This window comes from Microtus pennsylvanicus, chromosome 5, assembly GCF_037038515.1.
Source record: "Microtus pennsylvanicus isolate mMicPen1 chromosome 5, mMicPen1.hap1, whole genome shotgun sequence".
NCBI lineage: Eukaryota > Metazoa > Chordata > Mammalia > Rodentia > Cricetidae > Microtus > Microtus pennsylvanicus.
Genome location: NC_134583.1, coordinates 91,862,110 through 92,006,288, shown reverse-complemented (window position 1 = coordinate 92,006,288; position 144,179 = coordinate 91,862,110). Strand labels below are relative to the sequence as shown.

The following is a 144,179-nucleotide window of genomic DNA, read 5'->3' as shown; positions in this document are numbered from 1 at the left end:
TGTTTTTATGCCAATACCAAGCTATTTTCATTACTGTAGCTCTTCATAGAGTTTGATGTCAGGGATGGTAATGCTGCCAGAAGTTCCTTTATTGTATAGGATTGTTTTGGCCATCCTGGGTTTTTGGTTATTTCATATAAAGTTGATTATTATTCTCTCAAGGTCTGTGAAAAAATTGTGTTGGGATTTTGATGGGGATTGCAGTGAATCTATAGATTGCCTTTGGTAGAACTGCCGTATTTACTTTGTTGATCCTCCCAATCCAAGAGCAAGGGAGATTCTTCCATTTTCTGGTATCCTCTTCAATTTTTTTCTTTAAAGCCTTAAAGTTCTTGTCAAATAGATCTTTCACTTCCTTGGCTAGTGTTACCCCAAGATATTTTATGCTCTTTGTGGCTATTGTGAAAGGTGATGTTTCTCTGATTTCCCTCTCCGCTTCTTTATCCTTTGTGTATAGGAGGGCTACTGATTTTTTAAAGTTGTATCCTTTATTTGTAAACTTGTATCCTGCCACATCATTGAAGGTATTTATCAGCTGTAGGAGTTCTCTGGTAGAGTTTTTGGGGTCACTTATGTACACTATCATATCATCTACAAATAACAAAAGTTTGACTTCTTTCTTTCCAATTCGAATCCCCTTGATCTCCTTATGTTGTCTTATTGCTATTGCTAGAACTTCAAGCACTATGTTGAAGAGATATGGAGAGAGTGGACAGCCTTGTCTTGTTCCTGATTCTAGTGGAATGGCTTTGAGTTTCTCTCCATTTAATTTGATGTTAGCTGTTGGCTTGCTATATATTGCTTTTATTATATTTACGTATGATCCTTGTATCCCTAATCTCTCCAAGACCTTTATCATAAAGGGGTGTTGAATTTTGCTGAATGCTTTTTCAGCATCTAATGAAATGATCATATGGCTTTTCTTTCAGTTTATTTATATTATGGATTACATTGATAGATTTTCGTATGTTGAACTAGCCCTGCATCCCTGGGATGAAGCCTACTTGATCATAATGGTTGAATTTTTTGATGTGTTCTTGGATTCGGTTTGCCACTATTTTATTGAGAATTTTTGCATCGATGTTCATGAGTGAGACTGGTCTGCAATTCTCTTTTTTGCTTGAGTCTTTGTTTGGTTTTGGTATCAGGGTAACTGTAGCTTCATAAAAAGAGTTTGACAATGACTCTTCTGTTTCTATTATGTGGAACACATTAAGGAGTAAAGATATTAGCTCTTCTTGGAAGATCTGGTAGAATTCTGCACTAAAACCGTCTGGCCCTGGGCTTTTTTTGGTTGGGAGGTTTTTGCTGACAGCTTCTAACTCCTTGGAAGTTATAGGACTATTTAAATTGTTCACCTGGTCTTGGTTTAATTTTGGTATATGGTATTTATCTAAAAAATGTCCATTTCTTTTACATTTTCCAATTTTGTGGCATGCAGGCTTTTGTAGAAAGACCTAATGATTCTCTTAATTTCCTCTGCCTGTTGTTATGTTCCCCTTTTCAAATTTCTGATCTTATTAATTTGAGTGTTCTCCCTCTGCCTTTTGATTAGTTTGCATAGGGTTTGTTAGTCTTGTTGATTTTATCGAAGAACCAGCTCTTTGTTTCACTGATTCTTTGGGTTGTTTTCTGTGTTTCTATTTTCTTGCTTTCAGCCCTGATTTTGATTATTTCCAGTCTTCTACTCCTCCTGGGTGAGTCTGCTTTTTTTTTTTTCTAGAGCTTTCTGGTGTGCTGTTAATTCTCTAATGTGACCTTTCTCCATTTTCTTTATGTGGGCACTTAGTGCTATGAACTTTCCTCTTAGCACTGCTTTCATAGTTTCCCATAGGTTTGGGTATGTTGTGTCTTCATTTTTGTTGAATTCAAGGAAGACTTTAATTTCTTTATTTCTTCCTTGACCCAAGGGTGGTTCAGTAGTTGACTGTTCAGTTTCCATGAATTTGTAGGCTTTCTGGGGGTGGTATTGTTGTTAAATTCTAACTTTACTCTGTGGTGGTACGATAAGACATTGGGAGTTACTCCAATTTTTTTTTGTATCTGTGGATGTTTGCTTTGTTACCGAGTATTTGATCAATTTTCAAGAAGGTCCACGAAGTGCTGAGAAGGAGGTATATTCTTTCCTGTTTGGGTGGAATGTTCTATAGTTGTCTGTTAAGTCCATTTGATTCATTACATCGGTCAGTTCTCTTATTTCTCTCTTAAGTTTCTTTCTGATTGACCAGTCCATTGGTGAGAGTGGAGTGTTGAAATCTCCTACTCTTAGTGTGTGGGGTTTGGTGTGTGATTTGAGTTCTATTAATGTTTTTTTTTTTACATATGTGGGTGCTTTTTGTTATGGACATAGATATTCAGGATTGAAATTTCGTCTTGATGAATTGATGAATTGTTCCTGTTATAAGTATAATGTGTCCTTCTCCATCTCTTCTAATTGATATTAGTTTGAAATCTATTTTAGTAGATATTAGGATAGCCACACCTGCTTGTTTCTTAGGTCTGTTTGATTGGAAAACCTTTTTTCAACCCTTTACTTTGAGGTAGTGTCTGTCTTTGAGGTTGAGGTGTGTTTTTTGTAAACAGCAGAATGTTGAATCCTGTTTTTATATCCATTCTCTTAACCTGTGCCTTTTTATGGGTGAATTGAGTCCATTAATATTAAGCGATATTAATGATATTAATGACCAGTGGTTATTAACTCTTCTTATTTTTTTGGTGGTAGTGTTTGTGTGTTTCCCTTCTTTGAGTTTTGTTTGTGGAGGGTTGTGGGATGTCTGTGCTATTGTGGGTTTTGTTGGCTTTTTTGGGTTTAGGGTTTCCTTCTAGTACTTTCAGTAACCCTTGGTTTGTGGATACATATTGTTTAACTGGAATATCAGTGAATATCTCCACTGATGGTGAAAGAAAGCTTTACTGGGTCTGGGCTTGCATCCATGGTCTCTTAGTGTCTGCAGCACATCTATCCAAGACCTTCTGGTTTCATGGTTTCCACAGAGAAGTCAGGTGTAATTCTGTTAGGTTTACCTTTCTATGTTACTTGACTTTTTCCTTTGCAGCTCTTAATATTCTTTCTTAATTCTATATGTTTTGTGTTTTATTATATGGCGAGGTTTTTTTTTTTTTTGTTGATCTAGTCTATTCGGTGTTCTGTAAGCTTCTCCCCCTCCCCTATACGCCACAAGAGGGCGCAGGAGCTCAGGACAAATGGCTGCGAGGCACCATGAGTTCAGCGGGAATCGAACTCCAGTCCTCTGGATCTCAGCACAATCGGGCCATGAACAGTGGTCTTAACCGCTGAGCCATCTCTCCGGATGGTTTTCTGTAAGCTTCTTGTACTTTCATAGGGATATCCTTCTTTAGGTTGGGAAAGTTTGCTTCTATAATTTTGTTGAATATATTTTCTGGGCCTTTGAGCTGTAATTCTTCTTCTACCCCTATTATTCTTAGGTTTGGTCTTTTCATGATATCCCAGATTTCCTGGATGTCTTGAGTTAAGAATTTGTTGGATTTGATGCTTTTTTTGATCAATGAGTCTATTTCCTCTACTGTATCTTCAGCCACTCAGATTTTCCATATCCAGCCATCCCTCGGTTTGTGTTTTCTTTATTACCTCCATTTCGGTTTTCAAGTCTTGAACTGTTTCCTTTACTTGTTTGATTGCTTTTTCTTGGTTTTCTTGGGTATCTTTGAGGGATTTATCAATTTCTTTTAACTTTTTGTTTGTCTTCTATTTCTTTTTGTTTGTTTGTTTGTTTTTCAAAACAGGGTTTCTCTATAGTTTTGGTGCCTGTCCTGGAACTAGCTCTTATAGACCAGGCTGGCCTCAAACTCACAGAGATCCGCCTGCCTCTGCCTCCTGAGTGCTTGGATTATAGGCGCACACCACCACACCCTGGCTCTCTTACTTTTCTTTAAGGGAGTTGATTTCTTCTACTTCTTCTGGGTTAGGATGTTTAAGTCTTCTTGTTGCCTGTTCGCTGAATTCTGGTGTTACTATGTTGCTTTTCAGGATGTTGGAGGAATTCTTGCTTTGGTGCCTGCCCATCTCTTCTTTCAAATGAGGCCAGCAGAGTCTTGGCGTCTTGGTCCAATGTTTGCTGTGGCTGTCTGTGTACTTGGGAGTTTTTCTTGGTCTGTCCTCTCTTAGGTCCCCTCAGCACTGTAGCAGGCTCTCAGATCCCCTCTGCCCTGAAGCAGGCTGTGTTGAGGATCCAAGGACCCCCCACAGATGAAAAGGCAGGCTTGGGGGCAGGGTGGGATGGGGTAAAGAAAGCCAGCAGCCAGGAACACACCCCGCTGGATGACCAGAAAAGCTTAGTGAATTGGAGGGAGCCTGAATTCAGTCCCCGGGAACTGTCCGGCCATGTGGCCACTTACTCACCTCTCTGGATCCCCACAGCACCAGAGCAGGACCTGCCCTGCTGCGCCGTCAGGCTGCTTCAAAAGTTTTAACTGTAGCAGACTTAGAGAAACTGCTAAAGTCAGAAGAGTGATTTTGGCACAAAGACATGTCTGGAGTTCTGTACCTTCCAGTAGCTGACTTGCACTTACCTGACGGCTTGAGTTTACACAAAGGCAAAAGGACTGCCTAGAGTCGGGAGCAGGCATTGCTCACATGCTTCAGGGAAACATTCAGCTCTTCCTCGTAGGACACACCAGGTTTAACTCCTAGTTGATCAGAGGCTTAATATTAAAGCCAGAAATATAAAACTGGAGAATAACAGCCGGAAGATGGTTCAATAGAAAGGCACGTGCTGCCAAGCCTGATGACCTGAGTTTGATTCATGGAACCTAGGTAGTGAAAGAACACAGACTTCAGTTGTCACTTGACTTCCACATGTATACTGTGTCCTTCTCCAATTACACACGTAAGTTCACCAGTGCACCACTACAACCACCTTCAACAAAGCGTTTCTTCCCCCCACCCCCCAGGCGAGGTTTCTCTGTGTAACAGCCCTGGCCGTCCTGGACCTCACTTTGTAGACCAGGCTGGCCACGAACTTACAGAGATCTGCCTGCCCCTGCCTCCCCAGTGCTGGGATTAAAGGCGTGAGCTACCACCACGCCCAGCCAAAAAAGTGTTTTTCAGAAATTTATCGACACAAAATGTTTGAATTATAAAATAAAGAATCAATAGATACTATCAAAATTCACAGCTTTCTTTTTCTTTTTTGAGACAGGGTTTCTTTGTAGCTTTGGAGCCTGTACTGGAACTTGCTCTGTAGATCAGGCTGGCCACAAACTCACAGAGATCTGCCTGCCTCTGCCTCCAGAGAACTGGGATTAAAGGCGTGTTCTGCTAATGGCCAGAGCTTTTGCATTTTAAAGTCAGTGTTGTTTTTCTTTTCTTTTTTATCCATCTTGGGGCAGGATGGTGCAAATATCCAAAGCACACACGCATACACAGAGCTGTGTTGCCCAGAAGAACCCTAATGTATTATCTTTATCATGCCACTCAAACTATTACCAATACCAAGTGCACCAGCAGCCTATTTTTTTTAAATAGTATCATAACTGCAGTGTGTGGGATATAAAGAATTATCCATCTTATATATAAAACTATAGGACATTTGCTTGCAACACAGCTAGTAAGCCAGGTCAGGACCTTCTCATCCAGATGTTTGCATCTATATATGTTAGAAAGGTGCCTTGGGCGGGGCGGTGGTGGCGCACGCCTTTAATCCCAGCACTCGGGAGGCAGAGGCAGGAGGATCTCTGTGAGTTCGAGACCAGCCTGGTCTACAAGAGCTAGTTCCAGGACAGGCTCCAAAACCACAGAGAAACCCTGTCTCGAAAAACCAAAAAAAAAAAAAAAAGAAAGGTGCCTTGGACTCTAAGGTCCAGAAATGGTTGTCATAGCTATAAAGAAAACCAAGGCTGGATAGGAAATTCTCCAACAGAAATTACATTTGGGATTCTGGTCAGCAGAGATGGCTCACTTGGTGAAGGCCCTAGACTGCCAACTTCAATCCCTGGGACCCACGTAGTGGAAGGAGAGTACTACTCCCAAAAGTTGTCCTCTGATGCACACATGTATGAATGTATACAAAATAAAATGTAATTAATAAAATTTGTAACTTTTTGTGATCTTACTATATTATAAAAGATGGTGTTTCATTTTGCAAAATGTTGGCAATGTTAGGGCATTAATTTTCAATTTACTTTGTTGGGACAAGTAGGTCAAGGAGGCCAGGAAGTAGTGGTTCATGCTTTTATTCCCAGTACTTAGGAGGCAGAGACAGACAGATCTCTGTGAGTTCAAAGCCAGTCTGGTCTACAGGAGAGTTCCAGGACAGGCTCCAAAGCTACACTGAGAAATTCTGTCTTGACCCCCCCACCCCAAAAAAGTAGGTCAAGCACTGTTTTTACTTTTTAAAAAAGTATTTATTTGCGTGTGTCTTTGTGTGAGTTCATGTGCACCACATGCCTGCGGCAGCCCACGGGGCTTAGAAGAGAGCACCGAATGCCCTGAACTGGAATGCTTGTGAGCCATCATGTAGGTGCTGGGAGTCAAGTCCAGGTCCTCTGCTGGAGAATCCAGTGCTCTAAACCACCGAGCCATGTCTCCAGCACAATTTTAATTTAATTTTTAAAGTTAAATGTTATTTTTGACAGTATATTCTGATCATAGTTTCCTCTCCCTTATCTTCCCTCATATTCTCCCCACTTCCCCAAATGTCCAACTCCATGCCTTCTTTCTCTCAAGAAAATAGGCAAATAAAGACAATTATAAAACAAAAAAGGGAAAAAGCCCTATATTTTGAAATTTATAAAAAAATACTACTACAGTAACCCAGAATGGAGTATAATAAAGGTTTATTTATTTAGGGGTGTACTCACAGAATAAGCAGTGATCAGTAGTCCTCTGTGTGAGCAGGAAACAAACAATCCAGCAGCCAAGAGGCCGCACATGCATTTACATCTGTATGTAATAGTTAGCTCGATTTGGGAAATAACCAGGCTAGCTAAAAGATAAAACAATTATATTTTTATTTAATATAAGGGGAAAACTCATGAAACAGGAACAAGAAGTCCAAGCTCAACTGTGCTACGAGGCAACTAAAGGGGTTAAATCAGCTCCCTTTAGAGGGCGGGGTTTGCCTCAGGCGAATCCATGCCAATAAAGGGTGCGGAGAGGCGGCTCGTCCCTTTTGTTCCTCGCTACCTGTGCTACGCTGGAACTTTGGTTCAGTAAGTTTAACAATAAACTGGTAAATATTCTTTGATATCTGCATTGCCTTTATTTTGTGCCGGTACAGGCAACCACACAAAGAGAGGGCAGCTGGGTCGCACGCCATTTTTCTCTGAGTCCCAGAAAGCCACACCCTAACTTGGTCCCACCTCTTCAAGATAATTGGTTGGCAAAGATTCTCTATCACCTCCTCCTTTTGTCTAAATAAGAACAATCCAAACCCAATACAAAACTATATACAATAGGAAAAGATATCAAGTATAAAATACGACCAACATAAAGAATATTAAACAAGGAATACATGATAAATGTTTTAATATACATTCTATTTCAAAGAGTCTAAGTTTTGCATTGGAAATAGGCTTGGCTAAGCCATAAGAGGAATGTAACTATGACTATCTATTCTCCAACCTCAATGAAGTCCTGAGAAGGGAGATAATATTACTTGAGTAGGTGGGAAGTGCAATCAAGCAGCTTCCAAAGGGAGCAGTATATGACAGAGACAATTGGCTACCCGAGCAATCACCCAAAGTCTCATTTGCAACATTGAAGCAACAACTTTGGCTAAGGCCTAGTGTAACTGACCATTTTCAGAGGCAGGAAATTTTTCAGAACCATTTTACCCTGTCTTGGCAAGGTTTGGCAGTCCTTTTCCTTGTGTCCTGCTTATCCAGTCCGGGTACCATGTGCTTTGTCAGTGGTTGAGGCATGGGCAGTTCCTTGCACAAAGACCAATTGTGCCAAGAAGAAAACAAACTCCAAGTGGAGTGTCTTCGGTGCTCAACATTCTCTTGGGAATAGACTGGTGCTGTCAGGAGCAATCATGTCTCATATCAACAGAACCCTAAGTTGTTTAGATGGCACGTTCTACAAATCCTTGAACTGGTTGAAGATTACCTATCTAGGTAGAATACAATCTCTGTGTATCTAAAGAAACTAATTAATCTGACTATATGTATAACAAACATGAACAACTATTGACCTATAATATTTAATACCTGTATAACTTAAAGACTAAGACTTCACGTCAGAATATTAAATAATCTGTAAACAAATGTGCAGCAATTGATGATGACCTCAAAATGTAAACAATGTATAAGTATCTTGGTCTGAAGTAAGAATAATATATAATGCTATATGAAAATATATCCTAAAAGTTACATAAGTATACAAAATGTCCTAAACAGAGATAGAAACATACATGTATACAATCTGACAGAATAGCTTTGCATAGGTGTACAAATATTGTAAACAAATAACAAATATAATTTGAACCTATGTTAATATACAAAAACTATACCGTTGTAAATTATCTATAAATAATAGCTCACAAGTAGTCACTTTATTATCCACTATTATTATTAGTGGGAACAAGTTCACACTAAATTATCTATTATCCCATTACATTTTTCTCTTTTTTATTTGAGCCCACATAGTTTCCACCCTAACCTTCTACCTTATACAAGTAATAATCAACAACCCCTAAACGGTGTTCCCAACCCTGAGGACAAACTTTGTTGGGAGAGGGAACGTCGTTTTCTAGAATTGCTTCCAGCTGTCATGAAGTGATGTTCTTTTTATGGGATCCTGTAAAAGTAAAGTGATGGTTAAGTTTCAAGATTACTGTCTAGTATAGTTGCAAACGATTTCCAAGCAGTCGATAGAGCTTTTTCCAAAGTTCTTATTTGGAGTTCGGGCCAGAATGTCATGAGAAGCTGTACCATTTCAGTAGCTGGTACCCCAAAACCGGTCTTGTAGTAGTGCTATCAGCATCATGTCATCTCAACCAGGTGGAGTTGTTGCTGTGGGGCCCCATCTTCTTCCTGGAAACTTCAAAGATTACTGCAGGAAAAGGATCTGTAGGAAACTCTATTGTTTATCATGGAAAACTTAAACATTATTTACAGAGACATACTTTCAATGAAGAATATGATATAGACAATATAGGCATGGAGAAAGTAAAATTTTTCCTAAAGTCTTCCTTCTGTCCCATACCAGATGGCTCCTGACATGAGACAGAAACTCTGAATGTTCCTTTTAACAACACCTTGGGTTTAGAGAAGGACAGAGCCATTGTCCAACCCCAAATCCAGCTCTATATATTCATAAATATATATATTTAAATGTATATGTTTTGATCACCTGTCCTCATAAGTCATATTCCTTTTTCTTGATGATCCTTATTGTATAGTTGTTTTTCCTTCTGTCAGCATCCAAACATCCAGGGTCTCTTGAATTTTTGATGATCTGTATTTTCCTTGGATAATGTAAAAAATTTCTGAATAGAATCAACCTGTTTATTTCAAGGATGTGTTGACCTCACAATAGAAACTAGGAGATGTGCTATATTGGGGAAGGGGTTTCACTCTTGTTTCCACGGGAGAAGAAAAACTATGGATTCCATCAAAATTAATAAAGATTTGCTTTGAAAATGAGAAACCTCTTGAGAAAGAGTAATAACAGCTCATCCACAATGGTGACAATCATACAGGAGGGAAGGAAACCATATAGGGTTGGGGCAGGATTCTGCTCTTGTCTTTATAGGAAAACAATGTAATCCCCAGCAAAATTCCAACACAATTCTTCACAGACCTCAAAAGAAAATGCCCAATTTTATATGGAAAAACAAAAATCCAGAATAGGCAAAACAATACTCTACAATAAAGTGTCTTCTGGAGGCATCACCATTCCTGACATCAAGCTCTATTATATACAGTAATAAAAACAGCTTGGCATTGGCATAAAAACAAACAGGTGGACTAAGGGAATCGAATCGAAGACCCTGATATTAATCCACACACCTATGAACACTTGATTTTTTTTTTACAAAGAAGCTAAAATTATATAGTGAAAAAAAGAAAGCATATTTAACAAATGGTGCTGGCATAACTGGATGTCAACATGTAGAAGAACACAAATAGATCCATATCTATTCCCATGCACAAAACTTAAGTCCAAATGTGTTGGCAGAGGCCACTCAGACTTGAAACTACTGCTTGCCCAATCACTTAAGTGTATTTCTAGCTAGCTCTTATACCCTAAATTAACCCATTTCTATATATCACCACATGACTGTGGCTTACCAGGTAAAGTTCTGCCTAGCATTTGTCTCTGGTGGAGCTACATAGCTTCTCTCTGACTCTGCCTACTCTCTCTCTCTATATATATATCCCTTCCAGCTGGCTATATTTTGTTAAGCCATTGCCCAAAAGCAGCTTTTTTATTAACCAATAAAAGAAACACATATACAGAAGGACTTCCCACACCACAAATGGATCAAAGATCTCAACACAAATCCAGCCACATTGAACCTCATTGAAGAGAAAGTGGGAAGTATCCTTGAATGCATGGGCACAGGAGACCACTTCCTAAATATAACCCACAGACACTGAGAGCAACAATTAATAAATGGGACCTCCTGAAACTGAGAAGCTTCTGTAAGGCAAAGGACACAGTCACTAAGACAAAATGGCAGCCTACAGAATGGGAAAAGATCTTCACTAACCCCATATTGGACAGAGAACTGATCTCCAAAATATATAACATCAAATTACCAAATAATCTAATTAAAAATGGGTTGCAGATCTAAACAGAGAATTCTCAACAGAAGAATTGTAAATGGCTGAAAGACAGTTAAGGAATTGCTTAACATCCGTAGCTGTCAGGGAAACACAAATCAAAATGATTCTGAGATACCATCTTACACCTGTCAGGAAGGCTAAGATCAAAAACAGATGATAGCTTATGCTGGAGAGGATGTGGAGTCAGGGGAACACTCCTCTATTGCTGGTGGGAATGCAAACTTGTACAGCTACTTTGGAAATCAGTGTGATAGTTTCTCAGAAAATTGGGAATCAATCTATCTCAAGACCCAGCAATACCACTTTTGGGCATATACCCAAAGGAGGCAAACTCATACCATAAAGACATTTGCTCAACTGTGTTCATAGCAGCATAATTCATAATAGCCTGAACTTGGAAACAACCTATGTGCCCCTCATCCAAAGAATGGATAAAGAATATGTGTAACATTTGCACAATAGAGTACTACTCAGCGGTAAAAACCAATGGCTCTTGAAATTTGCATGCAAATGGATGGAACTAGAAAAAATCCTGAGTGTGATAACCCAGACCCAGAAAATCAAACACAGTATATACTCACTTATAAGTGGATATGAGATATAAAGCGAAGGATAATCAGCTTATAGTCTATGATCCCAGAGAAACTAGGTAACAAATAGAACTCTACAAGAAACAGACACACATGGATCCCCTTGGGAAGGGGAAATAGATATGATCTCCTGAAAAAATTGGGAGTATGGGGGAGGAGAAAGGAACTTTAGATTTCATTAACCACCCCTCATTCTTCCTTTTCCTTATTCACCTGCCCCCATCTCTGCCTTCAAATCCCAAACCCCACCCCCCACACTTTAATACTTACCATGTGTTCTACCATTGCCTGCCTCCATTGGGCTGCTTCCCCATCCTCTCTCATGGGCTCTTTCTGACTTTCTGCCCTCAATGTATACTTGCATTTTAACACACAAATCTAAATATTCAAAGCTAGGATCCAGATTAGAGAAAGAACATGCAGGGTTTATCTTTCTGGGCCTAGGTGGTATCTCCCAAGATAATAGTTTCCATTTCCATCTATTTTCCTGCACATCTCATTACTTCATTTTCCTTTGCAGCTGAATCAAATGCCACTGTATATGAACTGCATTTTCATTGTTCATTCAGCAGTTGGCGAACATCTAAGCTCTCTCCATTTGCTAGCTCTTGTGAATTTGGGGTTTCTTATGCCTGAAAAATGTTGACATTGTCACTGATATTCTTGATCTCACTTAATTGGTTCCCAGAGCATCAAGAAGCAGCCTTTGCATCTGCCTTTCTGGTGTGAAATACCTTGAAGACAGAGAAATAGGATTAAGGCAGGTGTCATATGTATGTCATTTTTTTTTTGCTCTTTTCATCTTAACCAGAAAGTATGATGTGATGCCAATGGGTCTCTGGTTGAATTCTCTTACATGGCTACATATTTCTGAAGCTAAAATACAAAAATCTAACCACTCTGTCATAATTAGCTTTTTAGATAAATGATCATTTTAAGACATTGACTTTCTCGCCTTTGTTTTTTTTTTGTTTTTTGGGTTTTGTTTTGTTTATGTTTTGAAACCCCAAATTTACTTTTGATTTAGTAGTCAAATTCTAAGGTTCTCTGGGAGAAATCAAATCTGAAAGATTTGAAAAATTACGAGTTACCCATGTTCAGATGTATTTGGGAAACTGGTGCTGAGGTTTACTTGAGCATGGAATGGAATTCAGAACTCTGTGAAAGAAAGCTGGTTTCTAGAGAGCTGATGTCACACAATGTCCCAGACTGGAGAGATGTAAGAGCTGATAGTGGCCGTCCATTCAAGCAGGGCACACTTCTGAAAGTAAATTCTTCAAACTTAGACCTCAGTTATTACAGTTTCCTGTTTTAAGTAAGCTTTATTCTTTGAAAATTTCACATGTCACTTATGTATACAGTGTATCTCAATCATACACACCTCCCTCTTACCCTTCAGAAAGCTTCCTGACATCTCTTTTCTACTCTTACATCATCTTTTTAAATTTCTATAACCCACCAAGTCTGATACGTGCTGCCAGTGTGCACATGGGAGAGTGAGGTGCCACCCACCATAGCCTGGCCCTTTGAAAACGAGTCACAGGAGAGCTTCCTGGTAGGTTGAGATTGATTTCTCTGTCCTGCAACCAAAGTGTGTGGAGTCTTCAGCAATAAGATCTAACCATCTAGTTATGGTGGGCAACAAAGAACATTGACAATACCTTGTGTTTTCTTGGGTGCTTCTGGATCCTCCCTAACCAGTAACTGTTTGGAGGTTAACCTATGGTTAGCATTGTTTTCCAAAGGTTTATTTTGGTTGTCTAATGGTATTTTTCCAAATGTCGGCTTTGAGCAATGAGAAGAATCAGAAAGCGGCAGGTAGGTTCTGGGTGGCCGGAAAGTCTGTTTCCCTGGTTCACTTTTCACCTGAGAATGTCAGAGTTAAGTATAAAGAACTTGATTTTCCAAATGAGAAATGTTGAAGGCTCAGGTCTTAGTAGGACAGCGGCAACTTTCGATACTTGACTCATCCATCCCACTCCATCCCTGCCTTCCATAATTCCCACTATTTACACAATGGATTTTCAGGCTCTCTGAGTGTTGGAGTTCTGGCTTAGAAGTTGTCTTTCCTGTAGAAGAGCTCCAAAGCTCACACTCAGGGTTGGCTGTGACTCTAATACAAGCAAAATTTAGGAGGTCCAGGCACGTGGGAAGGAGGCAACTGCCAGCTCCAGGGTGGGCCCTTCGATTTCTTGAGAGTCTATTTATTTCTGCCTGTCTGCCTTTTCCACTGTTTGTCTTTCTCTCCTTGGTCTGTTCTTTAGCTTTCTTGCTTCAGGGTTTTACATTTGAATCCCCTTTTACATGGAAAATTTCCCTCCTGTCCACCTTGGACCAGCTAAGGCCTCTCTGGAAAGAGTCCCTCTGGATTCCATGTAATCTGTGTTTGAGGCCCATTTCCCCTTCACTGAAGGAAGTGTGTGGGGCCTGCTAATGGCTGGGTAGGAGGGAGGCCTCACTCACTGCTTGTCTTCTCTTTTCTCTGCCCAGGCATGTGGAAACATTTTGGCTACATAACAATAATCCACATCTCCATTTGTTCTGGGATCCTGGCAGTCACGCTTCTATCATTAGGAGTTGTCTTCTTTCTTTGCTCCAAAGTAGCTAGGTAAGAATGTGCAATACTCCATCTAATGGGACACTGGGCCCTCAGCTGGAGCAGGGTCATTTCTTACTATAGTGGCCACCAGTAGGGGAAAGTCAGGGGCCATGGTCAGGCTTGAGATGAAGGTGGCAAATGGGTACAGAAGCTTGAAGGTTTTTCTTCTAGATTGGAGCTGAGAGCTTACAAGTCCACTGCTCTTGGCCTGGACTCAGTGTGTGTGTGTATGTGTGTGTGTGTGTGTGCGTGCGCGTGTGTGTGCCATGCACACATGTGTGCCAGCATTCCTTTCTGCTACCAGGGAGTGTGCCTTCGGTGTTTAACAGGACCCTGGCTGAGCACCCTTTCCCTCCCTGGCGTGGTAGACTGGGGAATTCACAGAGGATGCCTTGGGCATGAGCTGTCTCCTACTCACACAGAGTGTGGCCAAAGCAACCTCTTTCCACTCACCGGGGAGCTCACATGTCCCCTCATTCATTGTCAAAGGCTGTGGGAAAGTGGAGTGGGTCAAGAGAATAGAGACTCCATGAAGGACAGCTGACAGGGATGGAAGTCAGATGAGAAATGTTTGAAGATTGGGAGAGAAGCCTTGAGTATGAGAGGCAGGCTGTCAGCAGTAATGGTGTCCCTTTCTCGGGACTTAGATGGTGGAGACCAGAGCTGAGCCCAGCCAACTCTAGCACCTTCTTCATCATTCCCACATCTCAGGGGCCTGTAGCAGCCACTGGAGTGCAAGTCATTCTCCCTTGCTAGAAGTGGAAACCTGGGTTCACATGCATAGCAACTGTAGGAGAGGAAAGATAAGGAAGGAGCAGAGAGCTTTACCCCAAGGCTGGTGTCACATGTGTGATGGGCTTCAGCCCTGGACTTTCCCATATAGTCCTCATGGTTGTAGAAGCTCACTGGAAAGGACAATTCTAAGCTCATTTTGTATGTTTCTTTAAAAAATTGTGGAAGAAAAAGATGTTGCTAAAAGCCATGAGAACATCATCCGGACCAAACCCATCCCTATGAAGTGTTTTTGTACCCTGCAGTGCTGGGATTCCTGAGAGTCTATACAGGTTGTGGTGCCCTGACACACTGCATTTGTAGCATATATGAAGGACTCTGACATGGCAGTGGTGGATGAAAAGAAATCTTCATGATCAATATTTCAATTCCTTAGTGGAACATTTTCATATTCAAGCCACTTTCTATAGTGTTTATGTCATTGTGTACCATCTACCATGATATTTATGTACTTTTGTATAAATGTACAGTAATGAAAACAATGTCTGCCTGTATTATGTTTCTTAGTTATACTTCTTATACTAATACCCACTATGAGATTCGGGCAGGCAGGCATATAATACATTTTGGTAAAAACAGGAAAAAGAATAGAAAATAAAAGTGCCCTGCACTTTTCCAGCCCCAGAAGGAACAGATAGGTTGACTTCAGGGCACATCTAATTTTAGTCACAATTAAGTATGGGAGATTGTTCCTCCTCAATCCAGCTTGTCAATGTACCGACAGGGGTGTCACTCACTGGGAGATAGTGGGGTGCATCCTGGTGGAACATATCTCTGTTTACATGGGCTGGCATTTAATGATGGGTTAATCTTTTGTGGATTCTAAAGAAAAGGAATGTGGAGCCTAATTATGCCCTATAATCCCACCTGGAAGTTGTAGTCAGGAGGATCTTAATTAAATCCCTGCTTGGCCAATTACTTAAGTGTATTGCTAGCTAGCTCTTACATCTAGAATTAACCTATCTCCATTATTTTATATTTTCCCATGAGGCTCGTGGCCTACCAGCAAGGTTTCAATGTGTCTGTCTCTGGCAGTGGCTCCATGTCTCCTGACTCTGCCTCCTTTCTCCCAGCATTCAGTTTAGTATTCCCTACCTAGCTCTGCTCTACCCTATCACAGGCCCAAAACAGCTTCTTTATTAACCAGTGGTATTCACAGCACACAGAGGGGAATCCCACAACAATTGGGTCTTCAAGGTCACCATCAACTACCCTGAGTTTGAGCTGATCTGAGTTACAGTAGACCCTTCTTCAGAAAAGAGAGAAAGCGGGTGTGCTAACAGGAGCAGGCAAACCTGTGACTGTCCCCACTGCTGACCACCCAGATCTTACATCTGTTCAGAACCAGGTGTCTCCTTTAGATCACTTTTCATAGCCTCTTTAACCTCCTTGTTCCTCAGACTGTAGATGAGAGGGTTCAACATGGGGATCACCACTGTGTAGATCACAGAAGCCACTTTGACCTGATCAGCGGAATAGTGTGACTTTGGTATCACATATCCAAATAAAACTGTCCCATAAAAACCAGAGCCTGGGGATTAACAGATTTTTTAAAAAATAGATACAGTTTAAAGACAACAAAGCATCCTTTGAGGACCTCTGGCACCAGGATAACTCAATTTCCTCTAAAGGCTTGGGACTTCCTTTCTCCCAATTCTCCTCGGCGTGCTGAACTAATGCTCTTAAAGACCTGCCCTGAAGAGCCACTGACTGAATTTGTAATGTGGCAGCTACTGGGTCCAAAGAGCCCGGAGCAAACAAAAAAGTGTCTATTTGCAGGATGTGACCCTGGCTCTCTGTTTAAGCTGATGAAGTTTGAAGCTTCCTTGTAAAAGAAACTCACATAAGTAAAGAGTCAGATTAAAGGAAATGATAATTAAAATCGCACCTTAGCTAGCAGGAGGGTAGGCTGGGAACAGTGGCCTGGGACTATCCTAGATTTCCTTCCTGATTTATGTGTGGAGGCACAGGCAACTCCCAGAACTGTAGAGTCATGAGCCCATCTGACTCAGAACCCAGCCCACCTGAGCAGATGACACCAGCATCCTCATGGTGGCCACAGTTGTGGGCAAAGCAGCCACTGTGCAGACATTGCCAGAGTCTGGCTTCTGTTCCCATGCATTCTACATCATCCAGGACCATGGGACCAAGGCCTCGTTCAAAATGTGCTCGGCCAGTGGCTGCCACAGCTCCTCCAAAGCCCAGCTGCTGGCACACCACCTGGGCATCTCTTAGGTCCCAGCTGTCATCACACACTGTGCCCCAGCTGCTGTTGTAGTAGAGCTCCACACGGCCTTCGCATGGGTGGCTGCCATTGGCTAGCCTGAGTGCCACATCTGGAAAAGCAGACAAGCTGGGTCACTGCCCTGAAGCTTCCCATGTTGATGAGCAATGAAAGTAAGGAGGACATGTTCTCTGCCTTGGTCAGCTTTGAGGGCTCAACCCTCACTCTGGGGAGGACATCTTATGGGTTAAAGCTGGCTTTACCTTGGACTTGATGCAAATGTGATATTTAGCCCGGGGATGTTAACATACCCATATACATCCCTGGGTGACTTTTATATTGCACAGAGCTCAGAGAAGGCTTTCAATAGCCTTCTATAAGGTGACAATAATTGAACATGGAAACACTATCGCTCTATTATCTGTGAACTCATCATTAACACAGTTTTGAATAGAACAGGATCTAACATGGGGCTAGCCGAGTCCCCTTTCTCTTAGCAGTTAATGAACCTCTAATCTCAGAAGATGCGTGCTTCTACCTCCAGAGCAATGCGCTCAGCAATAAACCTCTCCAACTCACATTTCAGGAGCTGTGACTGACCAGAAGCTTGGGAAGCATTCTCAGATCCCTCGCTCCCAGCTGACAGAATGTCCATCCGAGTGCAGTGCTCAGATCCCTAGCTCCCAGCTGATGGAATGTCCATCCAAGTGAAGTGCTCAGATCCCTAGCTCCCAGCTGATGGAATGTCCATCCAAGTGTAGTGTAGAAGGAGCTGCAGGCCGCTTCCGGCCTCCCAGCTCCTGGCCACCGGCTAGCTTTACACCCAAAATAACAACACAAACTGTATTCTTTTAAACACTGTCTGGCCTGTTAGTTCTAGCCTCTTACTGGCTAATTCTCACATCTTGATTAATCCATTTCTATTAATGTGCGTAGCACCATGAGGTGGTGGCTTACCGTGAAAGATTCAGCATATCTGACCTGGCATCTGGATCCATGGTGTCTGAGCCATAGAGGAGAGGCATGGTGATTGCCTCACTTCCCTCTCCCTCCCAGCATTCTGTTCTGTCTACTCCACCCACCTAAGGGCTGGCCTATCAAATGGCCAAGGCAGTTTCTTTATTAACCAATGAAATCAACACAAAACAGAAGACCCTCCCACATCAGTGCAGTGCTCAGATCCCTTGCTCCCAGCTGACAGAATGCTTTGTCTTTCCTCATTTTTTTGTCTTTATCATGCCTTTCATTGAATATATGTGTCTGTATATGTCTATATAGATAATGTTTAAGTTTCCCATAATAAAGGATACATTTTCCCGCAGTAATCTTTGAAGTTTCCAGGAAGAAGAAGGGACCCCATAACAACAACTTCACCTGGTTAATATGACGTCATGATGCTGATAGCGCTACTATGAGACCTGTTTTGGGTACCAGCTGCACAAGATGGTGCACATCTTTTACAACATTCTGGCCAGACCTCCACAAAATACTCAGAGACTATAATTTTACCAGACCAAATATTAATCTTGGAATTTAACCATCATTTACTTTCACAGGATTCCCTAGAAAGAACGTTGCTCCCACGACAGCTGGAAGCAATTTTAGAGGACAACGTCCCTTCTCCCAGCAAAGTTTGCCCTCAGACTTAGGGACATCATTTAGGGATTGATTATAATTGGTATGTGGTTGAGGGATGGGGGAGGAATTTTATAGGCTCAGGGATCTTTTTAAAAAAAAGGGATAATTGGATGATAGGATAATAGATTGGTAATTGTTGTTTTTAGACAATTATTAGTATAGATTCTTATATTTTGATACAAAGTTAAATTTATTAAATATTGTATACATGTATGCTTCTACCTCTGTTTGAAACATTGTTCATGTATTGATATATATTTACCATATTGCAGTGTACATTACTACCTCTGATCAAGATACTTCTACATTGTTTACATTTGAAGGTCATTGTTCCCATTTATTGCACAGTTGTTTATTGTCTTAGTCTTTAAGTTAGATAGGTATTGAGAATTATAGATCAGTAGTCATCTATGTTTGTCATATTTATATTTAGTCTAATCAAGTTCTTTAGATACATAGAAATTATATTCAGTATAGATAGATAATCTTCAACCTCTTCAAAGAGCTGTCAAAAATGGCCTTTAATATAACTCAGAGTTCCGTGGTAGTGAGACACACTCACTCCTGACAACACCAATCTATTCCCAAGAGAATGTTGAGCACCAAAGACACTCCACCTGGTGCCTTTCTTCTTGGCTGAACTGGCCTTTGGGCAAAGAAATGCCCATACCGTAGCCACTGACAGAGATACAGAGTGTCCATAAATGAATAAAACAGGACTGTCATTTCCTGCCAAGACAGGGTAAGACAGTTTTAAAAAGTTTCTTGCTTTTGAAAATGGTATGTCAGTTATGTTAGATCTTAGCTTAAATTGCTTCAACATTACAAATGAGACTTTGGGTAATTGCCCAGGTTATCAGTTGTCTCTGTCATTTGTTGCACAATTTGGAAGTTTCTCGATTGCACTTTCTGTTTACTCAAGTAATATTGCTTCCCTTCTCAGATCTTTGATGGAGTTGAAGATTAGATAATGATAGTTACCTCCCTTATGATTTAGCCAAGCTTAATTTCAATACATTATTTAGACTCCTTGAAATAAAATGTTTAGTAAACTTTTGTTATGTGTTCCTTGCTTAATATTGTTTATTGTTTGTAATTTTATATTTGGTATCTGTTCCTATTGTATATAGTTGTATTGGGTTTGGATTGATCTTGTTTAGACAAAAGGGGGATATAATGGGGAAACTATCAACCAATCACATCTAGTTAGGGTGTGGCTACCAGGAGATCCAGGTGTGCCCTCTCTCTGTGCGGTGCCTGCCGGACCGATTGCATTTCGGACCTCCCACTCTTGTAGTGTGAGTTTCCCCTTTTCAACTATTAAAATAAAACTGTTCTTCTTGAGCTGGTCTGGTTATTTATCGTACTGACCTAATTTGTCAACAGCGAAGTGCTCAGATCCCTCGCTCCCAGCTGACGGAATGTCCATCTGAGTGAAGTGCTCAGATCCCTCGCTCCCAGCTGACGGAATGTCCATCTGAGTGCAGTGCTCAGATCCCTAGCTCCCAGCTGATGGAATGTCCATCTGAGTGAAGTGCTCAGATCCCTCGCTCCCAGCTGGCGGAATGTCCATCTGAGTGCAGTGCTCAGATCCCTCGCTCCCAGCTGGCGGAATGTCCGTCTGAGTGCAGTGCTCAGATCCCTCGCTCCCAGCTGACGGAATGTCCATCTGAGTGCAGTGCTCAGATCCCTCGCTCCCAGCTGACGGAATGTCCATCTGAGTGCAGTGCTCAGATCCCTCGCTCCCAGCTGACGGAATGTCCATCTGAGTGCAGTGCTCAGATCCCTCGCTCCCAGCTGACGGAATGTCCATCTGAGGTGCAGTGCTCAGATCCCTCGCTCCCAGCTGACGGAATGTCCATCTCAGTGCAGTGTAACCACCAAGCAAGACCGGTGGCTGAAATGATGAAAGGACGTACCTGAGTCTTTCTCATCTTGTAACAGAGACTCATAAGATGCATAGAATCCTATGTTGGTGGCAATGTCATCACTGTGGAACACCATACTCATGTGGCTCGAAGAAGAGGTAAATACTGGGATGGTTTTTGAGGAGAATTTCCCCAGGGAAAATGATCTACTATATGGACCATTGAAAATCTCAACAATGTCATAAGGGCAGCCATAGAAGTTTTCTATCCTGTGGATGAAATGGCATCATTCAAGCTCCTTTCCTTGACCTTTTTCTCCAGAAGTGACTTCCCAGATGGCTGCAAGAAGGGTCAGGCAAAGCTACTGCAAACCCATACCTCGTCCCACAGGTTGGAAGAGCTCTTGGCCCTACTGATGTGGGTAAATGTACCCTCCTGCTTCTAAATATATACTTTTAATTTTGTCTTGAAGAAAAATATTTTCACACAAGTTGTTCTGGTCACATTTCCTACTTCCACCACCAGTTCCTCCCCACTCACGCAACCCCATGCCCTTTCTTTCTCTCTTTAAAGGACAAAAAAAGCAAGGGACAAACAACACACACACACACACACACACACACACACACACACACACACACAAACCCACAGAATGTAACTCAAAATATACAAGCAAAAGACCAATAAGCCAAAAAAATTTCTAAAGAAAGCATTTTGAGACAAAAATCTACAAAATTACCATTAAATTAATTTTCTTTTGATTTGTTTGTAGTAATAAGGAGTGGCGGGGATGCGTCCCCAGCACCCCGGCCGCCTGGCTAGCTTATACCCCGAAATAATTACACAGAAACTGTATTCTTTTAAACACTGCTTGGCCCATTTCTATCTAGCCTCTTCTAGGCTAATTATCACATATTAATTTAGCCCATTTCTAATCATCTGTGTAGCACAGCTAGATGCGCTTACGGGGAAGATTCTAGCCTATGTCCATCCTGGGTCTGAGCTTCATGCATCTGCCTCAGAGAGCAGAGCTATCGCCTCTGTCCGGGAGAGGGGAGCATGGTGTCTCTGCTCCAGAGAGCAGAGCTGTCGAGTCTGAGCTCACTTCCTCTTCCTCCCAGCATTCTGTTCTGTTTACTCCTCCCACCTATGTTTTAACCTATGAGGCCAAGCAGTTTCTTTATTACTTAACCAATGACCTTCCTCCATCATTTGTTTATGTTTTAATTCAATAATATCTTTTTAATGTGTGCTATAAACTTATGGAATACAATGTAAGTGATAATGATGGCTTATGGCAAGAAGGAAAATCTCCCATCCCCACTGATCCCTCCACCGGCTTCCCAGAGTGATTCTTTTTCCTTCCACAGGAAGCTTGCACAAGGATAGTGGCAGATTTGACAATTGTCTACTGTTTTCTTGCATCTCATTCTGTAGCAAAAGTCCCTTAGTCTGTGACAGTGACATGTGGCTGTACCAAAAATATGTTTAGCAGATCTGCTGATGGGTAAGTAGATTAATCCTAATCTATTGTCTCTGTATAAAAGCTGCAGGTTTTTGATCAACATTCCTAGGCACTTCAAGGTACAGCTCATTTGGGAGAAGTATAGCTTTTTTATGTTTTATATAATATTTATACATGCATGTACTGTGTGCATCCAGACTGGCCCAGTTCCTTCCCTTCAGTTCCTCCACTAGCTTCCTCCCCACTTTCCCCCCCAACTTCACAGGCTCTCTTCTTTTAAATTTTATTTATTTTTACCTGTTTTTTTTTAAATTTTGAGACAGGTTTCACAATGTAGCCCAGGCTGGTCTTGAACTCACAGAGATCTGCCTGCTTTTGCCTCTTAAATGCCAGGCTAAAAGGCATATGTCACCACATGACTTTTTTATTTTAAATTTGCTACCCACTGAATCTATTTTGTTCTTTCTGTGTGTGCATGGGTATGGGACCTTCTACGGGAGCATGAGTAATCTCTCAGTGCCTGTATCCCAGAAGAAAAGCAGCTCTCACTCTCCCAGTAACCACTAATTGCCAACAGCTTTAGAAAGGGGTGGGACTTTATGAGTCCCTCACTCATGCATGTTGGGACTGTGACTGATTTGATATAATGTAGGTCTTGTACATGAAGTTTCATCTGCCAGGAGTTCATGTGTGTAACTGCATTGTTGTGTCCGGCAAAGAGGCAGTGAAACTGATGTCTACAAAGCCAAGTAATGACAATTGTATAGGCAGAAAATATTCACTCGCTTGACCACTTCAAAGGTGAGTCTGATGTGAGCGCTGCTACCCACTTGTATGTCCCAGGCATGTAGCACATTGGTGGGATATTTTTTAGGATACCAAGGACTGGAAAAGGAGCCTGAACTATTTGTGAGCAAACCACCACATTGGAAATTTTCATCTGTAAAAAAGTGAGAAAATCCCATGAGGAGACATGGTGCTTTTTATTTTGTTTTTAGTGAGGTGAAGATGAGACACAAGAAAGCAGAAGGAAAGAAAACAGACTGAGTGTAGGGGATGCACACCTATAACCCCAGCACTGAGACTGGATCTCAGCATGAAGTGAGTGTGAGCTTAGAGTTGGAAGAAAAACAGCTGGACCAGCAAAGAGGTGTAAGGAAGACTTAGGCTAGGACTGCTTTCCTTTTTTGTTTTGATGTCCTTTTTATTGGTGTGTGTGTGTGTGTGTATGTGTGTGTGTGTATGTGTGTGTGTGTGTGTGTGTGGTGTCTGTGTGTGTGCACGCGCACGCACACACGTGCAAATGTACATACGAGTGTGTGAGTGCATGTCCGTGGAGAACAGAAGGCATTGGATCCCTTGAAACTGGAGTTACAAGAAGTTCTAAGCTGCCTGATGCAGGTGTTGAGAATAGAACTGAGGTCCTTTGCAAGAACAGCAAGTACTCTTGAATGATGAGCCATGCCTCCAGCCAGAACAAAAAACTCCCCAAACAAACAAACAAACAAAAGCTCTTTTTTGAGACAGGGTTAAAGTGGTTGAGGCTGACTGTATAGGGGTGATCCTGAACTCCCGAGATCTTCCAGCCTCCACTCCTGAGTGCTGGAATAGGCATGTACCGTCTTGGCTTGTTTTGTACAATGCTAGGGACTGAACCCAGGGCTACCTGTGTGCTAGACAGCTCTCTTCCAACTGAGTTACATCTCCAGCCTCAGCATCAAACTTCTGACAGATGAAGACCATTCCCTTTGAGACAGGAAAATGATAGCACCTAGAATTGAACAGGTCTTATGCACTCAGGTCTCCAGGTAGGTTTATATGTGCAAACCCACTGTTATGCTGTAGGACAAACAACTCACATTAGATCAGTGATTCTCAACCTGCGGATTGCCACCCCGTATCACATATCAGATATCCTGCATATCAGATATTTATTTTTCATAACAGCGGCAAAATTGTAGTTTTGAGGTAGCAACAAAATAATTTTATGGCTGGGGATCACCACAATATGAGGAACTATATTAAAGGGTCACAGCATTAGGAAGGTTGAGGATCACAAATTGACTTTATGAAAAGAAATAATTGGGAGGCTACTAAACTGATCTGGCATCTCAGTTCCTATATAAGCAAACTGGAGTCACTCAGTATAGATTGTCATAAGTAATTAGAAACTGCCAACTCACCTCTAACTAGGAACTTCCCACTCTAGTGATCCAAAAGAAGACATTGGCACACATTCACCAAGCAAACATTGGCCTTGTCGCCAACCTTGCCCTATCAAAGCCTGGCCTCTTGGTGAAACCCCAAATAACCCCAGCTAGCAGATTCTCAATTTAAGATAGTTATCTACTCAGCACAAATTCTTTCAAGTTACAACGCACCAAAGCTTATCTCTTAATAATTATATACAAATTGGAGGGGAAATCGAAACCAAGGTGAATTCTGCAGTTAGTGTCAAACTCTCAGATTTGGTGTGTCATTAGCTGCAGACTCCTATGTAGCAGCTTTTTATGTATTAAAACATGAAAGGGCATCAACCAGAGACAGGATGAGTTCCAGTGGGAAGAGAAGCACAGACAAGAAGAGCTGCAGTACCTGTCATGATGCCACCGGAGGAGTCTAGAAAAATGCACAGAAAAAGGTCGTGATCAAGAATTTGTATTCATACTTATTTTTTTTAAACGCAGAAGACTATTGACCTTTGCAGGCACACATTCTCCTGTGCCCAGTGAGCAGAGATGGCCCCAACTCTTAGGAGCTTACACACTTGAACCTCAAGAATATGGACAGGGGCCACTGCAGACAACCTGGAATTGCCCGTTCCTTGCCCCATCCAGACTCTCATGACAGGATCACCACTGTCAGCAGCTGGTTGGTCCTCTCTCTACTGAACCCGTAGCCAAGAGATTTCATCTCTGGTGGATCTGAACCCTTCCCTTACTCTCTCTCATCTTCCCACCATCTGCAGCAGTTCAGCCCCACCATATTGTCACTGTCATAGGTGTTAGTGCCTTTGTTGATTAGAAACAGAGTATCTAATTGGGCCCTCCCCTCTAGCTTCAGAACTTGAATGGTAGCTGGCATTTTTACCCATGAGGGCCCTAGCAAGTGAGTACATATATTGACAGGCAGTTCCTGCTGGTCCTCTGCTTGGTGTGGCATCAATACCTATTCAAAGACAAATGTCAGGGTGAGAGACAGACTAAATAAGGTGGTCACATAACTCCCCATAAAAATGAGGCACTTGGGGCTGGAGAGATGGCTCAGTGGTTAAGAGCATTGCCTGCTCTTCCAAAGGTCCTGAGTTCAATTCCCAGCAACCACATGGTGGCTCACAACCATCTGTAATGGGTTCTGGTGCCTTCTTCTGGCCTGCAGGCATACACACAGACAGAATATTGTATACATAATAAATAAATATTTAAAAAAAATCAGGCACTTTGTTTAGGGTCAGACATATTCTGCTCTGGGCCACTGGGAAACTAGAATTAAGACTCATCCAGGCTAGTGAGGGAATCAGAGAGCTGGAGTGAGGGAGCACACAAGGCCCCTGTGGTTCAGGTACAGCATGGTGTTTGTTTCATTTTGGCCAAAAACTGGACTAACAGAGCCTCTGTCACAGAGATGAGCTCAGTCTTTAACCAAGGACTCCAGCCAGGCAATACTTAGAGAATGTGGTCCTGCATGTGGGGTTGCATTTGAGGGCCTGATCAGCTGAGTACGGATGCGCTCGTCTCTACGTTAGCCCTGGGTGTGAACTAAAAATTCAGATGCACTGGTTGTAGGACAGTCTGTCATTCACAGAACCTTTGGTGGATACTGGATTGCTACCAGCACCCAGGCCTGCCAGGCCAGATATAAGATGTCTGCTAATACTGACCATTCATATAATTGCGATTTTCCAGGTGAGATTTTGAACAATTTACAGATGCTGGAATCTATGCACAAAAACTAACTCTTAAGTAAATTGACTTTAAAATCAGCTCAAATCCCAGAGCTCATTGCTGACAGTTTGCCTGTTGGTATTGACATCTCCCTTCCCAATGGCTGGGGCTGGCAAAGCTCTGTCTCTGAGATGTGATGCAAGCCTTGCCAGTCACCTGAGCAAACCACGCTGGCATCCTCATGGTGCCCACAGTTGTGGGAGAACCATCCGTGATGTGTGCATTGCCACACCTTGGCTTCATCCCCCATGCACTGCACATCATCCAGCATGATATGGTCCATGCCTCTCTCAAAGTAGCTCTCAGCTGGGGCTGACATGGCCACACCACAGCCGAGCTGCTGGCACACCACCTTGGCATCTGTCAGGTCCCAGCTATCATCACACACTGTGCCCCAGGCACCATTGTAAGAGATCTCTACCCGGCCCTCACACCTGTGGCTACCGTTCACCAGTCTCAAGGCCAGACCTAGGAAAGGAAAAATAGGTGCTTCTGAGTTGTGACATTGTCCTCACATGCTAGGGTCATTGGCAGGTTGAAGAAAAACGTTCTCCATGTTAGACCCTAGGAGTGGCCCTGTGACCTGATTCCCTAAAATTGTATTGCTTTATGTTTTGGGTCTTCATTTGGTTAAAGCCTGCCACGTTTCATTGCTATTCCAAGAACATCATGGAATGTGTTCAAACATCCTATAACTATTATGGCTAGAATAGTTTCCACTTTGCTCTTTTAACTCTAACATCTGCATCCCAAAGCAACTTAAACAAAAACTCTGGTATTTGAAGTGACCTCATGCAGCCAGATTGTGGAGGAGAAGGAGCTCAGGACTTTGATTCACTTGTTTTACTCGTGAGTCTTCAGTCCTCTTGGAAATTCACTGAGTCCTTCGCCATTTTCTTTTTTTTTTCCTTTTTCAAATTGATTTTTTTTATTGAGCACTACATTTTTCTCTGCTCCCCTCCCTGCCTCTCCCCTCCCCACTTCAATCCTCCCCCAAGGTCCTCATGCTCCCGATTTACTCAGAAAATCTTGTCTTTTTCTACTTTCTACTTCCCATGTAGATTAGATCTATGTAATCTTCGCCCTTTTCTAACCTGTGCCAAAGTCTTCAAGTGAAGTCAAGTGAGCAACAAAAACAGAGAATACTGTACAAACTACACTGCATTAGGGACATTTATAACGACCACATTTATTTTTAAATTTATATTTTAATTAACATATATTTACACCATCTCCCCCATCCCATGTCTTTCCTTCAATCCCTCCCGTGTCCAAATATACTGTGTCCATATACATACAAACCTGCTCAGTCCATTTAGTGTTACTTGTATGTATGTGATTTCAAAACTGATCACTTGGTATTGAATAACCAATTAGAGGATTTATTCCTGGGAAGGACTATTTTTCCTGCTCTTAGCATTCCTTAGTTGCCTGTAGTTCTTTACCAAAAGACACACATTATTACAGAAAACCATAATTAGTCAAGATACAGAGAACAACTCATCATGGTGTGTGCAGCCCAGTTGATGCAACACAACTGCTCCTAAGCTCAGGGAACATCACAGCAGATGGGGCAGAAAGACTGTAAGTACCAGAGGACCAGGACATCTGCTCTGCAATAATTTCTCCTAAAACAACAGGGAAGTGTCACCTATGATACCCCAACAATATGGGTGCCCAGACAAGAGCTTTTCATTATATATTCTTCAATATTTCATATATTAATAGTACATTTTAATCATATCCATTCCTCTTTGCCACCCTTCAGTTTCTCCCAGATCTCCCTCATGACCTCCTTGAAACTTCAATTTTTATTTGACTTTGTTTTTCAAAAATAATCTGTGGGGTACAACTAGGGCTGTTCATTTTCGCATTGATTTAAGGCTATCTACTGGACCATACCATGGGCCACATCACTGAAGAACACTGATCCCTCAGCAGCCACCACTTACCAAAAGCTTCTCAGTTAAGGGTGAGATCTCATCAACGCCTCCTTGTCCATGTTTAGCATGTTGACTGGCTTGATCTTGTGAAGGTCTGGGCAGACAACCACTGCTCAATAGCTCTGACATGTCCAGAAGACAGTATTCTGCTGAGGTTTTCCCTGATCTTTGGCTCTTTCATTCCTCCCTTTCCATGGTGTTTCCTGAGTCTTGAGTAAGAGGACATGTGTAGCAGGCTTTCTCAGAACCAGCCTCTAAATCACGACACAGAGACTTATCAGTTATGAATGCCTGGTCTTATCTGCTTGTCCCACTGGCTCTTATAACTTTTTTTTTTTTTTTTTTTGGTTTTTCGAGACAGGGTTTCTCTGTGGCTTTGGAGCCTGTCCTGGAACTAGCTCTGTAGACCAGGCTGGCCTCGAACTCACAGAGATCCGCCTGCCTCTGCCTCCCGAGTGCTGGTCTTATAACTTATTTTAACCCGTTTCTCTTATCTATGTTTTGCCTCAGATGGCTTTAACCTTTTTTTTTTTCATTCTATATGTCCTACTTTCCAGATTCCTTCATGTCTGTCTGTCTGACTGGCAGCTACCTGACTGGCTCGACCCTAACATTTCCCTCTCTTTTCCCTCATTCTCCTGCCTTGAGCCTAGATTACTTCTCTTCTTCTCTCTACCCACCAGCCCCGCCCATCCTTTACTGTCTCGTTGTTAGTTGTTCATCTTTTTATTAGACCATTCAGGTGCCTTAGGCAGGCAAGATAAAAAAAAATTCAACACATCTTAACATAGTTAAACAACTACAGCATACACGGATGCAACACATCTTTACATAGCTAAATAAATATTCCATAACAGATATGAGATAGATGTCTTAGCTAGGAACAAGCACTCAACAATCGTTTATTCTCTGTACTTTGACCAGTTTTTTGTGGGAAGGATTTCCATCCTTATTGGAAGAGAAAACCAACAAAAGCTAGTTATTCACCCTATCAGCATGGACACAAGGCCATGGAGAGAAAGGACCACTTAAAGAGTTCAGAACAATCCCTCACATGTCTGTCACATAAAGTACAAGTTTCTCACCCTGCTGTTACATGCTATAGTTTGAGATACACCTTTGGGAAGTTTCCCACTTCCATGTACTTGCGAATTTAGATCCCAGAGGTAGTGTCTGCCCAGGTCCTGTTCTTGGGACAGTTACAGTGATTTTTCTCTCTTGGATCTCTTTAGACGCTGCTAAAGTGGGGCTTGAGTGATTGATGTTACTATAGAAAGTTATAGGTATGCATTTGTCTCTCAGTATTTGATTAAGATAAGGTGTATTTCCCTATCAAGTATCAATATTTGCTTCTTCATATCTGAATCTACCCTCACCTGGCAGGCCTGATTGGATCAACCTCAGACTTGTGTGTGTTAGTGAAAGTCTTCCTTCTTAAGTCCATGTGAAGTCCGATAATGTGCACAGGGGTGTTTACCTGGGATAAAATTCTGGAGAGATTTTGAAACGTCTTGTTTTGTGTTGAGGTGTTTATTGCTGATACCTCCAAGGCCTTTCTAGTCTTGTTTACATCAAGTTTGGTGCTGGGACCTCACAGTGGTTTTACTCAGGGTTCAGTTCACATCTAACTCCTCCCAGCATTGTGGCATCTGGAGATTGTTCCACTGGGGACGACCCAAGTCTCACTGGGAATGGTGCAAGTCTCAGCTTTCCTGGAAGTCATCTTCGTCAGCCTGGACCTCTCTCCCAGTACACAGTACAGCTGAAAACTCAGACTCGTTTTGTCCCTCTTCAACTCAGAGCTCCAGGCTTACAGACAAACACTCTTCCTAGCCTCTGTGTGCTTAGCGTTTTTGTGGATGATTGACTTTCCGCTTGTTATATTAGCATGTGATTGATAGAGTTGGGGGAGAAAGTGAAGAAGTTTGGTGCGAATCATCTAAGAGATAAATGTCAGTCTTTCTTTTTTTTTAAATGAGCTTAAAAAGAGACTTCAGCCTCAGTAATGAGTGCATGGTGATTAATATTATAACCCTCTCTCCTTATGGATGAATAGTGCTTTAGTATTTCATACCTATTCAACCAGGAAAAGAGACCTGTACCACTTTATGATTCTGAGAATGCTGAAGAGACACACACACGGGTTTGCATGTGGCAGGAGAAGGCCACGTATATATGAATAAAAGTATGTTCCAGGAGGTCACAGGAGTGTGGAAGACTTTCTGGCAAATGGACACTTTTTGGACTCTGAGAACCAATAGAGACAGTTGATTTGTTTTTGTGTTTAGATAAGGTTTCACCCTGTAGTTCACTCTGTCTTTGCATTCATAATATACTTCACACTGGCCCTGAAGCTGGGACAGTCTTTCTGACTCAGCCTCTCAAGCCACAGGATTTGAAGCATGAGCCATCTCACATGACTCCAAATAGGCAATAAATAAGAAAGAGTTAAATCAAATTTAGATTTATTCAAGATATGAAAATTTCAAGCAGATGCGTAGATGAGAAAAGGATCAGGAGTGACGAAACCCTTCATTCCCGGGGGGTGGGTTCTTGTTAGCTAAACACTCCTAGGGTACCTGGAAGGACCTGGGAGAATAGTGGTTGTGACACTCAAGCTCAGATAAGTTACTTCATGGACCTCTACTTTGAGTTCTTAAGCCTCTTTCCTTTGTGGAAGTTGGGACATGTCTGTGTTCTGAGTTATGCGGGATGATCTGAGAAAGAGAGACACTACGGGATAAATTTAGACTTCTCATCAGCAGGGTGGGTCAGCCTCTGATAGGCTGGCTACCTAGTAGCTTTGCAGAAGCTCTTTTGTTGATTGGTACATGAAGGTCATCTTAGCAATTCAATTCCCACATACTGAAATCTCTTATCTGACCTAGGGATTGTCAGAGAACCATTACCTAAGGAAGCACGGTCCTTACAGGAATTCCAGGTTTGCCAGAAATATCTCACGACTTAGGTCTTTCTAAGGTTCTGAAATTCCCAACAAAGAACAACCCCATAAATACTAGAAAACAACCACTGTTTATTACAAGAAATCACTTCAAGGCCTAAGTGGCCATCACTCAGAATAAATGCCAGGTGCAATGGTTCTTCTAAAATTCAACTACAGGGACGGGTGAGGATGCCAAGTCAAACCATCTGTGCTCACCTCCTGCTTACTCTGAAACCCTGCATGGGAAAACTAGTGGTTTGTATTTCCTCAAAAAAAAAAAAAACCCAAAAACCAAAACCAAAAAAAAAAAACCCCAAACCAAAAAAACCAAAACAAAAAAACCCCAAAATCAAACCAAACCAAAACCAAAACAAAAACCCCAGAGTATTCAAAGAAGTTTTGAGAGGTGTAGATGAGTTAAAATGTATAATATCCTTAGCACGGTGTGGGACATTCTGTGGATTCTGTGGAAGTTTCAGATAGTATCCACTATTTTTACATGATTGAGAAACATCTTGATACGATTCAAAAGACACCAGAACCTAAGACCATTAGAGAACCCAAGTGCGCTGACTCCAAATTATTTGGTTGGAACTTCCATCTCTCCTCTGCATGGACCAGGAAGCCCCATTCCTCCTTTCTCTTTCTCTTACCCTGCCTTCTCACAGAAAGAAACAAAAGGCACCAACAGCCCACTTCTGCATTTCTGGAGGCCATTGTAACTTCCTCCCCTGATACTGCCAGCTGCCCAAGTCCCTGCCTAAGTTCTCAGCTTTTAACCATACTCGGGTGCAAACCCAGCTTGTGGTGGACATAGTCATCACCCTTTACCTAAATCTATAAAGCCCTTCTGCCTTAGCTTGGGCATGTGACTTCTCTGGACTCAGTTCTCTGCCCAGGAGTTGCTTTGCCCTCAATAAACCTATTGCTATACTTTTCCAGTTTGACTTGATCTGGCTACTGTGACAGCAGAGAAACTTATTATTTGGGGGTAGAAAACCTATCATCTTGGTGCCAAAACCTGGGAGGAGTTGAATGCCCGCCCAGTGTACTGGGTCCCCTGGCCACACAGGGACCACTCCTTTCCCCCTGTTTATTTTCTCCACCAGATGCAATCGATTTTCAACTTGGGGTAAATTGCCTTTTTTTCTCAGCCACTACCTAAGTGGTACTGAGTGCCTCTTCCAGGTACAGGACCCCTGGGATCCCCTGCCAAAAGTTGCAGCCACACCAGGGCAAGCTGTTCCAGAGCAGAGAAGGTCTCTGTCCAGGAAGCCTTTGGTTTGGAGATATCCTTTCCAAGGATACCCTAGTCCCCCTGCTCGTCCCCAGTCTACTGCATTGGATGCTTCCCCCTAGTCATTGGTCCCTGGCACAAGCTTGGAAATGGTCAGCACTGGGTCTGAACCTGATCCTCAGTTGCATTCGGGGTACCTGCTGTGAAATTTATCCACACTGGGGCAGCCTCAGATCATATGTCCACGACATCTGATTTCCTTTTGTTTTGTGGCTTGGCCTCCATGCACACCAGATAACTAGTCTAAATAGCCACCAGAGGGCACTCTTGACTTTAATGTCCTCTGTGATCCTGAGAATTTCTGCCAGTATTTGGACAAATGGTCTGAACTGCCTTACCTCTAGGTTTTGGGGATTCTGTGCTTTTGTCCCTCCTTATGTAGCCAGTGCCTGATGGCCCAGATCTTGTTGGCCAGGATTGCTCTGCCTCCAGACACCCTTTCATCCGGGGACTTGGACTCTGAGAGCTCTGCTCTGAAGGAGTCACCTAAGTCACTGGCACAGCTGCCTCTTCCCCAAATCCCATCTACCCGCCTTCCTCCTACACTGCCACAGACTCCACCTAGTGGCTGTCCTTCCTCCTTCCCTATCCATGAGAAAGGTTGAGAGCCAACCTCATCCACAGTACCTGCCTCCCTCTCCCTCCTACTGTCCCTTCGGTATCACTGCAGAGCCCACTGTCCCCCTTCCCCTTATACAATACCACAACCGGCACCCTGGTCCCCATCCACACACTGGCCTATTGCCCCTGAACCCTCCACGGTGATTTCCCATATGCAGCCCGCCCTCCTCTGCCCACTCTAAGAGGTGACTGGAGATGAGGGAATTGTTCAAGTCTCTGTCCCTTTCTCCTTCAGGACTCTCACGGATTGAAAAATGTGTAGGCTCCTTTTCTGCTAATCCTTCGGCCTGTATAAGGAGTTCTGCTATCTTTCCTAAGGCTATGACCTGACCTGGCCTGATCTTTATCCACCCAGGCCTCCACTCTCACTCCCGAGGACAGATAGGTTCAGGCAGCAGCTAGGCAGTACACAGAGCAGACCCTCCTAGTGGACAACGCAGTCCCTTTAGGTGACATAGTGGTGCCTGCTATGGGGTGCACTGAATCAAAATGGATGGCAGAGGAGGGACCTCATGTTTCACTGCATCCTTCATGGTATGGAGATGGTCTCAAACAAAGTGGCTAATTTAATAAACACCGTGAAATTACACAGTGAGTTGATGAAAACCCCATCATTTTTCTAAACTGATTACAAGAGACCATGATTCAATATACCCACCTCGATCTAGCCTCCTCAGCAGGAGCCACGTTCCTGGCTACCCATTTCATTCCTCAGACATTAGAAACTAAGAAAGACTGAGGATGGTCCCCTGTGGAGACATAGAACGGGCTTAGAGTGCAGGCTCCTCCTGGGACAGATGAGACGAAGTTGGGAAACAATTGCTTGGCAAACCAAGCATAGATGAAAGCAGACTTTCTCTGACCATTTCTCAAACGTTCTGTCAGAATCTGTACCCTGGATACGGAAGTGGCCTTTGAGCTCAGTTCTCACGCTCTACCAGTTACAAAGGAGTGCTTTGCTTCTGTACACATGTTGCCTTGTTCCTATGTACTTCTTTCCACTTTTATTACTGTTATTAATTGAGGTATTGTTTCTTGCAAGATGAGGCAAGAGTTTCTCATGATCATGTATGTGAGTAAAGGGGGGTTTCAGAGTTGAGGTAATGCTTTTTAGTCTGTATAAAAAGCCATACAAAATAGAGCTTGTTATACAGTTTTTCACACTCTGCATCCCCTGTGTCCGGATTTGCGCGAGACCCTTACCCAGAGACCCCAACGCACTAGATGTTGACAGTTCCCAAACCCTCATACAGGAATTGGTGAAAATGGCTTTTAAGCTTTTTACTGCCCAAGAGGAGGCAATAGACTTTTCCCAGCAGGCTCAACTACAAGGGAAGGCTATGCTTCAAGTTAAAGCCTTGGTAGCTGCCCTGAGGTCAGTGGCACTCCTGCAGAGGGATCAAGTAAAGTCTACAAGGCTCCTACCCTCTGGGGCCCAGACAAACTAAACTCCACAAGGGGTCTACTCCATATTCAGTCAGGAAGGCCACTGGTCCTGAGGCTTCCCCATCTCTCAGCCACACACCAGGCCATTTTCTGTCTGCTGGCAGCCTGAACATTGGATATTGCAGGGCCCCATGTAGGTTTATCCTCTGTGCAGCACTTCTGTGTCCCTCAGAGGAGGACAGGGGTCTCAGATGCCCGGTCCCACCAGTGCAGGCCTCTGAGACCTCTCCAGTCATCGAGCTCCTTAACCTACCGGAGGACTGATGGCGTTCAGACTCGGAGAGCCCTTCACCCTCACTAAGCCTAGGGTAATGTTCCGGGTACTGGGTAAGTCCCATCACCTTCCTGGTGGACACAGGGGCTACTTTTCTGTCTCGACCTTTCACTTGGGTCCATTGTTTCCATGCTGATTTCTGTCCCAGAAATCAGCCTCCAATCTGCCTAAGACCCTGCCACTTCCCTGCATTCCTGCAAGAAGATTCTCACATTCTATTCTGGTCATGCCTATTTGCCCAGTGCCTTTACTTGTGCCACAATATCCTCAGTTGATTTGGGACCCCCTCTGAAGGGGCGTAAATGACCGGCAAATAGAATTAATCAGACTAGCCTTAATATAAAATATTCAGCTTTAATAAGGGGAAGAAAAGGGGAGCTTACAAAGCCAGAGTTTTAGCGAAGAGCAGCAAACCAAGAGAGAGCGCAGGGAGCACAACCGCCAGATTTATAGGTAAATATTGGCCTACAAACAAGGTGATTGGCTGGGGCTTCCCCTTCACCCCTCTCCTTGGCACCCACACTCTTGACTCCATTTTCTTCTTCTCTTAATCGCCTCTTTTGTCCCTACCCCAAATTACCCTGTCCCTACCCTCCTGGATCCAGTCAACCCCCAAGTATGGGATATCTTCACCCCAGTGGCTGCGACCCACCACCAGTCAGTTCTCATTCACCTTCAGGACCCCTCTTCCTTTCTTTTCAGAGCCCAGTCACCTATTACTGAAACCCATCCCTGAAGCCTCAAGGCCATTATTATGAGCGTATTAAGACCTGCTGTCTTAAGAACTCCAGCTCATTAATTAGTTCAAGACCTCCACCTCATTAATGAGGCCATCATCCCACCCCACCCAATGGTCATCAACCCTTCTCTCTAACATTCCTCCTACAACTTCCCACTTTGCTGTCCTGGACTTAAAAGACTCTCCTCATTTTTTTTTTTTATTTTACTGTCTCTCTATACCCTGACTCATATATTCTCTTTACCTTCACCTGGGAGGTCCCTGATTCATAGTCTGTGTGATAATTCACATGAACATTTTCCCCCAGGGCTTTCAGAATAGTCAACATTTCTTTGGCCAAGCTCAGGCCTGTGATCTTTCCACCTTTGATCCTGGCCCTATCATACCTCTCTAATACATAGACGACCTCCTAACGTACAGTGCCTACCTGTCTCTGTCCAAGTAGCCCACCTCTTTGCTCCTAAATTACCTTGGCTCCCTAGAATACCATATTTCCCTGTCTAAAGCTCAGCTATGCGCATGCATTGTGTATTTAGATGTTCAGTTCAGCCTAGGATATAAGACCCTCACCTCTGACTGAGTCTGATGCCTGCAAGGCTTACAGCCCCCGACCACAGAGGACCAAATTCTCTCATTTTGGGGCCTAATAGTATTCTCCCATCACTACATCCCTAACTTTGCTATCATGGTCAAGTCCTTGTACCAGATGACCAGAGAGATTCACATGGGTCCTCTCACCCACCTAGCCATAATCCACTGCCCTCCTATGCCTGTGACCTACCTGACTGGATTTCACCATCCCCTATTACCTATTTACAGATGAAAAGTTCAGAGTGTCCCCAGGGGTTCTAGTTCAAACCACTGGACCCTTGAATTGGGATCTTGCTTCCTGTTCAACCAACTAGACCCCGCCTTGTGTAGGTGGCAGCCATATTTGAGAGTCCTAGCAGTGGTAGTCAAACTCACCCAGGAACCCTTCAAGATCACCCTGTTTTAGCCATTCACTGTGAACTCCACCCATTGATTCTCAGAACTTCTAACTCATTCTTCCTTTTCCCTCCTTAGGCCCTCATGGGTCCAGATCTTTTGTTTACTGTTTCTAGAAAACCCCAAAACTGCTTTGGCCTCCACCCCTACCCTAGACCCTGCAACTCTCCTCCATGTCCCTTCAGTCTCTGATACCTCCTCTCACTCCTGCCCAGAGGCTATGGAGTCCTTACACTTACTGTAGCTTTGTCTTCTAGACCAACCCCTCACAGACACACAGCTTACCCTCTTTGTTGATGGAAGCTCTCTCATGGACAGATATGCCAGGAGACTTCTGCAGTGGTCACTTCCACTAAAACAGTGAGTCAACCATTTACTACTGGGGACCAATTCACAAAAGGCTGAATTCATCAGTTTTACTAGAGCACTCCAAATAGCTAAGGGCCAACCAGCTATCTACACAGACTCTAATTAAGCCTTTTGAGTACTATGTTTTTCTGTTGGCTTAGCAGTTTCACAAGAATCTACTAATATTTAATTATTGCGTGAGGCCCACACTCCCATGCCAGTCACTCCAGCCATGAACTGGAGGGCTTTCTGATTCTGTGGTCCAGGCTCTGCCACTCCCGATACTTGTAATTTTAAATGAAGTCTCTATTGTTCTATTTACCAACAAAGACCTGGAATCTGGGTTTGGGGGTGAAAACCTCCTAGATCAGAGAAACTGAGAAGCAACCAGGTAACTGCTTTTTGGCTAGAGACCAGCAAGAGACATGTCTGTTCATTCATTCCAAAATCAAAACGGAAGCAAAACTCAAGTCTCTACCCTTTCTTTCCTGTGTGTCTTCTCTATCCAAATTGCTGGCTTCTCTATGGCCAGTTCCAGTTAGCTAGTCACTAGCTTTGCACCCCAATTCAAGGTAAACTTTATTTAACAGTTGTAGAGTGTCACAGTACACTCAATCAAAATTCCTGCAATATTTTCCCCCTTTTCTCTAAATAAAAAGGAAAGGTTTTAACTCTAACATACTAAAACTATATATAATAAAGACAATTATCAGGTAATAATTACATTCACAATATCCAGTCTATCTGTAGTTGGAAAATTTGGAAAAATATTATATTATGTACCCTATGTTAGCGAGTCCAAAGTTTTATAGCTAAAATATGTTCTATCATAACTTATATTACTATCGTAAAGTATTTTTTAGACCTTCTTAGATAAACAACTTAAGCTTTTATGTTTCTCAACCTTATAAACTTTACATCCCTTATGTAAATTACTTTTCTGAATTTGGTGACAAGGAAAACTGTAAAACTCTATCTGTTCTTCAACCCCCTCAGAGACCCGAGAAGGACATAATATTACCTGAGTAAACAGTGCAGAGCAAGGCACTTCCAAAGCTATAGAAATGAGAGACCCAGCTTGCTGCCTGGCCAGTCACCCAAGATTCCTCTGCAATGTTGGGGCTTCTATCTTTGTCTTACAGACCTAGAATACCTTTGGCTTATAGGTCTGGAATATTCTTTGGCTTACAGGCCTAGAATATCTGAAATTCTCTATATTGCCCAAATATAGGTGTGGAGAAGGAGTGGGTTTCTGTGGCTTTTTCAATTTCATGTGGTTTAATTCTGGAAATTTTCCCTTTGGTTTTTTTTTTAAATTTTTCATTTCTCTTTTGTAACTATCTCCTTAAATTTTGATTTCTGTGTTGCATACTATGGTTTTAATGTCTACCATTCTTTTTCACCTAAACATTCTATTATTAGAGAATATTAGTTAAAGGTAAAAAAAAATCACATTTTTTATGCTGTGGAATATTTGTTTAATGATGCAAAGATGTGTTGCATTCTTTTATATTGTATTTGTTTAACTTTGTGAGGCTGTGTTACTGTGTCAGTCTAAAACAGCTGACAGGTTTAATAAAGGTCTGAACGGCCAATAACCAGACAAAAAAAAAAAAGAATAGGCGGGTCTGACAGGCAGAGAGAATAATCTGGGGAGAAAAGATCAAAGAGGACAACAGTAGGGTCCAGCCACCCAATCTCAGAGTCAGCCATGGAGTAAGAGTGAAAATAAGAGAAAGGTATAAGCCCAGAGGCAGAAGGTAGATGGTACATTTTAGTTAAGAAAAGCTGGCTAAGACCTTATTGACTTCCCAAGGAAAGCCTTACCAGCTCTGAAGAGTGGGCGGGGGATGGGAAGAAGAGGAGAGGTGGGAGGTGGGCAAAGGGGAGGGAGGGAGAACTGGGGTTGGTATGTAAATGAAAAGTAAATTTTTAAAAGAAAACATAGAAAGAAAGAAAAAAAAGAAAGAAGGAAGAAAGAAAAGCTGGCTAGAAACAAGTCAAGCCAAGGCTGTGCATTTATAAGTAATAACAAGACTGTGATATTCTTTTGGGAGCTGGACGTCAGGCACCCCAAAAGAGCCTAAGAGTAAGGAAACAACCAACTACATTCTATCTCAGTTTCTTTCCCTCTAGATGTTGGGACATATGTTTATCTTAAACATTTATGCTGGTGTATGCTTTTTTTTTTAAGTGTTACTGGTGATTGTATAACATTCTTGGAAGAGTTCTTGCTTTTCTTGTTTATTTGGTCAGCCATATGGGTAGAGTTTTAGTGACCTGAACTTTCTGAAGCATGTTCATATTGTCCTGTAGACAAATACCCACCAGATTCAAGGATATGGGGGAAGTTTAGAACTGTAGGCAGTAGGCATCACTAAATCCCCTTTTTCTTCTCTCTCATTTTCTCCTGTGTGCTGATATGGTACAAAGCTATGGCTGAGATCCCCTCTAGAGCCAAGTCTCTTGCCAACCCTAAAATGGCTCCCTTAATGTAGATATCTTCTTCCCTGCTCCTATATCCACCCTTCCTACATCTCCACCCTCCCACTCTCCCAAGCTCTTCCCAATCCTTCCCTTCTCTCTTGTCTCTACCCCCCTCTCCCCTTCGCTCACCCTCACCCTTACCCCCACTTCTACCCCCACCCCCATGCTCCCAACTTTTGCCCTGCGATCTTGTTTGTTTCCAATTTCCAGGAGGATCTATATATGTTTTTCTTTGGGTTCACCTTATTACTTAGCTTCTCTAGTCTTATGAACTATAGGTTTAATGTCTTTTGTTTATGGCTAGAGTCCACTAATGAGTGAGTACATACCATATTCATATTTTTGGGTCTGGGTTATCTCACTCAGGATAGTGTTTTCTATTTCCATCCATTTGCATGTAAAATTTAAGATGTCATTGTTTTTTACCACTGAGTAGTACTCTAATGTGTATATATTCCATACTTTCTTTATCCATTCTTCCATTGAGGGGCACCTAGGTTGTTTCCAGGTTCTGGCTATTGCAAATATTGCTGCTATGAACATAGTTGAACAAATGCTTTTGTAGTATGATTGGGCGTCTCTTGGGTATATTCCCAGGAGTGGCATTGCTGGATCCTGAGGTGATCCCAGGTGTCCTCGGGGATGTCCCCAGCTAGGTCCTTGGGCAGCAGAGGAGAGGATTCCTGAACTCTTCTTGTCCCACTATCACACTGATGATTTTCTCAAATATCATCATAGAATCTTTGTCTGGCGATGGATGGAGACAGAGACAGAGACCCTCATCAGAGCAACGGACTGAGCTCCCAAGGTCCAGTTGAAGAGCAGAAGGAGGGAGAAGACGAGCAAGGAAGTCAGGACTGCGAGGGGTTGGTCCACCCACTGAGGCAGTGTGCCTGTTCTAATGGGAGCTCACCAAATCCAGCTGGACTGGGACTGAATGAGCATGTGATCAAACTGGACTCTCTGGATGTGGCTGACAACGGGGGCTGACTGAGAAGCCATTGATAAAGGCACTGGAACTTGTTTCTACTGCATGTACTTGCTTTTTGGGATCCTAGTCTGTTTGGGTGCACAGCTTCTTAGGCCTGGATGTAGTGGGGAGAGCCTTGGACTTCCTACAGGGCAGGGTTACCTGCCCTTTCTTAAGAAGGAAGAGGGAGGGAGGAGGATAAGTGGGGGAGCGGCAGGGGAATGGGAGGAGGAAGGAAATGTAAATTTTGAATGGAAAAATAAAAAAAAAAGAAAAAAGCTATGGCTGCTTTACTGGGGAAAATGTGGGAATATTCAGAGACATAAGGAAGGAAATTATAAGTTAATATGATCAGGACACAAGCTTGCCTACATTGTGCTGCATTTCCTTAAGGAATGGGGAGCACGGTGGATGCACTTCAGTGAAGCTTATGACAGCCAGGGCTTTTCTTTCAGAATATGGAGCTTGTCATATGTAGTCCCATGGCTGAATGGGGAAGATACTGAGGTGGAGTACTCAGGCAGTGACCGGCACATTGTACATGGGTAGCAATCAGACCATTTAGTACAGTGGCCACAGGAGAGGCCAATTTTCATATTTGATAATTTTTATTTATGGCTACAGAAAACTTACATGCAAGGCAGTACAAGATGGTGTTTGACTGAATACCAGAGTTCCTGATGCCTGATCCCCAGGATTGATAGTCATACTGATAGGTATTGTTTCTGTAACATATTACCATCACTAAAAATCCAATTATTTTCATCAAAACCCACTCATTGAAAGACTCAAGACTTAGGACAACAACAGACAGATGGTAAAATGCAAGAAGAGTAATTTATTAGTGCAAGACGTTGGAACCTTCACATTGGGCAAGGAAAGTCAGTTTATCCGTGAGGACCAAAGGAGTCGAGAAGAAGCATCTTTCATTATGGATGTAAACCACAATATAATAAAACTTGTGTCTGGAAATAAACAGAAAGCAAGAGAAGAAAGGTGAGCAGAGTCAGGCAGCTCCTGGAGAATAAATGTTAACAAACTAGTGCTCCATGAGAGAGAGGTCTGGAAAGACCTGCAAAGTGTGCTTGGGGGAAGTTCTGAATTCTTCTAGGGAAATTACATCAAATAATGCATAAGAGTGGAAACTCGTTCCAAATTCAGGCAAATACACTCTGAATGGGCTCAACAGTGTGGCTCAAATCCTTCTGTTTTTGTGATCAGGAGGGTTACAGAGCAGATCACAGCTTCCTAGGTACAACTCTCTCTGATGATTTACAAATGTGAACTCTACCTTCATTCCAATGGAATAATCAGTGCAGACCCAGAGTAGAAGTGGGTAAGAAGTAATGGAAACAGGAGGTTCACAGGCTCCTGGCAGGGCCAGCAAAGGTGGCAGAGAAATGTGTCCTGCTGATATTTTGCTCTTAAGGAGGTTGTCTCAAGCTCCTTTCTCCCATATATGTACTAATCATTCAGGAACACTCCCCACAGCATTGGATAGAGATAATATTCTCTCATCATGAAGATGTAGGCTTCATGCAAGTTTCAAGTAGATTGGCAATAGAGTTATCCCTGAGTCTTCCCTTTGTAGGGCTCCATTGTTCCTTGTTAGGGTGCCTTGGGAGTGTTGTGTCCAGGATGGAACTCTAGAAGGAGGCATCTATCCCAGGCCCTGTTTATAACTGAATTCAAATCAGCAGTGTATGTCTGAACCAACCTGCCGCTGGTGACCTCAAATTACATTGCCTCACCCAATCATGTGTTCCCCATAGAATGTCAGGCCAACTTCATTAGTGGCCTTCTGAGTGTGTAAAGCAAAGTGAACATACCAATATAGCTCCTATGCTAGTTTTTTGTAGGACGTTCAGATTTTTGTCTACACATCGCTTCACTGTCAATTTTGCTTCAACAGCCTCTGGAGGTGCATTGTATCTCTCAAGCTCCGTCCTCAGTTTTTCCTCATTCAACAGTAGGAAGGCAAAGCTTTCACGCTTAACTGCATAACAGACTGGGCCGGCATTAGCTGGAGAGTGTAAGGAGAAAGAATCTAGTTAGTCAAAATTACTGCTCATATTTAATTAATTATTTTTGCAGGAGTGTCTCTGACTTAGGGCTGCAGACTGGACAGCATAACCAGTCTTATGGCTCCCTCCTGTGACGACACTGAAGCAAGACAGATGACCTCCTCAAGATCACACAGCAAGGGACTGAGGAAAGAGAATTATTGACTCTATGTTTCTGTATTTCAATCCACATTTATGATCCCCAATGCTTCTCTGGCTGCATAAATTCTCTTTTCTAGCATTAAGAGTTGGAGTTTTGACTGCATCTTCAGTAGCATTTTCATGAGTCTTTGATAGTTGAAAAAGGAATTTTTGTGTCATTCAACTTTGACATAAATAATTTTATAAGAGATGGGAAAAGTAAAAACCAAGCAGAGTGCTTATGTGTAGAAAGGTCACAGTTTGAAATAGATGGAATTAAGTCATGGCATGAAGCACAATTCCAGGTAAAAAGCTTATGTTACAGGAGTTGATCATTTTCTTTTAAATTATTTTTTTAAACAGGGTTCTATTGTGTAGCTCTGACTGTTCTGGAATCAATCTGTAGATCATGCTGGTACCGAACTCAGAGATCTGCCTGCTTCTGTCTCCCAAGTGCTGAGATTAAAAGCATGTGCTACCACCTAGCTGAGTTGATTGGTTTTGATACACACCAGAGCATATCTAGGAAACTGTGAAAAGCTTTGTGCTTCCACAGTGATTCTCAGATTTACTTCTAGAGAGGCTGACAAAGGAAGCTGATGTCACCTGATGGTTTCTAAAGTCCTATGATGAATATTTGGGTAGAGATGAAGAAATCAACTTTCCTAATCTAGGCTTCACATTCTTTTCAACACTTTTTAAAAAGCAAATCAACAACAGTAACACAAATCTCACACATCTCCTGAGGTGTCGTGGTCTGTCCCCAGACCAAAGTTCCTTGTTTCAGCTTCACCTAACTTGGATTACTGTGATGAGCCACCAGACCCAGTTTTTCCAAGGACATGATGATACTACCCTTAGGAGGCGCCCAAACAGCATCTGATGTGAGCCTAAAGCATGTCCCATCAGTCTGTGGGGATGTGTTGTAGACTATAGGAAAAGGGGTATTTAGGCAGACAGGAGGAGACACAGAAAAGAGAGTAACTGCCCATGAAACTTGCTTCCCTTTGAAGGTACAGAGTATGTAGGAATGTTTTTTTTTACACACAAATGGATTGTTTGCAAAAAATTGGTTAATTTTAGAATAATAGACATTGTGGTGGTAATGACGGCACTGTTTCTATCCCCGTTATTGGAGGACCCCCCCAGAAAACTGATTGGACTTCATCAGCCTGCTTGTCCTAGAGTCTAGTGGAGAGATTTGAGATGTATTACTCAGAGACTGGGAAAATTCTGACTGTGAACAGAGTTCTCTCAAGTCCCCTTCCCAGATACAAAGACAATAAACTGAAAAATAGCACAACCAGAACAATCCTTCCAATAAAAACCTTTCCTGAATTTTGTTCCTAATGGCCTTTTTGTCCCTGCCACTCTTACCCTATCAAACTTCCTAAGTAGGAGAAAATTAGTTGATTGTATCTGGGCTTTTAGAAGGGCTAGTGAAAGGGGTGGGAGAAGTCTTAGATTGTCTTTTCCTACCTCAACCTTATCACACATAAACTTACCAACTGTTCAAAGAGGTGAACTTACTAGGAGCTGTGCCTGGATTGATCATAAATCATGCTCACCTTCATAGCAACAAACAGCCAGGATGACCAGGAGAAGACACAGGATCAGCCTCATGGTGCTCAGTTTGTTCACAGACTCAGCAAACAGTGAGCAAATGGATTCTACCTGAGCCCCTGGGGACCAGGGGTATTTATATGTGGTGAGCCTTACTGGTCCCTCCCTTCAGGCAGTTTACAAGACCTGCATCAGTGAGGGCTGATCCCCTCACCTCCTTCCACCCTGTTGGGCCAGAGCCCAGCAGAACAGCCTCATGGGAACATCACTGTTTCTTCAGGTGACCTTTCACATCCCCAGGAAGCAATCTGTGATGTTTCAGTTTACTTTTGAGCTTTTGATTATTACACTTGAGTTCCTTTCTTCTCAACAGGAACAAGTGGCTTCTGACAATGGATGACATTCTTTGGGGCACAGAATCTCCAAATACCATTCCTGGAAATGAGAGCTTTGCATTTAGACCTTGTCAACATTTCATCCAAACCCTAGCATTTAACTACATCAAAATATCAAGATGACCTGACAGGAATAACCTCAATGTACTAGAAACTACAACAAAGTAGAGTCCAAATTAGTTAAAAAAGGGAACACTGAATAAGAGAAAGTAAAAAATATAGAGAAGAAAGCATAGGAAAATCAATGAAACAATGACACAGTTCTTGAAAACTATGAACAAATCTGAGAAATGCACCTCTAGACTAGGGTAGAAAATGAAAAACATGAAATGGAAAGAAAGAAATTAGCAGTTATACCACAGAAAGGAATAAAAGGATTGGTAGGGGTCCTTATGGTCAACTTCATCCCAACCAATATGACAGAACACAGGAGCACTTTCTGAACATATTTATTCTATCAAGATGGACTCCTGAAGAATTTTTAAAAATCTGAATAGACAACAATTTGTGATTGGAGTCTATATGTAGCAAAAATTCACAAACCAAGAATAATAAGACCAGAACAAAATGGCTTTACTACTGAATTCTGTCAAACATGTGGAGACCTAAGATTATTTATTGTTATTCTATTCCAAAACTACTTTGTAGGAAATTGTTCCTAAAACATTCTATGAGGGCAGCATTTCTCTGATCCAAAATCACACAAAGGTGCATGCACATGAATGCATACACACACACACACCCAAACCCACAAACTCTAGTATCCTCAATAAACATATTGTAAGAATAATCATCAAAATTCCAGCAAACAAAATCCAACAGCACAACGGAACGATTATCTGCTCTTGTCCACAGTGTTGCAAGGATGACTCAGCATATGCAGATCGGTGCACATTATGCTGCGTCAGCATAATGAAGATGAAAGAAAAAAGAAAAAGAAAAAGCCTTCATCCTCTTACTAGCTGAAGGAAAGCCATCATGTAAAACTCAGCAAGAATCTTTTTATGGGCTGGCAAAATTGTTCAGTAAATAAAGATGCTTGCCACCCAGGATACAAGATCACCTTAAAAAAAAATCAGTAGCCCTCCTATACACACATTATAAAGAAGCAGAGAGGGAAATCAGAGAAACATCACCTTTCACAATAGCCACAAATAGCATAAAGTATTTTGGGGTAACACTAACCAAGGAAGTGAAAGATCTTTTGACAAGAACTTAAAGCTTTGAAGAAAGAAATTGAATAGGATACCAGAAAATGGAAGAATATCCCATGTTCTTGGATTGGTAGGATCAACATAGTAAAAATGGCAATTCTACCAAAGGCAATCTATAGATTCGGTGCAATCCCCATCAAAATCCCAACAAAATTCTTTATAGACCTTGAGAGAACAATAATCAACTTTATATGGAAAAACAAAAAACCTAGGATAGCCAAAACAATCTTATACAATAAAGGAACTTCCAGTGGCATTACCATTTCTGATTAAAAACTCTATCACAGAGCTACAGTAATGAAAACAGCTTGGTATTTGCATAAAAACAGAGACGTTGATTAATGGAATCCAATCAAAGATGTGGATATTAATCCATAAACTTATGACCACCTAATTTTTGACAAAGAAGCTAAAATTATACAATGAAAGAAAGAAAGCATCTTTTACAAATGGTGTTGGCATAACTGGATGCTAACCTGTAGAAGAATGAACATAGATCCATATCTATCACCACGCACAAAACTCAAGTCCAAATGGATTAAAGACCTCAATATAAATCTGACCACACTGAACCTGATAGAAGAGAAAGTAGGAAGTAGCCTGCAATACATGGGCATGGGAGACCCTTTCTCTACGTATAACCCCAGTAGCACAGACAATAAGAACAACAATGAATACATGGGATCTCCTGAAACTGAGAAGTTTCTGTAAAGCGAAGGACACAGTCATTAAGACAAAAAGGCAACCTACTGAATGGGAGAAGATCTTCACCAACCCCACATCAGAGAAAGGTCTGATCTCCAAATTTATAAAGAACTCAAGAAGCTAGATATTAAAATTCTAAATAACCCAATGAAAAAAAATGGGGCACTGATCTGAACAGAGAATTCTCAATGGAAGAATTTCAAATGGCCAAAAGATCCTTAAGGTCATGTTCAACTTCCTTAGCTATCAGGGAAATGAAAATCAAAACAACTTTGAGATGCCATCTTACACTTGTCCGAATGACTAAAATCAAAAACACCAATGATAACCTATGCTGGAGAGGATGTGGAGTAAGGGGAACACTCATTCATTGCTGGTGGGAATGCAACTTGTGCAACCACTTTGAAAATCAGTGTGGCCGTTTCTCAGAAAACTGGGAGTCCACCTACCTTAGGATCCAGCAATACCACTCTTAGGAATATACCCAAGAGATGCCCAATCATACTACAAAAACATTTGCTCAACTATATTCATAGCAGCATTATTTGTAATAGCCAGAACCTGGAAACAACCTAGATGCCCTTCAATGGAAGAATGGATGAAGAAAGTGTGGAATATCTACACATTAGAGTACTATGCTGCGGTAAAAAACAATGACTTCTCGAATTTTGCATGCAAATGGATGGAAATAGAAAACACTATCCTGAGTGAGGTAACCCAGACCCAAAAAGATGAATATGGGATGTACTCACTCATAATTGGTTTCTAGCCATAAATAAGGGACACGGAGCCTACAATTGGTGATCCTAAAGAAGCTAAGTAAGAAGGTGAACCAAAGGAAAAACATATAGTTATCCTCTTGGCTATGGGAAGTAGACAAAGTTGCCAGGGAGAAAAGTGGGATCTTGGGGGTGGGGTGGGATGGGGGTAAGGGGAGATGGGGAGAGAAAAGGGAGAAGGGGAGGAAGGGGGGAACTTGGAGAAAAAGGAGGATTGGGATAAAGGAAGGTTGGATAGGGGAGCACGGAAGCACAATTCTTAGTTAAGGGAGCCACCTTAGGGTTGGCAAGAGATTTGAACCTAGAGTGGCTCCCAGGTGCTCAATCCGAGGTCCCCAGTTAATTCCTTGGGCAGTTGGGGATAGGGAACCTGAAATGACCCTATCCTATAGCAATACTGATGAATATCTTGCATATCATCATAGAACCTTCATCTGGTGATGGATGGAGATAGAGACAGAGACCCACACTGGAGCACTGGACTGAGCTCCCAAGGTCCCAATGAGAAGCAGAAGGAGGGAGAACAAGAGCAAAGAAGTTGGGACCACGAGGGGTGCACCCACCCACTGAGACAGTGGAGCTGATCTATTGGGAGCTCACCAAGGCCAGCTGGACTGTGACTGAAAAAGCATGGGATAAAACTGGACTCTCTGAACATGGCGAACAATGAGAGCTGATGAGACGCCAAGGACAATGGCAAGGGGTTTTGATCCTACGTAATGTGCTGGCTTTGTGGGAGCCTACCCAGTTTGGATGTTCACCTTCCTAGATATGGACGGAGGGGGAGGACCTAGGACTAACCACAGGGCAGGGAACCCTGACTGCTCTTTGGACTGGAGAGGGAGGGGGAAAGGAGTGGGGGGTGGGGAAGAAGGGTGGGAGGAGGGGGAGGGAAATGGGAGGCTGGGAGGAGGTGGAAACTTGTTTTTTTTCCCTCATTTTCTCAATAAAAAAAGATAGGAAAAAAAAAGGCAAAAGAAAATCAGTGTGGCCATTTCTCAGAAAACTGGGAGTCCACCTACCTTAGGATCCAGCAATACCACTCTTAGGAATATACCCAAGAGATGCCCAATCATACTACAAAAACATTTGCTCAACTATATTCATAGCAGCATTATTTGTAATAGCCAGAACCTGGAAACAACCTAGATGCCCCTCAATGGAAGAATGGATAAAGAAAATGTGGTACATCTACATACTAGAGTACTACTCAGCGGTTAAAAACAATGACATCATGAACTTTGCATGCAAATGGATGGAAATAGAAAACACTATCCTGAGTGAGTTAACACAGACCCAAAAATACAAATATGGTATGTACTCAGTCATTAGTAGATTCTAGCCATAAACAAAGGACATTGAGCCTATAGTTCTTGATACTAGAGAAGCCAAGTAATAAGGTGAACCCTTAGAAAAACATATATAGATCCTCCTTGAAATTGGAAGCAGACAAGATTGCCAGACAAATGTTGGGAGCATTGGGGTTGTGGTGGGACAGGGGGACGTGGAGAATGGGAGAGAGAAGAGAGAAGGGGAGGGTCAGGGTGAACGTAGGCAAGTGGGATGGTTGTGATTGAGGAAGGACAAGTATGGGAACAGGGAAGGAGATATCTTAATTAAGGGAGCCATTTTGGTGTAGGCAAGAGTCTTGGCACTAGAGGGGTTCCCAGGTGTCCACGGGAATTTCTCAAGCTAGGACACTGGGCAGTAGAGGAGAGGGTGCCTGAACTTGCCTTGTTCTGTAGTCAGATGAATGACTATCTTTAATATCACCATAGAACCTTCATCCTGCGATGGATGGAGATAGAGACAGAGACCCACATCTGAGCACTAAACTGAGCTCTCAAGGTCCAGTTGAAGAGGAGACGAGGGGAGAAGATGAACAAGGAAGTCAGGACTGCGAGGGGTTGGTCCATCCTCTGAGACAGTGTGCCTGATCTAATGGGAGCCCACCAAATCCAGCTGGACTCGGACTGAATGAGCATGTTATCAAACTGGACCCTCTGAATGTGGCTGACATTTGGGGCACACTGAGAAGCCAGTGATAATGACATTGGGATTTGTCTCTACTGAATGTACTGGCTTTTTGATATCCTAGTCTATTTGATGCATAACATCCTAAGCTTAGATGGAGGGGGGGCCCTTGTAGCTCCCACAGGGCAGGGTACCCTGCCCTTTCTCAGGACTGGAGGGGAAATGGGAGGGTGGATGGGGGAGCAGGACGGAAATGGGAGGAGGGGAGGAAGTGGAAATTTTGAATGGTATTATTTATAAAGCGATAATATATATATATATATATATATATATATATATATATATATATATATGACATGTGTTCATCCCTGTGGTCCCCATGGTGAAAGGAGAGAACTGTCTACCACTGATTGTCCTCTGACCTTCACGTGCTTGCCCAGATACATGCATGCCCACACATGCACATCATGTAAGTAATGTAATAATATTTTTTGTTTCTTTTTGAGATAGGATTTCTCTGTATGAAAGTTCTGACTGTCTAGGAGCTCCCTTTGTGGACTAGGCTGGACTTGAATTCTGCCTCCTGAGTGCTGAGATTAAAGATGTGTTTCAGTACCACCTGTCAATAATTTTATTTATTTATTTATTTATTTATTTATTTATTTATTTATTTATTACGTATACAATATTCTGTCTGTGTGTATGTCTGCAGTTCAGAAGAGGGCACCAGACCTCATTACAGATGGTTGTGAGCCACCATGTAGTTACCGAAAATTGAACTCAGGACGTTTGGAAGAGCAGGCAATGCTCTTAACACTGAGCCATCTCTCCAGCACCCTGTCAATAATTTTTTAAAAATTAACCATAAAAGCACAGACTGAATTATTCCTTCAAAATGTTTCTCAATATAAAAAGTGCTTATAATAAGCCAAGTACATCCTGTAACAAAGTGTGTCCATTTTTTCCATTTATTCAAGCTGTGGGAGTCTTACCCACAGCAACCATACACAGAAATGTCATAGGCAGTCATATTGGAAAGAGGACAGAATGCTATCAGTGTCTGAAGATGCCATGATCTTATATGTAGAAAACACAAATATTCTACAAAAACCAGTTAAAATTTATTAACCAACTGAGCACGGCTCTCAGTTGCAAACCAGCTCATAAAGCAGCAGTGTCAGTAAACGCTAACCTCAAGTTATCCCAACCATAGGTCGTGCGTATATGTGTGCTGCGGTGTGCAGGTGCAGGTCAGACGACAACTGTGTCAGTTCTTTCCTTCTAAGGTCTGTGCCTCGGGTATTGAGCTCACGTGGTCAGACTCGGCCACAAATACCTTTGTGCATTGAGTCCTCTAGTTGGCCCAACTTATCTTAAATGAAACTGATTTATTAACTGCAAGGACCAACAGTCTTGGAGATATGATGACGAGAGTATTGCCTGCCATCACTGCCAGGTTCATTTATTTATTGGGTGCTGGGACAACCATTTTATCACTGTTAACACCTTATTTCTTTCCAAAGACTCTGGCTCTCTTTGTACAGAATCTGTGACTGAATCATCCTTGCAATGTGGTTTTAGAGCAGCTGAGACATAAACCTGCCCCACACATGTGAAGGAAGCTGGACACCTGCAGTTTCTGACCTCCATTTGGAAGCCTGAGACAGGTTGCTTCTGGAGAGAGAAAAACTCAGAGCAGAAGCACAAGTGCCCTGGTCCTTGTGTCTTCTCTTGTTGTCTATTAAAAAGCTTCACAAAGAAGCTTTGTCTTCACCCAGTGACCATTGTTCACTCTCCAGAGAATGGCCTCACCAAGTATCCAGGTACAAATGAAATCACAGTCCCTTCAGCATAGAGTGTGATACTTTTAGAAATGGAAATCGTTTAAGTGTCTTCTAGCCCATCAGGTGCCAGAGCAGGGACATAAGTCTGGGACACCAGGTAGAGCCCCTTTACAGCCTGACCAACAATGCAGAGTCCCAATTATTTTTGAAGGCCTTTACTTGACTGAAGATTCAGCTTTGGGAACGAGCTGTGAGTTCCCGTGAAGGAGAGCTCACGTGCACTTTCTGGAGAAGTCAGCTTTGTTCTTGGCAGCTTCTTCTGCAGAATGATGGAAAGAACAACATCCTTAGCAATCAACAGCAAAGCACATTAGCGGATAATCAGAACACGCACTCCTTCCTGACACTCCTGTTTATTTCTGCTGTTTTAATTCTTTAGTATATCATCAGCCAACTATTCTTTTCTTGTTCCTTGTTCCTTCAACTTTTCCCCTTGTCTTTAACTGATCTAGGTTTTGAGACACAAGATTTTGTCTTGTCAGTTTCTTAATCTCATATGTTCATGTTCTTTGCCTTACTTGACCTTCGTGAGTAGCAACTGTCCTTGGGCCCCTGAACTTCTCCCAATGATCAACCTCATTGCTGATATCATCGTGTTGGATATTTTTTAGTGTCGACCATATCACTATTTTTATTTTCATTGAAAGAAGTGTGCTGTGAGCTCAAATTAGGCATGAGCTGTATTTCCCATTTTCATATATACTTGAAGCACAAAATATAACAACATTTTGTATTTTAGTTCTTTTCAAAAAATTTCCATTAAAACTCTTCTTTGACGATTTCATAGACGTACATAATGCGTTTTGCCTGGCCTCCTTCATATACTCTCTTGTCTCCCTCTTACTTCTACTTCCCGCCTCCCCACAAGCCTCTCTCCTGCATTCATGCCTTATTGTTTTGTTTTGGTACCACTTAGTTAAGCCAGGTCTGTCTGTGTGAGCAGGGTTTGGAGTGACAGCGGTCTTTTGGGGAAAATCCTTTCCTAGGTCTGTGTCCCATAGTATGTCCCTTTGCCTTTTCATCTAGCAGTCACAGAGTTTTACGATTATGTTAAAGTTTTTGATTCATTTGGAGGTGTCTTTTGTGCAGGAAAAGGATATCCTTATTTGCAGATTACATGATTCTTTATATAAAAGATCCTGAGGACTCTATCAGAAAATGCTAAGATCTGATAAAGCTGATAAAACTCTTAGATCTGCAAAGTAGCAGAATATAAAATTAACACATAAAAGCCAGTAGCATTCCTATAGTGACAATATATGGAGAAACAAATCCCACCCACAGCATATGCTCAAAAACATTGAAAGAACTTACAAATAAGAAATATCATGGTAGAACAGTGTTGGTACAGGCCTTTAATCCTAATACTATGGAGCAGAGGCAGGTGGATCTTTGTGAGTTCAAGGCCAGCCTGATCTACAAGAACTAGTTTCAGCCATAAATAAAGGTCAGTGAGTCTATAATTTGATATCCTAAAGAAGCTAAATAAGAAGGTGAACCCAAAGAAAAACATATAGCTATCCTCCTGGGTAGGGGAAGTAGACAATATTGCCAGACAAAAAATCGGGATCTTAAGGCTGGGGTGGGAGGGGGGTAAGGGGAGATGGGGAGAGAAAAGTGAGAAGGGTAGGATGGGGAGAACTTGGGGCAACGAGATGATTGGGATAAAGGAAGGTTGGATAGGGGAGCAGGGAAGCACATATCTTAATTAGGGGAGCCATCTTAGGGTTGGGAAGAGACTTGGACCTAGAGGGGCTTCCAGGTGCCCAAGGCGAGGTCCCCAGTTAGTTCCTGGGGCAGCTGAGGATAGGGAACCTGAAATGATCCTATCCTATAGCCATACTGATGAATATTTTGCATATCACCATCGAACCTTCATCTGGCGATGGATGGAGATACAGACAGAGACCCACACTGGAGGGAGGGGGAGAGGAGTGGGGGGAGGGAGAGAGGAGTGGGGGGAGGGGGAGAGGAGTGGGGGGACGGGGGAGGAGTGGGAGGCTGGGAGGAGGCGGAAATTTTTTTTTCTCAATAAAAAAAAAAGAAAAAAAAAGAACTAGTTTCAGGACAGCTAGGGCTGTTACAAAGAGAAACCTTGGCTTGAAAAAAAACAAAACAAATACACAAAACAAAACAAAAAAAATCACACAGTGAAATTAACCAGGTCCAAAGTCTACACATTTCAATATATTCCCATAAAGTTACACTAACTATTCTGAAGTTGTGCAGCTTCAAACAGGATTTCTTTTACAATTTTTATTTATTTGTTTATTTTTTTAATAAAAGAAAAAAAATTTCCGCCTCCTTTCAGCCTCCCATTTCCCTCCCCGTCCTTCCACTCCTCTCCCCCTCCCCCCCACTCCTCTCCCCCTCCCTCTCCAGTCTGAAGAGCAGTCAGGGTTCCCTGCCCTGTGGAAAGTCCAAAATCCTCCCCCCTCCATCCTGGTCTAGGAAGGTGAACATCCAAACTGGCTAGGCTCCCACAAAGCCAGAACATGAAGTAGGATCAAACCCCAGTGCCATTGTCCTTGGCTTCTCAGCAGCCCTCATTGTCCGCCATATTCAGAGAGTCCGGTTTTAACCCATGCTTTTTCAGTCACAGTCCAGCTGGCCTTGGTGAGCTCCCAATAGATCAGCCCCACTGTCTCCGTGGGTGGGTGCACCCCTTGTGGTCCTGACTTCTTTGCTCATGTTCTCCCTTCTTTTGCTCCTCATTGGGACCTTGGGAGCTCAGTCCAGTGCTCCAGTGTGGGTCTCTGTCTCTATCTCCATCCATCACCAGATGAAGGTTCTATGGTGATATGCAAGATATTCATCAGTATGGCTATAGGATAGGGTCATTTCATGTTCCCTATCCTCAGCTGCCCCAGGAACTAACTGGGGACATCGCCCTTGGCACCTGGGAGCCCCTCTAGGTCCAAGTCTCTTGCCAACCCTAAAATGGCTCCCTTAATTAAGATATGTGCTTCCCTGCTCCCCTATCCAACCTTCCTTTATCCCAATCATCCCGTTTTCCCAAGTTACCCCCATCCTCCCCTTCTCACTTTTCTCTCCCCATCTCCCTTTTCTCCCCTCCCACCCCAACCCCAAGATCCCAATTTTTTGCCCGGCAATCTTGTCTACTTCTCATAACCAGGAGGATAGCTATATGGATTTCTTTGGGTTCACCTTCTTATTTAGCTTCTTTAGGATATCAAATTATAGACTCAACAACCTTTATTTATGACTAGAAACCAATTATGAGTGAGTACATCCCATGTTCATCTTTTTGGGTCTGGGTTACCTAACTCAGGATAGCGTTTTCTATTTTCATCCATTTGCATGCAAAATTTGAGAAGTCATTGTTTTTTTTTTTTTTTTTTTTTTTTTTTTTTTTTTTTTTACCGCTGAGTAGTACTCTAATGTGTATATATACATCACTTTCTTCATCCATTCTTCCATTGAAGGACATCTAGGTTGTTTCCAGGTTCTGGCTATTACAAATAATACTGCTATGAACATAGTTGAACAAATGGCCTTGCCATATGATCGGGCATCTCTTTGGCATTGCTGGGTCCAGGAGTAGGTTGATCCTGAATTTCGTGAGAAACCGCCACACTGCTTTCCAAAGTGGTTGTACAAGTTTGCATTCCCACCAGCAATGGATGAGGGTATCCCTTCCTCCACAACCTCTCCAGCACAGGCTATCATTGGGGTTTTTGATTTTAGCCATTCTGACAGGTGTAAGATGATATCTCAAAGTTGTTTTGATTTGCACTTCCCTGATCGCTAAGGAGGTTGAGCATGACCTTAAGTGTCTTTTGGCCATTTGAACTTCTTCTGTTGAGAATTCTCTGTTCAGATCAGTGCCCCATTTTTTAAATTGGGTTAATTAGCATTTTAAAGTCTAGTTTCTTGAGTTCTTTATATATTTTGGAGATCAGACCTTTGTCTGTTGCGGGGTTGGTGAAGATCTTCTCCCGGTCAGTAGGTTGCCTTTTTGTCTTAGTGACAGTGTCCTTTGCTTTACAGAAACTTCTCAGTTTCAGTAAATCCCATTTATTCAATGTTGCCCTTAATGTCTGTGCTGCTGGGGTTATACCTAGGAAGCGATCACCTGTGCCCATATGTTGTAGAGTACTTCCCACTTTCTCTTCTATCAGGTTCAGTGTGTTCAGATTGATATTGAGGTCTTTGATCCATTTGGACTTGAGTTTTGTGCATGGTGATAGATATGGGTCTATTTTCATTCTTCTACAGGTTGACATCCAGTTGTGCCAGCACCATTTGTTGAAGATGCTTTCTTTCTTTCATTGTATACTTTTAGCTTCTTTATCGAAAATGAGGTGTTCATAGGTTTGTGGGTTAAAATCCACAGAAGTTCCTTTATTGTATAGGATTGTTTTGGCTATCCTGGGTTTTTTGTTTTTCCATATAAAGTTGATTATTGTCCTCTCAAGATCTGTGAAGAATTTTGATGGGACCTTGATGGGGATTACATTGAATCTATAAATTGCCTTTGGTAGAATTGCCATTTTTACTATGTTGATCCTCCCAATCCAAGAGCAAGGGAAGTCCTTCCATTTTCTGGTATCCTCTTCATTTTCTTTCTTCAATGCCTTAAAGTTCTTGTCAAATAGATCTTTCACTTCCTTGGTTAGAGTTACCCCACGATATTTTATGCTGTTTGTGGCTATCGTGAAAGGTGATGCTTCTCTGATTTCCCTCTCTGCTTCCATATCCTTTGTGTATAGGAGGGCGACTGATTTTTTGGAGTTGATCTTGTATCCTGCTACATTACTAAAGGTGTTTATCAGCTGTAGGAGTTCTTTGGTGGAGTTTTTGGGGTTGCTTATGTACACTATCATATCATCTGCAAATAACGAAAGTTTAACTTCTTCCTTTCCAATTCGAATCCCCTTGATCCCCTTATGTTGTCTTATTGCTATTGCTAAAACTTCAAGCACTATATTGAAGAGATATGGAGAGAGTGGACAGCCTTGTCGTGTTCCTGATTTTAGTGGGATGGCTTTGAGTTTCTCTCCATTTAGTTTGATGTTAGCTGTCAGTTTGCTGTAAATAGCTTTTATTATATTTAGGTATGACCCTTGTATTCCTAATCTCTACAATACTTTTATCATAAAGGGATGTTGAATTTTGTCAAAAGCTTTTTCAGAATCTAATGAAATGAACATATGGTTTTTCCCTTTCAGTTTATTTATATGATGGATTACATTGATAGATTTGCCTATGTTGAAGCAGCCCTGCATCTCTGGGATGAAGCCTACTTGATCATAATGGATAATTTTTCCAATGTGTTCTTGGATACGGTTTGCCAGTATTTTGTTGAGGATTTTTGTGTCGATGTTCATGAGTGAGATTGGCCTGTAATTCTCTTTCTTGGTTGAGTCTTTGTGTGGTTTTGGTATCAGAGTGACTGTAGCTTCATAAAGGAATTTGGCAATGACGCTTCTGTTTCTATATTGTGAAATACATTAAGGAGTATAGGCATTAGGTCTTCTTGGAAGTTCTGGTAGAATTCCACATTGAAACCATCTGGTCCTGGGCTTTTTTTGGTAGGGAGGTTTTTGATAACAGCTTCCAATTCTTCGCGACTAACAGGTCTATTTAGATTGTTCACCTGGTCCTGGTTTAACTTTGGTATATGTTATTTATCTAAAAACGTGTCCATTTCTTTTACATTTTCCAGTTTTGTGGCATACAGGCTTTTGTAGTAAGATCTAATGATTCTCTGAATTTCCTCTGTGTCTGTGGTTATGTTCCCCTTTTCATTTCTGATCTTATTAATTTGCAAGTTCGCTCTCTGCCATTTGATTAGTTTGGATAGGGGTTTGTCAATCTTGTTGATTTTCTCCAGGTACCAGCTTTTTGTTTCGTTGATCCTTTGTATTGTTTTCTGTGTTTCTATTTTGTTGATTTCAGCCCTCAGTTTGATTATTTCCAGTCTTCTACTCCTCCTAGGTGAGTCTGCTTCTTTTTTTTTTTCTAGAGCTTTCAGGTGGACTGTTAAGTCTCCAATGTGTGCTTTCTCTGTTTTCTTTAAGTGGGCATTTAGTGCTATGAACTTTTCTCTTAGGACTCTTTTCATAGTGTCCCATAAGTTTGAGTATGTTGTCCCTTCATTTTCATTGAATTCAAGGAAGACTTTAATTTCCTTCTTTATTTCTTCCTTGATCCAGGTGTGGTTCAGTAGTTGACTGTTCAGTTTCCATGAGTTTGTAGGCTTTCTGGGGGTAGCATTGTTGCTGAATTCTAACTTTAATCCATGGTGATCTGATAAGATACAGGAGGTTATGAATATTTTTTTGTAACTGTGGAAGTTTGCTTTGTTACCGAGTATGTGGTCAATTTTCTAGAAGGTTACATGAGCTGCAGAGAAGAAGGTATATTCTTTCCTATTTGGGTAGAATGTTCTATAGATGTCTGTTAAGTCCATTTGATTCATTACCTCCATTAATTCTCTTATTTCTCTGTTAGGTTTCTGTCTGATTGACCTGTCCACTGGTGAGAGAGGAGTGTTGAAGTCTCCTTCTATTAGTGTGTGCCATTTGATGGCAGCTTGAGTTTTAGTAATGTTTCTTTTATGTACCTGGGTGCTTTTATATTAAGGGCATAGATATTCAGGATTGAGACTTCATCCTGATGAATTGTTCCTGTAATGAGTATAAAATGTCCCTCTCCATCTCTTCTGATTGATTTAAGTTTGAAGTCAACTTTGTTAGAAATTAGTTTGGCCACACCTGCTTGTTTCTTAGGTCCATTTGCTTGATAAACTTTTTCCCAGCCCTTTACTCTGAGTAGGTGCCTGTTTTTGTGGTTGAGGTGTGTTTCTTGTAAAGAGCAGAATGTTGGATCCTGCTTTCATATCCAATCTCTTAGCCTGTGCCGTTTTATAGGTGAGTTGAGTCCATTGACATTAAGTGATATTAATGACCAGTGGTTGTTAACTCCGGTCACTTTTTTGGTAGTAGATTTTGTGTGCTTGCCTTCTTTGAGTTGTGCTGGCGCAGGGTCTCTAGATGTTTGAGTTATTGTCGTTATTGTTGGACTCGTTGGTTAGTGATTTTCCTTCTATTACTTTCTGTAAGGCTGGATTTGTGGCTACGTATTGTTTAAATTTGTTTTTATCCTGGTAAATTTTGTTTTCTCCATTTATAGTGAATGAAAGCTTGGCTAGGTATAGTAGTCTGGCCTTGCATCCATGGTGTCTCCGTTTCTCCAGTACATCTATCTAGGACCTTCTGGCTTTCATGGTTTCCATAGAGAAGTCAGGTGTAAGTCTGATAGGTTTACCTTTATAAGTAACTTGACCTTTTTCCTTTGCAGCTCTTAATATTCTTTCTTTATTCTGTATGTTTTGATTATTATATATCGAGGAGATTTTTTTTTTTGGTCCAGTCTATTCGGTGTTCTGTATGCTTCTTGAACCTTCAAAGGAATATCTTTCTTTAGGTTGGGAAAGTTTTCTTCTATAATTTTATTAAATATATTTTCTGGACCGTTGAGCTTTACTTCTTCTCCTTCTTCTATCCCAATTATTCTTAGGTTTGGTCTTTTTATTGTGTCCCAGATTTGCTGAATGTTTTGTGATGAGAATTTGTTGGTTTTGCTCGTTTCTTTGATCAGTGTGTTTATTTTCTCTATGGTATCTTCAGTGTCTGACATTCTTTCCTCTATCTCTTGTAATCTGTTGGTAGTACTTGTCTCTGTAGTTCCTGTTCATTTCCCCACATTTTCCATCTGCATCCTTCCCTCGGTTTGTGTTTTCTTCATTACTTCCATTTCATTCTTCAAGTCTTGAACCACTTTCCTTACCTGTTTGATTGCTTTTTCTTGTTTCTCTTGGTTTTCTTGGGTATCTTTGAGCGCTTTATTCATTTCCTCTACCTTTTTGTTTGTAATCTCTAATTGTTTATGGCAGTTTTCCACCTCCTGTTTAAGGTCTTCTATTATTTTCATATAATTCACTTTTGAGTCGATTTCTTCTAATTCTTTGGAGTAGGGTGTACAATTCTTATTTCGGGATCCCTGGCTTCTGGTGATGTCATGTTGCCTTTCAGGTTGTTGGAGGAATTCTTGCACTGGCGCCTTCCCATCTCTTCCTTCAAATGGAGCCAGGAGAGGCCTGGTGTCTTGGTCTAGTCTTTGCTGTGACAGACTCTCTGGGTGTATCTCTTCAGTGTAGAAGCAGGAACCGTCCCTTCCAGATGGAACTCCTCAGCACCAAAACATGGACACCTGGTAGTCCAATGACCTGCGGACAAAAGGGGGAACTTGGGGGGGGGCAGGGTGGGGATGAGTAGAACACAGGAAATCCTGTCGCACAAGCTGAAGGTGCACGTGCTCCCTTTGGGGGTCCTCGAGGCCTGCCGGGTAGGCAGGTACTCACTGCTCTGGGTGGGTAGCCTTAGTGTAGGAGCAGAAAACTGTTCCTGAGCAAAGGACCTTGCAGAAAACGCAGGCTTGCGGGGGGGGGGGGGGTCATGTGTAAGAAAGACAGCCCTGCAGAAGGAGCTGGGGGAGGGGGGTTTGTGCCCTCTTCCAGGACAATCCGCCCCTGGATAGCACACACTCACCCGTCCAGATGGAACTCATCAGCACCTAAACAGGGCCGCCTGGTAGCCCAATGATAGGGGGACAAAAGGAAGAACGTGGCAGGCAGGGCGGGGCCAAGGGAAAAGAACAGGAGACCCTGGAGCACAAGCTGAAGGTGCCCGGGCTCCCTTACAGGGGACCTTGAGGCCTGTCCGGTAGGCAGGCACTCACCGCTCTGGGTGGGTAGCCTTAGTGTGGGAGCTTAAAACTGTTCTTGAGCACTGGTCCTAGCATACCCTTCAAACAGGATTTTACATGATGAAGAATCAGATTCATATTCATTTTCATGATTCAACTGTCATTTACCTGTGTGAGGTCATTCCTCATCCCCTACAATTGATTTTTAGGCTCATTTTTTTCTTTGGTGTTTTACTTTAAAGATAAAAAACCCTTGGAACATTTAAAAAAAACTGTGTTTTAATGAATTATTTCTGTAATTGGAACCCATTTCTAACTTGAGGAGCTACAGTTGAGGACTGTATAATTTACCCATTAAACTATACAATAGCAATAATGGCAAATCTTAAACTGCAATGATTCATTTCATAAATTCAACACTTTCTCAGATTCCTTTTTCCTGAAGACACACGTCATTGCTGCATCAATGAAATTCTTGCATTCAAAACTCAGTGCCTTTTTGGAAGATGGAGGACATGAAACTGTTCTCATATGAGATTCCTTGTTTCAGGAAAGGAAACACTCATACAGCTTCTCCATACAGCTCCCTGAATAGCTCTCAGAATGCAGAGTCACAAATGTGGGTGAAAACAGCAGTAAGGAATATGTTGGCTTTGGGGAATCAGAAGTTACTAACAAAATGGTGATGCTGACGTAGAGACCTGATGATGTATATCAACTGTCTCATGGGTAAAAGACTTAAATATTTGACCACACTTATCAAGCAATGTGAAATTGTGCACGGTTTAGGATTTGGAGGAGGGGACCAAGAAGAATGAGTCACTTAGTGGTACTAGCTGACTGTGCCCTCTGATTACAAAGACAGCTTCTGTCCCAGCACATAGTGTGTCTGATTGGATAAGAGGTTGAGTACCCTTCTGGGAAAATGGAAATTGAGTTACCTGAGCCCTGAATGGTGGGGGCTCAATGAACTTTCCTTTTCTATACATACTTGACCACTAGAGCCTAAATTCTTATCCTGGTTAAAAAAAAAGAAGCAACAAAAACCTGGTAGTGTCACAATCCAGGGATGCACACAGACATTTATTTTTAGATTTTTATAGCTACAACTATGATTGATATCTGCCCCTCCTAAAGGTTGCTATTTCCCCTGTCTTCACTTTTAAATGAAGATGGTGATGAACTATGTCATATGTCCTGTGGAACCTTTGTTAAAGTTAGATTGTGTACTCACAATCAATCATGCGCTTCTTTACTAAGCATCTATTTTATGACTATAATGTAGAGACAAGGACCATATGGATCACATTCTGAAGTTATCAGGTCCTGAAGATGTTGGGTAGAGGTCTTCAGAGAGACCTGTGGATTCACATGAAGGATATGTCACTGGAAATGCAGAGACAAGAGAAGATGCAGACATGACCTATCTTTGATGTGACTGAGAGAAGGAATAAGATCTTTCTGCTCAGAGTGACTACAGCAGGGCAGGAAGAAGGGGATTCTGCATGGAAAAAACCTCATGTAGAAAACTGGGCATCTACAAGGAGGCCACATTGAGTGGTAGCGCAGCCAAGGCCATAAGTTGTATATGTGCTATAAAGTCAACATCCCTGAGGGTGAGGGCAAGGAGGAAGAAATAATTGAATGTTCATTCTTGATCCAGAGACTTGGCTTTGTACCCTGGTCCTGCCAATTACCATTTGTGTCATGAGGATGTTTATCTAAAACTCTTCTTGGCCCATTTCTTGTAGCTTGGGTGCAGTGATACACCCTCCTCAGAGACTGGTTGTGTTGTTTCCAGTTTTACTCAGAAAAGTTCATGATCATGTTTTTCCTTGGGAATGCCATTCATCTTTCATCTTCTTTTATTCTTTCATGTGCCCTGGATAGTGGGAAAAATTTCTTTTCTGCATGAAAGACTGCAAGCTTGTCAATATTAAGGAGACTTACATGAGTGCTTGCTATTGGCAGGCGCTATATAAATTTTCATCATGCTTTGCCGAACATTTATTATTAGTTTTTATTTGACATATGTTCATTCTATCTAGTTCTGGGTATCACGAAGAACATTCTTTCAGTTTATCATACACTTTGATTGTCCTCACTGCCCATCATCTCCTGATTTCCCTTTCTCATCCCTGCTCATGCTGGCCTGTGGTTTTGTTTATCTCTATAAGATCTAGAATCTACAAAGAGGAGAGATTATGGCAATTTTATCTTTTTGAGTATGTTTTTTTAAATCTAACTAGATGTGCCTATTTTCAAGAAAATAGCATACTTTGTTTTATTTCATGTCTGAACAAATTTCATATGTATGAACACCATATGTTCATTATCCAGCCATGTGCTGATGGATAGTCAGGATCGTTTCATCATGACATTATTGCTGCAGATGGTCTCACAAGCGTTTCTGTCGTATATTGACTTGAACTATGTTATTCATGTACTCATTAGTGGCATAGCTGGGTCAGGTGTAGGTCTCAACAGCTTTCATGGTATTCACGTTGTCATCATCAGTGTGTAAGGATTTCTTTTTGTCTGCACCTTTGTTAGCATTTGTTGTTATTTGTTTTCTTGTTGATGGCCTGTCTGATTAGATTGAGAGGAAATATCAAAGCAATTGTAATTTGCATTTCTCTGGTGGTTTGGGATGCTGAACCTGCTTTCAAATGTTTGTCATTATTTGTGTATAATTTTTGCAGAACTGTCTGTAGTTCATTACCCTATTTATTAAATGCATGAATTGTTGGTGTCTAATTTCTGCCACTCTACATGTTTTAGATGTAGATCTGTATCATCTATGGTCAACAAATATTTTCCCATTCTTTAAATTGTATCTTTACTGCAGTAGTTGCTTCCTATTTAAAGTGTTTCAGTTTCATTCAACTCTGTCCGTCCTTGGGATTATTTCTTATCTCAATGGAGTTCTTCTCAGAAAGTCATTACCTATTTTTGTAACATAAAATGTTTTGTCTAGTTTTCTACAGGCATTTCATATTGTCAGATGTTATGTTAAGGTATTTAATTCACTGTGAATTGTTTTTGTGCTGGGTAAGAGATATAACCTAAGTGGCTTGTTTTTGAGACAAATTCTAATTGTATAATTCTGGTTGTGCTGGTCCAGTCTGGCCTTGAAGTCAGAGATCACCTACCTATACTTCATGAGTGCTGTGATTATAACTGGCTAGTATTATTTTTATATATTTTAAACCCTGTTTGTTAAAGAAGTTATCTTTATTCCAACATATATTTTTGAGGCCTTTTTTGGGATAGTGGGTGGTGACAAGTGTGTAAGTTTTCTTTTTTTTTCTTTTTCTTTTTCTTTTTTTTATTGATAAAAGGAGAATAAAAAAAAATTTCCACCTCCTCCGAGCCTCTCATTTCCCTCTCCCTCCTCCCCCTCTTCTCCCCCTCCTCCCACCCCTTTCCCCCTCCCCCCACTCCTCTCCCCGTCCCTCTCCAGTCCAAAGAGCAGTCAGGGTTCCCTGCCCAGTGGTAAGTCCTAGGTCCTCCCCCCTCCGCCCATATCAAGGAAGGTGAACATCTAAACTGGCTAGGCTCCCACCAAGCCAGCACATTAAGTAGGATCAAAACCCCGTGCCATTGTCCTTGGCGTCTCATCAGCCCTCATTGTTCGCCATGTTCAGAGAGTCCAGTTTTATCCCATGCTATTTCGGTAACAGTCCAGCTGGCCTTGGTGAGCTCCCAGTAGATCAGCTCCACTGTCTCAGTGGGTGGGTGCACCCCTCGTGGTCCCGACTTCTTTGCTCATGTTCTCCCTCCTTCTGCTCCTCACTGGGACCTTGGGAGCTCATTCCAGTGCTCCAATGTGGGTCTTTGTCTCTATCTCCATCCATCACCAGATGAAGGTTCTATGATGATATGCAAGATATTCGTCAGTATTGCTTTAGGATAGGGTCATTTCAGGTTCCCTATCCTCAGCTGCCCAAGGAACTAACTGGGGACCTCAGCTTGGGCACCTGGGAGCCCCTCTAGGGTCAAATCTCTTGCCCACCCTAAAGTGGCTCCCTTAACTAAGATTTGTGGTTCCGAGCTCCCCTATCCAACCTTCCTTTATCCCAATCCTCCTGTTTTCCCAAGTCCCCCCCCTCCTTCCCTTCTACCTTTTCTCTCCCCATCTCCCCTTACCCCCACCCCATCCCACCCCCAAAATCCCAATTTTCTCCCCGGCAATTTTGTCTACTTCCCTTATCCAAGAGGATAACGATATGTTTTTCCTTGGGTTCACCTTCTTACTTAGCTTCTTTAGGTTCACCTATTGTAGACTCCGTGACCCCTATTTATGGCTAGAAACCAATTATGAGTGAGTACATCCCATGTTCATCTTTTTGGGTCTGGGATACCTCACTCAGGATAGTGTTTTCTATTTCCATCCATTTGCATGCAAAATTCGAGAAGTCATTGTTTTTTACCGCAGCGTAGTACTCTAGTGTGTATATATTCCATACTTTCTTCATCCATTCTTCTATTGAAGGGCATCTAGGTTGTTTCCAGGTTTTGGCTATTACAAATAATACTGCTATGAACATAGTTGAACAAATGCTTTTGCCATATGATAGAGCATCTCTTGGGTATATTCCCAAGAGTGGTATTGCTGGGTCCAGGGGTAGGTTGATCCCGAATTTCCTGAGAAACTGAAACACTGACTTCCACAGTAGTTGCACAAGATTGCATTCCCACCAGCAATGGATGAGGGTACCCCTTCCTCCACAGCCTCTCCAGCAAAGGCTATCCTTGGTGTGTTTGACTTTAGCCATTCTGACAGGTGTAAGATGATATCTCAAAGTTGTTTTGATTTGCGTTTCCCTGATTGCTAAGGAAGTTGAGCACGACCTTAAGTGTCTTTTGGCCATTTGAACTTCTGTTGAGAATTCTCTGTTCAGTTCAGTGCCCCATTTTTTAATTGGGTTAATTAGCATTTTAAAGTCTAGTTTCTTGAGTTCTTTATATATTTTGGAGATCAGACCTTTGTCTGTTGCGGGGTTGGTGAAGATCTTCTCCCAGTCAGTAGGTTGCCTTTGTGTCTTAGTGACAGTGTCCTTTGCTTTACAGAAGCTTCTCAGTTTCAGTAGGGCCCATTTATTCAATGTTGCCCTTAATGTCTGTGCTTCTGGGGTTATAATGTAATTCAAATGTGTTGTGTTTTTAGATACAGGGTCTTACTATTTAATTCTTGTGGGTAACTAAGCACAATAATTGTAGTCTTATTTTGGGGATCTATAAAACTTCTTTGACTGGCAACTCAAAGTCTGGATCCTGAACCTGGCAATGTACTTTTTGTTGATAATTATCAATTCTCTATTATAGGGGCTCCATTTATACTTTTGTTTTTTTATGTACATGTGGAAGCTTCTAAAACAGAAACTTTCCACATGACTTTTTCAAACATCCTTAGCATGAGTTATCCCTGCTCTGTCCTACGTACTTCTATACCCCTAAACCCCTCCCAACCTAAATCTTTCCCCACCATATCTCCTTCCTCTCATCATACTACTGGTGTTCTACTGTCACCCTTCCCTTCAGAGTCTTCCTCATATGGGCTATTTCTAATAATCTGATGTTTTAAGGCACTCACAGTTAATTGCACATATCTAAGATTTAAAGGAAAGGTCTGCAAATGAAAGAGCACATGAGATTCTTTCTGGGTCTGTGTTTCCTCATTAAGTATAAATTTTTCCAGTTCCAATTATTTACCTGCAAATTTCAAAATTTTATTTTTTTTGCACCAAATAAAATTTGCACAAAATAAAAATTCATTGTGTCTATGTGCCACACTGTCATGATCCAGTCATTAGTTTGTATACATTCATTTTCTAGTTATTATGAACAGAGCAACAATGAGTAAGAATTGTAGTAGGTTGTAGACCCTTTCAGTCTACATGGCCAGGAGAGGAATAGCTGGGTCATGTAGTAGTTTTATTTACAGTTTAGTGAGGAAGCCTTCACATTGACGTTCATAGTGTTTGTGAGGAAGCCTTTACGTGGACTTTCATTATGGTTCCACCAATAAAAATGAATAAAATTAACCTTTTCCTCTATCCTTGATGTGGGATTTCCCTCTGTATGCTATGATTACCATTGATAAATAAAGGAACTGCTTTGGGCCTATAGCAGAGCTATTGGGAAACAGAGCTAGGTGGGGAAAATTAAACTGAATGCTGGGAGAAAGGAGGCAGAGGTAGAGAAAATCCACTGAGCCACCAGAGACAGATGCTTGGGACTTTATCTGGTAAGCCACAGCCACATGACAATATACAAATTAATAGAAATGGGTTAAATTAATATAAGAGTTAGCCAATAAGAAGCTAGAGCTAATGGGCCAAGCAGTGATTTAATTAATACAGTTTCTGTGTGATTATTTTGAGTCTAAGCTAGCCACGCCACTGGAACCAGCAAGCATGCCTTTCTCCAACAGTTTGGCACCAATGTGGCTAGCTAAAATCCACGTAGAACTTGGGAGGGTTTGAAAGGGAATCCTGGGCACAAAAGAACAGCATTAAGCATGGTTTGGTAGCAGCATTTTCTTGGCTGGGCTCTGTTCACTAGAAGCAGGCAGTGGCATGGCTCCTTTGAGAGAGGTTTTCCTGATTCAGTCATAGCAGAAAAAAAAGCCACGGTTTCGAAATTGCAGCTTTCTGGGTCATGCTGCCAGCACTAAATCAGACAAGGTCCAGGTATAGAGCATTTAAGTGGGGTTTATGGGCAGTGTGTTATGAGGTGCTTTATGGTTGACATAGACCTGCTGCATATTTGGAACTGGGTCAATGTGCATGGCTTGCAGAGGTGACCAACAGACTTCCACCACGTTGGACTGTGTGGAGCAAGCAGGCACAGCCATATTTCCCCTACTGATAGTGTAGCTTAAGTTTTTAAAAAGTACTTAGCATTTTAAAAGTCCTCCTGGACAGGAAAGAATTACAGGTACAAAATAGGTCAGATTAAGACATAAAAAATACTCGAAATGGGTCAGAGATTTGAATAAATGTGCATAGGCTTGGGAGAGAGAAGTAAAAGAGTATAGAGAGTTGGAAAAGAAGTAAATACTTTAAAAAAGTCTTTAAATAGACTGAGTAATGACAGTCATAGATTAAAAGGAGGAAAGAAAAATAAGCCACATAAAGATGGACTATACACAGAGAGTTTGGATAATGTATATTATTGTGTTTTCTTTGAATTTTTTTGACTGTGAAGGAGCTAAGTACATTTCATTGCATGGGCTGGTATGTCAAATCAGCATGTACATTTTAAAGGTATCTTGATTTCAAAATATGGGCCTAAGGATATGTTGCTTTGGAAAAGAGGTTCTTCTTTTTTACTACATAGAGAATGACAACCTGTGGATTGCTTCCAGACTAATATATTTTGATGGACCAAGAATCTCTGAAAGGTTGCCTTGAACACCTCTCAAAAATTACTTCACCCAATACACAGCAGGAAGAAGTTTGAACAGAACTAAATCCATATTATCAAATATTGTTTATAGATGTTTCTTTACATTTTAAAGGGGATATGATATAGAAATTTACATTTGTATGGATCTTTGTTCATTGATGCAAATTTAAGGTCAATCTTGTTATATGTATATTTCTGCTCTATATTAAGGTATTGTGATTGTGTAGTTTATTTAAAAATGTAATGTATAATTAAGAAATATAGGTTAAAGGTAGACATCTATAACAGTCAAGTTTGTAGTCATGTTAGTTAGGTTTTCTAGATATATAGAGATATATTTCTGTGAGGTATTCTTCAAATCTTTCAGAAACCTTCAGAATAGGCAGTTAAATGTTTTAAGAAAATAGGACTTTTCATGACAGTGAGATACATCTCCTCCTGACAGTACCAATTACTTCAAGAGGAAGATGGATATCGAAGAGGCTCCTTATGGTGTTGGTTAGCCATTTGGTTAAGAAACTGCTCTTGCCTGGACTGCTTCATGAACTGGATGTGCAGGACTCACAGAGAAATGAGTGATGAACTTGCCTAAAGGTCAGATGATCTTTGGGGGTTCCTGCTTCATGAAAGAGTCTGCTAGACATTCTGCAGGACACAGAAGAAAGTGACTGAAATTTCCTTCTTCATGGAAAAATCTGCTGGATACTATGGGCCCATAGGCTGAAGATGAATGCCCCAATGGAAAAACTTTGGGTAACTGTCAAGCAGTGATATGTCTCTGTAAATTCTAGAATTTTGTAAATTTCTTACAATGTACATCCTGTTTACTTAGGTAATATATTTTTTCTGGGGTCTTTGATAGAGTTGAAGAGATAGTTACAGTTTTCTTTAGTTATGATAAAAGATAAAGTAGATGTAAATATTATAACTATAATTCTTGCTTGGTACCAGTTTTGTTATATGTAATTTTATATGTTAAAGTTAAAACCTTACTTTTTAAATTAAAATGAAAAAGGAAGTGTTGTGGAATTTCCCTCTGTATGCTGTGATTACCATTGAAAAATAAAGAAACGGCCTTGGACCAATAGCAGAGCTTTAGGGGAACAGAGCTAGGTGGAGAAAACTAAACTGAATGCTGGGAGAAAGAAGGCAGAGGTAGAAAGAAGCCATGGACTGCCAGAGACAGATGCTAGGACTTTACCTGGTAAACCATGGTCACACGACAATATACAGATTAATAGAAATGGGCTAATTTAAAATGTTAGCCAATAAGAAGCTAAAGCTAATGGGGCAAGCATTGATTTAATTAATACAGTTTCTATGTGATTATTTTGGGCCAAACTTGCCAGGTGGCCGGTAACAAACAAGCATCCTTTTCTCCAACAATATCCTGGCCAGAATTTTTTTTCATTATATATTTTGATAACAATCATCTGACCAAGGTGTGATGGGATCTCAAAGTGGTTTTCATTTGCAACAGAACATGCTGAGCTATTTCTCTGGCTCAAGTCAATTCTTAATTACACATAATGAATGCATTATTTAATGTCAGGATTATTCTGACATCTTTCTTCCTGTCCTTCAGAGGGACCAGAATATGCCAAGAACAAAGTTCATTTAGGAGGGGGCAGAAAGGAGCCACATGTTTACCTAGGTGTGTGCTTTCATCTCCTGGTTCACAGCCAGAGTCCATGAGTCGAAAGTCAGGTAAGGACACCAAGTGTGAAATGTATGCGCCCTTGCCCAAGACTTAATTATCATCTGTATGATATGCCTCAGACCTTAATGAACTCAGTTTGTCATCTACCGGAGTCTCCTTTAGATGCTTCTCATGCATATTAATAGCACACCTCATGAGGTCAAATTTTGGTGACTGCTATTGGTACTATTCCCCCTCCCCCCATGAGAAATCAAATGACAATATCTTGGTCCAGAAAGGGCATATTAGATATTCAGGGTGCCATATAAAGCAGAATAGCTGTGCTTTTCACTCTTAGCCTATATGCATTGGTCTCCAGGTTTCAAAATAAGAATTAAAAATAGACAATTCTAGCACTCCTCAAAGTTCCCATATCCTGCTACTACTGGGTGCATTCAGGGTTTTATGACCACACAATGTCTCACATAATGGGTCAAGTATTTATGGTGCCATTGGAACAAAGTCTGGTACAATTGAAAATCTCAGGGTAGTGCTCTGGAGAAACTCACATTCTCAGAGAGAATAAAGGTTGTAACATGAGAGAATGACATTTATGTGTTTATTGGCTCATAAATGACAGAAGATACAATCACATTAACAGTTTTTGTCAACTGAAAGTACACATCACACTTAATGGAAAGTGAATAAAATGGAAGATCAAACCAAGCAACTTGTGTACTTAATGAAAAAGCTACACAATAGAGAGATTTCCTGTTTAAATGGTCTCTTATAAATTTAATTTTCTTTTAGAACTTTAAACTTTATTACTAAAGATCTTGTAATAAAACTAAATGATCTTTAAGTATTTACAATCAAAAGTTATAGTGATGTTTCTGCTTTGTGGCATTTAGGAACAAAACAAAACATATTCCCATCTTCTCTGTCATTCTGCAGATTTAGATTCTTCCTCCTCTATGAGGCTAAATCAACTTCAGACACATGTATAGAGCCCCTTCCTCATAAGGTTTTTTGAAGTCCAGACATGGAGTAGGGTATACAGAGATTTCAGGACAGTCCTTTTGTAGTAGGAGGCTGCTCATTCATTCCCAGCTTCCCAGACTCGAAATAACCACACAGATTAATTAAATCACTGCCTGGCTTATTAGCTCTAGCTTCATTTTGGCTAATACTTACAAATTGATTTAATCCATTTATATTAATTTGTGTATCACCACATGGCTGTGGCTTACCTGGTCAAAGTTCTGTCTGGCATCTTTCTCTGGAAGGACTACATGGCTTCCCTCAACTCAACGTTTTTTTCTCCTACCATTCAGTTTAGTTTTCCCTGCCTAGCTCTGTTGAACCTTCTATAGGTCCAAAGCAGTGTTTTTATTCATTAATCGTAATCACAGCATACAGAGGGGAATCCCACATTAGTCCCTGGACTTGTACACATCTTTTCGCAAGATAGATGTTTGTTATTCAAGCTATTGATATATTTTCATCTTTCCTTTTTTAAAAAAACAATCTATCATTTTTTACTATGCATATCAATCCTAGTTCCTATTTCCTTCTCTACTCCCGTTTCCTCCAGTTATTCCCACCCCCCATCCACTTCTCAGGGAGGATAAGGCACATTGCTTTGGGGAAGGTCTATGGCCCTCCCTACTATATCTAGGCTGAGCAAGGCGTCCATCCAAAGAGAATAGGTTTCCACAAAGCCAGTACAAGCAATAGGGATAAATCCTGGTGCCAATGCCAGTGGCCCCTCAGTCTGCCCCAGCCATGTAACTGTCAACCACAGTCAGAGGGACCAGTTTGGTCCTATGCTTGTTCTTTCTCAGTCCAGCTGGTATTGGTGAGCTCCCATTAGCTCAAATAGAAGCTCAGATGCATGTATCCATCATGGTCTTGACCTCTTTGCTCAGATTCTCATTCCTTCTACTCTTCAACTGGACTTTGGGAGCTCAGACCAGTGCTCTGATATGGATTTCTGCCTCTGTTTTCATCAGTTGTTGGATGAGGGTTCTATGGTGATATTTAAGATATTCATCAATCTTACTATAGGGCAAGGCCAGCTTGGATACCATCTCCTCTATTGCTTAGAGTCTTAGTTGGGGTCATCCTTATGGATTCCTGGGAATTTCTCTAGAGCCAGGTTTCTTGCTAACTGCATCATGACTCCCTCAATCAAGATATCTCTTTCATTGCTCTAATCTCTATCCTTCCTCCATCTTGACTATCCTGTTCCCTCAAGTTCTCCTCAACCATCCCCTTATCCCTTCCTGTTCACCTTTTACCTCTCCTTCTCCCCCACCCATATGTTCTCACTTTTGTCAGGTTATGTTGTCTATTTTGAATTTCAAGGTGGATCTATATATGTTTTTCTTAGGGTTAACCTTCTTTCTTAGCTTCTCTAGGATTATGAATTGTTGACTCAATATCCTTTGTTTATAGCTAGCATCCACTTATGAGTGACTACGTGCCATATTCATCCTTTTAGGTCTGGGTTACCTCACTCAGGATGATGTTTTCTAGTTCCATCTATTTGCATGCAAAATTCAAGATGTCAATGTTTTTTCTTTTTTAAATCTCTGAGTAGTACTCTAAAGTGTAAATGTGCCACATTTTTTTTTTTACCCATTCTTTGGTTGAGGGGCACCTAGGTTGTTTCCAGGTTCTGGCTATTACAAATAATGTTGCTATGAACATAGTTGAACATATGTCTTTATAGTATGATTGAGTATATTTTGGTTATATGCCCAAGGGTGGTATTGCTGGATCCTGAAGTAGGTTGAATCCCAGTTTTCTGAGAAACCGCCACACTGATTTCCAAAGTGGTTGTACAAGTTTGCATTCCCACCAGCAATGGATGAATGTTCCCCTTACCCCACATTGTCTCCTGCATAAGTTATCATTGGTGTTTTCGATCTTAGCCATTCTGACAGGTGTAAGATGGTATCTCAGAGTTGTATTGATTTGCATTTCCCTGATGGCTAACAGTATTGAACATGTCCTTAATTGTCTTTTAGCCATTTGAGATACTCCTGTTGAGAATTCTCTGTTTAGTTCTGTACCCTATGTTTTAATTGAGTTATTTGGAATTTTGAGTTCTTTATATATTTTGGAATTCAGTCCTGTGTCTGATGTTGGGTTGGTAAAGATCTTTTCCCATTCAGTGGGCTGCCTTTTTGTCTTATTGACTGTGTCCATTGCTTTACAGAAGCTTTTTAGTTTTGGGAGGTCCCACTTATTTATTGTTGCTTTCAGTGTTTGTGCTTCTGGGGTTCTATTTAGAAAGGGTCTTCTGCTTTCTTGCATTGAAAGCTACTTCTCAATTTTTCTTCTATCAGGTTTAATTTAGTCAGATTTATATTGAGGTCTTTAATTCATTTGAACTTGAGTTTTATACACTAGGATTGATATGGATCTATTTTCTTGCTTCTACATGTTAACATCCAGTTACGTCAGCACCATTTGTTGAAGATGCTTTCTTTTTTCCATTGTATAATTTTAGCTTCTTTGTCAAAAATCAGGTATTCATAGGTGTGTGGATTAATATCCAGGTCTTGGATTTGATTTCATTGGCCAATGTCTCTGTTTTTATGCCAATACCAAACTGTTTTCATTACTTTTGCTCTGCAATAGAGCTTGATGTCAGCAGTGGTGATGTCTCCAGAAGTTCCTTTATTGTAAAGCTTTGTTTTGGCTATCCCAGGTTTTTTGTTTTTCCATATGAAGTTGATTATTGTTCTTTCAAGGTTTGTGAAGAATTGTGTTGGAATTTTGATGGGGATTGCATTGAATCTATATATTGCTTTTGGTAGGATTGCAATTTTTACTATGTTGATCCTACCTATCCAAGAGCATGGGAGGTTTTTCCATTTTCTGGTATCTTCTTCAAAGACTTAAAGTTCTTATAAAATAGGTCTCTCATTTCTCTGTTTATTGTTACCTCATGATATTTTATGTTATTTGTGGCTGTTGTGAAAGATGATTTTTCTCTGATTTCCCTCTCAACTTCTTTATCATTTGTATTTTGAATGGCTACTGATTTTTTTGAGTTGATCTTGTATCCTGCCATATTACTGAAGGTATTTATCAACTGTAGGAGTTATCTGATAGAGTTTTTGGGGTCACCTATATATACTATCATATCATCTGCAAATAATGAAAGTTGACTTCTTCCTTTCCAATTTTAATCCCCTTGATCTCCTTTTTTTAGACAATTAAGCAAACTTTTATTGAAGTTTACAATGTGGTAAAGAAATACATTTCAACCGATTAAAAGTCCAACATCAATGAAGAGATTATGGCACCAAAACTTCCCCTCTTGTGCACTCAAACTAGGATCACTATTCAATCTACAGTTTGTTTTCTAGGCTTCTTTCCACACAAACCTATGCAAACTTCAATATTAGAATTCATAATTTTATAAGATGGGAGAATCAGACAGTAAACCAACAAAATCTACTGGGTTACAAAGTTCAGCTTAAATAAGCACTGGCCCTCCAAATAGCAGTCCAAAACATTAGCTGCTGTGCTCACTATAGAACCACACTGATAAAGCTGATTGGAGGCTTCCCCAATGAAGCCTTCAATCAACAGCATGCTTAAAGTAAAAATCCAGACAGTGTTCCAACCACTTGATTCCAAATCAAGTAGATTCTATGTTTATAAATGCTAAAAAAGTGTTTCATTATAAATACAGAAGGAACAAGACATCACTGTATCAGTCCAGAAACACCAAGAAAACAGTACAAGGGCAATAAATAGGAAATTTTAGTCCATTCTGGTCTTCTCCCAGCTGTTTTTTATATACCACAATATCTGCAATTGCCACTGACATGCCAACTCTTGAAAGCCTGTATTTCTAGCCCCAGCCCCACTGACTATCTGTGTGTGCATATACGTTTACTATCTGGACAGTCCTCACTCTGGGCAGCCTTTCATTTGGTCATGTGAACAGCATGGTAAAGGAAGACCACACAGGAAAAGGTGAAGTCAGAACAGCTCACATGTATCACACACAAAAATACAACTTCTAAGTCAGATAGAAATGCCACAGATTCTGTTTTGAATCAAATTTTCCTTTTAGTAGAAACTGATGGCAACAGGTTAAAGTTGACAGTGCGTACTGAGGTCAGAATGTCTAGGATTGACTATCTGCTTGACTTAGTGGACTTACCATCTGTTTGTCCCATAGATTCTTTTTGCATTGCTTTCTTTATTTCTATTTTATTGATTTGAGTCCTCAGTTTGATTATTTTTGTCTTCTAGTCGTCCTGGGTGAGTCTGCTTCTTTTTTTCTAGAGCTTTCAGATGTGCTGTTAAGTCTCCGATGTGAGCTTTCTCCATTTTCTTTTCTCTTTTTTTTAAATTTATTTATTTATTTATTAAAAATTTCCACCTCCTCCCCTCCTCTCATTTCCCTCCTACACCCCCTCCCTCTCCAGTCCTAACAGAAGTCAGTGTGCCCTGCTTTGTGGGACGTCCAAGGCCCTCTCCTCTCCATCCAGGTCTAGGAAGGTGTGCATCCAAACAGACTAAGCTCCCCAAAAGCCAGTACATGCAGTAGAATCAAAAGCCAGTGCCATTATCATTGGCTTCTCAGTCAGCCCTCATTGTCAGCCCCATTCAGAGAGTCCGGTCTGATCATATGCTCATTCAGTCCCAGTCCAGCTGGCCTTGGTGAGCTTCCATTAGATCAGTCACACTGTCTCAGTGGGTGGACGCACCCCTCGCGGTCCTGACTTCCTGGCTAGTCTTCTCCCTCCTTCTGTTCTTCATCTGGACCTTGGGAGCTCAGTCCAGTGCTCCAATGTGGGTCTCTGTCTCTATTTCCACTCATCATTGATAAAGGTTCTTTGGTGATATGCAAAATATTCATCAGTGTGGCTATGGGAGAAGGTCAGTTCAGGTACCCTCTCCTCTGCTGCCCAAGGACCTAGCTGGAGACATCCCCTTGGACACCTGGGAATCCCTCTAGAGCCAAGTCTCTTGCCAACCCTAAAATGGCTCCCTTAATTAAGATATCATCTTCCCTGCTCCCATATCCACCCTTCCTCCATCTCAACCACCCCACTCCCCCAAGCTCTCCCCAATCTGCCCCTTCTTCCTTCTCTCTCCCCATTTTCTCTTTCCCCACCCCACCCCCATGCTCCAAACTTTTGCCCTGCAATATTATCTACTTCCAAAATCCAGGATAAATATATGTTTTTCTTTAGGTTCACCTTATTATTTTGGTTATCTAGGATCACTAACTATAGGCTCAATGTCTTTTGTTAATGATTAGAATCCATTAATGAGTGAGTACATACCATATTCATCTTTATGGGTCTAATTATCTCACTCAGTAAAGTGTTTTTTTATTTCCATCAATTTGTATGCAAAATTCAATATGTCATTGTTTCTTTACCACTGAGTATAACTCTAATGTGTATATGTGCCACACTTTCTTTATCTATTCTTCCATTGAGGGGCATCTAGGTTGTTTCTAGGTTCTTGCTATTACAAATAATGCTGCTATGAACATAGTTGAACAAATGCTTTTGTAGTATGATTGGGCATCTCTTGGGTATATTCCTAAGAGTGGAATTGCTGGATCCTGAGATAGGTTGACTCCCAGTTTCCTGAGAACCTGCCACACTGATTTCCAAAGTGGTTGCACAAGTTTGTATTCCCACCAGCAATGGATGAGTGTTCCCCTTACTCCACATCCTCTCCAGCATAGGTTTTCATTGGTGTTTTTGATTTTATCAGTTCTTACAGGTGTAAGATGGTATCTCAAAGTTGTTTTGACTTGCACTTCCCTGATTGCAAAGGAAGTTGTACATGACCTTAAGTATCTTTTGGCCATTTGAACTTCTTCTGTTGAGAATTCTCTGTTCAGTTCAGTACCCATTTTTTAATTGGGTTATTCAGAATTTTAAAGTCTAGTTTCTTGAATTCTTTACATATTTTGGAGCTCAGGCCTTTGTCTGATGTGGGGTTGGTGAAAATCTTCTCTCATTTAGTAGGTTGCCTTTTTGTCTTTATGACAGCGTCCTTTGCTTTACAGAAGCTTCTCAGTTTCAGGAGGTTCCATTTATTCATTGTTGCTCTTATTGTCTGTGATACTTGGGTTATATGTAAGAAGTGGTCTCCTGTGCCCATATGTTGTAGGGTACTTCCCACTTTCTCTTCTATCAGGTTCAGTGTGGTCAGATTTATATTGAGGTTTTTAATCCATTTGGACTTGAGTTTTGAGCATGGAGATAGATATGGATCTATGTTCATTCTTCTACAGGTTGACATCCAGTTATGCCAACACCATTTGTGAAAGATGATTTCTTTCTTTCATTGTATATTTTTAGATCCGTTGTCAAATATCAGGTGTTCATAGGTTTGTGGATTAATATCTGGGTCTTCAATTCCATTCCATTGGTCAATGTCTCTGTTTTTGTGCCAATACCAAGCTGTTTTCATTACTGTAGCTTTTTTCAATCAGAAATGGTAATGCCTCCGGAAGTTCCTTTATTGTACAGGATTGTTTTGGATATCCTAGGTTTTTTGTTTTTCCATATAAAGTTGATTATTGTTCTTTCAAGATCTGAGAAGAATTTTGTTGGGATTTTGATGGAGATTGCATTAAATTGATAGATTACTTTTGATAGAATTACCATTTTTACTATGTTGATCCTACCAATCCAAGAGCATGGGATATCCTTCCATTTTCTGGTATCCTCTTCAATTTCTTTCTTCAAAGTCTTAAAGTCTTGTCAAATAGTTCTTGCCAATAGTTCTTGTTAGCGTTATCCCAAGATACTTTATGCTATTTGTAGCTATCATGAAAGGTGATGTTTTTCTGATTTCCTTCTCTGCTTTATTTTTTCTTTGTATATAGGAGGGCTACTGATTTTTTGAAGTTGATCTTGTATCCTGCCACATTACTAAAGGTGTTTATCAGCTGTAGGAGTTCTTTGGTAGAGTTTTTGGGGTCACTTAAGTACACTATCTTATCATCTGCAAATAATGAAAGTTTGACTTCTTCCTTTCCAATTCGAATCCCCTTGATCTCTTTGTTGTCTTATTGCTATTGCTAGATCTTCAAGCACTATATTGAAGAGGTATGGAAAGAGTGGATAGCCTTGTCTTGTTCCTGATTTTAGTGGAATTGCTTTGAGTTTCCCTCCATTTAATTTGATATCAGCTGGTGGCTTGCTGTATATTGCTTTTATTATATTTAGGTATGAACCTTGTATCCCTATTCTCTCCAAGACCTTTATCATAAAGCATTGTTGAACTTTGTCAAATGCTTTTTTTAGCCTCTAATGAAATGATCATATGGTTTTTTTCTTTCAGTTTATTTATATGATGGATTACATTGATAGATTTTTGTATGTTGAACCAGCCCAGCATCTCTGGGATGAAGCCTACTTGGTCACAATGGATGATTTTTTTTGATGTGTTCTTGGATTTGGTTTGCCAGTATTTTGATGAGAATTTTTGCATTCATGTTCATGAATGAGATTGGTCTGTAATTCTCTTTCTTGGTTGAGTCTTTGTGTGGCTTTGGTGTCAGGGTAACTGTAGCTTCATAAAAGGAGTTTGGCAATGACTCTTCTGTTTCTATTTGTGAAACACATTAAGGACTCTTCTGTTTTTATCTGTGAAACACATTATAGGTATTAGCTCTTCTTGGACGTTCTGGTAGAATTCCGCACTGAAACTATTTTGTCCTGGCTTTTTTTGGTTGGGAGGTTTTTGATGACAGCGTCTAATTCCACGTGACTTATTGGTCTATTTAAATTGTTCTCCTGGTCTTGATTTAATTTTGGTATATGGTACATATATAAAAAATGTCCATTTCTTTCACATTTCCAATTTTGTGTTATGCATGCTTTTGTAGTAAGACCTAATGATTTTCTGAATTTTCTCTGTGTCTGTGGTTATGTCCCTCTTTTCATTTCTGATCTTGTTAATTTGCATGTTCTCTCTCTGCCGTTTGATTACTTTGGATGGGGGTTTGTCAATCTTGTTGGTTTTCTCCAAGAATCAGCTTTTTGTCTCATTGATTCTTTGGATTGTTTTTGTGTTTCTATTTTGGTAATTTCAGCCCTCAATTTGATTTTTTCAGTGTTCTACTCCCCCTGGGTGAGTCTGCTTCTTTTTTTGTAGAGCTTTCAGGTGTGCCGTTAAGTCTTCATGTGTGCTGTTAAGTCTCTAAAGTGAGCTTTTTCTGTATTCTTTATGTGGGCACTTAGTGCTATGAACTTTCCTCTTAGCACTGCTTTTATAGTGTCTCGTCAGTTGGGTATGTGTCTTCATTTTTGTTGAATTCTAGGAAGTCTTTGATTTCTTTCTTTATTTCTTCCTAACCCAGGGGTGTTTCAATAGTTCACAGTTCAATTTCCATGAGTTTTTCAGCCTTCTGAGAGCAGGGTTGTTAAATTCTAATTTTAAACCATGGTGATCCAAAAGATACAATAAGAGGTTACTCCAATTATTTTGTATTTGTTGAGGTTTGCTTTGTTACCAAATATGTGGTCAGTTTCAGAGAAGGTCCATTAGGTGTTGAGAAGAAGGTATATTCTTTTGTGGAATGTTCTATAGATGTCTGTTAACTCCATTTGAGTCATGGTATCTGTTAGTTCTCTTTTTTCTCTGTTAAGTTTCTGTCTGCTTGACCTGTCCATGTGACTGTGGCTTACTGGGTAAAGTTCCGACATCTTTCCCCAGTGGCACTACATGGCTTCTACTGCCTCTGCCCTTCTTTCTCCCAGCATTCAGTTTAGTTTCCTGCCTACCTATGTTCTGCCCTATCATCAGGCCAAGGCAGTTTCTTTATTTACCAATGGTGTTCACGGCATTTAGAGGGGAATTCTACATCACCTCCCCGTTTCTGTTTATATAAAAAGGAAGGCTTTAACTTTAACATAGTAAAATTACACATAACAAGACAAGTATCAAGCAAGAATTATAGTTACAACACTTATATCTACTTTGTCTTTTATTATAACTAAGGAAAACTATAACTATCAACTCTTCAACTCCATCAAAGACTCCAGAAGGAGATATTACCTAAGAAAGAGGAAGTGCATTGTAAGCAACTTCCAAAACTCTAGAATTGACAGGGACTTATTTCTGCCTTTACAGTCATCTGAAGGTCTTCTGTATTACTGGAACATTCATCTTTAGCCTAGAGGCCCATAGTCTCCAGCAGACTTTTCCACAAGGCAGGAAATTTCAAAGACAGATCCACTTATATTGACAGTTTGTCAGTCACTTTCTTCTGTGTCCTGCAGAATCTCTGGTAGACTCTTTCATGAATCAAAATCCTGAAGGATCACCTCAACTTTAGGCAAGTTCAGTCATCATTTCTCTGTGGGTTTTGCATGTCCAGTTCATTAGGAAGTCCAGACAAGAGCAGTTTCTTTCCCTAATGGCTAACCAACTCCATAAAGAGCTTCTTCAATGCCCATCTTCCTCTTGAAGCAGTGTGGAGCTGTCAGAAGCATATGTGTCTAAATGTCATGAAAAGTCCTATGTTCTTAAAACATTTATATGTCATATTCTGAAGGTCTCTGAAAGATTTGAAGAATACCTACAGAAATATATCTTTATATATCTAGAAAACCTTACTAACATGACTACAAGATTGACAATTATAGATGATTTCCTATCAACTTATATTTCTTAATTGTACATTAATTACATTTTTAAATGAGCTTCACAAACACAATACCTTAATCAAGAGTAGAAATATAAATATAACAATATTGACTCTAATTTTCTACCAAAAATCCAAGTTCCATACCAATGCAAAGTATCCATCTCTATAGCATAACTCCCTTTCTATGCAAACAAACATTTATGAAAAATATTTGGAAATATGGGAATAGTTCTCTCCAAACTGCTTCCTGCATTTTGTAAGGTGAAATAATTTTAAGCGTGTTCATGGTGATTTTTAAGGGGCTCTTGGTGCATCAAAGCACATTATTCTTTTATTTATTTATTATTGAAAAAAAATTCTGCATCCTCCCATTTCCCTCCCCCTCCTCCCACTTCTCTCCCCCTCCCCCCACTCCTCTCCCCCTCCCTCTCCAGTCCAAAGAGCAGTCAGGGTTTCCTGCCCTGTGGAAAGTCCAAGGTCCTCCCCCTCCATCCAGGTCTAGGAAGTGAGCATCCAAACTGGCTAGGCTCACACAAAGCCAGAACATGATGTAGGATCAAAACCCATTGTCATTGTTCTTGGCTTCTCATCAGCCCTCATTATCCACCATGTTCAGAGAGTACGGTTTTATCCCATGCTTTTTCAGTCACAGTCCAGCTGGCCTTGGTGAGCTCCCATTAGACCAGCCCCACTGTTTCAGTGTGTGGGTGCACCCCTCACGGTCCTGACTTCCTTGCTCATGTTTTCCCCCTTTCTGCTCCTCATTTGGACCTTGGGAGCTCAGTCCGGTGCTCCAATGTGGGTCTCTGTCTCTATCTCCATCCATTGCCAGATGAAGGTTCTATGGTGATATGGAAGATATTCATCAGTATGGCTATAGGATAGGGTCATTTCAGGTTCCCTATCTTCAGCTGCCCAAGGAACTAACTGGGGACATTGCCCTTGGCACCTGGGAGCCCCTCTAGGTTCAAGTCTCTTGCCAACCCTAAGATGGCTCCCTTAATTAAGATATGAAAGCACATTATTCTTGAATGAATCCACAGGTTTTCATCTTCTGTGGATAGAAAAGCAGTACCTCTTTTCTAAAGCAACATATTCTTAGATCTGTATTTTGAAGACAAAATACCTTTAAAATGTATATGCTGATTACTTAGCTCCTTTACAGTCAAAAATTCAAAGAAAACACAATAATATACATAATCCAGACTGTGTATGTGTACTTCATTTTTATGCAGCTTATTTTCTTTATTTCTTTAATCTATGAGTGCCTATACTCTCTTTAAAGAACTTACCTTTTAAAAAACCATTTTCTGTTTTTATAACTGTTTATATTCTTTTTCGTCTTTCTCCAAAGCCTATGCACATTTATCCAACACTGTGACCCATTTTGAGGTCTTTTCCACCTGCATTTGTCTTATTGTCTATCTGTAATTATTTTCTGACTAGAAGCACTTCTTAAAATTTTAAATGCTTCTTAAGAATCAAAGCTGTGGCATTGCCAGGATATATGTAGCCCTGCCTGCTTGCTCCACCCAGTCCAGCATGACTGAGCTGTTCACTTCCAGTGAGGGCCATGTACCTTGCCCCATTTTTAGGCACACAGTGGGTCTAAGTTGCCATTAAGCAAGTTGTAGCAGTCTGCACACAGAACCCATTTAAATGCTCTGAGGCTGGACCTCATGAAAGAGCCACAGCCATTTGTGCTGGCCAACCAAAAAGCTGCAGTTTCAAAACAGCTCAGCTTTTTTTCTGCTACCATTGAATCAGGAAAACCTCTCTTTAAGGAGCTGCAGCATTAAGCTGTGCTTTACTCTGTTTTCTTCCCTCCCTCCCTCCCTCCCTCCCTCCCTTCCTCCCTCCCTCCCTCTCCTCCTCTTCTTTCTTTCTTTCTTTCTTTCTTTCTTTCTTTCTTTCTTTCTTTCTTTCTTGTGCCTAGAATTTCTCCCCAAACTCTCTCAGGTTTTAAGTGGATTTTAGTTGGCTACATGGGTGCCAATTTGTTGTAATAAGGCCTCTTATTCATCTCGACCACCCAGAACGAAAATAATCACACAGAAACTGTATTAATGAAATCACTGCTTGGTCCATTAGCTCTAGCTTCTTATTGGCTAATTGTTACCTATTAATTTAACCCATTTCTATTAATCTATGTATTGTCATGTGACTGTGGCTTACCAGCTAAAGTTTAAGTGTCTGTCTTCAGTGGGGCTACATGGCTTCTCCTTTCTCTGCCCTTCTTTCTCCTAGCATTCAGTTTAGGTTTTCTTGACTACCTATATTCTACCCTAACAATAGGATAATGCAGTTTATTTATCCACCAATGGAATTCATAGCATACAGAGGGGAATTCCACATCCACTTGCTTCTGTAGTTCCAGTTTGTTTACCCAGATTTTTTATATCCAGAATTTCCTTGGTTTGTGTTTTCTTTATTGTCTCTATTTCAGTCTTCAAGTCTTGAACTGTTTGTTTCACCTGTTTGTTTGTTCTTGATATTCTTGGGTTTCTTTGAGAGATTCATTACTTCCTTCCAATTTTTTTGTTTGTCATTTCCTCTATTTCTTAAAGAGAGATTTTCATTTCCTCCTTAAAGATTTCCATCATTTTCATAAAGTTAAATTTAAAATCGTTCTCTTCTGCTTCTCCTGGGTTAGGATGATTATGCTTTTCTGTTGTGTGACCATGGGTTCTGGTGTTACCATGTTGCTTTTTGGGTTGTTGGATGAATTCTTGCATTGGCTCCTACCCATCTCTTCCTTCAGTTGATGCTGGCAGTGTCTTTGTGTCTTGGTCTAATCCTTGCAGTGGCTATCTGAGTCTTTGGGAATTGTTTTTGGTCTGCTTTGTACTGTCAATGTCTGTGACTCAGGGAGCTTTTCCAGTCTCTCTTAGCCTACTTTCTTGGTCTTCTTTCCTGGTTTGCTCTCTTGATCCACTCTGTGCAGTCACAGCTTGTGCTTTAGAGTTCCTCACTTGGTCTTCTTTCTTGGCCCTCTCAGCAGGAAACTCTCCTGCTGGGTCTTGGTCCTCTCTGTATTGTAGTAAGCTGTATTTCAGAGTTCTACTGAGGTTGCAGGAGGATAGGCAAGTTAGGTCACTGGATGGGGATAGGATCTTGCAGAGTCCAATGGATGGGAGTGGGTATTGGGGCAGCCTACCTGTAGGAAACTCTCCTATTGGCTGTCTAGAGAAGCCAAGTCAGTTGGGGAGTGGGGGATTTTGCATCACTATGGAGGTCCTAGAGAGTGGGGTGTTCCAATGGTTAGCTGGTCACTCACCTCTTGGTCCTCTCTGTATTGTATCAAACTGTGTTTTAGAGTTCCATCAAGGTGGCAGGAGGATCCATTGATATATTTTCTTTGCTAGCTGCTTTCTTGCTTTGGCTTTGCTGCTTCATGTTTGAACTCCCTACATGCCCCACTTCCCTGAAGCATCAGTCATTCCTCAATCCCTTCCACAGGAAAGCACTCAGCCCTTGTCTCTTCTCGGAGCCAGGATCCCCAGTCTGGCCCTTCTGCACAGCACAGGAGGAGCTCCAGGTTCCTCATGTCCCTCTCTAACAGAGAAACCCATACTCATCACACACATACTTCACCCCGCCCACCACCGATGAGGTGCTCCTGCAGGTGGCTGGCTTTTCCCTTAATATGTCTGCATGTGGGTCTGGAGGGCTGGGAAGAGTGAAAGGGGCTGCTGTGATTTCTCTAAGTGTGGTCCATTACCATCTCCTATCAGAACTGACTGGGGCAGAAGTGAGGACCTCGGCCTCAAAGGTAAACTCACAACAACTGAGAAAGAACCTTCCTCACACAATGTTTCAGTGTTGTGTGCTGCCTTGGTTTTGGAAATTCACCTGAAAACTTTTTTTTTAATTTATTTATTTTTTATTGAGAAAAGGAGAAAAAAAAACAAGTTTCCACCTCCTCCCAGCCTCCCATTTCCCTCCCCCTCCTCCCACCCTTCTCCCCCTCCTCCCACCCTTCTCCCCCTCCCCCACTCCTTTCCCCCTCCCTCTCCAGTCCAAAGAGCAGTCAGGGTTCCCTGCCCAGTGGTAAGTCCTAGGTCCTCCCCCCTCTGTCCATATCTAGGAAGTGAACATCCAAACTGGCTAGGCTCCCACAAAGCCAGCACATTACGTAGGATCAAAACCCCGTGCCATTGTCCTTTGCGTCTCATTAGCCCTCATTGTTCGCCATGTTCAGAGAGTCCAGTTTTATCCCATGCTATTTCGGTAACAGTCCAGCTGGCCTTGGTGAGCTCCCAGTAGATCAGCTCCACTGTCTCAGTGGGTGGGTGCACCCCTCGTGGTCCCGACTTCTTTGCTCTTGTTCTCATAGAACCTTCATCTGGTGATGGATGGAGATAGAGACAGAGACCCACACTGGAGCACTGGACTGAGCTCCCAAGGTCCCAATGAGGAGCAGAAGGAGGGAGAACCTGAAAACTTTTATACATTCAAAAAGGCTCAAGAGGCACATAGTAAAACATATGCATGAAGGACAGGAAGATAGATAGGGATAGAGAGTTCACGGAGACAGAAGTCAAAGGGAGTGTGTTTCCTCTGACTCAGGATCAATGGGTCGCCCTTCCTTTTCTCTCTCTCTCTCTCTCTCTCTCTCTCTCTCTCTCTCTCTCTCTCTCTCTCTCTCTCTCCCTCCCTCCCTCCCTCCCTCCCTCCCTCCCTCTCTCTCTCTCCCTCTTTTTTTTAAAGACTAGGTCTCATTTATTAACCCCTGCAGGTGTCCAACCTATACTATAAGGCTGAGGCTTGCGTCACACTCAGGTAATCCTCCCGTTGCAGCCTCACACATGCTGGGAGTTCAGGTGTGAGCCTTTCCACCAGACCACAGGGGAGACTTTGAGGAGAGAACAGACACTTTGAATTTGGAGACACTCAGGAAATGCGGGAGATAAACATATGCCCAGAGAAAACAAGGATATAACTCCGGGAGGCCATAAACCTCCCTCTCACTACAGAAGTGTTGCCCTTGCTAGCTGTTCTGGCATTCCCAGAATCCCAGAAGACTTGGGCAAGGACTCTGCTGGGTGGAGCCTGCTTCTGGTCTTTGAGAAGTCTACAGCCCTTTCCCCTCACTGTCTGAAGAAAGAAGGTACACGTGTGAGGAGAACTCAGTCAGAATATCGTTGTAGACTTGATGCTCTCTGCTCCTTTAAAAAGACAAAAAGCACAGGGTGGTGGGACATAAATGAGCGACAGTGTGCAACATTCTTAGGATGATGATTGACAAGGAGTGGGTACAATGTACATGTCAGCTGTTCCCCGTCATTTTTAGAGAATTGAGAAGCATGTTTGTGATGAATCCCCAGTGATTAGCAGGAACTAAGAGTATCAGAGAAACCCAGTGTCTGATTCCAGATTTACCTCCTTATCTTGATGCCCAGAGATATAGTACTACATGGCTCGAGAGGTCCACAGTAGCCATGTGGACCTGGTGCTGACCCATATGCAAGACCCACAGTTTTCTTGTTGAGCCTTTTGCTTCTTGTCAGTTCCCTTCTTCTTGCTGCATCATTTTGAACTGAAATATTAAAATCATCTCCATTTCCTCAAGTCCTTGCTTGATGTGCCTTCCTGGCCCTTATCTCTGAGCTTCTTCGAATTCCCACGCACAGTGACTCTCCCTCAGCAGTATTTTTGACATTTCCAAGACCTTCATCCCTTGCCACTTTCTACTTCTTCATGCTCCTTAAAGCTCCTTGTTCACTTCTCATACAGCAATAGGATACATTAAATGCTTAATAAATGACAGTGTAATTGACTTTCAGGAAGCAAAATTTGTTGTTTTATAATAAATTCTCTAATTATATCACTTATATTTAATTTTATGTCTGATTAGAAAGCAAATTCTATTAAAGTTTTAAAGTTTACTAGAGGCAGCAATCAGACCCAATTAAATCCAGGTGACATCTAGGCCACTACTAACTTTTACTTCCCTGAGTGAGTCTGTTTTTGTTGCTTCTGTGTATGGTTTCAGGGCTGACAACTTTGAATTGGGGCTCATCCCAGGGAAAGGCAATTAATTCCAGCAGACACTGGTTACCTATGGTTTCCTGTCTAGATGGGGGAATCTCATAGAATCTTCTCCCTTCCATGTTAGTTTGTCTATTGATATTGTCATTGTTCTTATCTTGTTTATGCAGATATTCCTAGTAGAGTCTGATTCACAGCATATTCCATTTGATTCTAACTCTTCCAAACTTTCTGCTCCCTCTTTTATGTTTCTGAGCCATAGACTCAGGAGTTATGTAGATGAGGCTGGGCTTCCCATGGCAGTTGATCTCTGCATTATGTCCAGCTGTGGTTTTCTGGAATGGGTCTCCACCTGTAGTAAGAGAGGCTTCTTTGATGAGGGATGGTAGCTACCCAAATTTATTAGTATTTTTCTTCTCTAACGTACTTTGACACCATAATTGTAAGGCTGTCGATAAATGTTTTATTTTTGACTCTTCTAATATATTCCATTGGTTACATCTCTTTTAATACCAGTACCATGCTGGTTATAGTACCACAGCCCAGGAGTTCAATTGGAAATAAGAAAATGTGACACCTTTAGCATTGTTCTTTTTTTATTTTTTATTTTTTTAATTGAAAATTTTCACCTCCTCCCCTCTTCCCTATTCCCTCCCGTCCCCTTCCCTCTCCCCCTCCCTCTCCAGGCCAAGAAGCAATCAGGGTTCCCAAACCTATGGGAAGTCCAAGGTCCTCCCTGCTCCCCCCAGGTCCAGGAATGTGAGCATCCAAACAGACTAGGCTCCCACAAAGCCTGTCCATGCAGTACAGTCAAAACCCAGCACCATTGTCCTTGGCTTCTCCATCAGCCTCCACCATCAGCCACATTCAGAGAGTCCGGTTTGATCACATGCTCCATCAGTTCCAGTCTAACTGGCCTTGGTGATCTCCAATTAGCTCAGTCCCACTGTCTCAGTGGGTGGGTGCACCCCTCGTGGTCCTGACTTCCTTGCTCATGTTCTCCCTCCTTCTGCTCTTCATATGGACCTTGGATGCTCAGTCCAGTGCTCCAATGTGGGTCTCTGTCTCTATCTCTATCCATTGCCAGATGAAGGTTCTATGGTGATATGCAAGATATTCATCAGTATGGCTATAGGACAGGGCCAGTTCAGGTGCCCTTTCCTCAGCTGCTCAAGGAACAAGCTGGTGTGGCACATGTACACTTTAGAGTTCTACCCAGCGGTAAAAAACAATGACATCTTGAATTTTGTATGCAAATGGATGGAAATAGAAAACACTATCGTGAGTGAGGTAACCCAGACCCAAAAAGATGAATATGCTATGTACTCACTCATAAGTGGATTCTAGCCATAAATAAAGGACATTGAGCCTATAATTTGTGATCCTAGAGAAGCTAAATAAGAAGGTGAACCCAAAGAATAACATTGTTCCTTTTGCTATGGATTGTTTAGTATAATCAGGGGCTTTGGTTTTTCCATTCAAATATGGGACCTTTTTCCTATTTCCTTAAAGATTACATTTTGGAATCTTGATAGGAATTTCAATGAATCTGTAGCCTTATCACATTAATAGCAATGAATGTAGGGCAGGCACATCTACAGGCATTTATTTTGAATGGCATTGTATTCTAAATTCCCTCTCCATGTGTTCCTTAGGGGTGTATAGAAATGCTGCTGGGTCTTGTGCATTCTGTTTCACATTCTAGTGATTCTCTAGCAGACTGTCTCTGATCCAAGAGTTTTCTGGTAGAGACTGTTTTAATTATTGAATCATATCATCTTCAAACAGGGACAGTTTGATTTCTTCCCATGTTATTTGTAGTGTATTTCTTTTTATGCTGTTTTTCTTGGCTGAAAGTTAGGGCAACTCTAGCAGTTAGTTTTTAGTTTCTGTGATAAAGTTCTCTGACAAGAAGCAAGTTAGGAAAGAAAGGGTCCATTCTGGTTTAAAGTTCAGAGTGACAGAGTCCATCACAGCAGGAAGGGAAGGTGACAGGCAAGAGGGACATACCAGCAGGACAGTAACAAGAATGAGCATACTTTCATCTGCGAAGAAGGGAAATATGATGTGGAACCAGGCTTTAAAACCTCAGATCCTCTGAGTTATGGCTTCTGCCAAAAGTGGTTCTCAACCTGTGGGTCATGACCCCATTCACAGGGATCTCACATCAGCTGCCCCGCATACCAGATGTTTACATGACGACTCATAACAGTAGCAAAATTACAGCTATGAAGTAGAAATGAAAATGATTTTAAGGTTGCGGCGGTGAGAATCACTACCACATGGGGAACTGTATTAAGGGGCTACAGCATTAGGAAGGTGGAGACGTACTGTCCTGAAGCTTCCATAGCCTTCACAGACATCTCCACAAAGTGGGCACCAAGTGTTTAAATACCGAAGCCTATGGGAGACATTTTTTATGCTCAGTCACTACAGGCAACCCAGTGGAAAGCACTTAGAGAGCAGACCCACTTCTCTCCTCCTTATTATTAGAGGAAACTGAGAGAGTTGTGGGTGGGGAGGGGCACAGGCCAGGCTCTCCTAGTAGCCTGATGGAAATCTAAGCCTTAGTTTTGGTTCACTAAAACGGAGCAGAGCTAAACAGGCAGTTCTCAAAACAAACAAACAAAAAAACTACTACCTACAGGCAGCCAACTAGCAGATACCCCCAGCCTTCTGCTGGCTCTGCAGGTCCCCAAAGGCCTTCTCCTGGCTTAGCAGACCCGCAAAGGCCTTCCACTAGTTCAGCAGACCCCCAAACACCTTCTCCTGGCTTAGGAGAAGCCCAAAGCCCTTCTGCTGGCTCAGCAGATGCCTCACAGCCTTTTGCAAGCTAAAGACAGCTTTTACTCTGCTGCAGAAAGGTCCCTAACCACTAAGTCCTCCCACCAATCAGTCCCCAGACTAATCTGTCCCCCACCAGTCAGCCCTACATTAATCCCTCCTCCCTGGAATTCCCCTAACTCTGCTTAAAAGGAGCTTGTGACCTTCTTTGTGCTGTTGCCGTGTGCCACTTAGTGTTGGAGTTAATAAAGCGCTCTTGTTACTGCTTGCTTGGCTGTTGGTCTTTCCTTGGGGGCTTCTCTTGGTCCCTCACAGAAACAGTTTACTTTTCTTGTGTCAGAATCCTGTTTTTTATTTTATTAATTTTGACCTAAGAAATATTGATTGTGTTTGTTATTTCTTTGATTGGTATGTTCATCAAGACGTTTTGCCATTAAGGGAAGTATCTCAAACAAAATGCAAAAAACAAAAATCAAACAAACAAAAAAGCCTTTGAAGTTCGTCAAAACCCTTTTCTTCATTTGAGATGAGCATGATTTCTTTCCCTGAACCTATTTAGATGCTGAGCTCTATTGATTGAGTGGCATATGTGGGGCCATCTTTATTTCCTAATTCTTGTAGACACAAAGCCCTGGTGGCAGCAAGACGGGGAGCACATCCCAGCCTCTGACCCCCAGCAGGATAATGCCAAGGATGCTGAATAGAGGTGGTGGTGAGAAAGTAGCTGAGCTCTTCACCTGAGAGGAAACTCAGCATGGCCAGGGAGAGACACCCTCCTTTCTTCTCCAGAGAGTGGACTCAGCATGACCAGACACTCTCCTTTCTTAGACTCACTTTAAGGTTGTGCAGGAGGCAGCTGTGGGTGTGTGTCCTAGAGTGGAGGGTTGCAGGCCTCTTAAGCCCCCAGTTTTAAAAGATCACACAAAGGAGTATCGACATTTGCAATTAATTTATGAGGAGTAAGAAATGCCTTTTAGATTCCAACAATAGTCTTGCAATTTATAGGCAGAAAGATAAAATCAAGAAAGAAAAGCTATGATTTGTGGTATCAGCTGCTTGCTCATGATCATCATTGTCTTCGTTACAGTGAGCCAAAGGTCTCATGGAACTTTTAGGCAGACTGTGGACAGTCTTTACTGTCGTATACAGCATTCTGAAAAATAAACGAGGAAGTGACTTACATTATGATATTGAAAAGAAAAAAATCTAATTTTTTAAAAATTATTTTTTCAGTATTTTCAATTACTATTAAATATTCCAGAAAGCTTCCAGACAAAAATCCAATTAGGTGCACGTGTTCTGTCATTTAAAAGACAAGAAACCATGACAACAACAACAGTAACAAACCCAGATGTTTTTGGCTCCTTCTTCAAAGATTCCCATTGATTTCCTTCTCCTCTAACCTCCAACCTCCCCCTGCCCAGCTGTTTCAATAGGAATTCATTCTATACCCACTCTGAAGCTAGAGAACTCTGTGGCTGAAGGTATCTGATGACCCTCAGTTTGAACTGCTCTGCTATTATTCTCTTACCACTTGCTCAATGGAAAGCAGCTTAACAGAAAGGGTGGCTCTTAAAAATTCTTCAGTGCTCTAAAAATTGAGATTTGTTAGAAGTGACTAGAGAGCCCTCACCAGTACTTTCAGGCCCCATGTATTCCTGTGATTTTAGTTAAAACTGGGCATATTTCTAAGATTTGGCACCTGTGAGATGCTTAAATGGAACAGGAAACTTAGATAAATTCTTGGAGCTACATTTTTATGCTTGAAAAGAGATTATTATTATTATTATTTAAAGAGACTCTTAGTCATGACATCCTTATACTGGGGTATTCTGCACTTTCACTGAATTGGTGCCAAATGCAAGGGACCCTCGTCACTGACACAAAGCAGGACTACTTGAGAGTCAAGTGTATTTTTCTCTGACTAAATAATTTGAGGGCTTTCTCTGTGTCATGACATGCTTATGTGTGTAATTGTTTGCATGTATGTGTGTACCTGTGTTTGTGTGATTGGGAGGTAATGGACAAGAGAGTGAAATCTGGGCAATCTCCTTTGTTTTTGTGTTTTTCTTTAATTATTTTAAAAACCTCAAAATAATATGGAATATCAGCTGTGTCTATCAATGGCTCCTCTGAACAAATTGTCACTACAAAATCAAATTATATTGTTCAAAAATAGTACACAGACAATGTTTGCTTGGACCTTATCAGTCACAACATTGGAAATTGTTCTTTCTCATTAGTGGAAATATATACATATGAATATATAAATATGTATGTGTATATATGTAAATATAAATGTATAAAATATACAGGTATGTACATATATGTATATATGCTGTGTGTATATATGTGTATGTCATACAAATATATATAGTAATATAATAGAAAAAAGGGAATATGTATAATTACCACCATCACTTTAACATTGGCCAGAGTCTCCTCAGACTGGTCCAGGAAACATTGTTTCAATTTGCCCAAAGCCTTTTGGTCATAAGGAAGAGGTGCATATGACTTAACCACACCCTGATACTCAGCTACAGACACTGATGAGTTAATAGTCTGTGCAATGATGTCATCCATTGCATGGCAGCCAGAACCTGGAAAGACATGGCATTCATCACTGGAGGTCTGAACTCAATAGGGGTCACCTCTCATCACAAACATCATGTTGAGTCAGGTAGACACAGATTAGCAAAGGTGGTGGGCACTGCCAAATCTGGGACAGAAACTGCAGGTTGCAAGATTCCACTCACAAACTGCAAACTCTGTCCCTGACATGGCAGCACAAAGAAGCCAAACCCTCACACACCCTTCACTGAGAAGGACACTGAAGAGATGGCAGGCTGTTGGGCTGGGTATGGTAAGCATTTTGGATCTTTGTTTGGTCAAAGCCTGACACATTTTGTTTCTGTTTTGAGAACATCATGGAATATGTTCAAACATCCTATAACCATCATGGCTCGAATAGCATCCACTTTGCTCTGTTAACTTGAGCATCTGCATCACAGAGCAACTTAAACAGAAACTCTGGTACTTGAAGTGACCTCATGCAGAAAATGGAAGCCGACTGCAAGATTTCTTCAGTTTCTGCAAACTTGCCCATAACAAGCCAACAAGGGACATCAAACCTCGCTGACCTTTGTCAGCAATGACACACAAGGAATGAGAAGCTTTGTTCTGATGGGACACAGTGAACTTTGTGTCTTTCTTGCTTGTAGTCGTGATGCATCTCAGTGCTACTTTGTAAACCCCGTAAAGTATTTTATAGTAGTTTATAAATTTTAGTCATTGTCACCCTTAACTCTATCATCTGCATCAGAAATATCATAAACCATAAACTCTCGTACTTGAAGTGATGTCATTGTTCAGCCAGGGGAAGAGAAAGAGGTCAAGGTTAACGCTGATTTTTGTATCAAGTCAACTGAGAACTCCACCTTCTTGTCATTTCGCACCAGCCTCTCATATAAGTAAGACTTAGACAAAGCAAATTATACAAAGTCTATAGCACTTGTGACATGTTTGTACTGACTTCATTCTCAAGGACAAAGCTTTAATTCTGTCATTACTTCAAGTGGATTTGGGTATTGTGAACTCTCCTCTCTACCAGCAGGACTAGGATGTAAGTGGCCCAATGTGAAGGGGTCAGAACAAGCTTTGACAGTCTGTCTCGTGGCTCACAAACTGTTTACTCCTAGGTGGCATGCTGCAGTTTGAGAAGTAACTCCTTCCACAGTTACTAAGTACAATTTTTAGGAAACCCACTTAGGTCCAGGGTCATTTATATTTTTCCCATTTTCTGTAAAGTATCTCGTATCCAAATCCAAGACCTGCCATGGATTTCAGGAGAGCTGTCATCACCTTGGGACCTCCTGTGTGGTAGTGGCACATCACACACAGCCCCAGCGCTGCATCTGTGATGGCTCTTTGACTATCGGGACTAGTGGTGAGTTTCAGGGCTATTGAGTCAGACACTTTGTACCACGGTTGACAAGTTCTAGAGCTCAGGCACTATTGTTTCTTTCCATAGAACAGAAACAGTGTGTGGTCTGAAGGTAGCCCACCCCTCCACAGTCCTCACCTTCCACCCCTCAACCCAACTCACTACCCACCCCTCCACAGAACTCACTGCCTACTCTTCCAAAGAACCCACCGCTTACCTCTCCATAGAACTCACCACCCACCCCTCCACAGAACGCACCACCCACCCCTCCACAGAACTCACTGCTGGCATAGCAGTAAATGGGGATGGCGGCCAGCAAGAAGACCAGGACCAGCTTCATGTTGAGGAAGCCCTTGTGGGTTGGTCTTTGGTACAAGATGGAGATCAGGGAACTTTCTGCAGTTGAGACCTCAGCGCTCCGCTATTTATTTCTTGGGCAGGCCCTTTAGTGTCACCCAGGAAATAAAAATGCAAGTCATGAGAGCAACGTGGCATTGTAGCAGACAACACGAGAGAACATGAAACAGAGCCAAGGAAGCCTAGGATTTGTTTGTATGAAACAAGGAAACAAATGATTAAGAATGACAATTGGTGACCTTTCACTGAGCTCTTCCAAAAATATTGCAGATCGCAGAACGGTAGTTTGATATTTGAAAAGATACTCTCTTCCCCTTCATACCCTTTCTCCTTCATTTGCTCCTATTCGTCTTCTGTGTTCTTCTTCATCTTCTCACTTCTCTCATTCTTTCCTTTTGTCTCCTTCTTCATCTTTCTTAGCCTATGCCCTTTTTTTGTTCTCTTTTATTTTCTAATTTTAAGCAGCTTCATTTTATTTACACCTGTTTCTGATGGGTCCAGTGGCTAGGGTCAGTGTACAGCCACACACCCTTTTGTAGGCAGGGTTCCTGTTGACCATCATCTTCTTTGACTTCCAGAGGAAGTTTATTGCTGGCAGACCTTACTGTAGAGTCTTGCAAAGAGTTATTTTATTAGCTGAACATTTAATGTTCATTCCAGATAGCTAAACATATTTCTCCTTCTGTGTAAAAGGTCTAGGGTGTCACTTCTCATGAATCAAGACACTGTCAACTGTTAGGGATCCTTGTTACTTTATGAGAGGGAGGGATGATGGCATATGGTGAGTGACCTATGGCTCATGCAGATGTGACATGAAGTCCTGGGGATAGCATCTGCTCATGACTTTCCATGACTTATCAGGGAGCAGCTGTTCTGTCTCTCTGAGCTTCCCTTTACCCATGGTAAAGTGAGTATAGATAAAACTCTGCTGAAGTTTTATCAGGACAACAGATTCAGCATGTAAGTAACCCTTCCAAATAGCCTCTATAACCACTGATTTGTGGGAGTTTTCTGCTGCTGAAAATGTGGACATTAATATGACGGTCCCTCAAGTTAAAAAGCAAGAAAATCAACAAACAAAAACAATAAAAACAACACAAAATTACTATGAAATCCAGTTAGATCATGTGGGTATATAATGGAATGACACAGATGGGATGCACATCGATAATTATTATAGCATTAGTAAAAATAGCCAAGCTTTCGATCAGCCTGGATGTTTATGAGAAGATAACTAGACAAAGAAAATGTGGCATTCATACACAACGGAGTTTTAGTCAAAGGAGAATGTAATTATGTCACTTACATGGAAATAAATGGGCCGGGATATTATCAAATTTAACAAAAGGGTTGAACCCAGAAAGATAAACACCACATTTTCTGTAATATACACACCATGTATGTACATATCTATCTATAATTGTGTGACATGGAAGTGGTGGATTTACTATATGTAGTGAGGAAGGGAAAGGAGGGTGTGGATGGGAACAGATAACCAAAGTAAAATGATGCATCTGTGTGAAAATCCATAATAAAATTCATTATTTTGTTATCACCTAAAACTTCAAGTTATGTAAAGAGAAGCAGGCTTTCACAAGAAGAAATATTCAGGTAAAAAAATCCAGTGGTAGTTTTCTTCGAGGCATTAAAACATACACCAGTCAGTTGTGGAAGACGTAATTAAAGGCATCTCTTATGGTCAACCCGCATGAAATGTACATTTACTTTGGAGAATGCTTTGTCCCAGGTCTTGTATAGGCCAATTTTAATTTGAGAGTCTATACAACCCAACCAATAAATGTAAGATTTCAGAGAGAGCGAGTGAGTGAGCGAGTGTTATGTGTGAGAGGAACAATACTTTATTAATGAGAACAATGACACAATCAATTGAACGCACTATCCTGTACAGAGCATGGGGCAACATTTTGGAGAAGGTACTGTTGTCTGGAATAGTTGATGGTGATACTGTGGAGCAGATTTGGGAGTGGCTTCTAGAAGGAATAGGATAGGATATGCTTAAAGGAAAAATGCCACCTGCTAACATCCAAAATGGTGGGAGAGATAGGGAGTTTGAAACAAATTGTGCAACAGGATGTTTGTGGATAGTGTCACATGAGTGACACAATGAGATGAAAAATAAAATTGCTTCCAGTATAAAAAAAAGAAGGGGAAAATGTGTATGTGAGCCAGAGAGACAAAACCCATTCTTAATAACCTATGAATGTTTACTTTAATATCACAATCATTTGTGGCATTTCCTTCTCACTACTAAGCAGGAGCAGAAGCCAAAATCAAAATTGATTTAGTCAAGAACATTAAGTATAGACATGTGTCTTATGTGTGTACTTTTATCTTATTGTCTTGTTGGGATTCATTCAATCCAAAATGAAGTGACTGTGATGTGTGATATCGTCTCTTTACCCAATCCTTAACTGGGCTGTTCCTGTTTCCCAGTCCTTCCCAGTGGACCTGTTTTTTATTTTATTTTTTGCTAAATAAGACCTTTTAAAAGGTTACTTGTTCATATGTAAAATTCTCCACATGAGACACAGATTTCTACAAAGGAGAGACCGTCTTTTCTTTAACCTGAATGATTTCTCAGGACATTTATTGCATGTTTTTTTTTTTGTTTCAAACCAGAATGACTCATTTGAAAATTCATAAAGCCAAATACTCAGCATAACAGTGCTGTTGACATTTCTCCCTTTCCAAGGGTGACTTTGTCCAAACTTCCAAGAGTTCCAGGTCTGGAGGATGCCAGCATTCTTCAATATCCCAATCTAAAACAAATATTTATGGATCCCAGATTAGTTCAAAGCACTGCACTCTTTACATTGTTTCTGGGTTGTACATTGCATGGCTTTGTGTTTTGGGAGATAAAGAACATATTTGATGAGGAACAATCATATTCATGTGATCATTGTCCCCTGTCACACATAGATTTACAGTTTTGCTACTTTCCAGCCCTAGACATCTTTAATAGGAGGAAATAATATTGTGTATGAGACATTTTGTCTGGGAATCCCACATCACATGTGTTGTCAAAAACATGTATACCCACAAAAGGAAGCATTATACTACTTAAATGTTATCTTCAGGTTTTCTGGTCATAGGTTACAGAAATGTATCTGTTTCACAGTATTTGGGATCAGGATAAACCTCATTTTATTACTGCACCTTGTTCTGTGGTCCTGGAAGCCTGGTCCACACTCACCTACCAGGCATCCTCAGTCTTCCTCACACATGCTTTAGCAGATGAACTTCTCCTTCTTTAGGGAAGCAGAGTTCACCAACCAGGCTATGGGTGCTCACACAGACCAGATATTTAAGGAGAGGCATCTGGATATTGGAATCCTGGATGACATTAAGATGTCTGTTGTTGAAGCCACAGAGACCTTTCCTTCATGGATCATCTTTGTGTTTCTATCAATACCAGTGTTTGTGTTTCTTAGCTATGCTGTTCTTTAGACCATCTATACCATATCCAGCATTGGACTCCCCTTTGCATCTAAAGACACAGGTGTCCACCGTTCTGTAAGTCATTTACCCCAAGTCAGTCCATCTACACCCTACAGGAAGAACCTCTCTATCTCTCATGGCCTCTTTAACTCAGAGATCCAGCCTGATAACTACACACAGGTCCCCAAGGCTACTCTTGTTGTATTTTATTACAGATCATTGACTCTCCCATTTCTGTGAATTCACATAGGCACCAGGGCTTGAGATGAATTAGAAAGAATATGAGAATCCTCTCAGAAAGTAGCGTTTGCCTTTCCCTTCTGACATGAGTTGGAGAGAGAGGGAATTCAGCATCAATGTTAGGTCATGGCACAAGAAATGTCTCCCACCTGAATGCACACATGGTGCTTTACGTTTCAGCTAACTCACTCATGAGACTTGAGTCTTTTTAAGCTTCACAGAAGTCTGAATAGAGATATAGTACAGTATGAGCCTGCACGGAACAGGGGCACGTCAGGTGTGGATAAATGTTTCTGGGAAGACAGAGGAGTGAGCAGGAGCTTTCTTTGAAAGGATAGACATATTCTGACTCCAAGGACTATGACAGGCTTCTCTGTCTATTTGCTTGCTTGCTTTGACATTACCTCACTATGTGGTCTAGACTGGCTTTGAACTCAAACAACCCTACTGTTTCACTCTCTGAAGCGCTAGATGTCAGACAGTGGTCATCTCACTGAGCTCCAGTAGTACTCTGGGCAGAGAAATGTGGTAATTCTTTAGAAAACCCAGGAAGTTTAAAACAGGAAGTGAGAAACCCCTCATAAGTTACTTGGAAGGAACTGGAAAGGGAGGAACTGAGAGACTGGACTTCAGCTGATAGATGCCAAAAGTCTACTTGGCTACCTTTTTGGAGTGTTCTTATTCTTTTTTCTGTAAGGTGTGTTGACCAATGGGGCATGTGTGAGGACTCTGAGTCAAACCACGTGTGCTATCTTCCTGGCTACACTGTTGGCTGATGGCGTATGCTGACCATACACAAACTCTACTCCAGCCTTCTAAACCCCCCAAGACCCTTGTATCTCTCCCCCAATCTCCTTCATTTCCCTTTCCCTTCCCTTTCCTCCCTTGCTTCCTTCATTCCTTCTACCCTCTCTTCCTTTTTTCTTTCTTTCTTTCCTCCCTCCCTCCCTCCCCTCTTCCTCCCTCTCTCCCTCCATCACTTCATTTCTTCCTTCTGAGTCTAGTTAGTGCTGAGCTGAACCACAGGGCCATGTGGCCATCCCCTGGGCCTAGGTAATCTACTAAGGCCCATATCCCTAAAGAAAAGTAACTTTTATTTCTCCAGCAATCATCAACTGCCAATAGATCTTCAAATTAATTTTTTGTTAATGTTTGGGGAGGTGGGCATAATTGTCCCATGGTCCTTGCAAGACACAGAACACATATGTGGAAGTCAGAGAGCAACTTTGTGTAATAAATTCTCCTTTTTTACTTCTATGTGGATTCTTGGCATCAAATTGAGGCCAAGAGGTCAACCTCCTGAATAATTGTGCCAGGGTCGTGGCATGCAAAGAAGACAAGGTAAAAGGACTAGACCTGAAGCTGAGCCCTATACGCTGGAGGACGAATGTGCTCTTATTGCTTTGGTCACCTAAGTAAACTGAGGGTTCGATTGCCTGAGTGAAAGATCTATATCCGCATATTCATCAGTTGTCACCTTGTCTGCACCTGAGATCGTTTCTCTGACACAAGTTTGTTTTTTAACTGAAGCTAATGATGCTTGAGGAACATAGGTAGGAAGTGTAGCAGGCTTCTACACACGTGATAAGCTAATAGACAGCAGGCATCATCTAGTTCTAACAATAATATATCTCCAGATATGTCTCCAGGGCATGGGGGATGTGGGGAGTAAATCTCTCCTGAGATTCACTGCTCTGCTGGAGGGAGACCTTGACAGCAGTGCCCTCATATTCCCCTCTTTGAATGACTGAAATGAAAACCTCACACTGATGTTCCTCTTATGGCTCACAGAAAAATATTGTCATTATAATGGAAGAGCAACGCTGACTAACTGGATAATATGCCAGGGAAGTCACCCAAGAAATAAAATAAACTAGTATTTTGTGAGTAGATTAAAGGTTTAACTATGGACACCTGGCCCAGGAAAGTTGGGTAAAGTTCAGTTTCAGTAAGGTGCCAGAGGCTGGCTCTTGGCCCTGGATGTGCTTCAAAATCAGGCTTCTGACCTTAGATGATTTTTTTTGGATCCAGGTTATCGCATATCATGACAAATGATATCTCTACTCTGTTGCTGACTGCAAAGTCCTCATCTAACACAGTAAAGGGTGATGTGAGTGCCCAGGAAGTCATGCAACGTCTGGCTTTAGTGTCAGATCTGACATCTCCCTTGTCTAAAGTTTAATGTTTTGTGAAAATCCACTCTCTAAGTGAATATAGTGTTAAACTGAGACTTATGATTAGTGTAAAACAGAGAGGCCATGAGAGGCAGTTCCACTGTCCTTAATTGGTACTCACTGTATTTCTTATATATGAAAAAACTGAATAGACTCTGCCCTCAAATAACACAAGGATGGAGGATCAGAATTAGAGCGTTGGGAAAATCATGATTTCGTGACATTCCCTCATTTCTTAAACCCAGCCCAGCCTAAAGCACATGCACTGTATGCTCACATCTTACTATAGTAGCTTATACCTGCAATCCTGGAATATAGTAGGCTGAGGAGGAGGACTAAAGGCTTCATGAGTTTGCAGCTAGTGTGGAATGTATTTAAATTTAGCTTTGGGATAGCCAAACCATTTATTAGAAAACAAGACACACTCTAGAAAACAATAAAAGCAAAGTCCTCCACTGATCTGCTTCACAAGGATTTTGTCCCTCTAAAGTTTCCTCCCCGGTCTAGTTCTAGAACAGTTTGTCCATATCTATTTACACTGTGATAGCCCCAGCATTTTATCCTACTGTGTATTTTCTTTCAGCCTTCTCAGAAATATAATGGGACACAGGCCTTTCCCATAGATGACTCACTATAGACTCTCCACTGAGGCTATGGCCTCTCTCTTATCCAACCACATTTCAGACTGGAACAGATAATATCTCTCTCTCTCAGAGAGATCACAGCTGCCAATTTCACTCTGTTTTCAATCCCTGTGTGCACACATGTCAAGGATCATGTCAGTTACATGCAGGACCACTGGGCAGGTATAAATGGGGCAAGGTGTGGTGTGCTTGGGCTGAGTCACTATTCTGAGAGAGACATGAGAAACCTGGAGGTTCCTCCTATGCTGTGGGGAAGGGCCATGCTGGAGATGGCATCTTTGGGAGAGCTGAGGACCGTGTTCTTCCCATGGAAGAGCTATTATGAGGAAGTGTTGATACTGGGGTTGGTACCAGGATTGAACAATGAACAACACAGTAGATCAAGAGAAGCACCTCATAAAGGGGAAACCCCAGTGACATTGGATACAGCCATCTACCAAAGATGTGTCTGTGTGTGAAGACCTCTGCTTGAATTCCTTTTTTGAGCTAACCCAATTTCTCTCCATTTCTGAGCTTTCAGTTACTTTTCAGAGAAAGAGATCCACCTCCAAAGGCATGTATTTGGTTGACCTCCTCTAAGTATTTATTATGTTCATAATCCTAGACTAATTCTACTCCCAGCCTTGATTGAAGAAGCTCCCCTTTGCAGCGAATGGTGATGAACACAAGCACTCACAACTGCTCAAGGTGCTGAGCAAAAGTGACAGTTGCAATGCATATCCAAAACCAAGATACGTATATCACCCTCTTTCTGGAAGGAAATATTGGGAAGAGGGGACAGAAGAATGTGACAGCTGGAAGATATGGAGAAAGGAGAAATAATATCTCCTAGGCATGACACAGCCATTGCAATCATGATCTCCTAATAGGTTTGGTGGCTTGCATAGGACCTGAACAAGACTGCCTATCAAGTCAATCATGCATTAAGGCAGGGCCCACAAGGCTCTTATAAATGGTTAGATACTGGTGGATTCTGGATGAAGGAAAGTTGTTGTGAATTACAGGTAGCCCACCAAACTCCACTGGATATCTCAATATCACAAAGATGATCCTGGTTAAACTCTGTGGATCACAAACAAAACAAAGAGACAAGAATGTGAGAAATGGATCTGAGAGAACAGGGGTGGGGAGTGAGGCAAGAGAGTATAGAAGTGAGCTTAATCAGAATGCAATGTAGAAATAAATGAAATTGTCAAAGAACAAATTCAATAAAAGTGGTCAAGGGAAAGGCATGAGACCTCAACCCTGCACAGAGAACTACAGGTAACTAAGGAATGCTGAGGGCAGGAGAAATAGTCTTCCCCAGGCAAGTGCACACCAATTGGTTATTCAATAGCAATGGTCAGCCCTGAACGCTTGTATACAAGTGACACTATACAGGCTGAGCAACTGATATTTAAGAGTACGTATAAATACAAAATGATGTAATTATATTATAATCTCAATAAAAAGGTTTTCAAAAAGATAAAGTACTGAATTTTGTTATATTTTGGGTTCGAAATTTGTAACAGAAAGGTGTGAAATTTGGTTCATGCCCAGTTTTATTTCACAATAGACTTCATTTCAATGAAATAAAAATAGTGTCATGATTATACATTTATAAAATATCCAACACAGTGATTTCAGCAATGAGCTTGATCATTGGGTGAAGTTCAGGGTCCCAAGGACAGTTGTTACTCACCAAGGTAAAGTAAGGCAAGGAACGTGGACACATGAGATTAAGAGTGAGAAGACAAAATCTTGTGTCTGAAAACCTAGATCAGCTAAGGACAAGGGGAAAAGTTGAAGGATCAACGAACAAGAAAAGAATAGTTGGCTGATATACTAAAGAATTAAAGCAGCAGAAACAAGCGGGAGTGTCAGGAAGGAGGGCATGTTCTGATTATCAGCGAGTGTGCTTTGCTGTGTGATGACTAACGATGCTGTTCTTCCCGTTAGTCAGGAGAACAAGTTGTCAAGAACAAAGCAGATTTCTCCAGAAAGTACACGTGAGCCCTCCTTCATGGGGACTCACATCTGGTTGCCCATAGCCTAATATTCAGCCTCCAGTCAAGTAAAGACCTTGAGAAGTAAATGGGACACTGCATTGTTGGCCATGTTGTAGAGGGGCTCCACCTGGTATCCCAGACTTATGTCCATGCCCTGGCACTTGCTGGGCTGGAGGTCTTTTAAATGGCTTCCATTTCCAAAAAAATACCTAATTCCACACTGAAGGGACTGTGACTTCATTTTTACCTGCATACTTGGTGAAGGCCATTCTTGGAGAGTGAACAATGGTCACTGGGTGAAGACAAAGCTTCTTTGTGAAGCTGTTTAATAGACAACTAGAGAAGACACAAGGACCAGGGCACTTGTGCTTCTGCTCTGAGTTTTTTCTCTCCAGAAGCAACTTGTCTCAGGCTTCCAAATGGAGGTCAGAAACTGCAGGTGTCCAGCTTTCTTCACGTGTGTGGGGCAGGTTTATGTCTCAGCTGCTCTAAAACCACGTTGCAAAGATGATTCAGTCACAAATTCTGTACAAAGAGAGCCAGAGTCTTTGGAAAGATGTAAGGTTTGGAATAACAGAGATGGCTGTCCTGCTCCCAGATTCTTGGAATACCTCAGATATTGAAACAAGTGTGGAGTTGACCACATGAAATGTCACCCAACTCTTAACAGTATGAAACATCTCAAGAGAACTCTTTCTCAATGCTTTGCACATTTTCATGATAAAAGTATCCCAAAGCTCTCTAGAAGATAGACTGAGGGCTAGAATATAGTTTAGAGATGAAATGCTTCCCCAGCACCAATAAATACATAAGCCTAGCTGAGACGGCAGGCAATACTCTTGTCTTAATATCCCCAAGATGGTTCGCCTTTACAGTGACTAATCAAAGTTCATTTATGAAAAATAAGTGGGGCTGGTGAGATGACTTGGTACATAAAGTTATTTGTAGCCAAGTCTGAGCATATGAACTCGGTACCTGAGGCACAGACTTTAGAAGAAAGGAACTGGCACAGTTGTCATCTGACCTGCACTTGTACACTGTGGCATACACGTATTCATGGAAGGAAGGGAGAAAGAGGGAGGAAGAAGTAAGAAGAAAAAAGAAGAAAGGAAGGGAGGAAAATTGAAGGGAGGGTGGGATTGAGGGCAGGAGGAAAGAAAGAAGGCAGAAAAGGTAAAATATTTAAAGTCAAAATATCTAGTTACCAGCCGGGCGGTGGTGGTGCACGCCTTTAATCCCAGCACTTGGGAGGCAGAGGCAGGTGGATCTTTGTGAGTTCGAGGTCAGCCTGGTCTACAAGAGCTAGTTCCAGGACAGGCTCCAAAGCCACAGAGGAACCCTGTCTCGAAAAACCAAAAAAAAAAAAATATCTAGTTACCCCTATATGCTTAGGATCCCACTGAAATCTCTGCTTCTGCTTTATAATCTACAGAAAAAAAAAACAAAGCTGGGCAGTGGTGGTGAAAGTCCTTAATCCAAGCACTTGGAAAGCACGGTCAGGTGGCTCCCTGAGGCCATTCTAAACTACAGAATACATTCAAGAGCAACCAGGGCTACACACAGAAACAGTGTCTCAAAAAGGCAAACCAAAACAACAACAAAAAGAAGCAGAACTTAGCCATACTTGGTGTTGGAGGAAGCCACTTGTTCTTCCCAGCCACCCAGTAAGCTTAAATTAGAAATAATCACACAGAAACCATATTATTCAAATCACTGTTTGGCCGAATTAGCTCTAGCTTCTTATTGGCTAACTCTTACATATTAATTAACCTATTAGTTAATCTCCATTAATCTGTGCATTACCACATGGCAGTGGCTTTCTGCAAAGTTTTGGCATGTCTGACTCTGGCCGCGCCTCTATGGCATCTCCCCCTTTGCCTTCTCTCTGCCTAACTGACATAATCATGACCTCCCAAATCCCACTTCTATGGTGGAGCAATAAAGTTGCCTTTTCCTCTTTTGTTTATCGAATAGATTCTCCTCTCATACAATCCATCTAACTACAGTTTCCCTTCCCTCCACTCTTCCAATCTACCCTCCATCTCTACTCTTCCCTAGATCCACTCCTCTTCTGTTTCTTCTTCAGAAGAGAACAGACCTCCAAAAGAAGACAGTCATGCAGAACAAAACAAAATAAGATAAGGCAAAACTCCTCATATGAAGGCTGGACAAGACAACTCAATAGGAGGAAAAGGGTCTCAAAAATAAGCAAAAGAACCAGAAATACATCAGCTCCCACAGTTAGGAAATGCACCCACACAGAGACACACAGACAGACAGACAGACAGACAGACAGACAGACACACACACACACACACACACACACACACACACACACACACACACACACACACAAATCCCACCAAGCTAACAGCCATAACTTATATGCAGAGGACCTGATGCCAACCAACGCAGGCCCCATGCTTGCTTCTTCAGTCTCTGGGACCCCATTCGAACCCTGCTTAGTTGATTTCCTGGTTCCTGTTTTCTAGTGTCCTACATTCCCTCTGACTCCTACAATCTTTTTGCCTTCTCCAAGATGTTCCCCGATTTCCTAGAGAAGGGGCTTGATGATGTCCTCCAAATGAGACTCTCTCTCTGCATAATTTCTGGTTGTGGGTCTCTGCACCTTCTCCCATCTGTTGTCAGAGGAAGCCTACCTGATGATGACTGGACAAGGTACTGATCTATTAGTATAGCAGAATATCATTAGGAATAATTTTATTGATTTTCCCCCCAGTCATATTTGGTTCTTCTACCCTAGATCTCTGGGTAGAAGATACTTTAGATCTATCCAATCTCCAGTTCCTGGCCATCCAGGCAGTGTAAGGCATGGGCTCCCTCTGGTGGCATGGGCCTTAAGTTAAACTAAACATTAGTTGGCCACTCCCACAAGTTCTATGCCCCAGTACATCTAGCTAGAAAAACAGATTGTAGGCAGAGGGGTTTTGTGGCTGGATTGGTGTCCAGGTTTCCATTTCCATAGCCTGGAGAGTACCTTCTTGTGCCAAATACACTAGAATGTAAGGGTGAAGACTCCAAACCCTCACCAGCTTGACTTCTCTATGTACAATGAGCTCTGTGGATGTTGTCCTAGGCAACGGGGCCCAGTTGTCAGTTTTCATAGATTAATCTTCTGTCCTAGGATGAGTATGGGTTGTTTAGGAATCTCCATGGGTCATCCTCACCCAACAACTCAACCAAATGTAACCATGTTCCACCACTGGAAGCCTTGCCAAGCTACTAAGACTGGCAGAGGGAGGGGAGCGGAGAAACAAATGCATAGCTCAATAAAAACAATAAAAATGACAAAAGAACAAAAATGCCTCTTAATTAAAAACATGTTGGCCAGTTCAGTCTCCATACAGTCCATTGCTAGGATTCCTCCCTAGGGTCACCCTCATAGATTCCAGGAAGTTTCTACTATACTATGTTTTCATACCTTCCCCTCGTGTTCCCATTTCCTGCTGTGTTTCCCCATACTCCCTCTCTCTCCATCCCTCTACTATCTGATCACTCTTGTTCCCATCCACTTTGCCCCCAGTATACCTTCAAAATCTATTCTATTGTTCCTTACTGGGGAGATCCATGCTTCTCTCCTACAACCCTCCTCTTTACCTAACCTCTCTAGGATTATGGATTATAGCTTGATTATCATTTACTTAATGGCTAATACCCACTTATGAGTGAGTACATACCATATTTTTCTTTCTGGGCCTGGGTTACCTCTCTCAAAATGATTTTTTTCTAATTCCATACATATATCTGTAAATTTCATGATGTTATTTAAAAACTGAATGATAGTCTATTGTGCAAATGTACCACATTTTCTTTATCTATTCCGCAGTTGACAACCATCTAGATTTTTCAATGTTCTGGCTATTTATGAATAAAGCAACAGGGAACATAGTTGAGGCAAATGTTCTTATGGTAGAATTGAGAGTCCTTTGGGCATATGCTCAAGAGTGGTTTAGGTGGGTCTTTAGGGTGATTCCAAGTTTTCTGAGGAACTATTGTATTGATTTCCACAGTGCCCGTATAAGTTTTTATTCCCACCAGCAATGGAGGAGCATTCCCCTTGCTCCACATCCTAGCCAGCATCAGCTGTCACTTGCCTTATTGATCTTAATCACTCTGATAGGTGTAAGATGGAATCTCAAATTAGCTTTGATTTTCATTTTCCTGATGGCTAAGGATGTTGAACTTTTCTTTAAGTATTTCTCAGTCATTTGAGATTCCTCTGTCATTTAGTTTGACCAATGCCATTAGTTGAAGATGCTTTCTTTTTTCCAGTGTGTATTTTGGACTTTATAAAAATCAGGTATCCATAGGTGTGTGGATTTAAGTCTGGGTCTTTGATTTGATTCTATTGATCTTCTTATCTTTTTTTATGCCAATACCATGAGGTTTTTATTACTGTTGCTCATAGTACTACTTGAAATCAGGGTTGGGGATATTTCCAGCAGTTCTTTATTGCTTAGGATTGTTTTAGCTACTGTGGATTTATTGTTTTCTCATATGAAGTTGAGAATTATCCTTTCAAGGTTTGTAAAGAATTGTCTTTGAATTTTGATGGGGATTCTGTTGAATCTGTAGATTATTTTCTGCTGGGATGGCCATATCTACTATGTTAATCATAAGAACATCTGCCAATTCTTTGTATTTTCTTTCTCCATTTTTGTTTCATATTTTCTTTCATATTTTTCAACATGAGTCTAGGTATGTACTTCTCTGGTTTGTTCATAGTTTTCAATAAGCATGTCTTTGTTTCATTGGTGTTTCCTATACTTTCTGTACTATATATTTTGATTTTCTTACTCAGTGTTTCCTTCCTTTATTAATTTGAAGTTGATTTTGGTTTTTGTTTCCAGTGCACTAAGGTTATTTATTTCAGATCTTTCTGATCTTCTGATGTAGTTATATGCTAGGGTTTGAATGAGTCTTGGCCAGGTCCAAATACTTCTTGGTATTTGGAGGTTCTGTGCCCTTGAGAATGCCATCTGGTTATTGTGAAGCCACTTGTTCCTGTTGAGAAGGAGGGAACCCAACGACAATAATCAAAACTCAAAGGTAAACTAAAACTTCACAAATTGTGTCCTGAGGAATGTAAAAGATCACCTGAAGGAACAGTAATGTTCCCATGAGACTGTTCTCATGGTCTCAGGTACAACAGGATGGCAGGAAATAGGGATCGGCTCTTAGTGATGCAGAAGGAGGGCCTTAAATCAAGCCTTGTGAGCTGACATATCCAGAAGGGTGGGGCCAGGTATGCTCACTGGGTGCAAATCGCCCTTGGGCACTCTGGACCTTATTTTCTTCTCTAGTGGAGTCTAACAATCAAGATTCACTAGTCATGAAAGTTTGAAGCAAATAGCATGGTATGTCTTTGCTTTCCTCTAGTCCCTCCAGCCCTTTGCTGCTTTTAGGGTGAGGAGCACCCTCAATTAGTCCTGTTGTAGCTCCTAGTAAGCCTGCTTCTCTAAACTGTATATAAGTCTATTTGTGGTAGATTTGGAATCAGGACCAGGCCACGGTTCTAAACTTTCTCCCGAACTTCATAAGCGCAAAGCTCAGGAAACACAGGAATCACATTTTCTCACACTTAGGATCATTGATAAGAAAAAAAATATAACAATAAGAAAGGAAAACCTTATGAAGAAAATCATTACGAGTCAATCTCAAGAGACCTTTCATGTTTAATTGTGAGGTTTTCTATTAGTCTTGTTTTACTTTTTGAATCTGGGAATGTGACCCAAGGGATCCCTGTTCCTCAGAGTCACTATTCTGAATGCAAACTTGTGCAACCACTTTGGAAATCAGTGTGGTGGCTTCTCAATCAACCTTCCTCAAAATCCAGCAATACCACTCTTGGGAATATTCCCAAGAGATGCCCAACCATACTATAAAAGCATTTGTTCAACTATGTTCATAGCAGCATTATTTGTAATAGCCAGAACCTGGAAACAACCTAGATGCCCCTCAGTGGAAGAATGGATAAAGAAAGTGTGGAATATATACACATTAAAGTACTACTCAGTGGTAAAAAAGAATGACATCTTGAATTTTGCATGTAAATGGATGGAAATAGAAAACACTATCCTGAGTGACATAACCCAGACACAAAAAGATGAATATGGTATGTATTTACTCAATTGTGGACTCTAGCCATAAACAAAGAACATTAAGCCTATAGTTCACAAGCCCAGAGAAGCCAAATAACAAGGTGAACCCAAAGAAAAACATATATAGATCCTTCTGGAAATCGGAAACAATCTCGAATGCCCAGGAAAAGTTGTGAGCATGGGGGTGGAGGCAGGGGTGGGGGTGAGGTTTGAGGAAGGAGAGAGGGGGAGAGGGAAGGAAGAAGGGAAGAAGAGCTGGGGGAGTGGGAGGGTGGAGATGAAGGAAGGGCAGATATAGGAGCAGGGAAGAAGATATCTACATTAAAGGAGCCATTTTAGGGTTGGCAAGAGACTTGGCTCTAGAGGAGATTTTAGGTGTCCAGAGGGATGTCCCCAGCTATGTGCTTGGACAGCAGAGGGTGCCTGAACTGGCCTTGCCCAACTATCACACTGATGATTATCTCGAATATCACCATAGAATCTTCGTCTGGCGATTGATGGAGATAGAGACAGAGACCCTCATCAGAGCAATGGACTGAGCTCCCAAGGTCCAGTTGAAAGGAAGAAGGAGGGAGAAGATGAACAAGGAAGTCAGGACCGCGAGGGGTTGGTCCACCAACTGAGGCAGTATGCCTGTTCTAATGGGAGCTCACCAAATCCAGCTGGACTGGGACTGAATGAGCATGTGATCAAACTGGACTCTCTGATTGAGGCTGACAATGGGGGCTGACTGAGAAGCTATTGATAAAGGCACTGGGACTTATTTTTATAGCATGTTCTGGCTTTTGGGGACCCTAGTCTATATGGATGCATAGCTCCCTAGGTCTGGATATAGGGGAGAGGTCCTTGGACTTCCCACAGGGCAGGGTTTCCTGCCCTCTCTCAAGCAGGGAGGGAGAGGGAGGAAGAGGTGTGGGGGAGTGGGAGGGGATTAAGAGGACGGAAGGAAGTGTAAATATTTGAATGGAAAAATAAAAAAAAAAAGAAACCAAGAAAGACTGAGGATGGTCCCCATATCCTCGTACAGGAATTGGTGAAAATGGCTTTTAAGCTTTTTACTGCCCAAGAGGAGGCAATAAACTTTTCCCAGAACACTCAGCTACAATAGAAGGCTATGCTTCAAATTAAAGCCTTAATAACTGCTTAAGACCAGTGGCACTCCTTCAGAGGGATCAAGGAAAGTCTACAAGGCTCCTACCCTCTGGGGCCCAGACAAACTAAACTCCACAAGGGGTCTACTCCATATTCAGTCAGGAAGGCCACTGGTCCTGAGGCTTCCCCATCTCTCAGCCACACACTAGGCCATTTTCTGTCTGCTGGCAGCCTGAACATTGGATATTGCAGGACCCCATGTAGGTTTATCCTCTGTGCAGCACTTCTGTGTCCCTCAGAGGAGGACAGGGGTCTCAGATGCCCGGTCCCACCAGTGCAGGCCTCTGAGACTTCTCCAGTCATCGAGCTCCTTAACCTACCGGAGGACTGATGGTGCTCAGACTCGGAGAGCCCTTCACCCTCACTAAGCCTAGGGTAATGTTCCGGGTACTGGGTAAGTCCCATCACCTTCCTGGTGGACACAGGGGCTACTTTTCTGTCTCGACCTTTCACTTGGGTCCATTGTTTCCATGCTGATTTCTGTCCCAGGGCTGGACGGGACCCCCTCCAATCTGCCTAAGACCCTGCCACTTCCCTGCATTCCTGCAAGAAGATTCTCACATTCTATTCTGGTCATGCCTATTTGCCCAGTGCCTTTACTTGTGCCACAATATCCTCAGTTGATTTGGGCCCCCCTCTCCTTGGCACCCACACTCTTGACTCCATTTTCTTCTCTTAATCGCCTCTTTTGTCCCTACCCCAAATTACCCTGTGCCTACCCTCCTGGATCCAGTCAACCCCCAAGTATGGGATATCTTCACCCCAGTGGCTGTGACCCACCACCAGTCAGTTCTCATTCACCTTCAGGACCCCTCTTCCTTTCTTTTCAGAGCCCAGTCACCTATTACTGAAACCCATCCCTGAAGCCTCAAGGCCATTATTATGAGCGTATTAAGACCTGCTGTCTTAAGAACTCCAGCTCATTAATTAGTTCAAGACCTCCACCTCATTAATGAGGCCATCATCCCACCCCACCCAATGGTCATCAACCCTTCTCTCTAACATTCCTCCTACAACTTCCCACTTTGCTGTCCTGGACTTAAAAGACACCCCCCCCCTTCTTTTCTGTCTCTCTACACCCTGACTCATATTCTTTGGCCTTCACCCGGGAGGTCCATGATTCACAGTCTGCGAGATAATTTCCATGAACATTTCTCCCCAGGGCTTTCAGGATTGTCACCATTTCTTTGGCCAAACACTGGCCTACAATCTTTCCACTTTTGACCCTGGCCCTAGCGTACCTCTTTAATACATAGACAGCCTCCTAAAGCGCAGTGCCTACATGTCTCTGTCCCAGTGGGCCACCTCTTTGCTCCTAAACTACCTTGGTTCTCTAGAATACCATATTTCCCTGTCTAGGGCTCAGCTTTGCTCCTGCATTGTATATTTAGATGTTCAACTCAGCCCATGATCTAAGACCCTCAGATATGACTGAATCTGATCCTTGCAAGGCTTACAGCCCCTGACCACAAAGGACCAAATTCTCTCATTTGGGGGCCTAATAGTATTCTCCCATCATTACATTATAACTTTGCTATCATGCTCAATTCCCTGTACCAGGTGACCAGAGGGACCCACATGGGGCTTCTCACCGCCAAGCCATAGTCCACTGCCACTTCTCCTTGTTTTGGGATGCCCTCCCTATGCCCGTGACCTGACTCTTTGGATTTCACCTTACCCTATCACCTATTTACAGATGAAAAGTTCAGAGTGTCCCCAGGGGTTCTAGTTCAAACCACTGGACCCTTGAATTGGGATCTTGCTTCCTGTTCAACCAACTAGACCCCACCTTGTGTAGGTGGCAGCCATATTTGAGATCCTAGCAGTGGTAGTCAAACTCACCCAGGAACCCTTCAAGATCACCCTGTTTCATCCATTCACTGTGAACTCCACCCATTGCCTTTCAGAACTTCTAACTCATTCTTCCTTTTCCCTCTTTGGGCCCTCATGGGTCAAAGTCTTTCATTTACTGTTTCTAAAAAACCACAAACTGCTTTGGCCTCCAGCCCTACCCTAGACTCTGTAACCCCCCTTCATGGCCTTTCAGCCTCTGATATCTGATACCTCCACTCATTCCTGCCCAGAGGTTGTGGAGTCCTTATTCTCACTGCAGCCTGGTCTCCTAGACCAACCCCTCACAGACACACAGCTTACCCTCTTTGTTGATGGAAGCTCTCTCATGGACAGATATGCTGGGAGACTTGTGCAGTGGTCACCTCCACTAAAACAGTAAGTCAACCACCTACTACTGGGGACCAATTCACAAAAGGTTGAATTCATCAGCTTTACTGGAGCACTCCAAATAGCTAAGGGCCAACCAGCTATCTACACAGACTCTAATTAAGCCTTTTTAGTACCATGTTTTTCTGTTGGCTTAGCAGTTGCACATGAATATACTAATATTTAATTATTGCCTGAGTCCCACAGTCCCATGCCAGTCACTCTAGCTATGGACTGGAGGGCCTTCTGATTCTGTCGTTCTGGCTCTGCCACCACCAAGATTTGTAGGTTTAAACTAAGTTTCTATTTTTCTATTTACCAACAAAGACCCAGAAGGCAGATTTGGGGGTGAAACCTCCTAGATCAGAGAAACTGAGAAGCAATCAGGTAACTTTGCTTTTTGGCTAGAGATCCAGCAAGAGACTTGTCTGTTCATTCATTCCAAAATCAAAAAGAAAGCCAAACTCAAGTCTCTACCTTGTCCTTCCTGTGTGTCTTCTCTATCCAAATTGCTGGCTTCTCTATGGCCAATTCCAGTTAGATAGTCACAAGCTCTGTGCCCCAATTCAAGGTAAACTTTATTTAACAGTCCCAGAGTATCACCGTACAAGCAAAATCCCTGCAACGTTTCCCCCCTTTTGTCTAAATAAAAGGAAACGTTTTAACTGTAACATACTAAAACTATATATAATAAGGAAAATTATCAGGTAAAAATTATATTCACAATTTTCAGTCTATCTGTATTTGGCAAATTCAGAGAAAGCATTATATTATCTGTCCTATCTTAATGAGTACAAAACTTTATAGCTCAACTATGTTTATCATAACTTCTATTACAATTCTAAATTACTTTTTAGACCTTAAAACACCCTCTTAGATAAACAACTTAAGCTTTTATGTTTCTCAACCTTATAAACTTACATCTCTTATGTAAATTACTTTTCTGAATTTGGTGACAAGGAAAACTGTAAAACTCTATCTGTTCTTCAACCCCCTCAGAGACCCGAGAAGGATATACTATTACCTGAATAAACAGTGCAGAGCAAGGCAGTTCCAAAGCTATAGAAATGAGAGACACAGCTTGCTGCCTGGCCAGTCACCCAAGGTTCCTCTGCAATGTTGGGGCTTCTATCTTTGTCTTACAGACCTAGAATATCTTTGGTTTATAGGTCTAGAATAATCTTTGGTTTACAGGCCTAGAATATCTGAAATTCTTCATATTGCCCAAATATAGGTGTGGAGAAGGAGTGGGTTTCTGTGGCTTTTTCAATTCCATGTGGTTTAATTCTGGAAATTTTTCCTTCCTTCCTTCCTTCCTTCCTTCCTTCCTTCCTTCCTTCCTTCCTTCCTTCTTTCCTTCCTCTTCTTCTTCTTCTTCTTCTTCTTCTTCTTCTTCTTCTTCTTCTTCTTCTTCTTCTTCTTCTTCTTCTTCCTTTTCAATTCTCTTTTTAACTATCTCCTTAAACTTTGACTTCTGTGCTGCACACCAAGGTTTTAATGTCTACCATTCTTTTTCACCTAAACATGTTATTATTGCAGAATATTAGTTAAAGGTGTATCACATTTTTTATGCTGTGGAATATTTGTTTAATGATGGAAAGATGTGTTGCATTCTTTTATATTGCATTTGTTTAACTCTTTGAGGCTGTGTTACTTTGCCAGTCTAAAACACCTGACAGGTTTAATAAAGATCTGAACGGCCAATAACCAGGCAAATGAATGAATGGGTCTGTCTGACAGGCACAGAGGATAAATAGGAGGAGAAATTTGGGTAGAAAAGACCAAGGAGGAGGAGCAAGAACAAGGAGATGGTTTCCAAATTTATAAAATTATAAATTTGGAAAAATATTTTTATGACATATTAAAAGGCCTTTGAAATACAGATTATTGAGTCTGAGAAAGGAATTTTGCTTAGTATCAACATATTTTTTGATTGATCCATTTGAGATTTAGAGATAGGTTTTTCCTGGGGACTAAATGCCACCTGAATAGTGATTTTTAGAAAGAGTAGTCTTGACAGTTGACACAATGAGGTGGGCGACAGGAACCTATCCGCTGTCTACCCACTGTACTTGTCCTTATTATATACACAGTTAAGTACAGTCTTTATTCCTCAGGAAAAAAATTTTGCCACACATGGAAACATGTAGTAAGAGGTTTTCCTGGCCAGAAAAAATCAGACAAAAACTATATTATTTGCAGTACTGCTTAGCCAGCTTAAGCATATTGGTAGCTAGCTCTTAGGTATTTCTGTATATTAATATTCTACAAGCCAATAGGAAAGTACAGCCAAAGAAATTATGGATTATTTAGAAATCTATTTGTGGAATATGAAGTATGTAATTTGATTACCAGATCGTAAACCCAGTGCCATTGATGCATAAAAACATGCTACTGCATACATTCTTTGTTTTAATTTTGAATTCTGAACGAAACTTTTCTGTGTAACCCAGTAAGGCCCTGGATTCTTTTGCCACCAAAACTGATTTTAGAAAGATGAAAGTGGTTGTTCTCTGTAAATTCAGTTCTACTTCCTAAAAATAATATTTTCTCTTTTTCTGTATATAGATGACCTACAATAGCTGAAACACATAGAAAATCAGAGATGGAAAGTGAATGTGGATTTGGTTCTCTGCAAAGGATGCTGATTATCTGTAGAACAGAAGAGATGCTGATGCAGAGAGGGACGGATATGCATTATCCCACGAGGTTAATTTCCTTTTGGTACAAGGAAACCAGCCAGTACTGGGTTGGATGCCAGTATCAGTTCATGTTGTAATTCCTTTTAATAATCATGACAACTTCTGTGGGAGAGGATATTTCTTCATTGATAGATGGAAGATTTTAGATCACATAGGACATCTAAGATCCTTTAGCAGGCACACTGAGAATGCCATCCACATTCATGTGATTCAAGAGCCTGCCTTCATTCCCTTCTGAGTGAGAGATCAGGGACCTGATTAAAAAAAATAGATCCTTCCAGAAAATATCTGTGTGTTCACCTCCTGGGTGTTCACCTCAGGGAACTCTGAGAAAATTACACAATTTTACTATTTTTTCAATTGCTCGTCAGTGCAATTGAAATTAAATTAAATTAATTTAATTTAAATTAAAATAATTCTGTTAATCTTTAAAAAAAAAAGAAGAAGGAGATGTTGACACTAGCGTCCAGCCACCCAACCACACAGTCAGCCATGGAGTAAGAGTGAAAGCAAGAGAAAGGTATAAGCCCAGAGGCAGAAGGTAGATGGGATCATTTAAGTTAAGAAAAGCTGGCTAGGACCTTATTACTACCCAAGGAAAGCCTTACCCCCACTGAGGAGTAGGTGGGGGATGGGAAGAAGAGGAGAGGTGGGAGGCTGGCTATAGAGAGGGAGGAGGAACTGGGGTTGGTATGTAAAATGAAGAGTAAATTTTTTAAAGAAAACATAGAAAGAAAGAGAGAGAGAGAGAGAGAGAGAGAGAGAGAGAGAGAGAGAGAGAGAGAGAGGAGGGAGGGAGAAAAGCTGGCTAGAAACAAGCCAAGCTAAGGCTGGGCAATTATAAGTAATAACAAGACTGTGATATTCTCTTGGGAGCTGGACGTCAGGCACCCCAAAAGAGCCTAAGAGTAAGGAAACAACCAACTACATTCTATCTCAGTTTCTTTTCCTCTAGATGTAATGCAGTTGGGACATCAGTTTTTCTTAAACATTTATGCTGGTGTATGCTTTTTAAAAAAGTGTTACTGTTGATTGTATAACATTCTTGGAAGAGTTCTTGCTTTTCTTGTTTATTTGGTCAGCCATATGGATAGAGTTTTAGTGACCTGAACTTTTTGAAGCATGTTCATATTGTCCTATAGAGCAAACACCCACCAGACTTGAGGATATGGAGGAAGTTTAGAACTGTAGGGCGTAGGCATCACTAAATCCCCCTTTTCTTTCTCTCTCAATTTCTCCTGTGCCCTGATGTGGTATAAAGCTATGGCTGCTTTACTGGGGAAAATGTGGGGATATTCAGAGACATAAGGAAGGAAATTATAAGTTAATATGATCAGGACACAAGCTTGCCTACATTGTGCTGCATTTCCTTAAGGAATGGGGAGCACGGTGGATGCACTTCAGTGAAGCTTATGACAGCCAGGGCTTTTCTTTCAGAATATGGAGCTTGTCATAAGTAGTCCCATGGCTGAATGGGGAAGATACTGAGGTGGAGTACTCAGGCAGTGACCGGCACATTGTACATGGGTAGCAATCAGACCATTTAGTACAGTGGCCACAGGAGAGGACAATTTTCGTTGTCATATTTGATAATTTTTATTTATGGCTACAGAAAACTTACATGCAAGGCAGTACAAGATGGTGTTTGACTGAATACCAGAGTTCTTGATGCCTGATACCCAGGATTGGTAGTCATACTGATAGGGATTATTGTGTAACTTATTACCATCATGGAAAATCTATTTTTTTTTAATTATACCGCATTCAGTGCAAGACTCAAGACTTAGGACAACTGTTGCGGGAGGTCCTCCTGCTTCTCCAACCTATAGCTGCTGAGATACCAGCCCATTGGGGCGTGGTCTCTCTCCCTTTAAAAAAGCGGCCACTTCCCTCTCTCTCTCTCTTCACTTCCTGCTCCGCTGGTGACTAGACCCCTGGTCGCGTAGAGGGCTGTTGCCTGGGACAGTGATCTGTAAGTTTTTCCCCTTTAAATAAATATCACCCTATTAATCATAATCCCAAATTGGTGTGGCATTGTTTGTGACTTACGCCTTCAGACAACAACAGACAGATGGTAGCATGCAAGAAGAGTAATTTATTAGTGCAAGACGTTGGAACCTTCACATTGGGCAAGGAAAGTCAGTCTATCCGTGAGAACCAAAGGAGTCGAGAAGAACCATGTTTCATTATGGATGTAAACCACAATATAATAAAACTTGTGTCTGGAAATAAACAGAAAGCAAGAGAAGAAAGGTGAGCAGAGTCAGGCAGCTCCTGGAGAAGAAATGTTAACAAACTAGTGCTCCATGAGACAGAAGTCTGGAAAGACCTGCAAAGTGTGCTTGGGGGAAGTTCTGAATTCTTCTGGGGAAATTACATCAAATACTGAATATGAGTGGAAACTCTTTCCAAATTCAGGCAAATACACTCTGAATGGGCTCAACAGTGTGGCTCAAGTCCCTTTGTCTCTGTGATCAGGAGGGTTAGAGAGCAGATCACAGCTCCCAGGTACAACTCCCTCTGGTGATTTACAATTGTGAACGCTACCTTCATTCCAATGGGATAACCAGGGGGGACCCAGAGCAGAAGTGGGTAAGAAGTACTGGAAACAGGAGGTTCACAGGCTCCTGGCAGGGCCAGCAAAGGTGGCAGAGAAATGTGTCCTGCTGGTATTTTGCTCTTAAGGAGGATGTCTCCAGCTTCCTTCTCCCATATGTGTGATTTTCATCCACCAACACTCCCCGCAACATTTGATAGAGATAATTTCCCTTATTGTACAGATGTCAGCTTCAGCAAAGTTCCCAGTAGATTGACAATAGAGTTATCCCTGAGTCTTCCCTTTCTAGGGCGTAATTTGTCCTTGTTAGGGTGCTCTGGGAGTGTTGTGTCCAGGGAGGAACTCTAGAAGGAGGTACCTATCCCAGGCCCTGTTTATAACTAAATTCAAATCAATAATTGTAAGCCTGAACCAACCTGCCACTGGTGACCTCAAATTCCAGTGCCTCACCCCACCCGTGTGTTTTCTATAGAATGTCAGGCCAAGTTCATCTGTGGCCTTATGAGTGTATAAAGACAAATGAACATACCAATACACCTGTTACACTTATTTTTTCTAGGTAGCTCATAGTGCTGTCTGCACATCTCTTCCCTTTCAAAAATGCTTCAACAGCCTCTGGAGGTGCATTGTATCTCGCAAGGCTTTTCTTCAGTTCGGCTTCACTCTTCAGTAGGAAGGTGAAAGTTTCACGCTTAACTGCATAACAGACTGGGCCGGCATTAGCTGGAGAGTGTAAGGAGAAAGAATCCACTTAGTCAAAATTACTGCTCATATTTAATTAATTATTTTTGCGTGAGTGTCTCTGACTTAGGGCTGCAGACTGGACAGCATAACCAGTTTTATGGTTCCCTCCTGTGACGACACTGAAGCAAGACAGATGACCTCCTCAGGATCTCACAGCAAGGGAATGAGGAAAGAGAATTATTGACTCTATGTTTCTGTACTTTAATCCACATTTACACCCCCCAAACCTTCTATGGCTGGAGAAATTCCCTTTTCTGTCATTAAAAATTGGAGTTTTGACCTCCATCTTCAGTAGCATTTTCATGTGTCTTCGATGTTGAAAAACGGATTTTTTGTGTCATTCAACTTTGACATAAATAACAGAGCTAGAACTTTATAAGAGATGGGAAAAGTAAAAACCAAGCAGAGTGCTTATGTGCAGAAAGGTCACAGTTTGAAATAGATGGAATTAGGTCATGGCACCAAGCACAGTTCAAGGTAAAAAGCTAACGTTACAAGAGTTGATCAGTTGATCATTCTATAATTCTTTTTTAAATAGATTATTTTTTGTGTGTAGCTCTGACTGTTCTGGAATCAATCTGTAGATCATGCTGGCAGGGAACTTAGAGATCTGCCTGCTTCTGTCTCCTGAGTACTGAGATTAAAGTCACGTGCCACCACTCAGCTGAGTTGATCAGTTTTGATACACACCAGAACATATCTAGGAACCTGTGAAAAGCTTTGTCCTTCAACAATGATTCTCAGATTTACTTCTAGGGAGACTGACAAGGGAAGCTGATGGCCACCTTATGGTTTCTAAAGTCCTATGATGAATATTTGGGTAGAGATGAAGAAATCAACTTTCCTAATCTAGGTTCCACATTCTCTTCAACTCTCTTAAAAAACAAAAACAAAACAACAGCAATAGCACAAACCTCACAAATCTCCAGAGGTGGCCTTGTCTGACCTCAGTCCAAAGTTCCTTATTTCAGCTTCACCTAACTTGGATCACTGGGATGAGTCACCAGACCCAGTTTTTCCAAGGACATGATGATACTACCCTTAGGAGGTGCCCAAACAGCATCTGATGTGGGCCTAAAGCAGGTCCCATCAGTCTGTAGGGATGTGTTGTAGACTATAGGAAAAGGGGTATTTAGGCAGACAGGAGGAGACGCAGAAAGGAAAGAGAGTAACTGCCCATGAAACTTGCTTCCCTAGGAAAGTACAGAATTTGTAGGAACATTCTGTTTACACACAATTGGATTGATTATAAAAAATTGTTTTTTTTTATTTTTTAGAAAAGTAGACATCTTAGTGTAATAACTGCACTGTTTCTATCCCTGTTATTGGAGGACCCCCAGGGAACTGATCGGACTACATGAGCCTGCTTGTCCTCAGAGTCTAGTGGAGAGATTTGAGATCAGAGACTGTAAACAAAGCTCTCTCAAGTCACCTTCCCAGATTCAAAGACAATAAACTGAAAATTAGCACAACCAACACAATACCTCTAATAAAAATCTCTCCTGAACTTTGTTTCTAATGGCCTTCTTGTATCCACCACCCCTACCCCATCAAACTTCCTAAGTAGAAGAAAATTAGTTGAATGTATCTGGGCTTTTAGGAGAGCTAGTAAAAGGGGTGGGAGAAGTTTTAGATTGTCTGTTGTGACCTCAACCTTATCACACATAAAGTTACCAACTTTTCAAAGAGGTGAACTTACTAGGAGCTGTAGCTGGATTGATCATAAATCATGCTCACCTTCATAGCAACAAACAGCCAGGACGACCAGGAGAAGACACAGGATCAGCCTCATGGTGCTCAGTTTGTTCACAGACTCAGCAAACAGTGAGCAAATGACTTCTACCTGAGTCCCTGGAGACCAGGTGTATTTATATGTGGTGAGCCTTACTGGTCCCTCCTTTCAGGCAGCTCACAAGACCTGCATCAGTGAGGGCTGATCCCCTCACCTCCTTCCATCCTGTTGGGCCAGAGCCCAGCAGAACAGCCTCATGGGAACATCACCGTTTCTTCAGGTGACCTTTCACATCCCCAGGAAGTAACCTGTGAAGTTTCAGTTTACTTTTGAGCTTTTGATTATTACACTTGAGTTCCCTCCTTCTCAACAGGAACAAGTGGCATCTGACAATGGATGACATTCCCTAGGACACAAAACCTCCAAATACCATTCCTGGAAATGAGAGCTTTGCATTTGGACCTTGTCAATATTTCATCCAAACCCTAGCTTTCAACTACATCAATATATCAAGAAGACCTGACAGAAATAACCTCAATGCACTGGAAACAAAAAAACAAAGTAGAGTCCAAATTAGTTAAAAAAGGGAGCACTGAATAAGAGAAAGTAGAAAATATAAAGGAGAAAGCATTGGAAAACCAATGATACAAAGACACAAATCTTAGATACTATGAACAAAACTGAGAAATGAACATCTAGACTAGAATGAAAAAAATATGAAATGAAAAGAGAGAAATTACCAATTATTCCATAGGAAGGAAACAAGGGATTTGAAGGGGTCCTTATGGTCAACCTCATCCCAACCAATGTGACAGAACACGGGAACACTTTCTGAACATATTTATTCTATCAAGATGAATCATGAAGAACTTTTAAAAATCTGAATAGACAACAATTTGTAATTAAAGTCTATATGTAACAAAAATGCACAAACCAAGAATAATGAGACCAGAACAAAATGGCTTTACTACTGAATTCTATCAAACATGTGGAGACCTAAGATTATTTATTGCTATTTTATTTAAAAACTGCATTGTAGGGAAATGTTCCTAAAACATTCAATGAGACCAGCATTTTTCTGATACAAAATCACACAAAGGTGCGTGCACATGCTCATACACACCCACACACGCACAATAAACTCACAAAACTCTAGTATTCTCAATGAAAATTTTGTACAAATACTCATCAAATTTTCAGCAAACAAAATCCAGCAGCACAATGGAAAGATTATCTGCTGTTGTCAACCGTGTTGCAAGGATGACTCAGCATGTGCAGATCAATGCACATTTGCTGCGTCAGCATAATGAAGAAGAAAATCCCTCCATCCTCTTACTAGCTGAAGTTTACATCATGTAAACTCAGCAAGAACCTATTTATGGGCTGGTAAGATAGCTCAGTGAATAAAGATGCTTGCCACCAAGCCTTCTGACCTGAGTTAATCCCGGTAGTCCCCATGGTGAAAGGAGAGAACTGCCTCCCACTGATTGCCCTCTGACCTTCACGTGCTTGCCCAGATACATACATGCCCACACATACACTAACATATAAGTAATGTAATAATATTTTTTTCTGTCTTTTTTTGAGATAGGATTTCTCTGTATAAAAGTTCTGACTGTCCAGGAGCTCACTTTGTAGACTAGACTGGACTTGAACTCACAGAGATCTGCAGCCACTGCCTCCTGAGTGCTGAGATTAAAGATTTGTTTCAGTACCACTCGGCAATAATTTTTTTTATTTTTCCATTCAAAAAAACTTACACTTTCTCCCCTCCTCCCATTCCCCTCCCACTCCCCCACTCCCCCTCCTCCCTTGCCCTCCCTCCTTAAGAGAGGGCAGGGAACCCTGCCCTGTGGGAAGTCCAAGCCCCCCCCCCATCTAGTCCTAGGAAGCTTTGCATCCAAATAGACAAATAGACTAGGGTCCCAAAAAGCCAGTACATGCAGTAGAAACAAGTCCCAATGCCTTTATCATTGGCTTCTCAGTCAGCCCCCATTTTCAGCCACATTCAGAGAGTCCAGATTGATCTCATGCTCATTCAGTCCCGGTCCCGCTGGATCTGTTCTCCCATTAGAACAGGCACACTCAGTAGGTGGACCAACCCCTCGCAGTCCAGACTTTCTTGCTCATCTTTTCCCTCTTTCTGCTCTTCAACTGGTCCTTGGGGATTGTATTGAATTTATAGATTGCCATTTTTACTATGTTGATCCTACACATCCAAGAGCATGGGAGATCCTTTCATTTCCTGGTGTCCTATTCAATTTCTTTCTTCAGTGCCATAAAGTTCTTGTCAAATAGATCGTTCACTTCCTTGGTTAATGTAACCCCAAGATACTTTATGCTATTTATGGCTATTGTGAAAGGTGAAGTTTCTCTGATTTCCCTTTCCGCTTCTCTATTCTTTGTGTATAGGAGAGCTACTGATTTTTTTGGAGTTGATCTTGTATCCTGCCACAACACTGAAGGTATTTATCAGCTGTAGGAGTTTTTGGGGTCACTGATGTACACAATCCTATCATCTGCAAATAACAAAAGTTTGACTTCTTCCTTTCCGATTTGAATCCCCTTGATCTCCGTATGTTGTCTTATTGCTATTGCTAGAACTTCAAGCACCATGTTGAAGAGATATGGAGAGAGTGGACAGCCTTGTCTTGTTCCTGATTCTGGTGGAATGGGTTTGAGTTTCTCTCCATTTAATTTGATATTGGCTGTTGGTTTGCTGTATATTGCTTTTATTATATTTAATTATGATCCTTGTATCCCTACCCTCTCCAAGACCTTTATCATAAAGAGGTGCTGAATTTTGTCGAATGCTTTTTCAGCATCTTCTGAGTGCTGAGATTAAAGATTTGTTTCAGTACCACCCAGCTAATTTTTAAAAATTAACCATAAAAGCATAGACTAAATTATTCCTTCAAACTGTATCTCAATATAAAAAGAGTGCTTATAATAAGCCCAGTACATCCTATAACAAAGTATGTCCATTTTTTCCATTTATTCAAAATGGGGGAGTCCTACCCACAGCAACCATACATAGAAATGTCATAGGCAGCCATACTGGAAAGAGACAGAATGCTGTCAGTGTCTGAAGATACCATGATCTTATGTAGAAAACATAAATATTCTACAAAAACCAGTTAAAATTTATTAACCAACTGAGCACGGCTCTCGGTTGCAAACCAGCTCATAAAGCAGCAGTGTCAGTAAACGCTAACCTCAAGTTATCCCAACCATAGGTCGTGCGTATATGTGTGCTGCGGTGTGCAGGTGCAGGTCAGACGACAACTGTGTCAGTTCTTTCCTTCTAAGGTCTGTGCCTCGGGTATTGAGCTCACGTGGTCAGACTTGGCCACACATACCTTTATGCACCGAGTCATTCTGCTGGTCCCACTTATTTATCTTAAATGAAATTAAATTATTAACTGCAAGGACCAACAGTCTTGGAGATATGATGACAAGAGTATTGCCTGCCATCACTGCCAGGTTTATTTATTTATTGGGTGCTGGGACAACCATTTTATCACTGTTAACACCTTATTTCTTTCCAAAGACTCTGGCTCTCTTTGTACAGAATCTGTGACTGAATCATCCTTGCAATGTGGTTTTAGAGCAGCTGCGACAATAAACCTGCCCCACACATGTGAAGGAAGATGGACGCCTGCAGTTTCTGACCTCCATTTGGAAGCCTGAGACAAGTTGCTTCTGGAGAGAGAAAAACTCAGACCAGAAGCACAAGTGCCCTGGTCCTTGTGTCTTCTCTTGTTGTCTATTAAAAAGCTTCACAAAGAAGCTTTGTCTTCACCCAGTGACCATTGTTCACTCTCCAGAGAATGGCCTCAGCAAGTATCCAGGTAAAAATGAAGTCACAGTTTCTTCAGTTTGGAGTGAGATATTTTTCAAAATGGAAATCATTTAAGTGTCTTCCAGCCCAGCAGGTTCCTTCTGGTCAGGGACATAAGTCTGGGACACCAGGTGGAGCTCCTCTACGTCCTGGCAAATGATGCAGTTACTTGACAGTAGGCTAAAGATTCAGCCTTGGGCAACCAGCTGTGAGTCCCCATGAAGGAGGGCTCATGTGCACTTTCTGGAGAAGTCAGCTTTGTTCTTGGCAGCTTGTTCTGCTGACTGACGGAAAGAACAACATCGTTAGTAATCACACAGCAAAGCACACTCGTGGATAATCAGAACATGCCCTCCTTCTTAACACTCCCGCTTATTTCTGCTCTTTTAATTCTTTAATATATCAGCCAACTCTTCTTTTCTTGTTCCTTGTTCCTTCAACTTTTCCCCTTAACCTGATGCAGTTTTTCAGACACAAGGTTTTATCTTGTCTGTTTCTTAATCTCATGTGTCCACGTTCCTTGCCTTACTTGACCTTGGTGAGTAGCAAGTGTCCTTGGGCCCCTGAACTTCTCCCAATAATCAACCTCGTTGCTGAAATTATAGTGCTGGATATTTTTAAGTGTTGATCATGTCACTATTTTTATTTTTATTGAAAGATGTGTGCTGTGAGCTAAAATTAGGCATGAGGTACATTTTCCACTTTCATATAGCTTTGAAGCACAAAATATAACAAAATTCTCTATTTTATTGCTTTTCAAAAAATTTCCATTAAATTCTTCTTTGACGATTTCATAGATGTATATAACACATTCTGCCTGGCCTCCTTCACACACTCTCTTGTTTCCCTCTCACTTCTGTCTTCCTTCCTCCCAACAAGCCTCTCTCCTGCATTCATGCCTTATTGTTTTGGGAATCACTTAGTTGAGCCTGGACTGTCTATGTGAGCAGGGTTTGGAGTGACAGGAGGCTTTTAGGGAAAATCCTTTCCTAGGTCTGTGTCCCATAGTATATTCCTGTGCCTTTTAATCCAGTAGTCACAGAGTTTTGGGTTTTATGTTAAAGCTTTTGATTCATTTGGAGGTGTCTTTTGTGCAGGAAAGGGAATCCTTATTTGTAGATTACATGATTCTTTATATAAAAGGTCCTGAGGACTCTATCTGAAAATGCCGAGATCTGATAAAGCTGATAAAACTCTTAGATCTGCAAAGTAGCAGAATATAAAATTAACACATAAAAGCCAGTAGTATTCCTATAATTACAATATATGGACAAACAAATTATAGAAATAATCCCACCCACAGCATATGCTCAAAAACATTGAAAGAACTTGCAAATAAGAAATATCACGGCAGGACAGTGTTGGTACAGTAATTGGGAGCAGAGGAAGGTGATTATTTGTGAGTTCAAGGCCAGCCTGATCTACAAGAACTAGTTCCAGGACAGCTAGGGCTGTCACATAAAGAAATCTTGTCTCAAAAAAACAACAAAACAAACACACAAAACAAAACAAAAAATTAACCAGGTCCAAAGTCTACACATTTCAATATATTCCCATGTAGGTACACTAGCTATTCTGAAGCTGTGCAGCTTCAAACAGGATTTTATAAGAAGAAGAATCAGGTTCATATCCATTTTCATGATTCAATTATCATTTGCCTGTGTGAGGTCATTCCTCATCCCCTAAAATTGATTCTTTCAGGCTCACATTTTTTCTGGTGTTTCACTATAAAGATTAAAAAAACCCCTCAGAATATTTAAGTAAACTATGTTTTAATGAATCATTTCTGTAATTGGAATCCATTTCTAACTTGAAAACCTACAGCTGAGTATTGTATAATTTACCTATTAAACTATACAAATAGCAATAATGGCAAATCTTAAACTGCAATGATTAGTTTTAAAAAATTGCAACACTTTCTCAGATTTCTCTCTCCTGAAGACACATCATTGCTGCATCAATGAAATTCTTACAATCAAAACTCAGTGCCTTTTTGGAAGATGGAGGAAATAAAACTGTTCCCAGATGAGATTCCTTGTTTCACGAAAGGAAACACTCATACAGCTTCTCTATACAGCTCCCTGAATAGCTCTCAGAATGCAGAGTCACAAATGTGGGTGAAAACAGCAGTAAGGAATATGTTGGCTTTGGGGAATCAGAAGTTACTAACAAAATAGCGATGCTGACGTAGAGACCTGATGATGTATATCAACTGTCTCATGGGTAAAAGACTTAAATATTTGACCACACTTATCAAGCAATGTGAAATTGTGCGCGGTTTAGGATTTGGAGGAGGGGACCAAGAAGAATGAGTCACTAGTGGTACTAGCTGACTGTGCCCTCTGATTACAAAGACAGCTTCTGTCCCAGCACATAGTGTGTCTGATTGGATAAGAGGTTGAGTACCCTTCTGGGAAGATGAACATTGAGTTACCTGAGCCCTGAATGGTGGGGGCTCAATGAACTTTCCTTTTCTATACATACTTGACCACTAGAGCCTAAATGTATTTCACAATATAGAAACAGAAAAGTCATTGCCAAATTCCTTTTATGAAGCTACAGTTACCCTGATACCAAAACCACACAAAGACTCAACCCGGAAAGAGAATTACAGGCCAATCTCACTCATGAACATCGATGCGAAAATCCTCAATAAAATACTGGCAAACCGAATCCAAGAACACATTAGAAAAATTATCCATTATGATCAAGTAGCTTCATCCCAGAGATGCAGGGCTGGTTCAACATATGAAAATCTATCAATGTAATCCACCTTATTAATAAACTGAAAGAAAAAAAACATATGATCATTTCATTAGATGCTGAAAAAGCATTTGACAAAATTCAACATCCCTTTATGATAAAGGTCTTAGAGAGATTAGGGATACAAGGGTCATACCTAACTATAATAAAAGCTATTTATAGCAAGCCGACAGCTAACGTCAAATTAAATGGAGAGAATCTCAAAGTCATCCCACTAAAATCAGGAACACGACAAGGCTGTCCACTCTCTCCATACCTCTTCAATATAGTGCTGGAAGTTCTAGCAATAGCAATAAGACAGCATAATGGGATCAAGGGGATTCGAATTGGAAAGGAAGAAGTTAAACTTTTATTATTTGCTGATGATATGATAGTGTACATAAGCGAACCCAAAAAATCCAGCAAAGAACTCCTACAGCTGATAAACACCTTTAGTAATGTGGCAGGATACAAGATCAATTCCAAAAAATCAGTTGCCCTCTTATACACAAAGGATAAGGAAGCAGAGAGGAAAATCAGAGAAGCATCACGTTTCACGATAGCCACAAATTCTTTTATTTCTATTTTAATAAAGTTTTTATCTTTTTCCCTTTCCTTTCTTATAAGAGGAAGGTTTAAAAAAGCCCATATAAAGTTCAGCTCAATGTGGAGTGGTGAGGTGAGAGGATGTGTGGGGTTGGGCAGCTCCTAAAGCTGTAGGAGGGCCCTAAACCCTTGAACTTTCTTGTCAAGTCTGGGAAAATCTAGGGATTACCCTCAAATTCCAGTCTTTAAAGCTCACACTGCCCTTAGGAAAACGACGCTAGTTCTGATCCTGCAAATCTGTACAGAAACACATCCTGGGTGGAGCCTAAATTCTTATCCTGGTTAAAAAAAAGTCCTGGTAGTGTCACAATCCAGGGATGCACACAGACATTTATTTTTAGAGCTACTACTGTGACTGATATCTGCCTCTCCTAAAGGTTTCTACTGCCCCTAACTTCACTTTCAAATGAAGATGGTATTGAACCATGGCATATGTCCAGTGGATCCTTTGTTAAAGTTAGATTGCATACTCACAATCAATCATACAGTTTCTTACTAAGCATCTATTTTGCGACTATAATGTAAAGACAAGAACCATATTGGGCACATTCTGAAATGATCAGGTCCTGAAGATGTTGGGTAGAGGTCTTCAGAGAGACTTGTGGATTCACGTGGAGATATCACTGGAAATGCAGAGACAAGAGAAGATGCAGACATGGCCTTTGTTTGATGTGGCTAAGAGGGAATAAGATGTTTCTGCTCAGAATGATTACAGCAGGGCAGGAAGGATGGGATTCTGTGTGGGAATAGCCTCATGTAGAAAACTGGGCATCTTAGGAGGTCACATGGAGTGGTAGCGCAGCCAAGGCCACAAGTTCTATGTGTGCTATAATGTCAACATCCGGGTGGGTGAAGGCAAGGAGGAAGAAATAATTGAATGTTCATTTTTGATCCAGAGATTTGGCTTTGTACCCTGGTCCTGCCAATTACCATTTGTGTCATGAGGATGTTTATCTAAAACTCTTCTTGGCCCATTCCTTGTAGCTTGGGTGCAATGTTACACCCAACCCAATTCGGAGGCTGTTTGTGTTGTTTCCAGTTTTACTCAGGGAAGTTCATGATCATGTTTTTTTTTTGGGAATGCCGTTCATCTTTCATCTTTTTTTATTCTTTCATGTGCCCTGGATAGTGGGACAAATATTTTTCTCTTCTCCATGAAAGGCTGCGTGCTTGTAAATATTAAAGGAGATTTACACAAGTGCTTGCCATTAGCAGGCACTATATAAAATTTCAATCATGTTTTGCTGAACATTTATTATTAGTTTTTATTTGAAATATATTCATTTTACCTAGTTCCGGGCATCATGAAGAACATCTTTCAGTTCATCATACGCTTTGACTTTCCTCACTGTCCACCCTGTCCTGATTTCCCTTTCTCATCCCTGCTAACACTGGCCTATGGTTCTGTTTATCTCTATAAGATCTAGGATCTGCAAAGAGGAGAGATTATGCCAACTTAATCTTTTCGAGTATGTTTTTTTTTCATCTAACAAAATGCGCCTATTTTCAAGAAAATGGCATGCTTTGTTTTACTTCATGTCTGAACAAAATACCATATGTTCATTATCCAGCCATGTGCTGAGGGATAGTCAGGATCGTTTCATCATGACATTATTGCTGCAGATGGTCTCACAAGCATTTCTGTGGTATATTGACTTGGACTATGTTATTCATGTACTCACCAGTGGCATAGCTGGGTCAGGTGTAGGTCTCAACAGCTTTCATGGTATTCACGTTGTCATCATCAGTGTATAAGGATTTCTTTTTGCCTGCACCTTCGTTAGCATTTGTTGTTATTTGTTTTCTTTTGATGGGCTGTCTGACTAGATTGAGAAGAAATATCAAAGCAATTGTAATTTGCATTTCTCTGGCGGTTTGGGATGCTGAACCTGCTTTCAAATACTTCGTGATTATTTGTATATCATTTTTGCAAAACTGTCTTTAGTTCATTGCCCTATTTATTGAACATATGACTTGTTGGTGTTTATTTTCTGTCGCTGAATATGTTTTAAATGTAGATCTGTATAATCTATGGTCAGCAAATATTTTTCATTCTTTAGATTGTACTTTTACTCCAGTAATTGCCTCCTAGTAAAAATATTTCAGTTTTATTTAACTCTGTCTGTCCTCGGGATTATTTCTTATCTCAATGGAGTTCTTCTCAGAAAGTCATTACCTATTTTTGTAACATAAAATGTTTTGTCTGGTTTTCTACAGGCATTTCATATCGTCAGATGTTATGTTAAGGTATTTAATTCACTGTGAATTGTTTTTGTGCTGGGTAAGAGATATAACCTAAGTGCTTTGTCTTTGAGCTAAGTTCTCATTGTGTAATTCTGGCTGTCCTGTACCAGGCTGGCCTTGAAGTCAGCACCTTCATGAGTGCTGTGATTATAACTGTCCAGTTTTATTTTTCTATATTTGAAGCCCTGTTTGTTAAAGAAGTTATCTTTATTCCAATGTATATTTTTGAGGTATTTTTTGGATAGTGGGTGGTGGCAACTGTGTAAGTTTACTTGTATGTCTTTTATTCTAGTTCACTGGTGTGCATATCTGTATCTGTGCCAATATCATTCTGTTTTTGTTTGTTTGGTTGGTTTTTTTTGTTATTGTTACTATGGCTCTCTAGTATAATTTGAGACCAGGTGTTTTCATCCAGGCAATACTATTCATTCAGTGCTTAGGATTTCTTTGGTTATTTGAGAATCTTTTGCCTTCCATGTGAATTTTTAGATCCCCTAGTTCTGTAAAGAATGTCATTGGGACTCTGGTTGGGGTTGTATTGAATCTGAAGACCACTCTGGTAACAGTCATCTCCACAATAGTAATTCTGCCAATATATAACCATAGGAGGTCATTCCATTTGTTAGTGTCTCCTTCAAGTTCTGTTTCTCAAGTTCTCTCTCTCCTTTCTTTCTTTCTTTCTTTCTTTCTTTCTTTCTTTCTTTCTTTCTTTCTTTCTTTCTTCCTTCCTTCCTTCCTTCCTTCCTTTCTTTCTTTCTTTCTTTCTTTCCTTCCTTTCTTATTTTGGTTGTTTTGTTGGTTTGTTTGTTTGTTTGCAGACAGTATTTGTGTGTAGGCCTGGCCATTCTGGAACTCACTCTGTAGACAAGGCTAGCCTCAAACTCAGAGATCCACCTGCCTTTGCTTCCTTAGAACTGGGGTTAAAGATGTGTGCGACCACCACTCTCATGTTCTTACTTTAGGACAATGTTTTTATTGTGAATGTCTGTTTCTTCTGTGACTACATTTATTCCTAAGGATTTTATTTTGTTTTTAAGTTGATTTTATGTATGTGTGTATGTATGAGTATTGGTGGTGGTCACATGCCTCAGTGGGTGTAGAGAGATCAGAAGAAAACTTTCTGAATCAGTTCTTGACTTTTACCAGGTTGAGGTAGGGTCATTCACAGTTTCCTCTGCATCCTCCAGGCTGTCTGGCACACAAACTTCAGTACCAGCATCCTGTCTCTGTGCGTCTCATCTCCCTATACAGGTACTCCAGATTGCATTTCTGCTTCTGGCTTTTTTCATGGATTCCAGGGATCAAACTCATCTCACCAGGCCTGCATAGCAAATGTCTTCATCTGCTGAGTCATTTAACTGACACTGTTGTTTTACTATTTTTAAATATTGGTTTGCTTAAAATTTTTGGTTATCTTAAAAATTTATTGTTTGACAACTTTATACATGTATACAGTGTATTTGATCATATCATCATCCATTATCATTCAACTCTTCCCGAAACCTCACTGTAAATCCCCTTCCATTTTCATCTCTTTTTTCATAGGCTACTGAGTCCCGTCTGTGCTGTCCTTATGCGAATGGGTGTAGTTGGGGCCACCCCTGACACATGGACAAAATACTAGGGGCTACTTGTTGAAGAAAACTGGCTCTCCCTACCTTAGTACCCTTCAACTGTCAGAGCTCTTTAGCTTTGCAAGCCCTTCCCCCATCCATATTGGAATTTGACTGGTTGGATCCTGTATAGGTCATATGCAGGAGATCACAGTCACTGTGAGCTCATGCGTACTTTGTCTCTCGTGTGTTCAGAGGACACTGCTTTACAACAGCTTCCCTAACCTCTGGCTCCTACAGTCTCTCTACCCTATCTTCTACAATATTCCATGTGCCATGTTTGGTGAGGCCATGACATAAGTATTTTATTTAGGGAAGAGTATTCCACAGTTACTTACCCTGTGCTCTGACCTGCAGTGAGTGTCTGTGGTAATTGCTTTTTGCTACAAAATGAAGCTTCTCTGAAAAGGGTTGAGGGTATCACTAATCTGTGGATATAGAGATTAGCATTTAGAAGGCAGTATGATGATCTTTCTATCAATAAACAAAACCAAGAAACCCAGTAAAACAGGTTCTCGCGGAGGAACTGTGACCCCTCAGCCACAGGTTCTTGGCCGGGTTTATAGAACCAGGCACGAGTTCTAAGCCATAGAGTAGTCCTTGAGTTCAATCAGAAAAGCCATTGGCTACTCCAGTAACATCCACTCACCCTGGCACCAATGATTGCTCTTGCCAGGTCAGTCATTGTGGTAACTCTCAGGGTTCATGGCTGGGTAAAAATCGTTGATTTTTCTTCTTTGGCCATCTATATAGCACCTTCTGGCACTATGAAAAATACTAGCCTCTAGGGAGGAATTTCTTAGATCATTACTAGCTTCATTGATCATGCCTTGTAATTCAAATGTGTTGTGTTTTTAGAGACAGGGTCTTACTATTTAATATTTGTGGGTAACTAAGGACAATGGTGATAGTCTTATTTTGGGAATCTATAAAACTCCTTTGACTGACAACTCGAGGTCTGGATCCTGAACCTGGCAATGAACTTTTTGTTTGATAATCATCAATTCCCTATTATAGGGGCTCCATTTATACTTTTGTTTTGTATGTACATGTGGAAGTTTCTAAAACAGCAACTTTCCATATAGCCTTTTTCAAACATTCTTAGCGTTAGTTATCCCTGCTCCATAGCACCTACTTCTATACCCCTAAACTCCTCTCCACATAAACCTTCCCCCACCGTATCTCCTTCCTCTTGTCATACTACCTGTGTTCTACTGTCCCCCTTCCCTTCAGAGTCTCCCTCATAATTATCTTTCTAGCAGTCTGATGTCTAAAGGCACTCACACTTAATTGCACATATCTAAGATTTAAAGGAAAGGTCTGCAAATGAAAGAGCACATGAGATTCTTTCTGGGTCTGTGTTTCCTCACTAAGTATGATATTTTTCAAGTTCCAATTATTTACCTGCAAATTTCAAAATTTTTATTTTTTTTCACCAAATAAAATTTGCACAAAATAAAATTTCATTGTGCATATGTGCCACACTGTCATGATCCAGTCTTTAGTTTCTATACATCTGGGCTATTTCAATTTCCTAGTTATTGTGAACAGAGCATCAATGAGTGGGCAATGGAGTAGGTTATAGACCCTTCCAGTCTACATGGCCAGGAGAGGAATAGCTGGGTCATATGGTAGTTTTATTTATAGTTTAGGGAGGAAGCCTTCGCACTGACGTTCATAGTGTTTGTGAGAAAGCCTTCACACTGACGGTCATAGAATTTGTGAGGAAACCTTCACACTGACAGTCATAGTGTCTGTGAGGAAGCCTTCACACTGACAGTCATAGTGTCTGTGAGAAAGCCTTCACACTGACGGTCATAGTGTCTGTGAGAAAGCCTTCACACTGACATTCATAGTGTCTGTGAGAAAGCCTTCACACTGACGATCATAGTATCTGTGAGGAAGCCTTGACACTGAAGGTCATAGTGTTTGTGAGGAAACCTTCACACTGATGGTCATAGTGTTTGTGAGGAAGCCTTCGCATGGACTTTCATCATGTTTCCACCAGTAACAATTAATAAAATTTAACTTTTCCCCACACCCTTGATGTGGGATTTCCCTCTGTATGCTGTGATTACCATTAATGAATAAAGGAACTGCTTTGGGCCTATAGCAGAGCTATGGAGGAACAAAGCGAGGTGTGGAAAACTAAACTGAATGCTGGGAAAAAGGAGGCAGAAGTTGAGAGAAGCCATGGAACCACCAGAGACAGATGCTGGGGACTTTACCAGGTAAACCACAGCCATGTGATGATATACAGATTACTAGAAATGGGTTAAATCTATATAAGAGTCAACCAATAAGAAGCTAGGTCTAATGGGCCCAACATTGATTTAATTAATACAGTTTTTATGTGATTATTTCAGGTCTAAGCTACCCAGGCACCAGGAACCAACAAGCAACCCTTTCTCCAACAATATCCTGGCCAGAATTTCTTTTCGTTACATCTCTTGATAACAATCATCTGACCATGGTGTGATGGAATCTCAAAGTGGCTTTTATTTGCACAGTACATGCTGAGTTATTTCTCTAGCTCAAGTCAATTCTTAATTACACATAATGAATGCATTATTTAATGTCAGGATTATCCTGACATCTTTCTTCTCGTCATTCGGAGAAACCAGAATATGCCAAGAACAAAGTTCATTTAGGAGGGGGCAAAAAGGAGCCAAGTGTTTACCTAGGTGTGTGCTTTCATCTCCTGGTTCACAGCCAGAGTCCATGAGTCTAAAGTCAGGTAAGGACACCGACGGTGGAATGTAACTTTGTGCCCTTTCCCAACTTATTATCATCTGTATGATGCCTCAGACAGACTTTAATGAACTGTCATCTTCTGGAGTCTCCTTTAAAGGCTTCTCATGCGTATTAATAGCACACCTCATGAGGTGCAGGTGTTCAGAGTAAAAAGACTTTCTAATTTTTGTGACTGCTGTTGGTACTATTTTCCCCCCTGAGGAATCAAATGACAATAACTTGGTCCAGAAAGGGCACATTAGATATTCAGGGTACCATATAAGGCAGAAGAGTTGTGCTTTTGACCCTTAGCCTATACACAATGGTCTTTCAGGTTTCAAAATAAGAATTGAAACAAGACAATTCTAGCACTCCTCAAAATCCCCATATTCTGCCACTATTGGGTGCATTCAGGGTGTTATGACCACACAATTTCCCACATAATGGATCAAGTAATTATGGTGCAATTGGAACAAAGTCTGGTACAATTGGAAGTATCACTGTAGTACTCTGGAGAAACTCACATTCTCAGAGAGAATAAAGGTTGTAACATGAGAGAATGACATTTATGTGTCCATTGGTTCATAGATGACTTAAGAAATAGTCACATTAACAGTTATTGTCAACTGAAAGTACACATCATACTTAATGGAATGTGAATAAAATGAAAGATCAAATCAAGATACTTGTATATTTACTGATAAAGCTATATAATAGAGAGATTTCCTGTTTAAATGTTCTTTTATAAACTTAATTTTCTTTTAGAACTTTAAACTTTATTACTAAAGATCTTGCAAGCAAACTAAACAATCTTTAAGTGTTTACAATTAAAAGTTATAGGGATGTCTTTGCCGTGTAGCATTTAGGAACAAAACAAAACACGTTCCCATCTACCCTGTCATTCTGCAAACCTGGATTCTCCCTCCCCTATGAGGCTAGATCAACTTCAGACACATGTATAGAGCCCCTTCCTCTTAGGGTCTTTTGAATTCCAGAAATGGAGTGGGGTATACTTTCACAGCACAGAGATTTCAAGAAAGGCCTCTTGTTGTAGGAGGCTACTCATTCGTTCCCAGCTACCCAGACTCGAAATAACCACACAGATTAATTAAGTCACTGCTTGGTCTATTAGCTCTAGCTTCATATTGGCTAACTCTTACAAATTAATTTAACCCATTTATATTAATTTGTGTATCACCATGTGGCTGTGGCTTACCTGGGCAAAGTTCTGTCCAGTGTCTGTCTCTGGAAGGGCTACATGGCTTCTCTCAACTCCACTTTGTATCTGGTATCTCAGAATTGTTTTGATTTGCATTTCCCTGATGGCTAAGTATGTTGAACATGTCCTTAAGAGTCTTTTAGCCATTTGAGATACTTCTGTTGAGAATTCTCTGTTAGCTCTGTACCCTATATTTTAATTGGGTTATTTGGAATTTTGATGTCTAATTTCTTGAGTTTATTTTTTTTATATGTTTTGGAGATCAGTCCTGTGTCTGATATTGGGTTGTTGAAGATCTTTTCTATTCAGTAGGCTGCCTTTTTGTCTTATTGACTGTGTCCTTTGCTTTACAGACGCTTTTTAGTTTGGGGAGGTCCCGTTTATTTATTGTTGCTTTCAGTATTTGCACTACTGGAGTTATATTTAGAAAGTGTCTCCTGTGTTAATGCACTGAACCTAGACTTGAATTAATTTTGATATATGGTATATGGTTTATGGTATCTATCCAGAAAATTGTTCATTTCTTCTACGTTTTCCAATTTTGTGGAGTACAGATTTTGTAGTATTACCTAATAATTCTCTGGATTTTCTCAGTGTCTGTTATTATGTTCCCCATTCTCATTTCTGATTTTGTTAATTTGGATGTTCTCTCTCTGCCTTTTGATTAGTTTTTATAGAGTTTTGTTTATCTTGTTGATTTTCTCAAAGAACCAGCTCTTTGTCTCATTGATTTTTTACATTGCTTTCTTTGTTTCTATTTTATTTACTTTAGCCCTCAATTTGATTACTGTCTGTCTTCTAATCCTCCTAGGTGAGTCTGCTTCTTTTTGTTCTAGAGTTTTCATGTGTGCTGTTAAGTCACTAGTATGAGTTTTTTCCACCTTCTTCATTTAGGCACTTAGTGTTATGAACTTTCCTCTTAACACTGCTTTCATAGTGTCTGATCAGTTTGGGTACATGCCTTTATTTTGTTGAATTCTAGGAAGTCTTTAATTTCTTTATTTCTTCCTTAACCCAGGGGTGGTTCAGTAGTTCACAGTTCAATTTCCAGGGGTTTTTAGGCCTTCTGAGAGCAGAGTTGTTAAATTCTAACTTTAAACCAAAAAGATACAAGAGGTTAATCCAATTTTTTTGTATCTGTTGAGGTTTGCTTTGTTACCAAATATGTGGTCAGTTTTAGATAAGTTTCCATGAGGTGTTGAGAAGAAAGTATATTCTGTTGTGTTAGGGTGGGATGTTCTATAGATGTCTGTTAACTCCATTTGAGTCATGGTATCTGTTAGTTCTCTTATTTCTCTGTTAAGTTTCTGTCTGCTTGACCTGTCCATGTGGCTGTGGCTTACCAGGTAAAGTTCCAGCATCTTTCTCTAGCAGCACTACATGGCTTCTCCTGCCTCTGTCCTTCTTTCTCCCAGCATTCAGTTTTGTTTTTCCTACCTACCTAAGTTCTGCCCTATCAACAGGCCAAGGCATTTTCTTTATTTACCAATGGTGTTCACAGCATTCAGAGGGGGAATCCTACATCACCTTCCCTTTTCTGTTTAAATAAAAAGAAAGGCTTTAACTTTAACACAGTAAAATTCCATATAACATAAGTATCAAGTAAGAATAATAGTTACAACATTTATATCTACTTTATCTTTTATCATAACTAAGGAAAACTATAACTATCAATTCTTCAACTCCAGCAAATACTTCAGAGGATATAATATTACCTAAGAAAAAAAGAAGTGCATTGTTAGCAAGTTCCAAACTCTAGAATTGACAAGGACTTATTTCTGCCTTGACAGTCACCCAAAGGTCTTCTGTATTATTGGGACATTCATCTTTAGCCTACAGGCCCATAGTATCCAGCAGAATTTTCCATGAGGCAAGAAATTTCAAATGCAAATTCACTTGTATTTATAGCTTGTCAGTCCCTTTTTTTGTGTCCTGGAGAATGTGTGGCAGACTCTTTCATGAAGTGAAATCTTGAAGGATCACCTTACCTTTAGGCAAGTTCAGCCGTCATTTCTCTGTGGGTCTTGTATGTCCAGTTTATTAGGCAGTCCAGAGAAGAGCAGTTTCTTTCCCAAATGGCTAACCAACTCCATAAGGAGCTTCTTTGATGCCCATCTTCCATTGAAGCAGCTTGGCGCACCAGAAGTATATGTATCTAAATGTCATGAAAAGTCCTATGTTCTTAAAACATTTTAAATGCCATATTCTGAAGGTTTCTGAAAGATTTGAAGAATACCTAATAAAATATATCTCTATATATCTAGAAAACCTTACTAACATGACTATAAGGTTGACTATTATAGATGATTATCTATTGACCTATATTTCTTAATTATGTATTAATTACATTTTAAATGAGCTGCACAAACACAATATAAATATAACAAAATTGACCTTAAATGTGTATCAATAAACCAAGTTCCATACCAATGCAAAGCATAACCCCCTTTATATATAAACAAACATTATGAACAATATGTGGGAATATGGGAATAGTTCTCTTGAAAATTTGCTTCCTGCTGTTTGTAGGGTGAAATAATTTTTGAGGGTGTTCACAGTGAGTTTTCAAAGGGTCTTGTTGCAAGGAAGCACATTATCCTGGAATGAATCCACAGGTTCTCAACCTCTGTGTAAACAAAAGCAGAACCTCTTTTCTAAAGCAAAATATCCTTAGATCCATAATTTGAAACCAAAATATCTTTGAAGCATATATGTTGGTTACTTAGTTCCTTCACAGTCAAAAATTCAAAGAAAACAGAATAATATACATAATCCAAACTCTGTATGTGTATTTCATCTTTATGTGGCTTATTTTCTTTATTTCTTTAATCTATGACTGTCTATACTCTGTTTCTTTAAAGAATTAACTTTTTTAAAAAACCTTTTACTTTTTTTATAATTGTCTATATTCTTTTTCTTCTCTCTCCCATGTCTACTTACATTTATCCAACACTGTGACCCATTTAGAGGTCTTTTACACGTGAATTTGTCTTCACTGTCTATCTGTAATTATTTTCTGATTAGAAGTGCTTCTTAAAATGGAAAGTGCTTCTTAAGAATTTAAGCTGCTGCATTGCTAGGGTATATACAGTCCTCCCTGCTTGCTCCATGCATCCTAGCATAACTGCACATTTTGCTGCCACTGAGAGTCATGTACATTGCCCCATTTTTAGGCATACAGTGGGTCTAAGTTGCCATTAAGCAAGTTGTAGCAGTCTGCACACAGAACCCATTTAAATGCTCTGCAGCCAGACCTCATAAAAGAGCCATAGCCATTTGTGCTGGTGAACCAGGAAGCTGCAGTTTCAAAACAGCTCAGCGTTTTTTCTGGGACCACTGAGTCAGGAAAGCCTCTCTTAAAGGAGCTGCAGCATTAAGTTATGCTTAACTCTGTTTCCTTCTTTCCTTTCTTCCTTCCTTCCTTCCTCCCTCCCTCCCTCCCTCCCTCCCTCCCTCCCTCCCTCTCTCTCTCTCTCTTTCTTTCTTTCTTTCTCTTTCTTTCTTGTGCCTAGAATTTCTTCCCAAACTCTCTCAGGTTTTAAGTGGATTTTAGTTGGCCATATGGGTGCCAATTTGTTGTATTGAGGCCTCTTGTTCATCCCGGTCACCTAGAACTAAAATAATCACACAGAAACTGTATTAATTAAATCACTGCTTGGTCCATTAGTTCTAGTTTCTTATTGGCTAATTGTTACATATTAATTTAACCCATTTCTATTAATCTGTGTATTTCCATGTGACTGTGGCTTACCAGCTAAAGTTCCAGTGTCTGTCTCCAGTGGAGCTACATGGCTTCTCCTGCCTCTGCCCTTCTTTCTCCTAGCATTCAGTTTAGTTTTTCCCGCCTACCTAAATTCTACCCTATGAATAGGACAATGCAGTTTATGTATTTACCAATGGAATTCACAGCATACAGAGGGGAATCCCACATCAATTTGACTCTAGTTCCTGTTCATTTACCGAGATTTTTTGCTTCTTGTCAGTTCCCTTCTTCTTGCTGCATTATTTTGAACTGAATATTAAAATCATCTCCATTTTCTCAAGTCCTTGCTTGATGTGCCTTCCTAGTCCTTACTCTGAGCTTCTTCGAATTCCCAGGCACAGTGACTCTCCCTCAGCAGTATTTTTTTGACAATTCCAAGACCTTCATCCCTTGCCACTTTCTTTTCCTTTATGCTCCTTGAAGCTCCATGAAGCTCCATGTTCATTTCTCATACAACATTAGCAGATATTTAATGCTTAATAAACGACAGTATAATTGACTTTCAGAAAGCAGAATTTGTTGTTTTATAATGAATTCTCTAATTATACTACTTATTTTTAATTCTAGGTCTGATTAGGAAGCAAATTCCATTAAAGTTTTAAATTTTACTACAGGGAGCAATCAGACCCAACTAAATCAGGTGACATCTAGGCCACTACTAACTTTTACTTTCCTGAGTGAGTCTGTTTTTGTTGTTTCTGTTTATGGCTTCATGGCTGACCACTTTGTATTGGGGCTCATCCCTGGAAAAGGCAATTAATTCTCCTTCCTTCCCAGCAGACACTGGTTACCTATGGCTTCCTGTCTAAATGGGGGAATCTCATAGAATCTTCTCCCTTCCATGTTAATTTGTCCATTGTTATTGCCATTGTTCTTATCTGGTTTATGCAGCTATTCTAGGGGAGTCTGTTTCACAGCACATTCCCTTTGGTTCCAACTCTTCCAAACTTTCTGCTCCCTCTTTTATGTTTCTGAGCCATAGACTCAGGAGTTATGTAGATAGGGCTGGGCTTCCCGTGGCAGTTGATCTCTGCATTGTACCCAGCTGTTGTTTTCTGGAATGGTCTCCACCTACTGTAAGAGAGGCTTCTTTGATGAGGGATGGTAGCTACTTGTATGTGAAGATTTGAATATAGGAACCAAAATGAGAATGAACTGGCAGCATTAGACTTTCTGGGTCTGGGTTACTTTACTCAGTGTAATCTTTTTGAGGTTCAGTCATTACCTGCAAAATTCATGCTTTCACTTTTATTTAGTTGAATAACATTTCATTGTGTACGTGTACCACATTTTCATTATCCATTCATCTGCTGCAGGACATTTCCTGGCTACTGTGAGCAGGACAATTGCAAATATTGCTGAGCAAACATCTGTGGAGTAGTGTGTGGGTCCATTGGGCACGTGTCCAAGAGTGGTACAGCTGGGCCATAGAGTTTTATCAGGATTCTCTGTACTGATTTCCTGAGTGGCTACACCAATGAATGGGGGTTCTTTTATCCCCATAGCATTGCCAGCATTTGTTCTCAATTTTTTTTTATTGATTTTAGCTCTCTGCCTGGAGTGAGATGAAAGCAGCTTTGACTCCTTACATCTAACAGAGGATTAATATCCACAATACACAAAGATTAAAAAAGGAGAATCATGGAAAAGTGTGTGAAAGGCCATATGGTTACTCTGCCCAGAATGCAAAAGCACATCTTGGTAGACACTGCTGAGTCCATCCTGATGTAAACAGCTAAGATTGGCTAGAGGCCAACCCATAACCACATGTAGCTGACTCTCCCTGGAGGACTTAAGTTTTTTTCTGACTGGTGTGGTGTCTGCTATTGTTTTTCTAAATGGTGGTGTGGTCAAACTTTCTTCTAAATATTCATATTTATGCTATAGGTAATATCATACTGAGCCTTCATCAGAGAATTGTTTGCAACAGTAGGCAGTGTTTAATACAGAATCTATACCTGGCCAAGGTTCTGAGAAGTGATGATGGACTATTCAGCCCTCAATATGGTACCCATTTCATCCTCTCCCAAGGCTCAGGGGACATCCTGGCAGAGAGGTAGGAACAATGTATTGTCGATGTCTTTCTGTGCTCTGAAATTAATCCCTGGACAGATGACTAAGTGACGGAGGGTGTGTCTCATTCTATCAGCCTTCTATTCACTTTGACTTTATTTTTCCTTTCTGTGCTTTTAAATTTTCAAGTCATTCTGTTTGTCAGTATTATTCTAACTTCCTGAGCTGTCCTTGCCTATGCCTGGGTCACTATTTCCTCTGTTTTCCTGTTACTAGTTTCTATTTCAGGACTTATATTATAGCCATTGTTATATTTTGAAATGATTTTGAGGGGGATGTGGATTATTAAACTTGCTTGGTGTTCTACATACATAATGCAATTTTCTGAGCCCAAATTTATTAGTTCTTTTCTTCTCTAACATATTTTGACACAATAGTTGTGAGGCTGTCAATGAGTGTTTTATTTTTGACTCTTCTAATATGTTCCATTGGTTACATTCTTTTTCATACCAGTACCATGCTGGTTATAGTACCACAGCCCAGGAGTTCAATTGGAAATAAGAAAATGTGACACCTTTAGCATTGTTCTTTTTGCTATGGGCTGTTTACGATAATCAGGGGTTTTTGTGTTTCCATTTAAATTTGGGACTTTTTTACATATTTCCTTAAAGATTACTTTTTGGAATCTTGATAGAAATTTCAATGACTCTGTAGCCTTTTTCAGTAATATGGATATTTAACAACATTTATGTTGCTGATTCATGAGAACAGGTGATTTTCCTAGCTTCTAATGTCTTACTCATTTTCTTCCTTCAAAGTTTTAAAGGTTTCAATAAGGGAGACTTACATCTCTATGTTTAGGTGATTGTCATACTGACACATTCTACGTTCATCTGGAAGACAGTTTCAGTGAGGTATTGTCTATGTTGATTGTCCTGTGTGGATGTGTGAGGGCAGTTGTCTTAATTAGGGTAACAGATGTGGGAAGTCCCAGACAGTGTAGGCAGCACCTTTTCCTAGGCAGAGAACCTTGAACTCTATGAGTGAGAAATCAGCCCAAGCACAGAGAAGCAGCTAGCATGCGTGCATTTGTTTCTTTCTGCTCTTGAGCATGGTGCGATTCAGCTAACTTCTCTAAGTTCTGTAACTGTGACTACACCACAGTGAAGAGTTGTAACTTGCAACTGAGTTAAAAGAAACCTTTTCTCCCTTAGGCTGTCTTTTGTCAGGATATTTTATCACATCAATAGCAATGCATGTAGGGCAGGCACATCTACAGGCATTTATTTTGAATGGCATTGTATTCTAAATTCCCTCTCCATGTGTTCCTTAGGGGTGTATAGAAATGCTGCTGGGTCTTGTACATTCTGTTTCATATTCTAGTGATTCTCTAGCAGACTGTCTCTGATCCAAGAGTTTTCTGGTAGAGACTGTTTTAATTATTGAATCATATCATCTTCAAACAGGGACATTTGATTTCTTCCCATGTTATTTGTAGTGTATTTCTTTTTATGCTGTTTTTCTTGGCTGAAAGTTAGGGCAACTCTAGCAGTTAGTTTTTAGTTTCTGTGGTAAAATTCTCTGACAAGAAGCAAGTTAGGAAAGAATGGGTTCATTCTGGTTTAAAGTTCAGAGTGACAGAGTCCATCACAGCAGGAAGGGAAATGTGGTTTGGGCCAGGCTTTAAAACCTCAGATCCTCTGAGTGATGTCCTCTTCCAGCAGTGCTCCATCTTTACCACAGAGGTTCTCAACCTGTGGGTCATGACCCCTTTCACTGGGATCTCACATCAGCTGCCCCCATACCAGATGTTTACATGACGACTCATAACAGTAGCAAAATTACAGCTATGAAGTGGCAATGAAAATGATTTTAAGGTTTAGAGGTGAGGGTCACTACAACATGGGGAACTGTATTAAGGGGCTACAGCATTAGGAAGGTGGAGACCTACTGTCCTGAAGCTTCCATAGCCTTCACAGACATCTCCACAAACTGGGCACCAAGTGTTTAAATACCGAAGCCTATGGGAGACATTTTTTATGCTCAGTCACTACAGACACACCAGTGGAAAGCACTTAGAGAGCAGACCCACTTCTCTCCTCCTTATTATTAGAGGAAACTGAGAGAGTTGTGGGTGGGGAGGGGCACAGGCCAGGCTCTCCTAGTAGCCTGATGGAAATCTAAGCCTTAGTTTTGGTTCACTAAAACGGAGCAGAGCTAAACAGGCAGTTCTCAAAACAAAAACAAAACAAAACAAAAAAACCCTACTACCTACAGGCAACCAACTAGCAGATACCCCAGTCTTCTGCTGGCTCTGCAGGTCCCCAAAGGCCTTCTGCTATCTCAGCAGATTCTCAAAGACCTTCTCCTGGCTTACCAGATGCCCAAAGCCCTTCTTCTGGCTGAGCAGATGCCCCCCCCCCCGAACCTTTTGCAAGCTAAAGCTTTCCCTACCCTGCTGCACAAAGGTTCCTAACCACTAATTCTTCTCAACAATCAGTTCCCAGACTAATTCCCCCACCAATCAGCCCTCCCTGGAATCCCTCCTCCCTGGAATTCCCCTAACTCTGCTTAAAAGGAGCTTGTGACCTTCTTTGTGCTGTTGCCATGTGTCATTTAATGTTGGAATTAATAAAGCGCTCTTGTTACTGCTTGCATGGCTGTTGGTCTTTCCTTGGGGGCTTCTCTCAGTCCCTCACAGAAACAGTTTACTTTTCTTGTGTCAGAATGCTGTTTTTCATTTTATTAATTTTGACCTAAGAAATATTTATTATGTTTGTCATTTCCTCTGATTCCTATGTTCATAAAGACATTTTGCCATTAAGGGAAGTATCTCAAACAAAATGCAAAAAACAAAAATCAAACAAACAAAAAAACTCTGAAGTTTCTCTTTTCCTGAAAGCCTTTTCCTCATTTGAGATGATCATGATTTCTTTCTCTGAACCTATTTACATGCGGAGCTGTATTCATTGAGTGGCATATGTGGGGCCATCTTTATTTCCTAATTCTTGTAGACACAAAGCCCTGGTGGCAGCAGGACAGGGAGCACATCCCAGCCTCTGACCCCCAGCAGGATGATGCCAAGGATGCTGAATAGAGGTGGTGGTGAGAAAATAGCTGAGCTCTTCACCTGAGAGGGGACTCAGCAAGGCCAGGGAGAGACACCCTCCTTTCTTCTCCAGAGAGGGGACTCAGCATGGCCAGGGAGAGACACCCTCCTTTCTTCTCCAGAGAGGGGACTCAGCAAGGCCAGGGAGAGACACCCTCCTTTCTTCTCCAGAGAGGGGACTCAGCAAGGCCAGGGAGAGACACCCTCCTTTCTTCTCCAGAGAGGGGACTGAATATCCGGAGACACACACTCTCCTTTCTTAGTCTCACTTTAAGGTTGTGTGGGAGTCATCTGTGGGTGTGTGTCCTAGAATGGAGGGTTGCAGGCCTCTTAAGCCCCCAGTTTTAAAAGATCACACAAAGAAGTATTGGTATTTGCAATTAATTTAATCAGTAGATAGGAATGCCATTGAGATACCAACAATAGTCTTGCACTTTATAGACAGAAAGATAAAATCAAGAAAGAAAAGTTATGATTTGTGGTATCAGCTGCTGGCTCATGATCATTCTGTTCATTACTGTGAGCTTAGGGTCTTGTGGACCTTTTAGGCAGACTGTGGACAGTCTTTACTGTCGTATATGGTATTCTGAAAAATAAACGAGGAAGTGACTTACATTATGATATTGAAAAGATCTAACTTTTTAAAAATTATTTTTTCAGTATTTTCAATTACTATTAAATATTTCTGAAAGCTTCTAGAGAAAAATCCAATTAGGTGTATGTGTTCTATCATTTAAGAGACAAGAAACCATGATAACAACAGGAGTAACAAACCCAGATGTTTTTGGCTCCTTCTTCAAAGATTCCCATTGATTTCCTTCTCCTCTAACCTCCAACCTCCCCCCGCCCAGCTGTTTCAATAGGAATTCATTCTATACCCACTCTGAAGCTAGAGAACTCTGTGGCTGAAGGTATCTGATGACCCTCAGTTTGAACTGGTCTGCTACTATTCTCTTACCACCTGATAAGTTAAAAGATTGCTTAACTGAGAGGGTAGCTTTAAAAAATTCTTCAGTGGTCTAAAAAAATGAGATTTGTTAGAAGCAAATTGAAAGCCCTCACCAGTACTTTCAGGCCACATGTATTCCTATGGTTTTGGTTAAAGTTGGGCATATTTTTAAGATTTGGCACCTGTAGATGCTTAAATGGAAAAGGGACACTTTAGATGATTTCTAGGATCTACATTTATATGCTTGAAAAGAGATTATTATTATTATTATTATTATTATTATTTAAAGAGACTCTTAGTCATGACATCCTTATACTGGGGTCTTCTGTACTCGTTCTGAATTGGTACCAAATGCAAGGGTCCCTGGTCACTGACGCAGAGCAGGAGTACTTGATTCAAGTGTAATTTTCTCTGACTAAAGAATTTGAGGGCTTTCTCTGTGTCATGACATGCTTATGTGTGTAATTGTGTGCATGCATGTGTGTACCTGTGTTTGTGTGATTGGGAGGTAATGGACAAGAGAGTGAAATCTGGGCAATCTCCTTTGTTTTTGTGTTTTTCTTTAATTATTTTAAAAACCTCAAAATAATATGGAATATCAGCTGTGTCTATCAATGGCTCCTCTGAACAAATTGTCACTACAAAATCAAATTATGTTGTTCAAAAATAGTACACAGACAATGTTTACTTGGACCTTATCAGTCACAACATTGGAAATTGTTTTTTTCTCATTAGTGGAAATATATACATATGGATATATAAACATGTATGTGTATATATGTAAATATAAATGTATAAAATACACAATTATGTACGTATATGTACATATGCTGTATGTATATATGTGTATGTCATACAAATATATATATAGTAATATAATAGAAAAAAGGGAAAATGTATAATTACCGCCAACACTATAACATTGGCCAGAGTCTCCTCAGATTGGTCCAGGAAACATTGTTTCAATTTGCCCAAAGCCTTTTGGTCATAAGGAAGAGGTGCATATGACTTAACCACGCCCTGATACTCAGCCACAGACACTGATGAGTTAATAGTCTGTGCAATGACGTCATCCATTGCATGGCAGCCAGAACCTGGAAAGACATGGCATTCATCACTGGAGGTCTGAACTCAATAGTGGTCACCTCTCATCACAAACATCTTGCTGAGTATAAGTAGAGACACAGATTAGCAAAGGTGGTGGGCACTGCCAAATCTGGGACAGAAACTGCAGGTTGCAAGATTCCACTCAGAAACTGCAAACTCTGTCCCTGACATGGCAGCACAAAGAAGCCAAACCCTCACACAACCTTCACTGAGAAGGACACTGAAGAGATGGCAGGCTGTTGGGCTGGGTATGGTAAGCATTTTGGATCTTTGTTTGGTCAAAGCCTGACACATTTTGTTTCTGTTTTGAGAACATCATGGAATATGTTCAAACATCCTATAACTATCATGGCTAGAATAGTATC

The 144,179-nt window shown here is 41.1% G+C and overlaps 2 protein-coding genes across 2 annotated transcripts in view; both read right to left on the bottom strand.

Moving 5' to 3' along the window:
- Positions 1-50,766: 50,766 nt before the first annotated feature.
- On the bottom strand, positions 50,767-117,935 carry LOC142851375 (secretoglobin family 1D member 2-like). The gene is made up of 3 exons (XM_075975228.1): positions 117,881-117,935; positions 115,929-116,122; positions 50,767-50,913 (listed from the first exon to the last, which is right to left on the bottom strand). Exons 1-3 carry the CDS (start codon positions 117,933-117,935, stop codon positions 50,767-50,769), a joined length of 396 nt encoding a protein of 131 aa, XP_075831343.1.
- Positions 117,936-142,302: 24,367 nt separating this feature from the next.
- LOC142851374 (secretoglobin family 2A member 2-like) overlaps positions 142,303-144,179 on the bottom strand; it is a 3,429-nt gene continuing 1,552 nt past the window's right edge. The window contains exons 2-3 of the mRNA XM_075975227.1: positions 143,614-143,801; positions 142,303-142,344 (exon numbers count right to left, since the gene is read on the bottom strand). Of these exons, the coding sequence (XP_075831342.1) occupies positions 142,303-142,344; positions 143,614-143,801 (230 nt within the window). The remainder of the gene's footprint in view (positions 142,345-143,613; positions 143,802-144,179) is intronic.

Coding starts and splice junctions, on each gene's coding strand:
- LOC142851375 (XM_075975228.1), bottom strand. CDS start 117,935: ATGAGGCTGATCCTGTGTCTTCTCCTGGTCGTCCTGGCTGTTTGTTGC. Junction 116,123..117,880: donor GGCTGTTTGTTGCTATGAAG/GTGAGCATGATT, acceptor TACACTCTCCAG/CTAATGCCGGCCCAGTCTGT. Junction 50,914..115,928: donor TAAGTGTAACAGGTGTATTG/GTATGTTCATTT, acceptor TTGATTGCTAAG/GATGTTGTTCTTTCCATCAT.